Genomic DNA, 135,279 nt, shown 5'->3' with positions numbered 1-135,279 from the left:
GCAAAAAGTCATCTAAGCCCTGCTGACCACCAGACACTTTCTGAGGTAGAAATCAATTTTTTTTAAAGTAGAGAAAGAGCACTCTAAGCCCCTCATCTCCAGGCTCTCCCTGTTTTAGCCCATTCTGTACACTGCTGCTATCTGCTCAACTTCCATCATGGAGCCTACAGCCCCACATTGCCCAGTGAATAAAATTCAGACTCCATGAATGACATGCCAGCTGAAAGCTTTCACCATCTGGTCCTAATCTGCCTTTCCAAACTTGGCTTTTATTCTATTAAACTGAAAGCCTTTTAATGACAGCAACCTCATCTTTCTCATTTCTATATTTTCATTGCTTAGTATGGTGTTTGATACATAGATGGGTCAATAAACATTTATGAATTGAACCAAATCTCCTTCCTGCTCATCATAGACTGATCTGGCATCAGATGAACCTGCATCATGTGTTTCCATCTCTGTGCCCTGGCTCATGCTCTTCCTTCACCTGTCAAGCTTCCTCCAAACCAAGCTTAAATATCACTTCCTCTGTAAAGTCCTGATTCCCTTAATTAGAAGTCACTTCTCTTATTTCTGAACTTCCAGCATACACTGGGGGCCGCTATTATATTTTCCCTTGTGTTGCAATTATTTGTGTATGCCCCACTTCTCCTGATCTCTACAGAGCCAGCTGACTGATGGCAAGGACAAGGTTATGATCATGCCTGGAGTTCCCTAGGTACTAGCTGCACAATATGCCCCATATAGCAGATTTGAGACAAATATGTTTCATGTTGAATATTATGCTATGCAATGCTTTCAATATAATTAAAAATAACTATATTGGGGTGCACAGTTGGTAAAGGATTCAACTCTTGGTTTCAACTCGGGTCACAATCTTGAGTTGTGAGATCAAACTCTGAGTCAGGCTCTGTGCTCAGCATGGAGTCTGCTTGAGATTCTCTCTTTGCCCTTCCTGCTTCTCTCTAAAATAAAAATACATCTGTAAAAAATATATATAACTATACTAACTTGGAAAATATCCAAGACAAATATATATATCCTTATGTTAAAAAAAAGCAAGAATAATAGATGTGAAATGAGTACATTTATATTTTAACCTCTTCCCAAATATGTGGAGGTATTCATAATTAGGAAAGAAACTAACAGAAGGAGGCACACCAAATAGCCAAGAGTCGTTACTTTGGGAATGGGACTGAGAAAAGTAGAGGGGAACAGGTTCCACATGTTGCTCTGCATATTTATGTATTTTTGGATATTTTGCAATGAAAATTACTTTGGTTACAAAAATAAATTTTAAAATGAAATATTAAATGAATGAATACAACATATAACATACAAGGGAATGTGTGGGAGGTGTTGGATGACTTGTGCTAATGAAATGAAAGGAGCCAGCCAGGGAGAAAAAAACAAAAACAAAAACAAAAAACAAGAGTCCTTGTGATTAGAGAGGTCATCGGCAGCCTTGTAGATCTTAAAGTGGTATTTTTAAAAAATGGAGAAAGAGGATAAAGGCAGCAGGCTGGATATTTGGGAAAAATGAGTGGACTGGTTTGGCTAAAATAATGGATTCAGGCAGAGGAGTAGAGAGAGGTAGTTAGAGAGGGAAGCAAAAGCTGGTTGTGGAGAGCTTGAATGTCAAACGAAGGGGGGGAACCCACTGAGGGTATCTGAGCAAAGCAATGACAGTGTACACTGCGCTGATGCGTGGGCTGATCGGAACAGTGGCATGAAGGTGGAAGGCTACTGCCCAGTCCAGGTCTGAAGCTTTGTCGGGGATCAGAATGGGAAAGGGGAGTGGGGGTGGAGTTTGGCGGGGGAGAATAGTGGGAATGGGGCAAAACTAAGACAACACTATCACCCACAGAGGGCAGCACAAGCCCACCTGGACCCAGAAAGGAACAGGAAGGAAGGAGCTTTCTCCTTGGATCAAAGTTAGGAACCTGAAGGACAGAGAAAGGTGAGATGGTTCTGGGAAAGGTAGGGAAGCGGGCACAATCCTGACTGGAGTCACAATTTTGAAATCAGAGGGCCGGGCAACCCCGGTGGCTCAGTGGTTTAGCGCCACCTTCAGTCCAGGGTGTGATCCTGGAGATTTGGGATGGAGTCCCACGTCGGGCTCCCTGCATGGAGCCTGCTTCTCTCTCTGCCTGTGTCTCTGCCTCTCTCTGTGTCTCTAATGAATAAATAAATAAAATCTTAAAAAAAAAAGAAAGAAATCAGAGGGCCACTCCTGGAAAGGCCTCCACCTTCACAGGTGTCTCTGTCAGCAAGTAGAAGAAACTACCATGGCCCCCTGGACTCATGGGGTACCCACAGGATCCGGTTTGGTTAAGGACAATGATGTTTATTCATTTATCAAGGCTCAGTGCCTATTATGTGCCAGACAGTAAGCAGGGCACTGCTTTTTAAATATTTTTAATATGTTTATTTTTAACAGACTGTTAATAAACAAAAAGCCTCTGAGTCAGCATATATAAATCTGGATTCAAAATCTAATGCCATATTTTCAAGGGCATGTATATCTAGGATGACAAAATGTTTTCTTTTTAGGTGTGGTTATACACTCATCGAAAACCAAAGCAGTGCTCCCCTCCCCCACTTCCTTCAAGGCTGTTCTAGCTGGGGAGGTATCATCCCATCAATAGAAGATCTGGCATAGGCAAAAACTGATCTCTTACCTACTACCTAAAGAGCACCTCTCGGGCAGCCCTGGTGGCGCAGAGGTTTAGCGCCGCCTTCAGCCCAGGGCATGATCCTGGAGACCCTGGATTGGGTCCCACATCAGGCTCTCTGCGTGGTGCCTGCTTCTCCCTCTGCCTGTGTCTCTGCCTCTCTTTCTCTCTCTCTGTGTCTCTATGAATAAATAAATAAATAACCTTAAAAAAAATAAAGAGCACCTCTCTTTCCTATATTCAGAACTCAGAAAGAAGCTAACATCTAAGTCCCTGTGGCTCAGCACCCTAAGGTAACCCCTCTAACCCTTATAAGGCCTTGTATTCAATTCTCTCCTAGGACAACGAGTGATGAAGGGGTGGAAGTTGGGGGGTGGGGACAGTGGACAAGTTCATTCTCAAACCTTCTGCCTGGCCCAGAGTGACTGACTGGACCTCCTCAGAGACAGCTTTCAACGTGTCTGGTTAGGAGGAAGGGTGATAGGAGGAAGGGTGCATGGGTAACACCGGTCAGCTCTAGGTCTAGATAGCCAGAATTCTGGCTGGAATGTTATCCTCTATTCCACCAGATTTGTTCCTAACCTAGAGCCCAGATACCCCCTTCTGCAGCTCATGGCCAAAGTGACACACACAAGCAGACACTCACCTTCAAGCCATGATGGTGAACGGTCCTGACCCAAGTTCCTCACTTCCAGACCTTCAGCCACTGCATTGCTCCCTTTTCCAAAGTTTGGATTTCCTCAGAGTTAACCTCCTCTTCCCTTTGCTCAGGAACTTGGGGGTCATTCTTACCTAATCCCAGCAACCACGGCCAGGAAACCCAATTAGATTGAAAAATCTGTAGAGGAAGGAAGGCCTCTGGATCCTATCACTCCCCAGTGTGCCAGCAAAATACTCTATCCCTCCAGTTACCAGGTTGGAAAGTAGAGGGCTGGACTTTGGCCCTCCTCTCTCCATGCCCTTCAGAACTGGAAAAGCAGCGTTCTTAGTAGTATGCCTGCCTGCCCAAAGACACCATTCTGTGCACCAAGCAGCAGCAAAGGGGTATCTCCTACACAGTTACACAATTCAGCAGCAAAGGGGTATCCCTTACACAACTCTCACTACCCCATGTGCTGCACTATGGGTATCCCAAAGGATATCAGAGCATCCCAGACAAGGATTTCCAAGTTTCTCCAACAGGACAGTGGTTTGACTTCCTTCTTAGCACACGTCTGGAAACATAAAAGGTACCAAGTAGATACCTGTCAATGTTCTGCTCTGACCAATCTAGGCACTTGGACTGGAAGTGGTACAGTGACTCCTCAGAGCCTTCAGACCTTGTATCTCTAGTCTGGAAACTCCTACATACCACACTCATTTTCCCCATCACTGTCCCTAAACTCTGGAATGAAGGGAGCAGGTCTGTCCTCCATCCTACCCAGATCAATCCAAGGCCTTCCAATGGCCTTTCCAGGCTCCTGTCAGAAACTCCCTTGCCCAAATTATTCTGAAGTAGATCCTGGGCCCAAGTGTTCTGCCAAACTATGACTGAAGAGCTATTTACATTATAGACAGATTAGGCTGCTATTTGTTCTAAGAGCTGGATGCCGAACATTTATCTACCAGGTTAAGTCCCCCGTCCCACCAAAAGCAGCTGGAAAGTTTAAGCAACTGCCACAAGAGGGCTCCCCCCACCTCTTTCCTGGCATATTAAATGGAGTACTGAGGGACCAGAGGGACTTTGATCCCTCTTCAGGGATCAAAGGACACCCACTGGCCTGCATCCAGCTAAAGTCCTCTCCATTATCATTATCTTATGAGCGCTATAGTTCTAGAAGGATTATGCTTATAAATGTACAAACAGAACACTTGGGAAAGGTGCTCTTATCAGTAACGTTGGTCACCAAGCAGGACTTTTGAGGAGCATGGAGGTAACTGAATACAAATGACTTACTTCACACTGGTACTTGGGGCTTTCAAACTTCTTGTATGCCTAAATCCTGCCCCTTTCCCACATCAGGATAGGAAGGTCTCTGTCCCCAAAGCTTAAGAAAGTGCTAAGAGTGGGGAAGGTCTGCGTAGCTCACCCAGACCTCCTCCACCAAAGAAAGGGGGAGCACCATCTCTTTCTTTGCCTGGAGCCAGACAGTAGTAGCAAGAGAGGAAAAGAGTAGTGGCAGGGGAGGGCTGGGGCAGGGCAGAGGCTTGTCCTTTCCCTCAAAACATTGTGGAATCTCTCCGGATGAGGCCTGGCTTCCTGACAACAGGGAACCATATGCCTGAAGCAGAGGTGATATAGGGCTACAGCTGTAAGGAGGATCAAGTTCACTATACTATACAGACCTTTATCTTCTGTGTTTACTCACTGCCAAGGTCCAGAACTAGACGAGACTCCAATCTACAGATGAAGCACCTGACTGCACAGGCTGGGGAGATCTGAGGATGGAGGGAGTATGGGTCACTCCACATTCAGGGCCCTCTAGTCACTAAAGTCTCTAATGCCTACCAACAGGTGATACATAAGGCTAAGTGGAGGATGAAATCCTTTACAACTAAAAGCAAAGCCACGAAGCCCTTATACTCTGGTGCCCAATTCACTTAGGCTCCCCTCCAGAGTATGATGGAAAGTAGTAAGCAGTGTAGAGGTAATCCTAAGTTTCTCCGTAGCCTCCCTCTCCCTCTGTCAAGTGTACCCTTCACCCCTCTGCTGAGAGAAGGAGCAGTCTAGAGAGAGGGACCAGAGACAGAAGTACCCTCACCATTAAAATACTGTCCCATGGCTGCTGCACATCAAAGATGAAGGTCTGCTCCAAAGCTGCATAAAACAAGTTTAATTTCCAACCAGGGTCACAGTCATCGCGTATCCCACATTTTGAGCAAGGAGAGAGAAGGTGAGTTATTAAACATGTACAGTCTACATTCCAGAGGAGAACAAAAAGAAGAGAAAAACCAGTTCAGAACTGCAGTTACCACTGTAACACCACAAAACAAACTCTGGAGGGGAGAGGGGCAGAGGGGAATCTCTAGAGGGGGAAGAAAAGGGCTGTAACAAAGGAAAGCGTAAAATTAAATCTACCAGAGGAGAGTGTGGGAGGGAGCAGGCAACAATGGAATGAGAAACCCAATCCAAAAAGAGCTTTCAGGTGAATGGGAATGTAGAAAGGACCACCCCTGCCAAGGGCCTAGCAGTCAGGGATACTACCAACATCACTTACTGCCCCCTGCTGGATGGATCCTTGAGCAGCACCAAGGCAACCTCCAAGGCTGCTTCCTAACACCGCAGGCCCCCTGGTCTCTGGAGCCCCCCAAAACAAGGTAGGGGTGGGCCTAAAATAAGAAACCTAATTGGGATTGCCATCTGACTAGGGAGGGTCAGACTGGGAGGCAGGAGAAAAGGCAAAATCCTCAGCTACTGCAAAGACCGAGTGTGGGGAATCCCTAAGTAAGAAGGAAACAAGAAAAGGGGAGACAGGCAACAGCAGTGAATGAGCTGAGAAGGCAAAGGAGAGGGTTCAGGAAAGGGAGGCAACAGGAGCAGAAGCAAAAAAATGAGGAAACAGGCAGAGGCAAACGAAAGTGGTGGAGGGAAGCAAATGTGGGGTCAGGGGAGTAAATACATGTTAAAATGAAACAGAAGCTCCAGCACACCTCTCCCCTCACCCCTGCCACACACACACACACACACACACACACACACACACACACACACACAGGCCTAGAGGTCAGGAGACCTGCACACTCCCACTGCATCTTGTGTAAATAGTACATCACTAAGGAACTGGCACTGAGGGAGACACCCCTGGAACCTCTCTTTCACAGTTCAACCTGGGGTAGGGTGGGGGTACTGATCTGCTTGTTGTAGACAAGAGTGGCAGGAAGCCTGGCCCCATGGGGTGGGGCTTGGGACAGTCCTTCTGGGAAGGGGTCCCTCAGCCATGCTGTGGGGAGCCTGGGCCCTGATCTTAGCAGAAAGGTTATGGGCGGCCGTTTTGGAGCTCAGGGCGCAGCCAGCACACACAGGAGCCCACCGAAAAGCCACGGCTTCACAGAAACCGCAAAGTCAGGACCCGGGCCAGGACCTCAGGGACAAGTGCTCCCTGTAAACAGGGAGACGCAGTAGCAGCAGCTTCTGAACAACTACATAATAATGGTGGGAGGACCCTGAAGACCACCACATCCCACCAGCACCAACAACTACTTCAGAGTTCAATTTCCTCCACTCCAACCCTCAAATTGATTTATGGGAAGTGGGTGAGACGGGCAGGGGAAAACTGTTGGGACGGAGTGGGGAGGGACAGCAGGATAGTCTGAGGGTCTAGAAACAGAATAGAAAATTTTCAGCCTTCAGCACATCCTGGACTAGAAAAAGAGAAGTGGAGAATAAGGGAATTGAAACTGAGGTCTGCTATGTCACCCCCACTCCCCTTGCTCCCCATGAAACCACCCAGCCAGCCCTGGTCAGGCCAGCAGGACTACGGAAACTTCTGACAAAGAACAGATGAACCACCCAGTCCTCGAGATCAGAAGACGAGGGGGAGTATGGGAAAGCGGGGATAGACTGACCCGTGCCTCACTTTCTCCTAACAACACAAGAGGATGAGGATGGAAGTCCTGAGGCCCACCCCCCAGTGCTCTGGATCCCAAACATACCCCCATGGTCTCGCTCTCCCCACCTTCGTCACAAGCTCCTGAGGAACAGATCTAAGGAGGAGGATCAGCTGAACACTGGGCCGGTAAGAGTGAGTGGGCTCTTCTCTCCCTCCCACTAACGAGGCAGGGCAAAATGGCATCTCCTCGGGAACAGTCATCTAGAGATAAACACCACCCCCTGCCCTGAATGGGGTGGAGAGAGGGGCACAAGGAAGATGGTGGTGGAAAATCCGTCATCCTTCCTATCATCCAGAAAAACCTACCTGCAGCGCGGAGAGGAACCAGTGCAAGACTGGGGCAGCCTTCCCTCTATCTTCTTCCCTTTATCTCACCAACGCGGGAGGGGCAGATGGGAGGCTGGAGTGGGCAGTGACCTGGCCCCAGCCCCAGCTGCACTCCACCCCCACACTTCTCCCTGGCCCCCGCATATATATCTCTCTATACATGTATATACACGCGCACACATGCACGCACACACAGAGAGGCCCGTGCAATTTCCATGTAGAACAGGGAGAGAGTGGCAAAGGAAAGGAAGACGGGGAGTGGGAGAGGGACCTGTGGGGAAAGGGAAGGGACTGAGATGCCAAGAGCACAGCAACCAGAGCCAAACGAAGCGAACGGAGAGAATACCCCACCCCACCTCCCAAACCCCAAAGGGTGAGGGGGGGGGTCACCCATGAAACCATAACAACCTTGTTTTTTGTTTTAAATCTGATAAATTGGAATGATTCATCATCAGAACAGCAACTGGGGACTGGTCATGGACAGGGGAGCAGAGGGGAAGCAGGAGAGGCAAGGCTCTTGTTGGGCATGCGGACATGATACCCAGGGCCCTGGCCACACTGGCAACGGGAAGGAAGGGGCAGGGTTGGGGCAGGGCTGGGGCAGGGAGACAGTAGGTATGTCAGGGGTGGGTGGGGTGGTCGGAAAGGGCTGCCTGGCTCTCACTTCTTGTTTTTGAGCTGATTGGCCAGCCAGTCCAGGCCTTCGTACAGCCCGTCCCCGCTGGTGGCACAGGTGGCCTGAATGTACCAGTTGCGGTGACGCAGGGAATGCAGGCCCAACTTGTCTGTGATCTCAGCAGCGTTCATAGCATTAGGCAAATCCTGGAGCACGAAGGAGACACACAAAAAGGAGGCTCAGGATCTTTCAAAAGCTTCTACAGCACCCATCTACCAAAGAGATGTGTCCCAGCACCCTCTCCTCTTCCTTCACTGTAGGAACCCAAACAAGGTTCTAAAGAGTTGCTTTGGATTTTTTATCCTAGAGCTAGAGACCCAAGTTGCTAAGGGTCATTCCACTGGAGAATCGCAAACCAAATATAGGGTTGGTAGGGAAGTGAAGAGGTGATTCTGACTGGGGACAGAATCAGGTCTGACTGTAGGAGTGAGGGCAGTTCCACTAGAGCAGACAACAGGGGAGAACGAAGGAATGAGTTTGGGGTATTTACCACACCAATCCCGGAGGACAGAAATGTCGCTAATTAAAGTGGGGCAGGGGGACAGGAGGAGGAGCATAAAGGAGCCAGCTAATCATACTTCCCATCGTTCCAAAATTGAGAACACAGGGACGCCCAGGTGGCTCAGGGGTTTAGCGCCTGCCTTCGGCCCAGGGCATGATCCTGGGGTCCTGGGATCGAGTCCCACATCGGGCTCCCTGCGTGGAGCCTGCTTTTCCTTCTCCTTCTGCCTGTGTCTCTGCCTCTCTCTGTGTGTCTCTCATGAATAAATAAAATCTTTAAAAAAAAAATTGAGAATACAGTCACAGGGCTTCCCCCCTACAATGAGCCCCAACACCTATGATTTCCACGGCCAGGCTGACCTCTCTCAAATCCATGGGTGAGAAGTCTCACCTGTTTGTTTGCAAAGACAAGGAGCACTGCATCCCGGAGCTCATCCTCTGCCAGCATCCTCATCAGCTCCTCCCGGGCCTCATTTACTCGCTCCCGATCATTGCTGTCGACCACAAATATCAACCCTAGGGAGGCAGAGCATGGGGTGCATAAGACAGCAGCTGAACTCCCCCCCCCATAGCCCCCACTGAAAGACAACACCTGCCATATACTCCCCAGATATTTGCTCCCTTTCCTCCTTTTCTCCCACCTCTAGGAGCTGCAGGGCAAAGACTGCCCACAACTGAAGATGACAGCCACACCACCTGCTCACACCCAACCAACCCATGTCAAGCTGGGCGATTCATATGCCATACCTTGGGTGTTCTGGAAGTAGTGTCTCCAGAGAGGTCGAATCTTGTCCTGGCCACCCACATCCCAAACTGTGAAGCTGATATTCTTGTATTCCACTGTCTCCACGTTGAACCCTTTGGAAAAAACAGACAATGGCCACTTGGCCTCAAACACTAGGCCTGCAAACAATACCCCACTGGTTTGCTTCTGTCTCCCCCAGCCTGGCTCTGAGTCTAGCATAGGAAAGAAAGCTAAGGCTTTCTCAGGCCTGGTATTCCCTGGTCTAACAGTCTAAAGGCCAAAAAGAAAACCTTAGAGAAAGAGTGGAAGCGAATGAGGAGGGCCAGTCAGAAGGTTCTCAACCCCCTTGGTAGCATGAGCTAACCTTCTCCGCTCATTCTCTGCCTCTCCCTCCTGCAAAGAAATGACTCAGCCCCATTCCTGTACCTCAGCAGCAGTCTGCTGCCGCTAAGAAGTAGGGCCTAGGAAACACAGTGGAGAAAAAGCGAGCTGTAGTCCTGGAGCCCCAAATGCAGAACCAGTGGACAATGATGATCTGGAGCCCCAAATGTTCTCCCTCCCACAGGCAGGTCTTAACCAGGATCAGGGCCACTGAGGATCTAAACTGAAACAACTCCTGGCCTCTGGCAGGAACATCAAAGCCTTTCACCCGCTTTCCAAACAACACAGAGAACAAACCAGCTCAGTGCCTGAGGCAACTGTTCAGTGCCAGGCTGCGGAAGTTCCCGCATCAGAGAAGGCCCAAGTAGGTGGGCAAACGGCAGCCCCAGCACCTGCTAGTAAGCTAAATAACCATCCTTCCCTGAATCCCCTCAAGTTGCATGGACTTGCCTGGTGGCCAGGTGGGGGATCTAGGAATAGGCCCTTTGCCTGGCCCAGCAGTCGGCGTGAAAGCGGACATCTAAGCTGTGCCCTTACCAATGGTAGGGATGGTGGTAACGATCTCCCCCAGTTTCAGCTTATACAGGATGGTGGTCTTTCCTGCAGCATCCAGGCCCACCATCAGGATGCGCATCTCCTTCTTCCCAATCAGGCTTTTCAGAAGGTTTCCAAAGATATTACCCATGATCACCAGCAACCACTTTCTGAGGATAGGAGGGCTCAAGTGGGGGCAGTGGGAGTCTGGTTTTGGCTTGGTCCCGGGTGTGGAGAACTTGATCCTAGGCAAAGAAACATAAACTCATTACCACCATCTGCTCGTCAGGATTTCATGTAAATGGGATTTGCCAAAGTCATAGCTGGAGTTCATTACATGCTGAGAGCCTGAGGGCACTATAAAGATCATGTCCCACTCAGACACATCCTGAGTCTTTGGGAGCAGAAACAGAGCAGTGAACATTCAAGACACCTGCTCTGCCATAATGTACCTGTGTGACTTTGGACGAGTTATTCCACTGTCCCTATCTGCCCCTATAAATAGAGGGAATTGAATTAGATGGCTTCGGCAGTCCCCTCATACTGCACAAGGCCTTGTAAAACCATGAGTACCCCTCCCTCTCCCAACCTTACCCTGAGACTCCTGGAAAGGCTGGGAAAGGAGGGAGTGGAATGAGGAGTGGCTCTTCGTGACTCCTAACAAGATTCAGGCTTGCCAGGTTCCCAAGGTCCATGTTCAAATCAAGAGACTCCCCTACTTCTTCTATATTTCTCCAATTCCACCTCCCTTCTGCACTCCAAAATCCATCAGGAAGAAATAAGCTGGAGGTGTGCGCTATTCATACAACGGGGCACCTAGGTTATCCCTCATTCCTAGGCTCGCAGTGGCCCATCTAAGGACAGCTTCTCCACATTCTCTACCTGCAATGAGGCAGTCACCTCATTCTCTGCCTCCTCCCTAACCCCCTTCGGTTTATCCTCCACATAGCAGCCAGACTGCTTTTAAAACCAAAATCAGAAAAAAATAAAAAAAATAAAAAATAAAAATAAAACCAAAATCAGGTCATGCTGCCTCTCAGTTCAAAACCCTCTCTTGGCTTCCTATCTCCCTTTCAGTAAAACTCATGCCATACCGTGGCTTACAAGGTTCTGCATGATTCGCATTCCTGTTTCTCTACTATTCTCCCCTTACCTTATCCTACACTTCAATTCCCCAACACTTTCCTGCCTCAAAGCTTTTGTACTTGCTATTGGCTCTGCCCTGAATGCCCCTCTCTCAGATAACCTTCATGGAGTAGTCCCTCACTTCCTTCAGGTATCACGTGAATGTCACCTTATCAAAGAGGCCTTCCACAACCACATCTAATACACGCATGTTGCTCTTTACCCCATTTACCCCACTTCATTTTTCTTCATAGCATTTCTCACCATCGGACACCCTGCACATTTGTTTCTCACTGTACTGGTTTCCTCCTACTACAATGTCAGCTCCTTATCTATTTTGTTCACTGCCATGTTTCTGGTACCTTGCGTAGCGCCTGGTATGTAGCAGCTGAATAACTAAAACTCCCAGGGTCTGATACTGACCTTACTAAGCAGCTCACTTAGACTTATGCCTGGCGCCTACTAGGATCTTAACTATCTGCTAAGAAAACGAAGACAGCAGTAAGAAGCATTAGAAAAGTATAAAATCCCTAACTTCTTACCACCCACTGCCTCCAAAAGACGGAATCCTAGAGTCACTCATTCCCTCTCTTCTTCCCTCCCTTTTTGATGGCATAGGACAGCCACAGAAATGCATCTCTGAGACAATGAAATAGGGGTTCAGAATCGCCCATGCCAGCCAGCTCTCTGTGCCTGCAGGAGACATGTGTCAGCGGGCAGCTTATTCAGCAATCACCATATGCCAGCTGCTGGCATCCTCTATATAGTCTGGGAACCAGAACACCCCCCCCCCAAAAAAAAAAAAAAAACAGCAGGCGAAGGAAGGAACAGGTCAAGACAGAGTGCATCCAAACCCAAGAATGTGAAAGGTGGATGGGGAGGAATCAGATGTACAAGCTAAAGCATGGAGGTTTAGTGGGAGTTTAGCTGTTTTCTCAAAAAATATTTCAGTTTTGTTTATTTCCTACTCTCCTCAGTTTGCAGCAAATTCCAGACTAGTACAAAAGAGCTAGATCGACAGCCCCTGGAGACCAAAGTACTAGTTTGTCCAAAAAACAGAAACAATGAGTGCTTATGGAGTGTTTCATCTTCAAAGGCCTTCCCAGACATCCACTAATGAGCCAGGCGTGGTGCTCCTGGTAGGCTCCTCAGATGAGCCCTGCCCCTGACCCAGAGGGCTCACACCCCAGGGAGAGGACCTGGCTCAACCTTAGGGCTCAAATTGAGCCAAGTCGCCCACTAGCCATCCTCCCTGCCCATCCTGCCTCAACCCACCCAAGCAGACAGGTCCCGGAGGATCCCTAGGCAGGAAGGGACATCTGCCCAGCTACTAAGATCAAATTCCATCAATCCTGACAATCCGTAGTAATCAGACTTCTAGTTCTGCTACCTTCTCCTCCAGAAATATAAACCTTTCCCAAGTCTTCCTAGTCTTTATCTTGTTTCCTAGTCAGGTCTCCTCTTCTCCAGCTCCAAATGATACTTTGCTTTAAGGCTTTGGCCCAGGTTCTGAAATGAATTTATACCACACGTTTACCTGGTTGTCCTTCATGAATGAAGTGATTGCTGATTAAAGGATCACCAACCGTGAGTACAGCAGCGGCTGAAAAATACCCCTCACCCCAAAACACGCATACACTGTCCTTTAGTTTGCTTCTTTGCCAACCTAGCATGCTAACGTCTTGGTTCAAAAGCTGATCCCCCCCCCCCCCCGCAAAAAAAAGCTGATCCCAGTGTTACACTTATTTTACTGGCATGCCCCTGAATTATCTGAACTACTCATGTGGCACTTACTACCTTGTGGAGCTTTTTGCCTGTTTTAGATGTCTATACATTTACCGTCTCTCCAGTTTAACTATATTTTCCATGGGCAAGAACTATGCCTTTTATTTATTTTGGATCTGTCCCCACTCCCAGTGACAAGCCCACTATAGGAGTTCAACCAAGCACACGGGCTGATTTAAGTCTCTGAGGATATCCTTTTATCATTTCTTCTACTCTAGCACTACTTGGTAGCTCTGTGTAATGCACAGATGGTTTCTTAGATATCCTGTCAATTCTTGGCCATTTCCCACACCATATCTGGCCCCAAGACTGGTTTGGAAACACCGTCAAATGACTAGAAGACTAAAATCGGTGGAATTTTCTCTTGCTGTTTAATATACAATGGGGCTGATAGATAAATGATGAAATGTCCATGTAGTCACTGCATGTCCTCTTGGGGCAGCACAGCACCTTGAAATTAGTGCACACTGTGACTCCTCTAATATAATCAGGAGCTGGACTCAGATGAGCATTCCAAAGTGGGTGTTGGTTTTCTTGTCCTGGCTTTCTCTGCCCCTATTACTAGAGAACATGCTGCCTCTACCTGGAGGATGGTAGCAACTTTCAGCTTTGTGCCATGAACACAAACCTTGGGCTATATAGCTGATTTTCACTTTCACCCATAATGTATTCCTAGAAAAAGCTCTGGGAAGCAGAATGGCAAAAAATACATAAACCCTGGATTGTTTCCCTATGAACCGTACAGCCTATAGTTACTCTCTTTTACCACAGATGGCACTCCTGTGTCAACAGGGCAAAATGCCAGGGTTCCATGGGCTGTTAAAAACCAGGAATCAGCAGTTAAAACTGAAGGTGAGTGGCTTAGGATGAAAAATGGACAGCAACAATATCCCTATTATTAAACAAGTATATCTCAATATCCTATTTTACAGTCATAAACTTTGTTATCAGTGGTACAAATAACAAGAAAAGCTCTTTAAGTGTGTTCCAGTACAATCTGTGTGGAACCCTGCAGGAGCACACTGCCCGATTTAAGCATCATCTGAGGATATCCTTGCTGAGGACTACTTACTACCCCCCATCCTCCCACCCCCCCAGGAGAGGCAGGCTGTTGCTATAACTGACTGCTCAGCCATCCTGACTTGTGTGTATTGTAGGAAAATGCCTGCCTCACTCCAAGTGATTCTGAGAGTCACAGCTCAGTCTGCCACACACAACTCCCTGCACCTGACTCTGGTGGCTGACTCAGGCTTGCATTCTAGGACACCTACCTCTGAGGAGACACTTCTGATCGGACCACCTCCTCCTCTTCAGGCTGCATGGGTCTAGGGAAAGGAAGACCAAGGTCTCCCAAACCCTCTGCTGCTAGGCAGGGTGCACTAAAAGCAGCTTTGTTCCCAGATAATTTTCACATTGAGTTATCACTAATAGAGATGCTATTTTTAGCACAGCCAATGGAGCAGACCAATAAAATCTAAGGAAACAAAAGCAGGGTCTGCCTGTATTTAGTTTCCTTAGCACAGCTGGCTTGTGACCTCTCTAAACTTTCCAAGTTTTTGTCTCAAGAGCACTGTAATCACAAGCACACAAACTCCTAGATAAGTATCTCAATGACTTCTGCTGGACTCAGAGATTTCCCATAGCCAAGAAATAGCTTCTGATGTCAGCTTCCATCCATTCACTAAGCACTTATTGGGTATACAGAACTAGGGATACAGAGAGGAAGACAACTTCTGTCTTCACGACACTCAGACAATGGGAGGCAAAGAGACTAGCAAGGAGAGAATTACAAAACAGTGCAAGGGTAAGGGTGGGATAAGCACCTAGTATTACAGGGACAGAAAGCTGGTGTAGTTAATCAAGACTTAAGGGCAAGGGACACCTGGGTGGCTCAGGGGTTGAGCATCTGCCTTCGGCTCAGGGCAGGCTCAGGGCATGATCCCGCGTCCAGGGATCGAGTCCCCCATTGGGCTCCCTGCAAGGAGCCTGCTTCTGCCTCTGTGTGTCTCTCATGAATAAATGAATAAAATCTTAAAAAAACAAAAAACAGAACAAAACTGAGGTCTAAAGGGCAATTCCCACACAGGATTCTCAGATCACCCCTGAGCGACTTGCAAAGGAAGAGGAGGAAGTAATCAAACAATAAAGAAGAGGGAGTCGGGGAGAGGGAACAGAGTGTCAAAAGCATAAAGACCTGAGTCAGAGACAGCACTTTTCACTAGCCAAAGCCCAGTGCATCTGGGAGTCAGCGTATTTGAATGCCACACAGTGAGTAAAAGGAAATGACAACACATGAGGGATAAGCAGGGACTAGATCATGAAGGGCCTTAAAGGCCATACTGAGTATCATGATCAAGTATGTGCTTTAGAAGGACCTTCTTTACCTGGGTGGCTCAGTGGTTGAGCATCTGCCTTCAGCTCAGGGCACGATCCCAGGGTCCTGGGATGGAGTCCCACATGGGGCTCCCCACAGGAAACTTGCTTCTCCCTCTGCCTATCTCTCTCTCTCTCTCTCTCTCTCTCTCTCGAATAAATAAATAAACAAATAAATAAATAAATCATTCTGGCAGTCATGTAGGGTAAATTAAAAGGTGGAAAAGACTTGAGGTAGAGAGATCATATGGGAGGTACAGTAATACAGCTAAGAAATCTAAAGTTCTTAACTAGAGGTGGCAATAAAAGGGAAAAATCAGGTTTGAAACATCAAAATAGTAAAATACACACGATTTGACAACTGATTAAATATAGGAAGGAAGAGTCCAAGAGTCAAACATGATTCCCAGGTTTCTGGCCTGTGTGATCTAGTGGCATTTCTTCAGCCAAGAAATACAAGAGGAACAGAACTGAGATTGAAGATATTTTTTTAGATTTAACTTTGATTTTGAGATGCTAGGGTATGAAGCTCAGAATAAAGTCTGGGCTAGATATGTGGAAATCATCTGCAGAGACAGTAACTGAAGCCATAAGAGAAACCAAGATCTAGGATGACAGCAGTTACTGGCTATCTACCCAAAGAGCCATTCTTCCCCCTCTTTCTTCTAACAGAACCCTTAATCTGTCCAGATGCTGGGGTCGGGGGTATAAAGATACCCTTTCCCAGTCCTACGGTACGAAAACTGCAGCCTAAGGGATGTAGGCATGCCATTTCCCTTGCCAGTGACCGAGTCACGAGTGGTCATGTACTAATTCTAGTCAATAAGATATGGAGAACGTCTGCTGGGAGTATCTGGGAAAGTTTTCCTCAATCTTAAAAAAAAAAAAAAAAAAAGAAGAAGAAGACATATAGTAACATTCTCTTATCCAGCCTTTCCATGTTAATGTCAAAGAATGAGCTGCTGGAGTAATTCTGAGAACATGAAGAGACAAACCTAAGAGCTCTAGGAGGTCAGAGCAGAAAAATGAAGAAAGTTTGGGTCCTTAATAATGTAGAGATGGTGGATTAAAAAAACAAGTGTTCTAGCTCTACATTTCTGTGTGTGTGTGTGTGTGTGTGTGTGTGTGTGTGTGTGTGTGTACAGGGGAATATACATAACACAATTCACCGTTTTGACCATTTTTAAGTGCACAGTTCAGTGGCATTAAGTACATTCACACTGGGCAGCCCTGGTGGCGCAGCGATTTAGCGCCGCCCGCAGCCTGGGGTGTGATCCTGGAGACCCAGGATCGAGTCCCGCGTTGGGCTTCCTGCATGGAGCCTGCTTCTCCCTCTGCTGTGTCTCTGCCTCTCTTTCGCTCTCTCGGAATAAATAAATATTAAAAGAGAAAAGAAAAGAAAAGAAAAGAAAAGAAAAGAAAAGAAAAGAAAAGAGAAGAGAAGAGAAGAGAAGAGAAGAGAAGAGAAGAGAAGAGAAGAGAAAAGAAAAGAAAAGAAAAGAAAAGAAAAGAAAAGAACATTCACACTGTTGTGCAACCATCACCACCATCCATCTCCAGAACTTTTTAATCTTCCCAAACTGAAATTTTGTAACTGTTAACCTATAACTGCATTTCCCCTACCTCCAGCACCCGGAAACCATCATTCTACGTATGTCTCTATGAATCTGACTATTCTAGGTGCTTCATATACGTGGAATCATAGTTTTTGTCCTTTGGTGTCAGACTTATTTTACCTAGACTTCAAGCTATATGCTTTATTTTTTTTAATGTTTATTTATTTATGATAGTCACAGAGAGAGAAAGAGAGAGAGGCAGAGACACAGGCAGAGGGAGAAGCAGGCTCCATGCACCAGAAGCCCGATGTGGGATTCGATCCCGGGTCTCCAGGATCGCGCCCTGGGCCAAAGGCAGGCGCCAAACCGCTGCGCCACCCAGGGATCCCAAGCTATATGCTTTAATAAATCTATTTGTCTGGGACACCTGGCTGGCTCAGCAGTTGAGCACCTGCGTTCAGCTCAGGGTGTGATCCGGGAGTTCTGGGATCGAGTCCCGTTTCAGGCTCCCTGCATGGAGCCTGCTTCTCCCTCTGCCTGGGTCTCTGCCTCACTCTCTCTCTCTCTCTCTCTCTCTCTGTGTGTCTCTCATGAATAAATAAATAAAATCTTTTTAAAAAAAGATAAAATAAATCTATTTGTCATTTAAGCCACAGATGTGTTTTCTATCTTTTGCAACTGATGGTACACTCTAACTGATATATCTAGGGAGAGTGCATACAGTGGGATAAGAGAAAGGCCAAAGGCAGAAACTTGGGGCACGTGGACATTTAAAGCAGTGGGCAAAAACAGAGGCCAGGAAAGAGAGTAAGAAGCAACCAGAGGAAAAAAATTAAAAAAAAAAAAAAAAAAAAAAAGAAGAAGCAACCAGAGGGGCTGAAAGGACATCAAGACAGTAAGACATCACAGACACCAATGAGGAAAAAACATTTTTAAAAAAGTCAGGAGGGGACACCTGGGTGGCTCAGTGGTTGAGTGTCTGCATTTGGCTCAGGGCGTGATCCCAGAGTCCCCAGATCGAGTCCCACATCGGGCTCCCTGCATGGAGCCTGCTTCTCCCTCTGCCTGGGTCTCTGCCTCTCTGTGTCTCTCTCATGAAACATAAATAAAATCTTAAAAAAAAAAAAAAAAAAAAGGCAGGCGGGTCAAAGGCTGTAGAAAGGGCAAATTAGGGGATCCCTGGGTGGCTCAGCGGTTTAGCGCCTGCCTTTGGCCCAGGGGTGAGATCCTGGAGTCCTGGGATCGAGTCCCACGTCAGGCTCCCGGCATGGAGCCTACTTCTCCCTCTGCCTGTGTCTCTGCCTCTCTCTCTCTCTCTAGTCTATCATGAATAAATATAAGCTGGAAGGAAGGAAGGAAGGAAGGAAGGAAGGAAGGAAGGAAGGAAGGAAGGAAGGAAGGGAGGAAGGAAGGAAGGAAGGGCAAATTAAAATAAGGCCTGAGGCTACGTCAGTTAAGCAGCTGCCTTTCAGCTCAGGTCCCACCAGCTCAGTGGGGAGTCTACTTCTCCCTCTCCTTCTGCCCCTCTCCTCTGCTCATGCTCTCTCTCTCAAATAAATAAAATCTTTTAAAAATAAATATAAAATTAAAAAGGCCTAAAAGGACGCCTGGGTGGCTCAGTCGGTTAAGTCCGACTCTCATTTCCAGCTCAGGTCATGATCTCTGGGTCATGATCTCAAGGTTGTGAGACTGAGCTCTGCTGTGGTTCTGCGCTCAGTGTGGAGTCTGAGATTCTTTTCCCTTTCCTCTCCCTCTGCTCCCATCGCCTCCTTATGCCCCTCCTGTACTCTCTCTTAAATAAAATCTTAAAAAAAAAAAAAAGGTCTGAAAGATACCTACTAGGCAATCAATGATGATATTCTTACAAATTAAAACATATATAAGATTAGGTTCCACTTAACTCAATTATAACAGTGTTTAGGCTCAGACCAGAATCATTAAGCCAGTTTCCTTTCCAGTCTGACAAGAGGACTCCAGTACAGAAGAACCTGAAAGAAGGCCACATTATTAAGCAAAGAAAGATCCTAACTTGCCCTGTCTGATTAGAGACCTAAACACACCTGGGAAGAGCCTGGCTTTTCCATGACCAACCAACAAGTGAGTCAGAACAGAGAATCAGGTCTGTTTCAGAATACATGGCCAGATAAAAAAGTGACAAGATAAAAACTAGACTCATTTGTTTCTTTGGAACATTCCACAGCACTGTCCTCTAACCAAAGCTTTCAGCTTGCCCTATCATAGAATCTGACCAGCTTACAACTATTCCATCTCCTAATGTCCCATGGTTGCTCCAATGCCTACATCTACAGGCTTGGATATTCAGAACACTATGCTGTTTTGTTTTTTTTTTTTAAGATTTTATTTACTTATTTGACAGAGAACAGACAGAGCAAGAGAAAGAGCAAGCGGGGGGCAGAGGGAGAGGGAGAGGCAGGCTCCTCGCTGAGCATGGAGCCCAACACAGGGCTCAATCTCAGGACCCCAGGATCATGACCTAAGCCAAAGGCAGACACTTAACTGACTTGAGCCACACATGTACCCCAACACTACACTTTCTTAATTACAAAATCACTAAAATTCCACAAGGAGCCTAAAGCCCTAATAAACCTTTGCCCCAATTTGGTCCCACTTCACAGGTCAAAATGGAGCTGCTGGGACACCTGGGTGGCACAGCAGTTGAGCGTCTGTCTTCAGCTCAGGGTGTGATCCCGGCATCAGGCTCCTTGCAGGGAGCCTGCTTCTCCCTCTGCTTGTGTCTCTGCCTTTCTCTATGTCTCTCATGAATAAATAAATAAAATCTTAAAAAAAAAAAATGGAGCTGCTGGCGAACAGATGACACAGGAAGCTACTGTGTAGACAAGGCCCACCATTACAGAGCAGTCTAAGGGTACAGAAAACAGGGAACTACCTAGCCTGTGGAATAAGAGTTATCTGTCATCCCTTAGTACCTCAAATGCTCTCCTACTCTAGGACTTACCATGGAATGTTTTATTCACATTTGTCTGTTTTGCTTTCCAGAACTGTGACTTTAACACATTATAAGTCTGACATACTGGATGGCTAGGCAGGGCTTAAGGCAGCTGGAGCCCAAGGGCCAGTCATCCTCAGGTTGTAAGTACTATGTCTGTCCATTACTATTTCCTGTGTCTGCCATGATGACAAAAAGTTGGAGGAGTACTTCACTAAACTCTAAGACCCTTGTCAGGAGGGACCATACCTTATTCATGTTTCACATCCCCAGCACCATGGCTACTCTATAATTAGTGACAAACATGCTTATTTTTGAGGAGTATGGTTCTACTGATGGTGGCAAAACATTTCAGGGGTTGAGGAAGACAGTATTCTATAGGTGATCCCTGATCCTTTTCCTATGCCTGACAAACTCGAGAAATGGTTGCTGTTTTCAGAACCCTACGGTTCAGTTCCTTGGATCAGATTCAAAGGCTTGGGTGAGGGTGGAAGGGGGGACCATGTGAAAGGCACTCATTATGCTCCTCCCCTATACACCACCACCAGAACAGCTCCATTTTTATCCATTTAATGTATTATTAGACTTCAAATAAGATTTTATATAAGTAACATTTAATTGCTTTTAACAGAAGACAAGCAGGGATGACTGGGTGGCTCAGTGGTTGATGTCTGCCTTCAGCTCAGGGCATGATCCCCGAGTCCTGGGATCAAGTCCCATGTCAGGCTCCCTGCGAGGAGCCTGCTTCTCCCTCTGCCCATGTCTCTGCCTCTCTGTGTGTCTCTCATGAATAAATAAATAAAATCTTAAAAAAAAAAAAAAAAAGAGGAGGAGGAGGAGGAAGAGGAGGAGGGGGTCAAAAATCACTGCAACAGAGAGCAAACGTTCTCCTACATCCTAAATCATGCTGAAGTCTAAACATCCATGTCTGATGCTCTAATGCAAAAGTTCATAAAGGAAGGGTTATACTAGGCTCTCAACAGTAATGGAAGAGCTAAAAGGTACAATGAGATCTGCTATACCCAATCATCTCACCTTTCTTCAGGAATATGGTGATAATGATGGATCCATGAAATCCCGAGCCATGTCCCTTCTGGTCCATATGGCACAGCAGGTCCTTTGTAGAAGTCCAATGCAAAGCTCTAAAATGTTCATAGAATCCCTACCTCAGCTCTTTCCTTCCTAGTCTATAACATGAGGCTTCAAACATCTGTGTGGAACTTCCAAATGCTCCCCATGTTTTTTTATTATTAAAAAGCTTTACTAGCACTCTACTTATTTCAACAGATGTTGAAAAGGTCTAGCAGAGAGAATTACACAGATATCACAACTCCGGACCTTAATACAGTACGTTCTGAAGCATACTCAGAGGCAGACATTTAAAGGAGCTATGACTAAATGAGAAGAGTGGCCTAGGAAATGGAGGATGCTGAAATACTGATTGAGACCTAAAATAAAGGGACCCAGGAATCTAAATCCCTGACCCGGGTCAATGAGAGTGCTCTTGTATAATAGAGTCAACTGTTACCTCAATAATGCTGATTTTTTCTAACATGAACACTCTTCTTGAGCCCCCACATCCTCACCCTGCATCCAAGTTGATGGTTCAGGGCCCCTGCCTCGCTCCCGCTTCACCTCCCACTCAGGCAGCAGGAGCTGCCTCTGTGAAGCTGTGCTGAAAAAAGATTTCATTGCTCATAAGCCTACGACCAGCAAAGAAAGTCATGGGAACAATTGTCCCTCTACACAGGCGGCAAGTTATTCTTTTGTCAACCTCCTCTCTTTGAAGGCAGCCCTGAGCGTTCATGTTATTATTACTATTATGATGATGATTATTAATAGCAACTAACATTTACTTGGGGCTTACTATGTGCTTTGTACTGTAGTAAGTACTTTACATATCATCTCATTTAATTCTCATGCCTGTACTATGAAGTAGGCATTATCATGCTCTTTACTGATGAGGAAAATGAAGCTAAGGAAGGACAAGTAATTTCACCAAAATTATACAACTAGTATACAATTAGTACAACTAGTAGAGGAAGGATTTGAACCCAATTTTGTCTGATTCCAAGGTCCACACCATACCATACTGCCTCTAAATTGACCTGCAACAGAAATGGTGAGGAGAGCTAAACACGGTGATATGCTTTGAGTCTCGGGCTGTTTGGCATCCATTTCTAAAGGTTTATGGGGAAGCAAATTTCCACAATTTCCCTGTTATTTACTCAGCTTTAACAAACCTGGTTTTAAAGAAGTTCCTCCTTCTAAGCAACAGATCCCACCCACTATCCTCTGAGTCCATTTCCTCTTATCATGACTCCGGTGGAAAAGAGAGCAGCAGAGATGAGCACACACAATATGATCCTCTGTGCACTTGAGACTTCATTTCCACTCTTTCCAGCCTGCCGTCACCCCTCCTTTTATACTTGCATTCAGTTTAATAATAGCAGCTACCATACCCTGGCACCATTTCTGTGCCAGGCACCACATACATACATTGGCGCTCTCCTCTATAATCTCCAGAATTCCAATTTTGACAATACTGTGAAGGACTTAACGTCTAATGGAGACCCCTTTGCCCACAATGGGGAAGCAGGAGATCTGGGATTTCAGATAAATAATGACTTTGTGTTCTAGTAATACCTCTCTTTTTGGGTCTTAGTTTCCATTATCCGGGCCTGTTTTGTACTTCTCAGGAAGGTGGAGAGACCAAGACTTCTTAATTACAATGCCCAAGGGGCTCTGTACCCTCACTCAGCTATCTCCAAGCACCCTCCCTGACAGCCAACCCATTTCTTTCCTTAAACTGTAGTCAGAAAACTTGTGGACTTCTATCCATTCACATCCTCTATTCATCCTGAGTGCCTACTGTTTGCAGAGACACTGTGGGAGACAGATCATGAAATCCAATCCCTGCAATCAAAATGTTTCATCTCTTTGGAAAGACAAGATCTACACGTAAAAATTTTGACGATGCAAGGTAGTAATTCTATGCCGGGAGGCAGGAGGCATGTAAATACGTGATACACTGGGGCCCTGCCCAGCTAAACCCAAGGTCAGTGATTCATTCTGGGAAAAGGTGACCTCCTTGGATCAGCTTCTTTCTTAAAATGAGCTTTCAGAGACACGTTATTCAAACTCAGGCCTAATGTGCAACAACCAATTCAATGCTCCACTCCAGTCACATTTAGTGGAGACACTTACCCCAAGAAGCTCAAGACAAAATGGCAGCAAAGATGGTCACCACCTGATTCAGGACAGGAGAGAAAAGTATGCAGAGACTAGATTCTGTCCTGTTGCACTGACCCAAGCAATCAGACTCCTGCAGCAGATCTCCTACTCATAAAACTTTCATGCCACAGACCAGGGGTGACCCAATCCAACAGCATCAGAGGCAGGTTTTGAGTTACGCTTCTCCCTCCACTGGATGACCTCACTATTTCTTCTCACTCCTGACCACATACCACACTCCTCCTGGCCTGGCCAGAGGGAGACAGGCAGTAATGCAACCCAGAAAGAAGGGAACTCCCCCAAAAAACAGGAGCTACCACTTTGCTATTCAAGCGGCCGGGTTTAATAAGGGAACTCCACCTCCCCCTCCTTCCCTCAAACACTGGTGTAAAGCAATGGCTCCATTTTCTGTTCCGGGAATCCTGGTACTTCCTAAAGAAAGAGAGCGGATTGGAAGACACAAACTCAAAGCCAAGCGACAAGCTGCACCCTCCTCCTGGGAGACCGCCCCCGCTTTGCCTGGGGGAGGAAGGCACCACCGCTTCTCTCCCGGCGAGATCTGATCCCCCCCCCACCCCCTTCTGCTGCTGCTGCTCCTCCAGCTCCCCACCTGCTGCCCTCTTCTCAGCGTGCGGTTCCCAAGACCCAAAGCGCAACCTCTACGGGAACAGCGCCCCTGGGGGTGGGGGTGGGGGTGGAGGGTGGAGGGTGGGGGGTGGCCCACTAGCTTCCCCCGGCCAACTGATCCCTAAACCCCTTACGCACTTCTGCCCCACGAAGGGAGTACAGGGTGTCACCGCAGCAAGGCTCTGGTCTTCTAGTACTAAGGTGGAGCAGGAGGGAGGGGACGAAAAAGCGGCGTTCTCTAGCCCTTTAACAGGAAAAGGATACAGAACAGTCATCACCGCCCCCGCACCACCTCTCCGGACTGTTTTCCTCCACCGCGACCCCGACCCCGACCCCTCTCGGGAGCCCACCTCCTACAGGCGAGGGGGACCTAACTGCAGCCCGGGTCGCCCCCGGCCTGCCAGGCGGAGCACCCATTCGCGTGCGCCCCCCACCCCCACCCCCGCCCCAGCTCCGCGTCCTTCAAATGTGGGGGCAGGCGAGAGACCGGCCCGGCGCCCCCTCCCCGAGCTCCCGGGTGGGAAGCACCACGGCGCCTCAGGCCCGGCAGGCCGGGGGGCGGGGGTCTGCCTCCCCGGCCCCCACCCCGAGCCTCTCCTCCGCGGGGACCCGCCTTCCTCTCCCCAGCCCCTCACCTGTTCCTGCTCCCAGCTCCGCCGCCGCAGCCGCCGCCTCCGCCCCCGCAGGTTCCGCTCGGCGCTGGTTCCGTTCCCTCCGACTCCCCCCAGCCGATTCCGGCACGGCTGCTCCCCTGGCCGCGCTCCCCGGCTCCCTCCTTCCTTCCCTCCACCTAGCACCGGAAGCCGCGACGGCGACAGGAGCTGTGCGGCGCACCCCCACCCCCAGACCGGGATACTTCCCACCTCCCCGATCGCGCGAGAGCTGCGTGGTGGCGAGCGGCAGCTCTCGCGAGAGGGCCGTCACCATGGCAGCGGCTGCAGCAGAGGCAGCCGGGTGTCGGAGCCCGAGCGGGGCGGGGGCCGGCGTGGGGGCTGCAGGCGGCGGGAAGTGGGGATGCGGCCGTGGGGACTGAGGTGGGAATCCCGAGCCCCGGGGCCATGCCTGGAATTTAAGGACTGGAGCTGCGTGCTGGCCGCCCTGCAAGGGGGCTGGGCGGAGAGGCAAAGCCAGAAGCTGGTCCGAGTGAACAGCCCTTGTGGTGGCCCACCCTCTTCTCCCGGACCGCATCTTTTATTTCTTGACCATGGCCAGCTGCATCCCCCTGAGAGCCCTCGCTGCATCACTGCTGCTACTCAGCACTCCCGACCTAAGGCTAGGTTACTCAAGGGTCTGAATCAGGAGCTCCTTTTCCGTGGAGAAGGGGAGAGAGAGTAATGCCTTTAAGAGACTGCAGGAAACAGCTGGACTCTGGTCCAGTTAGGAAGTTGGAAAGTGAAAGACAAACGGTGGGAGCCTACTATTCAAGAGGTGTGGTTTGAGGAAGTGTACCTAGCTGACTATGAATTTATTATCCCAAGGAAAGTGAGAGACTTCACACCCATGTTTCTCCCCTCCTGCCCACCCCCACTTCCCTTGCACCCATTTCGACACCTGATCCGGACCTGCAAAGCTGCCTTGGAACAGTCTGCTGTGATAGAAGAGGAGCACTAGTAATACTGCGAACAGAAGAAGATTCTTTTAAGTGGCCTCTGTCCTCAGTGTAAGAGAACACATAGCTCTTCCCTAAGACCTGAGCCAAAATTATTGCTTTTCTGGATTTCTTGGCCTTACTTCTTGGGTCTTTCAGAAAGAACTAGGCTAGTGGATAGCCACGCCGTGTCTCTGTCCCTTGTCCCCATCAATCCCTGGTGTATATATATTCACCACTCTCTTCCTCTTATCCCAGTCTATTTTCTCTCTTATTTTAGTGTGGAGAATAAACATGACCATATAATGTGAAGCCAAGAGGACCCTATTTAAAGATGGTGAGGAATGAGCTGAATAACAAGGAGCATATTTATAGCAAAGAGAGTCGTATATGTCCTGGGCTGTTGCTATTAAGGGTCTTTGCTCTGTTAAGCTGTGTTGGAAATGGCAGGAGACTCCTTCAGTTCTATTGAAGATTCTTAGATCAGGCCCTGTGATACTTCCACATGACTATTTCCCTTTCTTTTCCTAAAATTTTCACTTCACCAAGTCATGGCCCCACTTGACCCCACTTTGACCACTAAAATTATGCTTTGCACTCCTACCTTCACTAGCACCCCCAACCATACCAGCATGCCTTGTAAGATTCTACAGGAGGTCGAAATTCAGTATTCCTGAATTTCAGATCCTCTCGAGGTTGGGTCCTAGGTGTTACCAAGGATGGAAATGGTGACAGCCTAATAGGGTTAGCAGCAAGTACCATGGCATTTGAGTCAGAATGGATGAACGGGGGATGCCTGGATGGCTCAGTCTGTTAAGCATCTGCCTTCAGCTCTGGTCGTGATATCTAGGGGTCTGGAATTGAGCCCTGCATCAGGCTCCCTGCTCAGCAGGGAGTTGTGCGCGCTCTCTCTCTCTCTCTCTCAAATAAATAAAATAAAATAACTGGATGAATGGGACTGGAGAATCTCCCAGGCTTTCTATCCTTCACCTGTGTGGGGTCTGGAGTCTGCTACAGCACACTGAGTGCTTCCCACAGAGCAAACAGGAGCAGAGATAGGAGGGGTGCTGCGTAGCCAATTATTCAGTCACTGCCACTCCCCAACTTCCCAACCACTTGAAAGGCTAAAGGAAAAGAGCTCATCCAGAGCTGATGGAGGCCAAGAGGCCTCATCAGTCTTTCTCCCTCCCTCTGCCTGCCAGTGGAGCTAAGTAAAAGCTGAAATTGTAGCCACCCGCTCTGTGGGTTGCACACTCCCACTCTCGTCACTGACCCCAGGCCTGGGTCTGAGCCCAGCGCGTGTGCCGGGAGCAGGGGTGGGGAGGTGGGGGGGGGGTGTTGGCCTTGCTGACAAAATCCATTTGGAATTTCTCAAGGTTGTGGTTTGGGGCTTAAGTTTGCCACAGAGTGTGTCTGACGAAAGAGAAAGCTAGAGAGAGCCAAAGGGAATACAGAGGAAGGAAACAGGAAAAAGCTGAAATATTCTTGCTATTATACCATTGGAGATTCTCCCCCCTCTTTCTGAGTGTGAGAAATTCTTATTCTGGATGTTCCTTATCGTTATTCTTTCTCATATTCTATGTCCGTTCTAGCTGCATCCCTTCTCTGCCCTCCCACCCCCATACACCTCAGGCTCAGTCAGTGACTTAAGTAAAGATGATATTTCTTCCTGCTTCCATCAAATTTCCAAGCCCAGAATTCTCAAGTGGAAATTCAGGACATAAAATTTTCCCATATAGTACTGCCCTAACCCAACATTCCTCAAAATGTCCTTGCTACCTGAGTAGCAAAATCACCGATTTTGAGGGTACTTTGGGTAGCAGATATATCTATTACCTAGAAAAATAGAAACAACCATTTCTACATTCCCTGGCCAAGGAGATGACCTGTTAGAGGCAGCATCTTGCAACCCCACAAACAATCACTTGTATAGTTCTGAGTGTATCATGTCTATCCCTTTTCTGAATTGAATGATAATGGTTTGTTTTCAAAGACACTGAGCTATTAATAGATTGTAATTTTTAAAAATCTGTTTTCTGTAGTTTTGGTTATCTCCTAAAAGATGAAGGAATTATTTTACTAAGATTAAATGCAAAAGAGTTCTGAATAAGAAAGGACAAAATACACATGCAAATAATTCAATAGGAAAACATGCTGGTTTTGCTGGTTTCAAGAGCAAAACTTTTCCTTTTTGAGCATTAGCATCTATGCTCTCTTCACTTTTTTTTTAAGATTTTGTTTATTATGAATAATAATAGAGACACAGAGAGACACAGAGAGAGGCAGAGACATAGGCAGAAGGAGACATAGGAATAGGCTCCCTTGCAGGGAGCCTGATGTGGAACTCGATCCCAGGACTCTGGGATCATGACCTGAGCCAAAGGTAAATGCTCAACCACTGAGCCACCCAAGTGCCCCTGGCATCTCTTCTATATATTTCCCATTAGTCTTATATCTACTTCCTGAGTTCTCTGACTTGGAGTCATAAAGAAAAAAACACCTGCTCTTTTAGGTCCAGGCTTAATGTTGAGATACCTTCAGGATTTGAAATCTCCAGAACAGAGGTGGCCACGTGGTATAGTTCAGGGGTCAACAGAGTATAGCCAGAGAACCTAATCTCACCTGCAGTCCATTTTTGTGAATTGAGCCTTCTTGGACATAGTCACACCCATTCGTCTATGTGTGGTCTATGACTATTTTTGATTTATAACAACAGAGTTGAGGGACGCCTGGGTGGCTCAGTGATTGGGCGCCTGCCTTCAGCTGGGGTCGTGATCCCAGAATCCGGGATGGAGTCCCACATCGGGCTCCCTGCGAGGACCCTGTTTCTCCTTCTGCCTGTGTCTCTGATTCTCTCTCTTAGTCTGTGTGTGTCTCTCATGAATAAATAAATAAATTATTTAAAAAAATAACAGAGTTGAGTAATCATGGCCGAGTTGAGTAGTTGCAACAAAACCCACAAGCCTACTACGGTTGACCCATGAACAACCCAGGTTTGAACTGTGCAGGTCCACTTAATATGCACATTTTTAAAGGAACACTACCGTAAATGTATTTTACCTTATGATTTTCATAATAACATTTTCTTTTCCCTGGCTTATTTTATTGTAAGAATACAGTACATAAAACACATAGCATACAAATTATGTGTTAATCGACTGTTCATATTATCAGTAAGGCTTCTAGGCAACAGTAGGCTAGAAGTAGTTAAGTTCCAGAGAAGTTGAAAGTTATACACAGATTTTTGACTATATGGGGAGGGAAGCGCCCCAACCCCCTGATGTTGTTCAAGGGTCAGATATATACTATCAATCCCTTTGCAGGAAAAAAAAATGCCAACCCTTGTTCTAGGATAAGGACCAAGGTAAATTTTGGAGTTGAGGCACATAAAAAGTAAATTGGGCCTATGTTTGGATATCTAGCCCCTCACACCTAGAAGTATCTTCTGGTTTTTCACATTGAAAGTTGCCAACAAAATCACTGAGGACCACTTCAGATCCTTTGTGGAAACAGGCAGGATAGACATAAATAAAGTCATTGGGTGTATGAGAGTAGAATTCACCTGTAAAAGAAGTGATGGTCTAAGATTCCAACTGTGGGCAGAAATATAACCACCTGCATCCACTGGTCCAGTAGTTTAATTTATTTTAGTTACAAACAGAAACCAAGAGCAAGTCTCAGTACAATAAATTATCCATTCCCATCCCTCCTGCTAACAAACCAATAAGAGGCTCAGAGAGTCTTAGGTAAAACTCTTCCTCTGGAGGGTTCCATCTGAATGAGGGCCTGGGACAGTTTCCCTAAAGGCCTAGACAAACAACTCTTGAGGACTCAGGGGAGAGCTCCCCCTACCCCCAGTACTCTGTCCCTTCCCAAAGAAAAACCTCTCTATCACTGTCTCCTATTACCCCACAAGACGGGGCCCAGGCTTCTGTAGAGGCGTCTGGGAACAGCAGGTAGGAATGAGTGGTCTCCCTGGATACAGGCCTTATGGCTCCCCCACAACGCCTGGGGCTGTGCCTCCAAGGAGAAGAGTGGTCAAACTATGGGGACGCCCCACCCAGAAGGAGCATGAACCAGAGCTAAGGGGACCTCAGGGTTGGAGAGAGGGGGGCAATACAGTGCATTTCATCTTAGTTCATTTCTGGTGCTTAAGGAGCAGAACACGAGTGACAGTTTTCCCTCCAAGGCCCTCCTACTGCGGGGAGGGGAGAAGGCTGCACACCACAGACTCTGCCTGCCTGACCCCCACCACCCCCAAAGCTGCTTCCAGGTAGATACTTTGAGCTTCTAGGAGCCAAGATTGACCCTGGACAGAAATCGGAGCAAAGAGCTGAAAGGCGCTCCTCCCCTCGGCCAGCCCTGTGGTGAAGCGGGCCTCACTTACACACGTTGACCCACTCCGTGACCTTGCACTCCTCGCACAGCACATAGCAGCACCAGTGGAAGCGGCAGTGACAGCGCTCAACTCGTGTCTGCCGGAGCATGTTGTGCCCACGGCCGCAGCACAGGCTGCCACAGCCATCGAGCAGCCGGCTGGTCTTGTTGCAGGCCCGGCCCCGAGTGCCGGGGGAGCCCACGGTAGGGTCTCGCTCGCAGAAGTCCGGAGACTTCTCGAAGTAAACCAGCTCTCCTGAGAGGCGGCGGGGACGCAGGCGGGGCTGGAAGGCTCCGGAGTTGCGGTTGTGGGTATCGATGAAGATGGCCCGACCCAGCCGCTCCCTCAGGGCTGCCCCCACTGCCCGGAACTCTGGGGCCGCCCTCCAGCACGTCTTGAACTGGCAGCTGCCCGACGTGCCGTGGCACTTGCATTTCCGCTTCAGGTTTTCAGTTACCACCTAGAGCATCAGAGGGGGGAGAGGTGAAGGAGGTGGCAGCAAAGGGGCAGAGCACAGAGGCACAGGAGAGAGCACAGGGAGCGACAAACATAGGCAAGAATGACCACGGAGTATCAGGAAAGAAAGGGCACCGCGGGGCTGCCTAATAGCTCAACTGTCTCATCTTCTGGTTGGAGAACTGAAGCCAGAACAGAGTGATTCGCCCATCTTTAAGCACTAGCTGGTAACAGAGACTCAGCTCAGGCAACTAGCTGGTAGCAGAAGTCAACTCCAGCTGTCCTGACTCCCAGTCCAGTGCTCTTTCCAGAGTGAGCACTGAGATGAGCACTCCTTCTGGGGGAAGGCAGCTGTGATAATAGCTACCACGCAATGAGCACCTGCCAAGGACTAGGCACTCTGCCGAGCGCCCTATTTACTAGCTCACTCTTAATGACACTGTAAGCTAGATACCATTAGACTCTTTTTACAGATGCAAAACTGAGGTTAAGTGACTTGCTTGAGGTCATCCAGACGGTGAGCGGCAATCCCCCACCACATCTCATCCTCTTTACTCTGCTGTGCCTCTTCAACTCTAACCAGGCCTCAAAAGCTAAGGAGACCCAGGACAAGTTGCACACACATACCTGTCGCCCCACCCTGTTGTTGTGGATTCGCATTCTTGCCTGGATGTCCCGGGGAGCTTCCCTGGAATCCAAGAAATCCCGAGAGAACTTCTCTCCAAAGTCCATGTCATGGTTACAGCCACCCCATTCCCATGTGTCCTGGGGGCCAGGGCTGGGACCTGAGCCGGGGCCAGGGCTGGGCAGGGAGTGGGGGAAACTCTTGCCCCGGGACAGAGCCTGCAGCTGCAGCAGCTTGGCCCTCAGCCGGTCCTGCTCACCACTGCCCTTCCAGCCGCAGCCGCAGCTCACTAGCCTGCCCAGGCTGCAGGCCGTGGCGACCGCGTGCATGACCCCTGCCGCCAGCATGGAGAAGGAAAAAGCACTCTCACGGAAACCTGGGAATAAAAAGGGTGTGACGGGGGATAAGGTTGACAGGCAGCTGAGAGGAGGGAGGTGGAAGGAAATAAGAAGCCACCCTCCAATTCCAGGAATTCCTAACTGAATCCTGACCCTGCCATTTACCAGCTGCGTAATTTGGGAGAAAGTCACAGAGATGGAAGGGAATGGAAGCACTGGAGCCTCAGTTTCCTCATTTATTAAGGGAGGGGCTGGACTAAGATGATCTCTGAGGCCCATCCTCCATTCCATAAGTCTGGGATTTTCGGGTGCAGATGAAAGAGTTAGCTGGAGGGCAAGACCCCTGGGGTTGGCAGGTGCCTGAGAGGGAGTCCCCGAGGTCTTTGAAGAAGTGTTCAGAGTTCTACATCTGAAAGCCTTAGAAATTCCCCAGCCCAGCAGGGAGCTTGGGTGGTGGGGTGGAAGCAGAGACGTGGGTGGGGGGGGGCGGGTTCTTTTCGGTACTTTTAACCAACCTTCCTCTACCACCAACACCCCCAGAGCACTAGAGCCATGGAGCTGTCCTCCTCCTTTCCAGCTTCTAGTTTTATATTTGCCCTTTAAGACTGCCCTTTATGGTTATCCTAACCTGCTATTACTCTCTAAAATGCTGGGAGGGGGAGAGGAGTGGGGGTGATTTTTCCCTAAGCCCCTTCTAAAATGTTGGCTTCTTTGTTACATTTTGGGGGTCACAGAGCCTCAAGATGAGAAGCCTTTCCCATGCTTCTTGTGTAGGTATCAAAGCCTTTCCCTGCACCAGGCCCTATAGAGAAGGAGGGGGTCCCTCACTTCCTTTTGGGTAGGGGTTCTCCTGGAGCCCTGAGAGGATGAGAGACACACCTCTTTAGGGGCCAGGCCTCTCCCACCCCAGGATGCAGGGCTTCTGGCCCAGCCTCCCAATCCCCCCCAACCTCAACCCTCCAGGGGTGAAGCTGTTTGCACAAGTCTTGGGAATTCCCCCGCAGATGGCAGCTGCCTATTAACCCCGTAGTCCCTGAAGTACTGCCCCCACCCTTGAGCTGAGCCCAGAATGGATCTTTACTCCTCCAGGGAGGAAACTTGGGCATGGCCTGGCAAGAGGCAAGGATGCCTTCCAGACCATACCTCCCAGACCAGACCAGCAGTGACCTGTTCTTCGCCCCTCCAGCCGTTCCTCACCTGCTCAGGTGAGAGCCACCTGGGGCCCCCACAGCACAGAGGAGGGGGCTGCTCCCCGGCTTCAAAGCCATCAGGGTCTTTGTTCCCAGCCTCTGCTCCTGGGAACCCCAGCAATTAGGGGAGTAGGTTTAACCCTTAAACGGTTGGGGGCGTCACCCCACCCCCGCGGAGGCTCTGGGGACACCAGCCTGGGCTTGTCCAGAAGAGGGAGGGGGGAGGAAATTGGGGGAGGGAATGGGGGGTGCTTTTGAAGCTTCCAGGGCTGGGGGCATCTCTTACTCGCAGGTGCAACCCAGATCGAGCCTGGTGGAGGCAGGAAAGGGGGGCCTAGGGTAGGAGAGCAGCGACCCAGCTGCCTTGCCGGCAGCACGCAGGTGGAAGTGAGGCGCGGGGGCCCAGACGGGTGGCCGAGCCCAGCTCGGCGGCTCCCGGGGGGGAATTCCCGGGGAGGCCCCGCCCGGAGTCGTGAACCGGCCCCTTCCCGCCTCCGCTCGCCTCGGCCTGCCCCGCACCCCGGCCCGGCGGCGCTCACCGCGCTTGAGGATGGCGCTGTGGTGCGGCAGGCGGCCGCCGCCCTCGAGCGCCGAGCAGTTCCAGCGCTGGTCGCGCAGCTGGTGCTGACACTCGTGGACCGCGATGTGCAGGCCCTGAAGCGCGGATGCCGTCACGTCGGGGCTGCGCAGGCAGAGGCCCAGCTGCCGCTTGCTCAGGCCCGACAGCGTCAGGCACACGGTGTTGGCGGTCAGCGGCGGCTCCCCGGGCAGCTTCAGGCCCAGGATCTCATTGCTGAGGGCCCTGGGAACGCAGAGGGCGGTTGGGGGGTGTGGTCCCGGCCTCGCGCCCCCTCCGCGCCTCCCGTCCTGGGTCTGTGCTTTCAGCCTAGGGCTCCCTCGCAGGCTGGGTGACGGGGGAGCTGCTCACCGACTGCACAGCGCCAGGAGCAGGAGACCCGCGAAGCCCGAGGGCGGAGGCCGCGGCCGGGGCTCCTCCGGCATGTCGAAGCCCAGGCCCGGAGGCCCCGGTGGGCGGATGGATCAGGGCCTGCGGGACAGGGAGACTTGGGGGCTTCGGCATGGGCGGGGGACTGGCCCGGGGCAACCAAGGATCCTATCTCACCAGTGCCACCCCAGGGACCCTTCTCATCGCTCCCTCCCTGAGCGAAACAGTAGGAATCATCCTTGTGCCTGGACCCTGGAGGAAGAGACTCGGTGTGTAGCTGCGGCTTATGCAAGAGCCCCTGGGGCTGGACCCCGCCAGACACAATGCCGGGCACACAGACACACTCACGTGCAAACTCAGACAGACTGACTCACAAACGCCACTCCACCATCTTGCCCCTGCTCCCCCTTGGAGGGCCCCACGACTGGCTTCCCTCGCCCAGCAGAGCCTCCTCTGGGGGCCGGGGGGCGGGACTGGGGGCCGGGTGGGAAGGGGGTTCTGCACCACCTACAGCTGGAGCGATGGGGGGGGGGGTCACCTCCAGGTGCCGTCGAGGGCAGGAGCCTCCGCCAGAGGGGTGGGGGAATGGGCTCCCGACCCTGCTCTACCCACTTTTTCCGCAGTCGGGAGAGAGGGGAGGCTCCAGGTGCGCCAGACAGGGAGGGGACCTGCTTCCCGCCTGAAAGGGACGCGGCGCAGGCTGAGTCCTCTTCCTCCTCGGCCACCTTTCCTAACCAGCGCTGCCCGTCTGGTCCCCTCAAGGTGCCAGCCTCGGTCCCCACCCCTTTGCTCTCAGGTCCACTGCCCCTCGGATGTGGGGTACTCCTTTATGTGCTGTCCCTCTCTCTGGCAGCAGCCCCGCGTCTCCGAGCCCCGGTGGGCGGGTGCGTGTCTGTCCGTCCGCCTACCCGTGTGCCTCTCGCGGCCCCGCGTGCGCGTCCCTGCCCTCCCCGCTTTCCCGGCTCCGATTACCTCCAGCTGCTCTGGCGCGAGGTCGCCACCGGAGGGATGGGTCGCCGGGGCTCGGGCGTCTCAAACGGTGGGGAGACGGCGCTGGGTCCTGCCCCCTCGGCAGAGCCGCATTCTTCCAGGGCAGGGCCACTCCTCTCCGCCGCTTTCCCCAGCGCCGCCGCAGCCTCCGGGAGGAAGGGAGGGAGCGAGGGAGGGAGGGAGCGATCGAGAAAGCCAGCGAGCGGTCTCGCAAGGACCTGGGGGCTCCGGCTCCGCTCGCCTCGCGCCGAGCTCCCCCTTGGCTCTGCGGCGGCTGACAGAGCTGCGGCCCCTCCCCGAGCCCCGGGCATCCCCACCCCGCTCCGCGCACCCCCCGCCTTGACCCGGGGAGCGCAGGCGCTCCCCCTCCTCCCAGCCTACACACACACCCTCTCCCCCGACGCCTGGGTTCGCGCTCGGCCCCACTGAAGGGGGTGGTGACCAGAGCGCCTCTCACCTGCTCCGGGTAGCCAAGTCCGCAAGGCGGGTGCGGTGACCCCGACCAGGGAAACGGGACCCTGGTCCCACGTGGTCATTTCTCTTTGCCTCAGTTTCCCCGCCGAGAGCTGAATGGCAGGAGAATGCCTTTGACAAGATGAAGACGGAGCTGCGGGGCAACTTTCCTCCTTGGACAGTGTTGTGCAGAGCCCTCTGCGAGAGCGCGCCGCAGGGCACGCAGAGCCAGCAGGCAAAGCTCCCTTCTGGGTGGCTTGGCTTCCACCCACCTCTAAGCTCTGCGCCTGCCCCTTGGGAGGGGTCAGACTTGGCCTCAGAGCTTGGTCCTAGCAGAGGCTCCGGTAGCCCCAAAGATCTCCAGCCTTCTATGCTTCCCTTGGCTGATAGGGCATACTTGCCCGCAGAGTTCTCCTGCCCTTCCTGGGAACCCCAGGTCTGCACTTGGAGTGGCCCATATTCCTGCTCCAGGCTTTCAGACTTGCTTTACATGGAATAAGGAGGGCCTTGGGATCCCCAACCAAGCTCAGCCTAGGGATAGCCAAGGAAAGAGCCTGATCTTGGGGTGCACACACCAGGGCAAGCCACCTTAGGGAGCTCCAGTGGCACTGAAGGGGTTAGGCGCCACTGCGCTCCTGCCTGACTCACCCACCCAGCTCTAACCACTGCGGGCTATTTTTGCCAGAGAGGGGCCCCAGGCTTCCCAGCCGCCCCCCGCCCCTGCCAGACCGCAGCCCAAGGCACGACTGGCCCCGCGCGCCCGAGGCTGGCACGTTGACTCAGAGACAGGCCCCCTGGGGAAGCAGAGCCATGGGGCGAAACCCACAGCCACAGTCATCTCTTCCTTGGTGGTGGCTATGCAGCTCTTCTGGGCAGTCAGCCTCCAGCCTGTGCTGCTGCAGGGGCTGCCCTGTGCTGCAGGGGGCACTGCTGTCTAGGGGGCAGAGCAGGCTGAGAGATATCAGTGACTTTCTTCCGCCAGCATGTTATTTATTGACCACCCTTGTGTACCAGGTCTTTAGCAGGCCGGAGAGGTAAAAGTGCCATGGTTCCCGACACTGGACAGCTCTGACCAGAGAGGGTTGCTTTCCCTTGCTTTCTCACCTCTGGGGGCAGAGGAGGAAGAGAAATAGCCCTCAGACTCCTGTCTCTCCTTCCTGTTTAGACGCCAAGATCCAAACCATGTGTGGCTTTTGAGGCCACCGGGATCTGTAAGCTGTATCTCAGGAGTTTTCATCCTTACACCTGGATTCAGTGATCGTTGCCAGCGTCCTTGCCCTTCTTCCTGCATGTCAGCCTGGGACTCCACTCAGGTCCTGGAGGAAGGGGATGAGGTTTCCTATGCCCCTCTTCTCCCACAGGCATTTGTATCTCTCCCTATGTCTCTGGGTCTCCCTCGGGGTTCCGATTGTTACTTCCGATTCTACCCTTGTCAAGCTATAGAACAGTCAGGTGCCAAGGAGGACCAGGGTCAGAACTACTACCATAGACTCCAACTTCTCAGTGAATCCAGGGCTCCCCAAGCTGGTCTGTCCCAAATCCAAGGACCCACAGTCCTGTTCCCTCTCCATGCAGAAGCCCGGCTCTGGGAAGGGAGGCCACAGGCAGGCAGACTGGGTGGCCTGAACTGGCCCCCAGTGCCCTTGGCCCGACCGGCTGGCCTGAGCACTGACCCGCAGGCGGCTGGAGGGTGGTGGAGCAGGCGGGGTCTGGAGAGGGCTGTGGGTACACACCCATTGCCTAATACCCCAAGCACGCGGCCAGCTCCAGGAAAGAGGAGGGGCGGGAACCAGAGAGACCTTGACAGGGGTTGGGGCCATGACTGGAGGGGGAAAGTGAGGGGCTGTCATTACTTTGGGGAGGGAGTGGGAGCAAGCTGGTCCCCCTGCCCCTCGATGAGAAGACTGGAGGGCTGCCTTCCCACCATGGGGACAGAGGGTGTAGCATGAACAATCTGGGAAGAGCACTGGGGCCCTGGAGGGCGGGGGTCAAAGAAAAGAGTGGGGGCCCCGGGAGATTGGGGGATCGAGCAACTGAGGCGGTGGCTAAAGCAGAGCAAAGCCTCGGGAACCACCTCCTCCTCCTCCCCTCATGTTTGCCTTGGCCCGGGGTCCCGGGTGACTCATCTATTGCTGAGCCGCTGATAGGGGCGGCCAAGCTCGGGGAACCCAAATTATAGGCCCAAGAGGGATGGATGCGCCCTCAGCGGTGAGCTCAGCTGTGCTGCCCACCCTCCGCCTCTCACGCCTACTGCTGCAGCACCGTAGGCCACCACCCGGAGGCACCAAAGGGTCCACCGCCCCAGTGCACTGGACTCTCAGGGGAAACCCCCAACGGTTGAGCTGTTAGCACCAACAAATTTGTGGAATTATCATAGACAGAACTTTGCCCCCCTCTCTACCAGAGGCTGATGCCTTCCCAGCACAAGGAGGCAGTGCCGCCTGCTGGTGCTTCAAAGGATGGTAGGTTCCTCTGCCTACAAACTCTCAGCCCTGGTCCCCTGCCTTCTCCCCACACCCCAATGACAAGGTAAAGCCCCTTTCCCCTCCGACGTCTCTCTCCTGTCCCTATTTCAGAGAGGTGATTTGCTACTGATTTTCTACTCCAAGCCTTTAAAGTTATCCGTGGTCAAAAATGATAGAAAAATAGAAAAAGAAAGGGGGACCTGGATGGTTTAGTGGTCGAGTGTCTGCCTTTGGCTCGGATCGTGATCCTCGGGTCCTGGGATTGAGTCCTGCATGGGGCTCCTCCAGGGAGCCTTCTTCTCCCTCTGTCTATATCCCTGCCTCTCTCTGTGTGTGTCTCTCATGAATAAATAACATTTTTTGAAAAAGAAAAATAGAGCAAGGTAAAGGACATAGGTAGCAGGGTTCTATTTTATATAAGGAGATGAAAAAAGAAGGTGAGAGAGCAAACCCATGGAGATATCTAAGGAAGGGCATTCCAGAACACAGAAAAGCAGGTGCAAGGATATTGAGACAGGAACTTGCTTGGTTCAGAAAATTAGCAAACAGGCCAGTGTAGTCAAAGGGAGGAACTCACAGGGGAATGAGTGGTAGACAATGAAGTTAGGGGATGAAGAAGGAGCAGGGTCTGATCATACAGGGCCATGTAGGCCACTGTAAAGATGTTGCCTTTTTCTTGAAGTGAGATAGGCAATCACTGGAAAACTTGGAGTAGAGGAATAAAATGATCTGACTTCTGTTCTAGAAAGCATGGTTCTGGGGACACCTGGGTGGCTCAGTGGTTGAGCATCTGCTTTCAGTACAAGGCGTGATCCTGGGTCCGGGATCAAATCCCACATGGGGCTCCCTGCAAGGAGCCTGCTTCTCCCTCTGCCTGTGTCTATGCCTCTATCTGTGTCTCTCATGAATAAATAAATAAAATCTTAAAAAAAAAATAGAAAGCATGGCTCTGGCTGCCATGTGGAGAAGAGATTGTTGGGGGCAAAGGTAGGAGTAGGGAGAGCTGGCAGTATTGAGAGAGAGAGAGAGTAAGAGAGAGAGGATGGTGGCTATGACCAACACTGTAGCAGCAGTAGGGTAAGAATGGGTCTGGGTCTGCATATATTTTAAAGACAGAAGGACAGGATTTGTTGATGGACTTGTCACAGAGTACAAGAGGACAGATGGATCAAGGGTGACTCTAAAATTCTTGTCCTTAGAAACTGAAAGGATGGAGGTGCCCTTTACTGAGATGGGATGACCAAAGAAAGAGCAGGTTAAAATGGGGAAGAATGCGGCATTGTTTTGAACATGTACATTTGGAGATGCTTGTTCTAGTGTCAGAGTTCAGGGCCAGAGGTATGAATTCAGGAATGTGAGACTACATAGTTTACCAAGAGACTGAATGTAGACTGAGAAGAAACTCTAGATTGAATTGGGGTCCACTCTGAAGCTTAGAAGTTGGGTACACAGCGTGGAGCCAGATAAGGAGAATGAGAAGGAGAGCAGCTAGGGAGGTAGGAATGGGGTTCTATAAACCAAATGAGAAAGTATTTCAAGAAGGAGAAAGTGTTCAATTCTGTCTGCTGTTCCTTGATGGTGGATTAAGATGAGAACCAAGAATTGACTACAGAACACCACAGAGGTCATGGATGATCTTGATGAGGATGTGTAGCAGATTCAAAGATGTGATATGAGTGGAAAGAGAGAATAAAGAAAAGATATTGGTGCTAGTGATTAAAGCAACCTTTTTGAGCTTTGCCATCAAAGAGAGTACAGAAATGGGGCAATCTTGGGAGGTAATGTGGGGTCAAATGAAGCTTTGGCGATTTTAGATGGGAAATATTACAGCATTTTGCATGCCAATGGCTATGATCCAGTACTGAAGATGCAGGAAAGAAACAGGACAACAGACAGACTGATGATCTGATCTAAGTAGAAATTTGGACCAGTCACGCGCAGTGTGACCCAGACTTAGAGACCTCCCCTCCCACTCTTCCCCACTACTCCTGGTGGGTGGAATGGTGAAACAAAAGATACCGGCTCCTTCTTTTCTTTCTTTCCACCTCTGCTTGTCACCAATGGCCACAGACAGGGCTTCCTGTCTTCCAGTGCATCTCCAACCTCCATGGGGTTTTATCAGCCCACAGGCCAAAAGACATGACCCAGGCCCCAGGGGGGAATAAACCCCGAAGGGAAGAAGGACAAGCTGCCCATCATTGTCTATTTACTTGAGCCATGTGTACTGGGTGCCCTCTGGAGAGATTGCTGGCTTCTGGAGCTGGGGAGGATGCTGGGCCAGTATAACCTTGTCCCTCAGGGTCGAAGCCCTGGAGGGGCCAGGTACAGTGGATGGGGTAATAGGCCTGGGAAGGATGCTGCCCTCAAAAATAACCTCCATCTGGCTTCATTTGGGTTAATCAGCATCTCATTTAAAATGGAAGTGCCCCAGGAAGACTAAGCTTACCAGACAGGTATTCCTTTTTTTTTTTTTTTTTTTTCAGACAGGTATTCCTTAGAGTGATTTTCCCATCTTGAAGAGGATACTTGGTCATTTCTGAGACTTGGAATTCTTTAGAATCAGACCTGTGTACATACTCAGAAGGTACCCTGAAGGCAGAGGAGATGAAAAAGAGAGGGAGACAGAAAGATCTAAAGATCATTTTTATTTATCTGTCAGTTTGACAAGGGCCTATAGCCTGCTACTGCCGCATACTCAGAAAGAGCTCATAAGGTAGAAAGAGCATGGGCTTTGAGTCACAAGGATCTGAGTTTTAATCTGGATCTACCACTTATTCAGTTTTGTTTTGTTTTTAAGATTCATTGGGGGCACCTGGGTGGCTCAGTCAGTTGAGTGTCTGCCTTTAGCCCAGGTCATGATCTCAGGGTCTCGGGGTCCCAGGATAGAGCCCTGGATCTCCCTATTCAGTGAGGAGTCTGCTTCACCCTCTCCCTCTGCCTCTCCCCTCCCCTCCCCTCCCTGCTTCTGCTCTCTCTTGTGCTCTTTCTCTATCTTAAAAAAATTATTATTTATTTGACAAAGAGAGAGAGCGCACTCAGGGAGAGAGACCAGAAGGGGAGGGAGAAAGAGAGGGAGAGAAACAGACATTCCACTGCACAGTTTAGCCTGATGGAGGGCTCTATCTCACAATCTCACTGAGATCATGACCTGAGCTGAGATCAAGAGTTGGATGCTTAACTAACTGAGCCACCCAGGTGCCCCTCCCCATTTATTCGTTTTCTAAAGATTTTATTTTTAAGTTATCTCTACCCTAATGTGGGGTTCCAACTTACAACCCCAAGATCAAGAGTCAGCATGCTCCACTGATTGAGCCAGCTAGATGCCCCCATTTATTCATGTATTAGCCGTGTGGACCTCTGACAGCTTCCTAATCTACTTTTTCCTCTGTAAAATGAGAGAGAGAGAGAGACAGAGACAGAGAGAGACAGAGAGGGAGCGCAGAGATGTTAAAGAGGAGATCTCTCCTTCCAGGGGCCATCTGTGTGTGGTGGTGGGGCACTATGACCAGGCTGGCAGGGCTCCCTATGCCCCATATGGGGAACAGCAGCCACATCTTCAATGGGAGGTCAGGGTAGCCTTGAGGCTGAGCTGGAGTCCCTGGGAGAAAAGAGAAAACCGTACAATGGAGGCGATGCTTGCAAGCATTTTGGGTGTCTCAATGCGGTAAGAGTGGAAAGAGCCAGAATTTTGGAGAAAGAAAGAAACTCGACAGAAAAGTCCAAAAAGGAGCAGACATGTGGAGGGACAAGCTCTCTGTTCCGGGTTCAGGTCAGCCAGGAGCTCTTCTCTTCCCAGCCCTCCTGCACCCAAACACACACCTGTCATCTACTCCACTGCCCTTCCTGAGCCTAATCCTCAGAGATTCACCCACTCCAGGCCTTGTCCATCTTGATGCTGCCTTGGTTGCAGACTCAGGCCCTTCCCCTAGGGACAGGCACAGGTTGACACATCCCACGGGTGATGCACCATAGGATGACACAAGGTATACACGGGGAGAGTGACACATATATGCATATTTAATCTCCCCACGCACACATACTCATCCACCCATCCACCCGCCTCCACACACAGTTCCAGACACTCTATCCCTCAATCTTCTGGGTCTTTCCTGACGGTAGCTGCCACCCCCTTCCCCACACATAGATGATGCACTGTCCTGGGTGGTGGCTGCGACAGGATGACTGGATGGATCCCTTCTGACCTGAGCGCATTCCAAGATTCTTTGGAAAGGTTCCTAGCATTCCTCCTCAAAACACGGAGCTCCCCTACCTGAGGACACACCTGAATGTGCACCCTCACAACACACTCCCACTTCTCATATGCATTCACATTTGCATTGTCCCACTTGTACACACACATGCACACACACACACACACACACAGTCACTCGTGCGCTCCTTCCAGCCCACAAACACAGCCTTCCGCTGCTCCCGGTTTCTCCCCAGGGCAGACCCCGGGGTGGGGGGGTGTTCATGACCCCACTCGCACCCTTGGGCCGTCCAGCCGTCGGGGGTGGGGGGGTTCCTGGGCAGGAGGCGTCTCCCCGGAGTCGCTGCCCAGAACAGGCGGCTTCCCTCCCCCACTCAGGAGTAGGGGGAGAGGGGACGCCGGCGGGGCCCCGGGTGACGTCGAGGGGCAGCCCCACAGCGGCTGGTGGCCAGGCGAGGCGGCTGGGCTCGCGGCGACTCTCCCCGTGGCACACGGTCGCCGCGCCCCCTGGCGGACGACGCTGGTCCCCGACGGGCTCGGGACGCGAGGAGGAGTGAGGCGGGCGCGCGTGGGAGGGCGTCCCAAGGGGAGGGGTCGGCGGCCAGTGCAGGCCCGGAGGCGGGAGCCACCGGGCAGGGGGCGGGGGTGAGCCCCGACGGCCAGCCCGTCAGCTCGCGCCTCAGACGGGCGGGAGCCACGGCCCCGCTCGCTGCCCATTGTCTGCGCCCCCGACCGGTGCGCCCTGGTGCCACAGTGCGGCCCGGCGGGGCGGCCTCCCCGCGTCACTTCAGCCAGCGCCGCAACTATAAGAGGCGGTGCCGCCCGCCGTGGCTGCCTCAGCCCACCAGCTGGGACCGCGAGCCATGCTGCCCGCCGCCCGCCCCCGGGGCTGGTAGAGCCAGACTGCGGACTCTCGCCACCGCCGCCACCGCCGCGTCCCGTCCCACGTCGCGGGCAGCCGCCAAGGCCGCCCCACTCCAGCGCAGAGCGGGCGAGGCCGGGCAGGCCATGGGGCACTGGGCGCTGCTGCCCGGCGGGGTTTCTGCTGCGCTCTTGCTGGCGCTGGCCGCTCTGCCCGCAGCCCTGGCCGCCAACAGCAGCGGCCGATGGTGGTAAGTGAGCTGGTGCGGGGTCGCCGCCGGTGCCGGGGCCGGTGCCGGGGCCGGGGCCGGGGCGCAGAGCCAGCGGCCAGCCCCAGCCAGCTCCCACGCTCCGGGATCCGTCCGCAGACAGGCTCCCTCCACCGCACGGACTTCCCTCCGAGACACCGAGGGGCGCTCTGGAGCGGAGCCGCTCCCGGGAAATCTAGTTCCGACGAGGTGGGGTGAATGGTCCGCCCGCCGCGCGGCCCACGATTCTGCAGGCGGGGAGCCCACTCCCGTCTAGCACCGCCCTTCCTCGCTGAGCCCCAAACCCAGCCTCACGCTGGTAGCCACACCACAGGTTTCCCTGCCTCGGGAAGCCAAGGGCCAGGCCAGCGCCCAGAAAGGAGGCAAGAAGAGGGTGGGACTCCTGAGCATTTCACGCCTTGGGTGGGCATGCACTCCAGGCCGGGATTTCCTCGCCCAAGCTGCCCGGAAGCAGTCTCCCAGGGCCAAGGTGGACATCTCGCCTGCAGGTTTCCCATGCCTCCCCTGTCCCTGTCCGGTCCCCACAAAACTCTGCACGCCCATCCCTTCCAGACCACTGAGCCAGGGAGCGCAGAGTCTTTGCCTCATAACTGATCTCCTTTAGCTTTCTCGGGCAAATAACGCCAAGAAGAGGACAGGGTAGACACGACCTTTCTGCTTTAGAGTGCAGGTCCCCTTCCAGAGCCTGAGCCCCTGTCATGCATCTCACCAGGGGCATCGTGAACGTCGCCTCCTCCACGAACCTGCTGACCGACTCCAAGAGTCTGCAACTGGTGCTCGAGCCCAGTCTTCAGCTGCTGAGCCGCAAACAGCGGCGGCTGATCCGTCAGAACCCGGGGATCCTGCACAGCGTGAGCGGGGGGCTGCAGAGCGCGGTGCGAGAGTGCAAGTGGCAGTTCCGCAACCGCCGCTGGAACTGCCCCACGGCTTCGGGGCCCCACCTCTTCGGCAAGATCGTCAACCGAGGTGGGTACCCAGGAAGGCGACGCTTCCGGGACCAGGGCAACGCAGGGTCACCCGCAGGGCAGGGGCGGGCGAGTGCAGGGAAGAGGTCCCGGGCGCCCGCAGGGTCACACGGTCGAGCCGCCCAGAGTCTCATGCCCAGCGCCGGCTCCGGGCCGGACTCGTCCTACCGGGCGTTTTGCAGCCGCGCACCTCGGGCGCGAAGCTGAACTTTCCTGCGCCACTGCCCGAGCACAGGCGAGTTCCTGCTCGGGGCCGCTGGCCGCCACCGCTTCCCCGGCCTCTCCCGAAGGCGCCTGGGAAGCCGGTCTCTGCGACAGCGTCTTGCCTCCGGCCCGGCAAGGCTCGCATCGCAGGCACCGGCCGAAAGTTGGGGCTACGGAGAGGTCCTGGCAGCGCGAGTTCTCTGCTCCCCTCTTTTCGGTCTTTCTCTCTGGGGCCGCCCCGCTCCCACCGAGGAGCCAAGTGCGCCCCGATTGCCAGCGCGGACCGGGTTGCATGCCCACGCACGTGCTTTCTCCAGGAGACCCGCTTCCCGACGCGACCCTCCGCGGGCTCTCGGGTCGCTAAGGGCGGAGTCGGGGCGCCGGACGCCAGGGTCCCGAGCCCTCCGTTGAGGTTGCTGGCCGCACCCCGCGACACCTCCTCGCTCACCCCCGCTCCCTTCCCCCACAGGCTGTCGGGAAACCGCCTTTATCTTCGCCATCACCTCCGCCGGGGTTACCCATTCAGTGGCACGCTCCTGCTCAGAGGGCTCCATCGAGTCCTGCACGTGCGACTACCGGCGGCGCGGCCCCGGGGGCCCCGACTGGCACTGGGGGGGCTGCAGCGACAACATCGACTTCGGCCGCCTCTTCGGCAGGGAGTTTGTGGACTCCGGGGAGAAGGGGCGGGACCTGCGCTTCCTCATGAACCTTCACAACAACGAGGCGGGCCGCACGGTGAGCGGGCGTCGGGGGTTCCTCCTGGAAGCGGAGTGGCAGGGGCCTCCGGGGAGAAGCGGCCGGTGATGAGGCCAGGCGTCAGGGTCGGGAAGTAGGAGAGGACGTCCGGAGGGTGCAGGAGATTTGGAAGGGAAGGCCGAGAATGAAGAGAGCGGCCGCGGGCAGGTGAACGGAAGAGGCTAAAGTCCTGCACCCCCGGAATGTATGGCCTGCAGCCCCTCCAGGCTGGCAGGCCCGGGACCACCGTCGGGCGTGGAGCACAGTTGGGCCTGGTGGTGTCCGAATCCCGGCGCGACATCTCGCGCCTCCCGTCCCCTTCCTCCCTTCCGCCTTGGCTGAGGTCCTGGCAGGGTCCGGGAGGGGGCGGGATCGGGGTGGTGGCTCCGGCTCCGACGGTGCCCCGGACACCCCTTCTTCCCCCTTCCTCCCAGACGGTGTTCTCCGAGATGCGCCAGGAGTGCAAGTGCCACGGGATGTCGGGCTCGTGCACGGTGCGCACGTGCTGGATGCGGCTGCCCACGCTGCGCGCGGTGGGCGACGTGCTGCGCGACCGCTTCGATGGCGCCTCGCGCGTCCTCTATGGCAACCGCGGCAGCAACCGCGCCTCCCGGGCGGAGCTGCTGCGCCTGGAGCCCGAAGACCCCGCGCACAAGCCGCCCTCCCCCCACGACCTCGTCTACTTTGAGAAATCGCCCAATTTCTGCACCTACAGCGGACGCCTGGGGACGGCGGGCACGGCGGGGCGCGCCTGCAACAGCTCGTCGCCCGCGCTGGACGGCTGCGAGCTGCTCTGCTGCGGCCGGGGCCACCGCACGCGCACACAGCGCGTCACCGAGCGCTGCAACTGCACCTTCCACTGGTGCTGCCACGTCAGCTGCCGCAACTGCACGCACACGCGCGTACTGCACGAGTGTCTGTGACACGCTGCGCGGACTCGCCCCCGGGAGCGTTCTCCTCTCGCGCACCTCCCAACAGACCCCTCTGCGCCCCCAGCCAGTCCCTGCGGCCACACTCCCCGGGATTCCTGCCTCCGCGATCGTTTCTCCCACCTCCTCCTACCTGGGGACTCCTGAAACCACTCGCCTGGGCCGGCATGAACCCTCTTGCCATCCTGACGGACCTGCCCCGGACCTACCTCCCTCCCTCTCCCGGGAGACCCCTTGTTGCACTGCCCCCTGCTTGGCCAGGAGGTGAGAGAAGGATTCGCCGCCCCCCCCCACCCCCAACCTCGTGGGGTCAGCTTCTGACAGCGTGGCTCTACCCGCCAGTGACCTCCTCGCCCCTCTCCCTCCCCTTTATGGTCAGCTCTCCTCCCGCTCTTCCCATTCTCCTGCCAGGGCACAGACCCTGAACACACACCTGGGCACCAGGGCCTTTTTCTCCCCCTCTCCCACCCTCCAGCTGAACCGGGAGGTTCCAGGGTGAAAGGGCAGCTGTGGTGATGTGGAAGAGGAGGTTGGGGGACCCAGCAGAAGTACCCCCATTCTCCCAGCCTCTGTCATGGAACCATTGAACAGCTGTGAGCCATGCCTCCCTCGGCCACCTCCTACCCCTTCCTGTCCTGCCTCCTCATCAGTGTGTAAATAATTTGCACTGAATCGTGGATACAAAGCCACGAGTCTGGTTGTTGTAAATAAAACTATTTATTGTGCTGGGTTCCAGCCTGGCTTGCAGAGACGACTTCCACCCCAACCCAATCCCTCTCCCTTCTTTTCTCCTTTTGCTCTCCAGCGTTTTTTGATCTCTCTTCTCCTCTCCCCAATTTCTCAAAGATGCTGTTGCCTACCGGAATCAGTATTTCCTTCCAGTGTAGCTATTAGTGGCTCCTCGCCCCCACCAATGTAGTATCTTCCTCTGCAGAATAAAATCTCTATTTTTATCAATGACTTGGTGGCTTTTCCTTGAATCCAGAACGCACCATTGCTTACCTCTCTTAAACAAATAGGATGCGTTGTTGGGGGACTGGTTTCCTGGCCCTGCAAGAGGACCCTGAGATTCTGACCCTTGAATGACCTTAATGAGGCCACTGGGGCTCCAGGGCTCCAGAAGAACCTGGTCAGGAGCCAAGAGACCCTGCAGGATTCTTCTTCCTGTTCTAACACCAACTGGCTATGTGATATTGGGCAAGTCCTTAACTGCCTCAGTTTCTTCCCTTGTTGAACAGGGATTAAACAAACAAACTCTGAGCCTACCTCTCCTATCTGGAGTTGTGAAAATAGCCATAGCTGAGTGATAGCCATGACTGTGTTCTGAAAAGAAACCAAAGAAGAAAGAGAAATCCAAGCAGAGAAGGTGCTGCTGTAGAGCTTTTGGTCCTGGAAGCCTATCGACCTCAGCTGTGGTCAAGGCACGGGGCAGTGGGAAAGGCACTTCCCTCCCCAGGAGAAGAAAACACCTCCTTAGGACCCCAGCTCCCAACCTTGGGCTCAGGAGGATCCACGCGACATGATGGGCTCTAGTCCTGGACCCAAAAGCTCAGAGATGGGGGGGGGGGGAAGGGAGCAGGAGGGCCAGAATCCAAATAGAGGCTACAGCTTAAACCGATGTAACCAAAAAGAAACCCAAGTTGGTCCATATCCAAACCATTAAGAGCCCGAAGGAGGACTGTTATGAACAACACAGATATCTCCACGTGCACATTCCTGGGAGTGGGCAGGACTACGAATCCTGCCCACACCCTAAACCTATCTCTAACCCTAATCCTCTCCCCGTCCCTAGGTCTAGATCTAACCTTAGCCTTAACCCTAACTTCAGACAAACTCTAACCCCTTCCTTAACTCTAATACCTATCCCTAATCCTAACACTTCCCCCCAGGGGGGACCTAAGGGCCAGGGGGAAGCTATGAAGCACCCCACCCCCCAAAGGCAACAACATCCCAGACGACTAGAGAATTTCCCACTCTCCCCAGGACTCTTTTGCTCTTGTTGCTGCCTCCCACCTCTCCCTGGATATGTGAACTCTGACCCCTGTTGGCCTTTGGGGTATGTGTGGGGGTAGGGGAGTGGAGCCACGGACTGCTCAACCCGGCAACAACATCCCTTTCCCTTCTTCTCCATCTGCCCAGCCAGCATCAGCTCAGCGCTGATGGGCGGTGGAGGGGGAGGAATAGAAAACATATTGATCCAGAGTGTAAGGCACCTCATAAGCCTTGGGTTTCCAGTAAAGAACCCCCTGCAGAGAATGTCCAGTCTATAATCCAATGAATTATTATATACCCCCAGCTCCCAAAGCAAGAAGTTAATGGGCTGCCAGAGGCAGGAGAGGGGGCTTGGGGCCCTGCTGGACAATGCCCAGAGTCGGGGAGAAGCAGCGGTTGGGGAGCTGAAGGGTTGGCAGCTGTCCCCAACCACTCTCACCTAACTCCTAACTCCAAGAGCTGGAATTGGTATCAACTTTCAGGCCCAGAAGCTGGGGCCTCTGAGCTGAGCTGACACATAGGAGCTGAGAGAGGGTAAAGGGAAGCAATGAATCCCATTCTGGCCGCTATTAGACTTTCAACAAACCTGTTGTTTTCTCAGCCCCAGTTACCCTATTAAACAGGGATGGTTGTCAGTACTTAGTCCTCTCCTTCTGGAAGGTGATGAGGTTCAGAGGAGATCGTGTACATGAAAACTCAGGTCATTTGAATACTTGCTGTCACCTCTTCTGTGCCAGGCCGATGCCAAATGCCGAGGATGCAGTGATGTACGAGCCCTAGCGCCTACTTGGAGGAATTCATGGTGTGGCCAGGACATCGAGCACGTCAACACGTATTGTCAGAATAATAGGGGAGTGCAGTGAAGGCTCCCTCTGCACCGAGGGAGAGTGTAAAGCCCTCTGCACACCCATGAGGTTTAAGGACAGACTCCCATACTCAAATCCTCTGCGTGGCGGCCCTTCATTTCCAGTGGCTGGGACTGCAAAGTGTGTAGGGAGGGCCCTCAAGGGACGAGGTGCTAACAAAAGGGGAGGGGCAGAAAAGGGATATAGGATCTGCAAAGCATTACATAGAAGCTAGTTCTTTTTCAAAAATTTTATTTATTTATTTATTTATTTATTTATTTATTTATTTATTTATTTAGAGTGCAGGAACATGAGCGGGGGGAGAAGCAAAAGGAGAGGGAGAAGCAAACTTCCTGCTGAGCAGAGAGCTTGACTCGGGGCTCCATGGGGCTCCATCCCAGGACATTGGGATCATGACCTGAGCCAAAGGCCGAGGCTTAACCGCCTGAGCCACCCTGGCGCCCCGAAACTAATTCTTGGATGTAACTGGATGTAACGTCCTGATGAAGGGCTGTGCCTAGAGGGGTCGCCACAGGACAGCGTTGTCGGGAATGGGCCTGATGCCCCAGCTTTGCCCCATCCTCCCAGGTTATCCTTCCGCCCACCTCTGATCTTTAGGTGCCAGGTGCCACACACCCAGGGGGATCTGAGGCTGCCAGGGACCCCGGACACAGGGTTGGCCTCAGCGAGTGAGGGAGGCACTGGTCCTGAAATATCCTGGGGGGGAGCGGAAAAGCTGAGAGGACCGAGATGGCAGGCCTGCATAGTCCCCAGGGGGTCAGCGAGCCAGCACCACACACACCCTGCCACACGCACCCTGGAAAAACCCCGTCAGTGGGACTGCAAATACCCCAGGGTCTAGCACCCCCCACCCCCCACCTCAGGCTGGCTCAGTCCTCCTCTCCAGGCCAGAGGGAGAAAAATAACAAAATGAGGAGAAAATAAGCTGTTTGGCTGTGGTGTGAGCAGGAATATCCATACAGAGCTGCCCACCACTCACCCTTACTCACTCTTTCCACACCCAGCCGGGGCGCCCAGCATGAGACAGACCACCCCCCTGCCCCCTCCCCCGTCTGGGCTAAAAGCAGACGCTGGTGAGCGAGCAGCAGGTTATAAATATGCCCGGGGAACTGCCGCCAACTCGCTCCCTTGTCATTCCCTGGGAGGGGATAGGGTGGGGTGGCTCCTAGGGAGGAGCCAGGGCTGCCCTGCTCCTGGGGCCCAGGAGGAAGTGGGGCTTCCAAGAGGCCACTGCACTTTTTTTGCCCTTTTCAAAGGGAAGGAACCACCACCACTTCATTTTCCCTGGACATTGGCTCCTCTGCTCAGAGATGGGGTTCCATCCTTCCCGGGCCACGGCAGGGGTCTCAGAAGGAAAGGGCCCAAGGCCCCCGGGTCATGGTGGGCTCAGCACCACTTCTCTCTCTCACGCTCCCATATCCTGAGCAAAGTCAAAGTTCATTCATTCATTCAACAGGTGTTTGCTGAGGGCCTGCTGAGCACCAGGCCCCGGGCAGAAGCACACCTGCCCTCACGAGTGTCTGCAGATGTACGCGTGTGCACACCCAGCAGCCCCTGATCCCCTGTGTTCCCATCAGCACCAGCCCCGCTACAGACCTCCTGGCTTTCACCTGGCAGCCTCATCAGGAAGGGTAGAGCTTCAGCCCCCTGGCTCTGCCTCCGAGTAGGTTGGCGGAGGTGGGGGACGTGGAGAACAGGGAGGGCCCTTGGACATTCCTGCTCCCGCTATGCCCCAGATAAATGAAGGGTCCTTTTCCTCCTCCCCGCCCAATCAGCTCCCCAAACAGGCACCGAGCCAGAAAGACCGAGCCACTCTGCGGGACGCTGGGGGGCACCTGCCCAGGCTGCCGGAGCCTCCTGCCTCCCAGCCACTTGCCAAGTAGGTGCCAAGCTGGGCCAAAGGGGGCAGTGCCACCCTGGGAAGCTTCCAGCTCTCCTCCCCCAGGGCTGAACCCCTCCCCTCTCCCTCCTCCCTATTAATCCTCGGAAGTGAAGGGGCCGTCCCTGGCGGCCCCTCGGCCCTATTGTGGCCCCTCGCCCTCCTCGGCTGGCGTCTAATTAACTCCTCCTGCCCCCGGTTTTGTGTGCCCCCCTTACCCCACCTTGTCGGCCCCGCCCCTCCGCTCGGCCTGCTCCCCCCCACGGACATTCCAGCCCGGCCGGGCTGCTGTGCCAGGGCAACCAGGGCCGGACCGAGGCCTAATCCTCCCGCCGCCTGGCCCGGCTGGGGGAGCCCCACTCACCTCCCCGCTCTCTGGGGGCTGCCCGGCTCTGCTGCGGCGGAGACACACAATCAGGACAAAGGCGCAGCCCCCAGGGGGCTAACTCAGCCTTCACGCCCAGGTTGTGCGGCATTTGGGGAGTTTAATGAATTGTCCATCACGCCTTTCAGGGCCCGCCCGTCAGCCTGGATTAATCTTCGGAGCCCTGGTGGGGTAGGAGACACTAAGCCTGTATTTATTACTCTCCCATTGTCACTAATTGAGGTAATTATCTGTGACTCTGGCCTGGCCAACAATGCGGCATTCACTCCCGGGACCTCGATGGGCCTGGCTCCCACTCTCAGCACCAACCCTCCCTCCTCTCTTCTCCCAAACCCGCCAAGGGCTAAGTTGGGCCCTGGAGCATGTTGGGAAAGTGGACAATGTCCCACGATGCTTCACCTCCCGACCAGTGGCTCCCACAGCCACCACTATGGAGTTGCAGCTAGGGAGAAGCCTGGTAGATGAGAAAAGGAAGGTAGCCTGTCTGGGGACAGGTTTGGCCGGCAGGGCCCCCAGGCCACAGAGGGCCATGTTTCTGAGATTTTGGTTTTCTGGACTCTCCAATTCCTCATCTCTGGGATGGTGACACCAGGGTCTCATAGGGCCCTTCTGTGGATCCACCTTCATGTTCCTGTAGTCTCCAGAGTTCTAGAGTATTGGGAAGCCCTCATCCATACCAGGTGTACTCTCAGGAGGTCCCTAGAGCCTCCAGAGCTGGTGGGTGGCTATGGATATGATGCGGAAGGTTGGGAGGGAGCTCAGAAAGGGCGAGGGTGTCCTCCCGGAAAGGAACATCCAGGGGTCACACTAATGTGGCCATGCCCCAGCCTCCAAGAAGAAACTTGGACTTGGAGGGATAAGCGGCATCAAAGAGTAGGTTTCATGTGGAGCTGGCTTCCCAGGTCAAGGGGATTGGCCTGGAGGACCTGTGTGTGTGTGTGTGTGTGTGTGTGTAAAAGAAAAAGAGAGAAAGATAACAAAAGAAGATTTGGTTTTTGATTAAGACTAGATGTTGAGCTCCTGGAGGACAGGGACCATATCTTGGTGACTGTTGTTTTTCCAAGAGACTAACACTGTACCTGACACACAGTAGGTACAACCGAGGGAGTGGATGCATAGGTGAGGCCAGTTCCCACACTGGAGCTGGGGGTCTGTCGGCTCTTCTTTTTCATAGCTGCCCTTAGCCTTTTTATTCTGTCTCAGCACTTGCTGGAAGGAACTGTCTAGACCATCCAGGGACAGTTCTTGAACGGGCACTCCTCCAACTGCAAACATTTTAAGGACCTTGGCAGAACGCAGCGCTGCAGTTGGAACAGCGCCACCTTGTGGTGCGTCTTGGAAGAGCTCCTGGAGAGGCTCCAGGGAAGAAAGCGGGGGTTATTCCCCATGTTGGGGGGGCGGGGAGAGCACGAGGCAGCACCCCCTCTCCTCCTATGTGTTTGGGGCTGAACTGCTGTGCCAGTGTTCCTGTTCCACGGCTTTACCACTTGCTCCTACCTTCTGCCAGCATTCCCTGGGAGCCTGCTCCAGGCCAAGCTCGTAGGGGATACGCAGCTAAACCCAAGGCGCTACCCTTGAAGAGCTCGTGGTCCAGCAAAGGATTCCACGACGGTGGCCTTGTTGTTCCTTCCAAGAAGGCCACCGAAGGTCACAGCCAAGCAGCAGAGAAAAAGATGATATAGGTGTTGAGGAGGCAAGTGGGACATTCACAGCTCAAAAACTCTGCTCCTCTCCTCCTCCTCAATTCCTTTCTTTAAAGCTCAGGCGTTTATCCTCACTTTCCAGAGCCACTTCATGATCTGGCTCACACACATCATTCCAGGATCCCTGCACCTCTGGTTCCCCGGGCCCTCTGTTCCCTGTGAAGGCTTTGTGCTTTCCCACCTCTCTAACTTTGCCCACGCCCTGGAACGCACCCTTTCCCCATCTCCCCCTCTTGACACCCATCTGGAATGTCCCTCCCTCCCTTAAGCTCTTCTAATTTCCCTTGGCAAAGGGGCCTTGCTTCCTGAAGCAGCTCCTTGGCAGGGCTTTCCTTAACAGCACAGGCGGGCTGTCCCGCGGAGGGTTATCTGCGAACATGACTTACCTTCCTACTAGGCTTCTACCTTCCTGAGGACACGGGCTCTGGGCTGTGTCCATCTCGGCATTCCTTGCAACACCGAGCTAGGCACATCCTGTGTCATTATTGAGAGAGGAAAGAGGTGGATGGATGAATAAATGGATGGACGAGGGCACCTCGGTGGCTCAGTGGTTGAGTGTCTGCCTTTGGCTCGGGTCGTGATCCGGGGTCCTGGGATGGAGTCCCACATCAGGCTCCCTGCAGAGAGTCTGCTTCTCCCTCTGCCTGTGTCTCTGCCTCTTGGTGTCTCTCACGAATAAATAAATAAAACCTTTTTTTAAATGGATGAACGAATGGACGGATAGATGGACGGATGCATGACAGAGGGATTGGTAGATGGATGGATAAATGGACAGGTGAGATGTATAGGTGGATGCAGGCATGCATGGATGAACAAAAGGATGGGTGCATGGATGGATAGATGGAACGCACCCTTTCCCCATCTCCCCCTCTTGACACCCATCTGGAATGGATGGATGAAGCAACTCTTCTTTAGAAGGATTCATCAAAAGCTATGTAGTGTCAGGGGCTTCAGGGGAGGAAGTCCACTCCATGCCAAGACATGCAGGTGAGGGGAGAGCATATCCAGACTGAGCCTTTCTTCACTGACCAGTGCACCCTCAGTGACTCATCTCCTGCTCCCCGGAAGTCACAGCCAGGGACTGCTCCTTCTTTCTTGCTTGCTTGGATCCTTAGGAATGCCTTCATTAACATATACTATGTTCTACAGCCTGCACTGAATGATTTTGTGGGTTTCCTTTCCTATACCCCTTGCCCTGTCTCACACACACCCTAGGTTGGAAGCTCCCTGAAAACAGGAACCCTGCCCAAGTCTCCTGAGTCTCCCTGTAGGGCCTGGCATACAAGTTTAATGAAGGAATGAACAAATGAATAACTGAGTAAATGCTCACCCTTCTCTGCAGACACACTTTGCACACTCCCTAGGTACTCATGCCCAGCCATCTCTTCTGGTCCTCTACCCCTCACATCCCATATATACACTCTTGACCCTGAATCCCCTAAAGTCCCAGAGTTATGGCCTGGTTCTTTGTTACCCATTTGTAGCAGATCTAGGGAAGTCCCAGGGAGGTCCTGAGAGTATGAAAGGAGAGGGGGCCCTTAGGTCTTCTAAGGCCATATTAACTGGGCCCCACTTGGGACAGAAAAGGGCCTCCCTGGGAAGAACCTGGCTGTTGGGAGGGTAATCGCCTGTGCTAACCTGAGGGCTGCTGCCCCAACCTGACCACGCCCTCATGCGTCTGCTGTCCCTACACCTGACCTGTGAGGCTGTCCCAGGGTTGGGGGTGGTTGTGGCCTCCGTCTTGAGGCTGGCCAGCTGGCAGACACAGCCAGATTTAGAAGTCATTTTCACAGCAGGGAGCTTCCAGCCTCCCACCCACAGTGCCATGCGGGGCCAGTCTGAGATATGGCTCCCCAAAGGGCTGGCCCCCAGACCTGCAGTCCCTCCTCCCTTCTCTCTGTCTTTCTCCCCAGATCTTTAACACCCAGTGCCGACTCCACCCTTAGGCAAAGATGAAGGAAGTCCTGGGGAAGCAGGGTGTGTTGTCTTGCGACCCTAATCACCCAAACGCTCCCTGTACATCTTTCACCCACTCAAGGGACTGTGTCTCCGCCCTAAGGCTCCCTTCTCCTCTTGACCTGGCCTGAGCTGCGTGTTCCTCCTCTTCCCCAACGCCTACTTCTCTCTTCCCCCCCTCCTGTTCTTATACCCCCAATACTAAGGAGATAGCTCTAGAGGGAAATAATAATCAGACTCTACTACTCATATATCACTTATTATGTACCAGGCATTGTTCTAAGTGCTTTTCATATTGAATCATTTAATCCTCCCAACAAGCCTCTAAAGAAAGCACTCTTGGGGTTACCCGGGTGGCTCAGTCGTTGAGTGTCTGTCTGCCTTTGGCTCAGGGTATGATCCCGGGGTCCTGGGATGAGGTCCCACATCAGGCTCCCCGCAGGGAGCCTGCTTCTCCTGCCTGTCTCTGCCTCTCTCTGTCTCTCATGAACAAATAAATAAAATCTTTAAAAAAGAAGAAGAAGAAAAGTATTATTAAAAACTCCAGGGATCCCTGGGTGGCGCAGCGGTTTGGCGCCTGCCTTTGGCCCAGGGCGCGATCCTGGAGACCCGGGATCGAATCCCATATCAGGCTCCCGGTGCATGGAGCCTGCTTCTCCCTCTGCCTGTGTCTTTGCCTCTCTCTCTCTGTGACTATCATAAGTAAATAAATAAAAAAATAAATAAATAAATAAATAAAATAAAAACTCCATCCCAGGGGATCCCTGGGTGGCTCAGCAGTTTAGTGCCTGCCTTCGGCCCAGGGCATGATCCTGGAGTCCTAGGATCGAGTCACGTCGGGCTCCTTGCATGGAGCCTGCTTCTCCCTCTGCCTGTGTCTCTGCCTCTCTCTCTCTCTCTCTTTCTCTCTCTGTGTGTCTCTCATGAATAAATAAATAAAATCTTAAAAAAACCAAACCCATCCTCTGAGGACACCAGGACACAGAGAGATTGAGTAACTTGCCGGAGGTCACACAGCTAGTGTGAGGCAGAGCGAGATCTCCACCCATGCTGCCAGGCCCCAGAGTCCATGCTGCAAACACAACGCGACCCTATTTCTCCGATAGTGGCAGGAGTGTGGGAGTGTGGGCGAGCTCTTAGAAACTGACCTCCTGTGTATTCAGCCTCAAAGAGGCTTTGGCAGTGGGGTGGAGTCTACCTTCAAGGGCCGGCCCCTCTGCTGTCCCACGGGCTCACCCCGTCTACCAGCCCCAAGCCTGGAGCCCCCGGGCAGGAGCGAAGTCCCTCCTGGCCTGAAGTCCATTCTCTTCCCAAGCCCAGAGGCCCGAGGCACACGGTCCTTTGGGGGCTGGGCTCACCCCAGCCTGCCCCCGGGTTTCACTCCTGCCTTTATCGTCCACAACTCCTCCCAATGTGCCCTCAACTCCTGTCTCACCAGACCGGTTGGCAATTTCCTACACATACCCTGTCTCCCCACATCCATACCTCTATTTTGGCTCGTCCCTCTACTTGGAACTCCTTTCCCCAAATTCTATCGCAGATGCCACCTTCTTCATGGTGCATTTCCTGATCTCGTAAAATCTATACAGTCTCCCTTGCTTGACTCCTTATAATACTGCTGGCTGCTCACTCTTGGCATTATGCGTGTTCTTTCTTTCTTCTTTCTTTCTTTCTTTCTTTCTTTCTTTCTTTCTTTCTTTCTTTCTTTCTTCTTCTTTCCTTTTAAAGATTTTATTTATTCATGAGAGACACATAGAGGCAGAGACATAGGCAGAGGGAGAAGCAGGCTCCCTGCGGGGAGCCCGATGTGGGGATCCCGCCCTGAGCCAAAGGCAGAGGCTCAACCATTGAGCCACCCGGGCATCCCTATGTGTGTGCTTTCGTTTTCACCCCACTGCAGGCAGGCCTCACTCATCTCTTTCCTGGAGCCCAGCCCGATGCCTGCTTCCTCTTCGGGGGGTCAATAAATGCTCAGTAGTTAGAACGGTCACAGTTAAGACTTGCAGGCGAAAGACAGACCTCAGGGAACTTTGGTCTCCGACCTCCTCCCTCCAGCAAGAGCTAACTTGAAACCATTGGGAGTCCCCGGCAGGTTCTGGGATGGACTCTCCAGGGTAATTCTGATCAGTGCTCTCCCCTCAGGTTCAGACGTCCAAAGAGACCCCCCCACACACACACACTGAACCGAGGTCACCCTGCCCCAGTGCAGGGGCCAGCCCAGCGACCTCCCAAACTGCCCTGCTCTCCTACCCGGTCCTGCCCCGCCTGGTCTCTCGGGGGCGGGGAGGGAGTGACACTGAGATACCTGAAGACCAAACTCCTAAGTGGCTTGAGATCGGGGCTGGACGCTGAGCCAGAGCTGGAGTGACTCCTAGGGATGGGGGCAGAGGCGGGGCCTGGCGACTGAGTCTGGGCGAAGCCCCCGCCGACTGGCGGCTAAATTTACCCAGGCTGACTCAGCCCTTGCCCGGAATGGGGGGTGGGGGGAGTGCGCCGGGGCAGTGGGAAGAGCCAGCGGGGGTGGGGTGGGGGGCAAAGAAGGAAGAGACCGACTGGGGGTGACAGAGTGAGCTGGGAGTTTCCATCAGAGAAGTGAGTCCCCCCCCCCAGCCCCAGCCCGGCCGGGTGGGGACAGCGGAGCCCTGGGGGGAGGGAGAGGGTCGGCGAGAGGAAAAAGATGCCAGGGTTGGACAAAGGGAAGCTTAGATTTATTGAGCGCCTACTGTGTGCCAGGCACTGTACAAGGCGCTTTACATACATTATCGCATAAAATCCTCACAACAACCCTGCGAGGTAGGTGTTTATAAACCCCCATTTGACAGATGAGGAAACTGAGGCTCAGGGAGGTGAAGTGATTTGGCCAAATTCACATGGCTAGTAAATAGAGACAGAACTGTCCAAGATCCGGAGAGAAAGAGAGACTCCAGCGTCCGGGTCCCAAGCCGGGTGGCGTGGGTGAGTACGAAGAGGGGCTCCGCGCGCTGCAGAGGTCCAGGAGGCCAGAGGCCTGCCCCCGACCTCGCACGGCAGTAGGTGGCAAGGCGGGGGACCCGCGCGCAGTAACTGGGTATCGGGTTAACTAGCGGTGCCCGGGTAGGGGGGGGACTCGGGAAGGAGCTACCGGGGAAATCCGCGACCTGCGCGCGCCCCGTAGTGGCTACAGCGAGTATCACATCCCACCCCTACAGGCTTTGGGGGCCCAATCTCCGCCTTCCTTCCCTGGCCAAGGTTTCTGGAAGAGGCAGAGATGCAAGAAATTCTCGGGGTTCTTTCAGATGAGTGATACCACCGGGGTGAGAAATCGTGGTACGATTCAGAGGATCACTAAGGAACACTGGGGAGGAGGGAAAGGAGGAAGGCCATGGAGGTCCCAAGCTGATTCACTGGCTGCCTTCCCTCCCCAGCTTGGACCACCACAGGCCAGGGACAGTGACAAGGCCACCATCCTTCTCTGCCTCGAGGAGCCCTCACCTAAACCTAAAGAGATTGGGATAGAAGCCCTTACCCACTTGCTCAGATCTTCTGCAAACCCTGGACAGTCTCTTGAATACTGAGAATGAGTGCAGGTGACAGTGAAGCCATCTGAGGGACCCTCAGAGTCTGTTCACTTATTCCTAATTTTCTTTCTTGGCCTGTGGAGGAGAGGGTGAGATGAGAGCCTCCGCCAAGGATCTAAAACATCAGGGATGAACTTAACCCTCCCTACATACTAGGAGGCCTGGAGGAGGGAAGTGACTTGCCTAAGGTCACCCAGCAAGTCAGGGTCAGCATTGGGATCGGAACCCAAGACTTGTAACACCAAAGTGAGCCCTCTTCCTGTTTTGCTGGTTGCCTCTGGATCCCTTCCTCTTCTGCCAAGAAGAGGCCTCTATGTCACCTGGTCACCTGAGTCAGAAGCCTGTCTCCCTCCAGCCCCAAGATCCTGCCCTAAAGTTGCCCTATGACTACACCATCACGGCCCTCCTGCCTCAACCCGGCGAGGCCACTCTGCTCCACTCCACGCCTAGTGCACCGGCCTCTGCTGAAGACCTTACCCCAGTGCCCTGAATGGACAGGCATTATTAAAGTCTACTGCTCATCCTCACCCTCCTGAAAAAGAAAGGAAGAAAGAAAAGAAGACACAAGAAAAGAGAAATAAATCATGGACTGGCATATGCTCCCTTTCCTTTCATTTGGGCGGCTTCTATTTCTAGAATGGGAATGACTATGGTGTAAGGATTACAAGGAAGTGAGGAAGAAAGAGGACCGGTGGCCCCAAGGATGGAAAGGTGGGGAACACAAATACAAGAAAGGGCCTGTCACTGCCGCTCCCTGTTTCCCTGTGGGACCCCCTTAGTGTCCCTCGTCCCGAAGAGGGCCTCCTCGGTTCGGCTGATGACATCTAGGATATCTCGGACACTGTCGCTCAGCTCAGCGGTCTTCCCGCCATCGCCGGGCCGGGGCGGCTCCTTTCGCCAGGAGGCGCCCGAGGCTTCTGTGTCGCTTCCATCGGAGGAGCCGCTCTGGACGCTGAGCTCCGCAGCTTCGTCCGAGTCCGAGTCCGGGGCGGTGTGGCGGCGGATGCGGGACACGGCTTCCCGCAGGGCCCCCGCGTACGGCCCCGGGGTCCGCGCCCAGCCCCGGCCCGCGCGCCGGGGGGCCGCCGCCACTCCCTCCGGGCCCTCGGCGGGGGCCGCGCCTCCCGAAGCCGCCGGGCCCAGGGCCGAGCGCTCCGGGCTACCGGGCTGCGCGGGGGCGTCCCGGAGGTTTACTTCGCCCACCGGGAGCCCCAAGATGCGGGAGGCGCGCTCCTCCAAGGAGGAGTCCGCCGGCTTCCCGCCCTCGGCTTCGAACCCGCGCCCCCCACCGAGCTGGTGTGACGGGCGACTGCTCGGGAGCAGTTTTCGGCAAGGCGAGGGCAGGGCCGCGGCTCCCTCGCCCTCCTCCTGGCTGGGCCCCGGAGGACTGGGGGCATCCCCCGCGGCGCGCGGCACCCCGGCGGGCAAGAGCTGTACGTGCTGGGTTCGAGGGGTCGGAACATACTGCGACCGGATCACCACGCACGTGGCGTCAATGACAAAGACGCCTTCTCCGCGCGCAGGGCCGCGGGCGCTGCGGGGCAGGGTGTGGGCGCGGCGGGTCCCCTTCCCACCCTCTGAGGGTCCTGCCCCCGCTCTGAGACCCGGGGATTCGCTCCAGCCCGTGCCTCCTGGAGCCCAGGGTCTGGGGAGGGTCTGGCTCTGTCGGGGCGGCTGCCTTTTACGGGAGGGAACCCAGCATTTGGGGAGCCAGCTCTGTTCCCTGTTTTCTTTCCCTTCCTCGGAGCCCTTGAGCCGGGGCCTGGCCCTGGGGGCGGGCCGCGGGGGGCTGCGCGCGGCGGGGGCCGACCCCGCGGGAGCCGTCTGGGCGCTCGGGCTCCCGGCAGCTCTGGCTTGGGGACGGCCGTCGCTCCCAGCACTCAGGCCAGCGGCCGCCGGCCCCAGGCTTCTCTCGGCGGCGCCCTTGCCGGCCTCCGGCCTCGGCGCGGCCGTTCCACAGCCCGGGGATCCCCCCAGGAGACCCCGCCCCTGCCGGAGCCCCCAAGCCCCGAGGACGTCCCGGTAGATCCGAGGGTCCAGCCTCTTCTTGGCGCACCCTCCCTCTGTCCTGGCCGGAGTCGGAGCAGAGGCGGCGGGGGCCGGCGCCTGGGGGGGCTCGGGGCCTCGCTTGGACCCCAAGGTCCTGTGGGGGCCTTCGTAAGAAGGTGGAGCCACGTAGGGTGGCGGGCGGTCCCAGCGTCGTCGCAGGGCTGTCCCGGCTGCGCCTCTCAGCAGCAGGTGAGCCTCGTAGCTGGGGGGCCCTGGCCGCCTACCTCCCCAGGGCCCCGCCCACGCCGCCCCTGGGTCGCTCTGCGGCTGCGCGGATGGACGGGGCGGTCGCCCCGCCGGCCCCAGGCGCTCGGGTCGAGAAGGAGCTGGGGGCCCTACTGGCTGGGCCACCCGAGGGCCGCTCCGAGGTTCCGGGCGGGGCCGACCGGGGGGGCTCCTTCGGGCCCCACCAGCCTTGCGCCTTTTTCGCTCGGTCTCCTTGGCCTCCCGCTCCTGCGACGCTGCTTTCCTTTTCTCTTGCTCCCGGGCTCGGGCCTCGGCCGGGGGCCCCGCCCGCCAGTTGGTCGCCTCCTGCAGCACCCTGGAGGCCCAGGGACGGCGGGGCGGCGGCTCAGGGGATCCCGGGCGCGGCCCACACCTGGGACAATGAGCAGGAACCCAGGTGAGCAGTTTGTGGGGGAAGGGAGCCGAGGTCCGGGGAGCTGGGAGCACTGGAGGCCATTTGGGGCAGCCATGTGGAGGGGTGTGTGTGAGTGTGTGCGTGTGTGCACGTGCGTATATGTTAGGGCTGAAGTCGAAGCCGGACTCCGCGCCATCTCTCCATGCACACTTTAACAGCGTCTGCCCCATCTCACCTCCTGCCCTTTCTCACACCCACTCCTGCCCCCCCAAACAATGCGGGGAAGAGTCAGGCCCCAGCCCTCGGGATGGGGTAGGGGGAGGCGTGGGAAAGAGAACGGGGTCCAGCAGCACTGGCTGGTGCCTGCGGGGAGGTCCGGACCCCACTCCCCGCCCCACCACTCTCTTCCCGTCACCCCTCCTTCACTCACGTGCGGCTCTGGGGCCCGCGGGCCCAGTGGCTGGCTTGGAAGTCCATGGGCTGTCGAGGAGGGGCGCGGCGACTATAATGACAGGAAATAGTCTTCACTTCGATCACCAGCAGCTTGGATTTCTGCACCCAGAGGCAGCTGCCAGACTCCTCATCCTGGGGCTCCCGGGGGCTGTCGGGCCCCTCGGAGAATAGCTGGCCATCCAGCATCCTGCCCCACCCCACCCCGGCCCCCCACCCTCCCACCCGCCCCGAGAGCCCCCTCCCAGCCCGAGGAGCCGGCGCCCACTGCAGAGCGACGGGCCCAGAGACTGGGGACTATATATACCCCGGCACACGTGTGTGCCTGTCTGTGTGTGTGTGCGCGCGCATGTGACACGGTGCGGCGCGGACGGCACCGCGCTGCTACCTCCCCCATGTGCACGGCCGCCCCCTGGGGCCCGGGATTGGGCGCCCCTTCCCACCGCTCATGGCCCCCAAGCCTGTTGGGACCTGCGCCAGTGGGCAGGGGACCTCTTATTCTTGCCAAGCTGACGGTGCCCTTCCCCCACCCCCGTTGCTCCAACCTTCCTGCCGTTTTAACCCTTAGCTCTTCTGCTGGTCGGGGTGCCCCACCACCAGGGTTCTGCCACCGACTTCCTGCCTCGGACTTCAGTTTCCCCGACAGGGAGGTGAGGGGAATGGAACTCAAGGTCTCTGCCTGCCACTCTCTGCTGGTTTCCATGGGGTTGGGGTGCAGGGGGTCTATTTTTAGCGGCAGTGGCTGTTCGGGTGCAGAGAGATGAGTAACCAGCTTCCATGCGGTGGAGGGAGGAGGCGGTGGCTTTCACACAGCTTTTATGTGGCTCTGGGGGAGAGCTGCCTCCCCCAAGCTCAGAAAGGGTGACCCCCACACCCTTAACTCCTTACCCTCTCAGTGTTGCAGCCCAGCGCTGCTGGTCGGACACAGGAGTCTGTCTTGGCCATCCAAACTGTCCCACGTTCCTATGCTAGCTGTTTGTCCTTGGGCACCCATGGAGCCCTCTCCTCGCAGCAGGCTCTCTCCCGCAATCCAAAAGCCAGGATTTGGGGGTCATACTGTTCTGTGCCCACACAGCTCTGCTCAGCCTTATGGAGGACAGACTAAGGTACTTATGCATTTGCACCCTTTCAGAAGGGATGGAGGAGGAATGGTGTGTTCCCTTGGCAAAACCAGTCCCCTAGCAACTGAAATGCTAAAAGTGGCCCCGATTTCCCAGTGTGGAGCTCCCCATCACCACCACTACAACAATGCCTAGCTCACTTAGCCCCCCCAACCTGAAGTGGTGCTCAAGATGCTCACCTTTTACGCTCATTCTGTCCCAGGGGCAGGGGGTGTTGCTTACATCCACGTGATCCCTCCCCCCCAAGCCTATACCAGGTGTCCCCTGATTCACCATGGTAATGTTAGTGGCAGCACAGCCCACGCCAACCCTTCCATGCAGAGACTTAGCAACCATGCCTGGCAACCATGGCAGCAGCTCCAGTGGAGGGGAGGGGTGCAGAGAGGTGGGAGAAGAGTGTGTATGGCAATGGTTCCTGAAGAAAAGGGATAATTTGCCTCTTCTGAGAGGAATAGGTAAGAATAGGCTATGAGGCTCCTTAATTTTGTTCCTTGTCTTTCCTTCTGCTCCATTCTCAGATTCTGAGACTGACTGATTAGGTTTTAGGGGAGAATGGGAGAGGCAAAAGATCATGCAGCCCTTTGGGTACAGGCCCTTCCTTTTAAGAAGGTGGGGCCAGAAGGGTTGTTGTTAGTAAGAGACTGACTTAATGAGAACCAGAGCAACCAAACCCAGGCCCCCTGCTCCCTAATATGGACCTTTAGAGATTTAGAGATAACCCAAACAGCCCCTACTCCATCCATTTGATAACCCCCCTCCCCCGCTTTACACACCTACCAGCTGCACTCTGGTGGCTCTTTGCTTGAAGGTGCTTCCTTCTACCCAGGTCCCACCAGAGTCCTAGGGCTTTTTAAAGCCCTTGCCTCCTCCCTAGACAAATTCTCCATGATGGAATGTGACATAAGGAGACATCTGTCCTTTCCACCATGCATTCACCCCCACACACATAAACATACCCTAATTCTATTAACTTGGAAGCCTCCCTCCCCCAAGTCTGAGAACGTGCTGTGAGCTGTGGAGAGGTGAATGCAGAAGCAAGGGCTTTCTCCAAAGCCAGGATGGCAGCCCTGACAGCTGCCTTGAAATGTTTCTCCATGCGCCATGAGGAAGCTTACTTTGGAGGAACCGGTATGGTAGGGCAGGGTTCACCAGAGTTCTTGGTATAGTGTGGGGAGGGGCAAGGAGGTACTCTGACATTGCTTCTGGTCTTGGACAGGAAATGATATTAAACCTGCAAGTCAGTGGTGAAATGGTACCCAAAATTTGGCTCAGGCCCGACAGTCTAGCGGTCCTTATGGTGTTTGGTGTTGACCTGTTTTGGCTTATTTGGTTTCAGCACAGGTAGAGTCTGTTTCCTCAGCCCCCAGCTCATTCTCACCTTGGAAGAATGGTGAGCCATTTTGTAGGTTCAAAGACAGTGCCGGCTCAGCAAAATTCAGAGTCAAACCTTCCCTGATGAAGAAAAGCTGATGGCCGTAGCATGTCTCTCTGCCTAAAGGAGACCCTCAGTCTCTCTATTCTCTGGAGACCTAATGCTGTTAGGAGATTCTCCTGGGGTCCCAGCTACGGTTCAGGCAGAGGGGAAAGTGAGTAATAAAGAGAACTGCAGGGAACAGGGTAGGAAACAGTCATGAATGGAGAAATGGAAAGGCAGTAAGTCTAGTGTTAGTGGTAAAGAGCAGGAGTCTGGGGCCAGACTCTGGGCACAAATCCTAGCTCTACATTTTACTAGCTGTGTGATGTTGGGCTGGTTACTTAGCCTCTCTGTCCCTTAGTTTTGTTTTGTTTTTTAATCTGTAAAACTGGAATCATATCTACTATGGTTCTGAGAACTAATTAATATGCATAAAGCACCGGGAATGGTGCCTGACACAGTTTTACATATATGTGTGGGTAAATGTATGTGCCACTATTCCTGTTGTTGTTAGTAGTGAGTTGAAGAAGCCATAGGAAGTAGGACGGTTGGAGCAATAGTGTCTGTCAACTACAAGAATCAAACACTGCAATACCATGAAGAGGTTCCTGTCATTTTAATTAGGTTTGCCATGAAAAGCAATAACCTCAGCTAATCACTCTGCCCTCCTCCTCCACCTAACCCCCATCTGCCTTCATATGCACACAGCACAAGAATCCAAAGGCCCTCCTCCCCACAATCCTCCCCACTCCCATTATGGGAAGAAATGTCACTAAATGGACTCAGCCTCCTCCGTACAGCATGAAACAGGATGAATAAAAATATCTTTAGGAAGAGTTTTGTTGTGCTGTTATCTTAGGGTGGAGTCAGGGGCAGAGATAGAGGCAAAGGCTGGGTGAGGTCTGGGGATCTCTTAGAGATCAGAATTTGCCTGAGGGGCACACGGCCCATCATTCACCCAGAAAGGGGGCTACGTCTAAGACGGCAGAGGCTAGGCTGGGCTAGGCTGTATGTGTGAGGATAAGGACTGCTAAAAATCCATTCTCCTTCCTCCCCCCACACCCTCCCCAGCTCCCAAGCGGGGAACAGAGTCACAATTTTCTCAAGGGTTCATCTGTGATTCCTAGAACTTTGGTCAGGCAATGAGTGGGGGCATATCCCCTTGTGCTGCCTGACCCCTTCCCCAGCTCAGAGCTTCTCTCCTCCTGTGAGCACCAGGGCCTGCAGGATGTCAGACAGTGATACAATCCCCTTGACCACATCATTCTCATCTACCACTACAAGTCGGTGAACCTGTGTGGAGCAACAAGGGAGAAAAGGGATGTTTAGTGACGCCCTCAGTTAGGAGGAGTCCTTCAACCCCCACCCTCCGTGCCAAATCCCACACTCAAAGCTGCTCTCCCTAGCTCCTTCTGGGTCACTGGCCTCCCTACCTCTGCTTCCACCAGCCTGTTGATGATGGTCTCCAGAGTCTCATGCAGGTAGCACTTAAGGACACCCTCAAAGTAATGTGATCTATGTTGCAGGGCTTTGGTCACAGACACATCTAGGTTGTTGTAGGTCTTTTCTGCTGCCAGATTCTGGGGAGAGAGAGGAAGGTGCTTGCAGGGAAGCAAAGGAGCCAGCCCCCAAACCCTGAGCCCACCCAGTTGCACCAGAGGGATTTAGGGCAGTTGTTAGCCATGCCCACAAGCCACACCCAACTCGTTCAATTCCTTTTCCAATTAGAAGAGACTCTCTTCTCCCTCTCCACATTCAACAGCCCGCCCCTTTCCCTCCCTCCCAGGCCCTCCGCAATCACTCACGATAACATCAAACTTGGAGTAGATGTCCACCACGCGCCCTAGGGGGGCAGAGGCAGCTCAGCAAGGAGGGTCTGGCATCAGAGGCTCCCCTTGCCTGTAGCATCGCCCTCCAGGCTGAGCTGAGGGACAGCAGATTTTCCCAGAACCACCCTGGCTTCCCTGGAGCCCTCCCTCTCTTTCTGTGCAATCTCTCACCTTTCTCGTCTACTACTGGTAGTGCTGAGACTCGGTGTTGTACAAAGATGCCCAGAGCCACGTAGACAGGAGTGGTGGTACGGACCATAGCAATGTTGGCATAGGTGCCAATCTGTAATTCTTCCAGAGACTTAGACATGAACTCTGGCTTGGGGAACTCAGTGATCTGAGGAGAGAACCATCAGCTTGATCTTCAATACCCCCTGCATCATCCTTGGACACCCCTCCAACCCAGTATATAAGAAGTAAAAACTGCGGCGCCTGGGTGGCTCAGCCAGTTGCATCCAACTCTTGATTTCAGCCCAGGTCATGAGATTGAGCCCTGCATCAGGCTCTGCGCTGGGTGTGGAGCATGCTTAAGATTTTCTCTCTCCCTTTCATCTGCCCCTCATACCCCTGCTCTCTGTTTCTCTTTAAAAAAAAAAAAAAAAAGAGAAGTAGTAGTAAAAACCAGGCTGAGGACACTTACAAACAATTTGAGGAACTTGAGGATGCGCTTGTGGGTGAGGATGTACAAGGTGTTGCCCGATTCTGGGTCAATAACTGGCAGCCTGTGGATCTTGTTTCGAATTAATGAAGAGACAGCATCAAACAAGCTGTGGGAAGGTGGGGATAATGATAAGTCCCACAGTGCTGAGCCTGAGCTGGCTAAAGAGCTTCTTGGAATGTATCTATAAGTAGGGAAAACTGGTGGTTGGGAGAAGGGAGCAGTGTTCAAACCACACCTACAGAGTGTGTCAGAGTGCGCGTGTGTGTGTTTGGAAGGAGAGCCTTGTCTCTCTTCTGCCCCTGGATCTCTGGGTATTTGGACTTTAGCTGTGCTGGTGCCAAGGCTCTCCCCCTTCTAGATGAACGGGCAGCTGGAACTCACCTGGCATTAGGAGAAATGCAGACAAGTGGTTTGAAGGAGTCTTGTAGGTACACCTCTGAAGGGAAAAGGGAGGTTCACAAAATACCGCTATGGAAAACCATTTCCTAGGAAACTCTCCGTTTCTTTTTCCTTTTATGACCCGCTCCCCATTGTCTACATACCTCTCCAAGTTTCTATTTTGTGTTCTTCCAGCTCATAGATCTGTACCTGGAAGCAGAAGCACAGAACTTGAGCCTTCATCTCTCTGCTTCATTAACCCCTCACAGTCTGCTTAGAAGAAAGGAACTAAGAATGAGGGACTTTGGATGGGCAAAGTAGTTTTGGTCGTTGGGCTACGGTGTCTTACCAAGGCTGATTTATAATAACGATGCAGGATATTGATGAAATCGGTGATGGTCAGCATGCCTAGAAGCCAAGACAAGATCCCTCAGCACTGCTCAAAGCTTCTCTCCCTGCCCACACGTGATGCCAGTAATACTGTGTTCCAGAAACTTTTGCCTACCCACAAAACTTTGCTTCTTACTATCCCACAAAGGGGCAGCTCGTACACCATTAGTCACCAAAGCAAAGAACGCTTTCTTCACCTGTAGCCAAAAGAGTAATCATCACAAAGGAAAATTCACAGGGTGCAAGACTTTAAAAGAAGAGGGGCTGGGTATGTTGGGGAAAACATGAGACTATACCCATATGAGGACAATGATATTACCCTTGGGATGAGATAGGATGAGAGTTTTTGAACCAGAGGCTCCTAGGAAGGGGGGATGGGAGAAGAGGATTTCACCCACCTGCAGGGAAGTATCAAATACAACCAATTTGGAGCTTGTGGGAATCAGGTCATAGCAGCGATGAGACTTCATGAAGGAAGTATACACACTATTGTTGGATTCTGGGGTCTCTGCACAGGGTGGGATAGTTAGAAGCTTCCTTCCATGCAACGACTCACAATCAAAAGAGGCAGAAAATAAAAGTGTAGTTGTTCAAATATTTAGAACCTGATTTTTTGTAAGGCCCCTTTTCTGATTTGTTCCTATTATTCCCAGAAAATCCAGATAAGCCCCTCAGAAACTATTTCATCCAACCTCCATATCCAGATAGGACTCTATCTACTGGCTCCTTTAGGCAAAAGATAGCTACTAAAAGAGAAAAACCTATTAATATCTTTCATTATCCTGTTCTAATCTAAAAGTTTTTTTTCTCATCTTTAACTCAAATTTCCTTTTCATAGATTTAAGCACATTTTCACTTGTTCTCTTTTCTCAATTAAGATAATTAAGCTTCTTAAAATTCAAGTAAGCTTCTTAAAGCTCTTCTAAGATCTGCAGATGAAAAAGTCATGGTCCAAAATGGGCCATTTCAGATCACCACTCAGTTGGAGCCCAGTGCTCAATTAACCTGGCCCTAACACCCTGAGAATCCATCTTGGGATGACCCTCTGAATCAGAAATCATCCCACCTACTCTAGACAAATGGAAGAACCTGGCTGTGTTTACCTTTCTATCCTCTGATTTTAATTGCTTGCTCTAATTTGGAGAAGCAACCAACCCAGAAAATAATAACCTGAATGTGCTATATACTATGCTATGTGGACTTTAAAAATATCACATCATTTAATTTAATCCTTACAACAAATCTTTAAAGCAAATATTGTCCTCATTTTTCAGATGAGAAAACAGGAAGTAGATAAATAAACTGCTCAAGGTCACACCATTAGTAAGTGACAAGAAAGACTTAAACACAGACCTGCTTCCAAAGTTCATGATCTTAAATTCTATGCCAGTTGTTTTTAATTTTTAATTTTTTGCCAGTTATACAGGTATATAATTTAAAAAGTCAAGCAGAAAAAAATTTTTTTTAATTAAAAAATAAAAGTCAACCAGTTCTACAAATTTTGATAAGAAAAACTGCAGTCCCTGGTACCTATTGTACTAACCCTCCCCTGAGATGGGACCTCTGATTATTATTCCCTGGAGTTAATAACTGTCTTTTTTGTTTTTATAACTAATTCAATCCCAAACTCTTCACCAGTTATTTAAATCTCCTTTCAAGAAATTCAGAAGCACTTAGATAGTCTATCAATTTAAACCATCCAAAGAAGTCTTTTGGGAGTCTTCTGACCTGCTCAAATGTAGGCTGGTTTGCTGGTGTGCACAGCTGTCCTCCTGAGATCTTCCTTCTTCACCCTCCGGAGGTCCCTTTGATGTCTCTCTTGTATTGTCACTCCTACTCCTGTTTCCTGTACTCTTTTCTTTTCTTTTTTCTTTTCTTCTTTTCTCTTCTCTTCTCTTTCCCTCCCTTCCTTTCCCTTCCCTCCCTCCCTCCCTTCCTTCCTTCCTTCCTTCCTTCCTTCCTTCCTTCCTTCCTTCCTTCCTTCCTTCCTTCCTTCTCCTTCTTCTTCTGTGATTACTTCCTTGTTTTGATTGTATAGATCTTCCTGTAGCTTCTTGAGAAACGGTGGATGGGAGGTAAATTTTTTGAGACTTGCAGCTGGCAGATATCTTTATTTTACCCTCATCTTTGATGTAGAATTTGGCTGGATATAGAATTCTAGGTTTGAATTTATTTTCCTGCAGAATGTTGAGGGCACTGCCCCATCACCTCTTAGTTTCTGGTGTGTTGAGAGTCCAAGGTAATTCTGATTCTTTTTTTATTTTTTAAGATTTTATTTATTTGAGAGAGGTGGGGAGGAGAAAGAAAGAAGGCAACCACAGAGGGGGAGTAAGAGGGACAGGCAGACTCCTCCACTGAGTAGGACTCTGAGATCATGACCTGCATGGAAGGCACACGCTTATTAACCAACTGAGCCAGCCAGATGCCCCATAATTCTGATTCTTTTTATGCAACTTTTTTTTTTTCTCTTTGGAAACTTAGGATCTTCTCTTCATTTCCAGTGCTTTGAAATTTATGATGATTGTGCTTTGGGTTCTGCTTTCATCCACTGTGCTAAATACTCAGTAAGTCTTTTCTTCTTTCTTCTCTTTTCTTTTTTCTTTTCCTTCCTTCCTTCCTTCCTTCCTTCCTTCCTTCCTTCCTTCCTTCCTTCCTTCTTTCTTCTTTCTTTCTTTCTTTCTTTCTTTCTTTCTTTCTTTCTTTCTTTCTTTTTTCTTTTCTTTTCTTTTCTTTTCCTTTTCTTTTCTTTCTTCTTTCTTTTTTTAAGATTTTATTCATTTATTCATGAGAGACACAGAGAGAAAGGCAGGAACATAGGCAGAGGGAGTTGCAGACTTCCCTCCGGGAAGCCTGATGTGGGACTCAATCCCAGAACCTGAGGATCATGACCTGAGCCAAAGGCAGAGGTTCAACCACTAAGCCACCCAGGTGCCCCTCAATAAGTCTTTTCAATATGAAAACTAATGTCCTTTAGTTCCAGGAAATGTTTTTGAATTATTTCCTTGATCATTTCCTTCCCTCTGGTTTGTTCTTTTTCTCTTTCTGTAATTCCTATTATTTAGGTACCAGACTTCCTAGACTGACCCTTTAAGGTTGTTTTTGTTTTGTTTGGTGAGTTGTATTTGTTGTTATTATTGTTAAAATATCATATCTCTCCTAGTTATGCTTCTTTTTCTTTCTTCACTTCTTTGATTTTGTGGGTTTCTAAGAAGATTTTATTTTTTTAACAATCTCTACACTCAACATGGGGCTTAAGTCCATAACCCCTAAGATCAAGAATCACACAGTCCACCAACTGAGCCAGTCAGGCACCACCACCCCCCTTTTCTTTTTGAAGGGGCAGCAGGGCCAGAGGGAGAGGAAGAGAGAATCTTAAGTAGGCTTCATACCTAATGCAGAGCCCGGTGTGGGGCTCCATCTCATGACCTGAGATCCTGACCTGAGCTGAAATCAAGAGTTGAATGCTTAACCGACTAGGCACCCAGGCACCCTACTTCTTTGATTTTTAATTCTACTTTTTCAGAGTCTTCCTCAACTTAATTTTCCAAACTTTCTACTTAGTTTAAAATTTTTGCTATGCTTTTTTAATGTCCCAGAGTTCCTCTTTGTTTTCTGAAAATTCCTTTAAAAAAACATGACATCCTGTGGGCAGCCCAGGTGGCACAGTGGTTTAGCGCCGCCTTCAGCCCAGGGCGTGATCTTGGAGACCCGGGATCGAGTCCCATGTTGGGCTCCTTGCATGGAGCCTGCTTCTCCCTCTGCCTGTCTCTCTCTCTCTCTCTACTCTCTGTGTCTCTCATGAATAAATAAATAAAATCTTTAAAAAAAAAAAACATGACATCCTGTATTTGTTGCACAGTGGAAATAGGTTCTTTATCTGAGTATATATTAATGTTAATTCTTTAAAGATTTTTAAATTTTTTAAAACAGATTTTTAAAACAATATATTCATCTGAGAGACACAGAGAGAGAGAGGGCAACCACAGAGGGAGAGTAAGAGGGAGAGGCAGATTCCCCTGGAGAGCAAGGAGCCCAATGTGGGGCTCGATCCAGGGACCCAGAAATCCTGACTGGAGCCAAAGGCAGATGCTTAACTGACTGAGCCACCCAGGCACCCCTTAATGTTAATTTCTAAAGTTTTCTTCTTTATGCTTTGATTTTTCCCTTCTGTTGCTTTTTTCCCCCTCTTTGTTTCTTTTGAGAGGGAGCAATTTGGATCACTTTTTAAAATTTTATTTATTTATTTATTTTTTAAAAGATTTTATTTATTTATTCCTGAGAGAAGAGAGAGAGAGAGAGAGAGGCAGAGACACAGGCAGAGCGAGAAGCAGGCCCCATGCAGGGAGCCCAACGTGGGACTCGATCCGGGATCTCCAGGACCAGGCCCTGGGCGGAAGGCGGTGCTAAACCACTGAGCCACCCAGGCTGCCCTTTTTCTTTTAGAGGTTCTCTTTAGATGTCTGGTAATCCTTGGCTTAAAGGAATATTCAAACCATATTCTAAGAGTGCAGTCTTTAAAGCTGATTGGCAGCCCAGGTTTATATGTGAGTCATGGTTACTGTGAGATGTTCAGATGGGGAACATTCAATACTTATATTTTTAGGGCTTTCCCTTCAAGGGGATTCTGGAGAGGATTATTATTTTTTTTTTTTAATTTTTATTTATTTATGATAGTCACACAGAGAGAGAGAGAGAGAGAGGCAGAGACACAGGCAGAGGGAGAAGCAGGCTCCATGCAGGGAGCCCGACGTGGGATTCGATCCCGGGTCTCCAGGATCACACCCTGGGCCAAAGGCAGGCGCCAAACCGCTGCGCCACCCAGGGATCCCTGGAGAGGATTATTTATTCAATTTTGCGGTTGGAGGGTGAAGTCTTTCTGTCAGCATTCTGGAAATTAGACTGGGGGAAAGGACTGGGATCTCGGCATCCAGTGTAGTTCACTTCATGCTCCCATGTTTAGTATAGTACTTCAGCCCTCAACTGAGCCTGAGCCCCTCTCCAGACCTCCAGTCTGCCAAAGTTGGGAGGGGGAGTTTCCTAGCTGCACTCAGTGGAGTAGGAGTCTCTGAATCCAACTGCTTCTTAGATCTTCAGTGCTTCTTTTGGCTTTCCTCACTGCTAGCTTGTAATTCAGTTTTCTCGGATCTACTAAGTGATTTACCACTCTTGGGTCCATTTTCCAGCTTCTAATTGCTATTGTCTGCTCTCTTATTCTCTCTATTCTGCTGGGTTTGTACCTTTTAAAAAAATTCTTTTGGTGTGTTTAGTGGTTTTTTTTTTTTTTTTTTTTTTGTGAAGAAACAAAAGTAGATGCATATATTCAATCCATCATCTTTAACTAAAGCCCACTATTGTTTTTCAAGGGAAAGCTCTTGTGGCCTGGTGCTGCTGGCCTCTGTGGGATTCCAGTGTTCCAAGTGTCCCTGATCTGGGAACTCCCCTGCCTTGCCCAAGGTGGCTAGGCTAAGGAGTTCCCAAGAGAACATGCTGTTGGATGCCAATTTAAGACATGCAACGCTGATAGTTAAATACTATCATTTTAGGCCACAGAATTATAAACATCTTTGATTTGGCTTTCTCAGTATTTTAAAAATAATTTAAACCAGTTCCCCAGTTGTAAAAATCTGGAAATTTACGCAAAAATCCAAATTCTCAATTTCTTTCAAAATCAGATCTGACCAAACTAGGCTGGAATTTCTGAAGAGAGACAATTAACAAGACTTGGATAGTGGCTATCTCCTTTTAGATGTGATGAAATCTATAGTACTATGCAGCTTACAGCACTGCTTGGTTCATAATTAGAGTTTCTGACCCTTGCCTTGGAGCTACTACAAATGTACTCAGAAACATAAAATAGGCACTGATATCATGTGGCAGTACTCAATTATGAATATCACCCAGATAATTCAAATATGACTATATTAACTTTTTAGGATACCAACAAAGTGAAAACAGAACATTTAAAAATTGTTTTGGAGAACTCAGAGACCCTTGATAATATGTCCTAAGATCTCAGCCCATATTTCAATTCTCTAAGAAAGTGTGTACTCCTAATGCCATAAATATGTCCTGAGAAGACGCAGGAGTTTTCCTGGTAAAATCCTTTAAAGGTGGTGTCTGTAAGTTCTGCTTCTTTCTAGATAGTCTAGGGTTGGACCATTCCTTTCTAACCAGTTATTTGGGCAGGTGCTACAATTGCCTTCTTCTGTGCCCTGGATTTTAGGGTTTAGTACCTCTATTTCTAGATTACTTTTAAGGGCTTTCAAGGCCTTTCTATCATTTCTTGTGTATACTCAGTGGCTTTAGTGAGCTCACTGGATGATAAAATCCTAGTGGCACTGTTTCTGGGATAATCAGAAAATACCAGGCACCTTAATACATGGTTAGCCAGCCCAGAGTTGCCTATGGAAGTTTTTCCTCAAAAATTTCCCTTAAATGGTTTGGTAACTGAATGTATTAATCACTCCCACCCTGCCCAAGACTTATTCCTGGATGATCCTGCCAAATTATTATTCCTGTTTATGGTTTGACACATTATCTGGCCCAGTTTTGAATTTTCCCAGGGGCATCCTGAGAAAAATCTGAGAGAGATTCAAAAGCATTGCTGAGGACAAGTTAGGATTGGACTATTGCTTTTAGAGCAGGTTTCCTTTCTTCAGTAAACTTACCTTGAGGATGCTCATTTTCCAGAGCTGAGGAGCTATCTGAAGAAGTGACCTGGAGAGACAAGAGGAACAAAGATTCAGCCTATCCTATGCTCCATCCATTTTAGCCTAGCATGAACAGAAGGGCTGGTGGACTAATGACTTCATTTAAAGCACCATAAGGCCCTCTTAAAATAGTATCTCATTTAATCATAAGAACCCTGAGGTAAACACTATTATTAGCCTTATTTTCACAGATTAGGAAACCGAAGTTCAAGAAATATTAAACAGCCTGCCCAAGGTCACATGGCGGGTAAGGGGTAGAACAGGAGTTTGAACACATATCTGTGTGGTTCCAAAGCCTATGTCCTTATATATTACACTGCCTAATAAAACATTAGATCTTAAAAGCTGAGACTAGAAAACCTGAGAACCCACAAGGTTCTCACAGATCTACTTTATAAAAACATGGAAGCCAGAGAGGCAATACTGTTTTCCCCCAAATACTAAACCTACTTGTCGACACTAGAATCAAAGACATACCCCTTTAAGAGAGGACCATATTAGGGGTGCCTGGGTAGCTCAGTGGGTTAACCATCCGACTCCTGATTTCAGCTCAGGTCATGATCTCAGAGTCATGAGACTGAGCCCTACATCAGGCTCTGTGTTGGGCATAGAACCTGCTTAAGATTCCCTCCCTCACCACCCCACCTTCATGCACGCACACACACTTTCTCTCTCTAAAAAAAGAGAGAAAGACAGAGACAGGACGATATCTGGGGAGGATCCCAGCAGCTGACTGTCACAGAGTTAAAGCTTGAATGACTGAGGGGTGGGTGAGGACAGTAAGTGTTTTGAAACTGGGAACCTGACTCCTCTTAGCATCCTTATAAGTCAAAGGCTCCTAGTTTTCCAAGTTTCTTTGATCATAACAGTCTGACATTTGAGTGCTCTGAATACAGAGACACTTTCAGAACTATCACTGGGCTCCCTCAAGTGGGAACACTTGGAAATTTCATTGTTATCTAGGAATCCAGGAGGGGCAATAATTTTAATCCACTGGAATCAACAGTTTTGGCCTCCTTTGTTCTGGGTAACATACCAAAACTAAGTTAAAGTCATACATCACCTACATAGCTACTATGGTGTAACATGAAGTTAAAGGCCTTGGCTTGAACCTGGTAGGATGGTGGTAAACAGGGTCAAGTTGGCAGGACAGCTCTAAATTTCCCTCCCCTAATGGGCCAGGGCGGTGGTAGGAGAGAAGGGGAATAATCTCCCTCTCTTCTCTCTGGGCTACATAAGACTATCAGCTTGGCCTGGCATTTTGGCAGAGCTATCGGAACAACAGCCTCATCACTTATAAGTGGGATAGAGAGGGCTATTCAGTGGTAAAGATACACACATGGGGATAACACAGTCTCACAAAGATCTATACAAAGACATGGAAACAGCTACTTGTGTAGCTGTTTATTTGTACCTGACATGTAATACTTACATAGAGCACTGTGCTACAGTTTTTTTTGTTCATTATATATCCAAACAGGTTTTAAATTCCTGAAAGACTAGAACTATTTTATATTTCTTTCTATCACCCATACCTTCTAGCATAGGGTTCTGCACATAAATCTCAATTTTTTGTTTTTATTTTTTTAAAGATTTTCTTTACTTATTCATGAGAGACAGAGAGACAGAGAGAGAGAGGGAGAGAGGGAGAGAGGCAGAGACACAGGCAGAGGGAGAACCAGGCTCCATGCAGGGAGCCCGATGTGGAACTCAATCCCAGGTCTCCAGGATCACACCCCGGGCTGAAGGCGGCACTAAACCGCTGGGCCACGGGGGCTGCCCTGTTTTGTTTTTTAACTCTCAAAATGATAATGACAACAATGAACACTCCTGTGAACAGAGAGACCTAGGTTTAAGTTACAGAGAGAAAAGTGATGTACAGCTAAAGATACAGAAACCTACACAAGAGTCAGGCACAACTGAATATGACTTTACCTTTCTGCCTATTTTTCCACACAGGAGGATAATTATGTTCACTTCTCCCTGCTTTTAATAACATAGGAAACCTGAGAAAGTACCACTGTAATGCATGAGTACAAAATATTATTATAGAGACACAGACTAGACCTGAAACATGGATTCACAGTTTCTTCTGAACTCGTGATCCATATTTTTTTAAAGATTTATTTATTTATTTGAGAGAGAGCACAAGCACACTTGGGGGAGAGGGAGAGAAAAACTCAAGCAGACTTGGCACCGAGCACAGAGTGGACGTAGGGCTCGATCTCACAACCCTGAGTTTATGACCTGAACTGTAATCGAGTCAAGCTGGATGCTTAACTGACTGTGCCATCCAGGCGCCCACTGGTCCACATTTCTAATTGTTTGCTGGACAACCACAGATGTCACGAAGACTCTTCAGATGCTTCAATACAAAACAGCATCTGTCCTTTCATCCTATTAGTCTTACTCGGGTTCCCATCTGTTTTTTGCATTGTTCTCCTTAGAGGTGCCTCCAAGAATGAGCTATGCCAATATGTCTGCTTGGAATCGCAGGGCAGGGCATAACCTAAATTTGTCTTTAACATCTGTTAACTAAGCTGATATGTTAGAAATGTCTCAAATCCATGTCTCTCCTTTCCACTTTCATAGTTTTTTTTTTTTTAAGATTTATTTATTTATTTATGAGAGAGAGAGAGAGAGAGAGAGAGGCGCAGAGACACAGGCAAAGGGAGAAGCAGGCTCCGTGCCGGGAGCCTGACGCCAGACTCCATCCCGGGAGTCCAGGATCGCGCTCTGGGCCAAAGGCAGGCGCTAAACCGCTGAGCCACCCAGGGATCCTCCACTTTCATAGTTTTAATTTAGGCTTTGACCTGTCACTTCTACAACATTCTCTAAATTGGGTCTTCCTGCCCTAAATCTATCTCCTTTTTCATCTTTCATGTTGTCTCCAAGTTTTTAAGCATCTCAGGTTTGTAAAAGTTATCTCCAACAACTAGGAGCCCACTACTTTCTGAAGTAGTTCCACCCATTTGCAGGAACTGTTAAGAACATTCGTAAAGCACACTCGCTGCCTGGCATATGGAGCCTCTGTGGCTCCCTTTATTACAAAACAAAGCTCAAACTTAGTGTGGTATGCAATATCTTCAACCTGACCTCAGCCTACTTTTCCAGTCTTTTCTCTCACTGCAAACAAAATCCAAAGCTCCAGCGACATCACGCCACTGGCCCACCCCCAATTAGTCTCTACACACCCCAATTTCTATGCCTGTGCTTACACTGTTCTCTCAACCTGCAATGCCCTTTCCTGGGTTCATAACAATTTCTCCCTCCCCTATGCTTCCACAGTCCCGTGTCTGCATCTTGATGATAGCATTTATTACAGTCTACCTTCGGTAACAGCTGTCATTGCCATGCCCTCACCCCCACTCCAGACAGGCTGAGCATTTTCAAAGCAAGACTTTTCTTCTTTTTTTAAAGCAATTTCTAGGGACACGTGGGTGGCTCAGTGTTTGAGCGTCTGCCTTTGGCTCAGGGCGTGATCCCAGAGTCCTGGGGTCGAGTCCCACATCGGGCTTCCTGCATGGAGCCTGCTTCTCCCTCTGCCTGTGTCTCTGCCTCTTTCTCTCTCTGTCTCTCATGAATAAATAAAATCTTAAAAAAAAAATAAAACAATTTCTATCCCAAGAACCTAATACATAAAGCATGAGTGCTAAATGAGAGAAACCTATTTGAAAGTGTTTTGTAAACCTTACTCATACATTTTATGAGTAAGTAAAATATGAATTGATAATGTTATTTTGAATTTAACAGGATCAGACCTTTTATTTTTCACTTATCATCATTATGATTATTTTTAAGTAGGCTCTATGCCCAGTATGGGGTCAGAACTTGCGACCCTGAGATCAAGAGTCACAAGCTCTACTGACTGAGCCAGCCTGGTGCCCCAGACCTTTTATTCTTGTTCAAAATTCTCTTCGTCTGTGAGAGCTGACCCCCTTGCCTGGGTGACCAGCTGCAAGTCACTTTGCCACTTCCCTCTGTTTTCTCCTTTATAAGTTGAGGGACATGACTGCTCTGCAGGCAGAGAAAGGGTGTGGTAAAGGAATTGCTACGGGCATGAGACTGGCCCAGAGAAAGAGGAGCCTGCCAGTAACATGATTAAAAACCAAGACGCGGAGGAGTCACTCTGCCGGACAGAGGATATAGGGTTCCAGGGTGCTTGCAAAGGGCTCCTGAGAGTGAGGGGGGATCCAAACATTGTAGCAGGCTACCTGCAGCATCTCTGGGAGGCTGACCGGGACGTGCCGCAATCGGTCAAGGCCTGCTGGCCAAGGAGGACTCAAGATCGCAGGGCAGGGCATAACCTAAACTTGCCCAGGACTCCGCGGCCTCTAGCGCGGAAAGAGTCCTTCCTCCGGGGAAAGCCCACTTTGCGGTCTTATTAAGGCGGGGTGACTTGGCTCGACACCTTGAAGCAGTATCGAAGTCCTCCTCCTCTCCCGCCTGCCAGCCACGGCGCTGCGGGGCTCACAGGCCACCCGGGGCCAGTGGGGTCGTGTCCGCCGGAGCCCCTCGGAAGCCCCCCCGGGAAAGCCGGGTCACGACCCCGCTCTCTCTGCCAAACCTCTGAAGGCCTGCGGTGCTGAGGGGAAAGGAGGCCCGAGGCCGCCAGGCTGTGCTCGGGCTGCCATCGGAGAGGAAGGAGTCCCCGCCGGCTCGGGCCGGGGGGGCCGCGGACGCGAGGCAGGCACCGCGCGGCCCAGCCCTCGGAGATGCGCCCGGCGAAGGCGCGGAGGGGCAGCGTCACGGGATGGGACAGACGCCGGCTTCCCCTTCACTGGGCAGCAGCGCCGGCCCCCGCCCAGCCTCCAGGCCCCTAACGGGGGTCTCGGGCTCCACAGCGCCCCCCGCCGCCCTCCCGCGCTCCTCACCGTCTCCATTTCAAGAGGCGCTGACAGGGTTCGCTCGCTTTAGGAAGCTCTCTGGGAGCCGCGCGGGAGGGGCGGGGGGTGGGGGGAGCGCAGGCCCCGCCCCGCATCCGGTACCGCGACACCACTTCCGCCTACGTCACGCACACGCCGGCCAAGGGCGGAAGGCGGGGACTTCGCTCTTCCGGCCAGGCCTGGCGTGAGTAACCGCCCTCCCCGGGTCCCCTCAGACCTTACACATCCGCCGACGGCGAGGGTGACTGGACGGAGCCGCTTGTATTTAAAATGTTCTTTTTTTATTTGTCGTTTAAAAACAAACTTGGAAGAAGCAAAATCCAAAACTTGCCCTTTGCCTCTTGCAACATAAATTATGTACAGTTCAGAATGATCGCCGATACAAAACATGCCAAGGACAGGGCGCTGGGGGTGGAGGGAGAGAGGGCGCTTTAAAAAAGGGAATCATTTCATCCGTTGTTACGAAGGACCAACCTTGCTGTACAGGATACACACAACACAAAATAAAGTCTTCACGGGATTCACACTTGTCAGCGATTTATTTTTTAAAAAGGGGGGAGGGTCCTGGAGGTGAGGGGAGAAGACTGTAAAAGGGAAAAACTGAAAATTGAATATGTGCAAGTGTAAACCAACCCAAAATACAAACACGGGGGGAGGGGGGCGGGCGGGGAGGAGGAGGGAATTCAGATGCAATTATACAGGCGGGGTACTTTAAAAAAAAAAAAAAAAAAACCAACAACCAAAATTCCAACCTTGTAGCTTGGGTCTGAGTTAGTTTATATAAAAATTAAAAACTGTATAAGGTTTCTTCACTAAATTCTACAGGACTATCGGATACCTAGCATATGCTTACAAAGTCTGCCCCATCCCCTTTTCCCAATCCCAGGGCCCAAGCCCCAACCAGAGCCTGGCTCACAGGAGCCAATCTCCCCCTCCCTGTAGCCTAGACCTTTTGCTCTTGGAAAAGGAATATCCAATGGCTTTGGGGGCAGCAGCCCAGTCTCCCACTGTCTGATTTAATGACAGCGGTTTCTGTGGGGGTGGGGGGGTGTTATTCTCTTAAACATTTGCAGCTTGAAACAGTTGAGGAAGCAGCTTAAAAAAAAAAATCTCCCTACCCCCATCAATCCGCAACCCCCCAAATTCAAAAACAAAACAAAACAAAAAACCTAAAATCACAACAGCGACCTTGCTCCCCCTCCAGCAGGCCCGCCCATCCACCGCCACCAAGCCCACCCCTACACTCCAGACATTTGATTCTTGAAAATATTAATTACAAAATGCCCTTTGCCCACAGCCCCTAGGAGAGAACTGCATATAAGCTTCATCTTCATCCCCACACTCCCTACTAGAGAGGGGTCTGGGGCCTCACCCACCCCCGACCTACCCCTACCCCCCCAGGAAGAGGTTCAACTGCAGCACAAGCTTGGGCAGAAAGGGGAAGGAAAGGGAGGCAGGGAACCCATCACCCTCTGGCTCCCCCTGGGGCCAGCTCACTTTTGTGCGTTATAACATAGTCCAACTATACAACGGGGGTGAGAATTGCCCAGCCTCTATACCCCCACCTTACAGCAGTCATAGCCAGGGGGTGGGGAGGAGGGGGTGAGGAAAAGGGCGGTAGGTTGGGTAATGGAGGGGGCCCCCCCACAAGGGGAGCTCCATGTGTCCGCCCCACACCCCCCTACCATTTATAAACTGGTTTTGTAAAAAGAAAATAGATATATTTATATAGAATATATAAAGCACAAAAATTAGTAGTTTTACATTTGCTCTCCCCGGGGGTGGGGGGAGAGGGGAGGGTTCTCACCTCCAGCCGGCTCCCCCATTCCCCACAAGACTATGTACAATCCCATGTATAAATAGATAAATACCCCCCACCCTCCCCGCGCTGACACTAAGCTCCCCACCCCCACATCACCACCCCTTCCCACCAGACCAGCAGCAGTTTGGTGACTGAGGGAAAGTGGGAGCTCCGGGCCACACCCTGCCTCACTGGGTATGGGCATGCCACTCAGGGATAGCCCTCACCCTACCACCCACCCACCCCATCCAGGGGCTGGAGGGCAAATGGGCTCATGATGGGGTTGGGAAAACAGGAGGGAGATATCCTGGTCCTAGGTTTAGCACACCCCTCCTGCCCCCATGTCCAGATGGAGAAGGAAGTTCTAGAGCAACTAGGGGCCAGTTATCCCCAATCTTCATCATCATTAGCCTCAACCACCATCCCATGCCCATAATTAAAAACAAAGATGGATTTTTTGTTGTTGTTTTTCTTCCTCTTCCTACCCCCCTTCCACCCACTCAGAAGAGGGCAGTGAGGCGGAAGAGAGGGTCGGGGCAGTAGGGGGCTTGGAGAGGGTCTCACATTTCAAAACAGCAAAAAATCCAACACTTAAATGAGGTAGGTGTGGGTGCGGGGTCTCCTTGCCCGGCTTGCCTGGCTTGCCCTCCTGGGCAGCTGGGCGCCTCTTTCCCGTTCATGTTGCATTTGTCAGAGTGGAAACAAGGAAACACAACCCATAGAGAGACAGAAACACAGAGGAAAAGAGGGAGACAGAGACAGATTGAGAGGGAAGGGATGGGAGTGAGGGTGGGGGCAGGACCCGGCAGGCAGGGCCAGGTGTGGGACCCGGCCTTTGGGATTGTCAAGCTTAGTCAAGTCTCTTTGCAGCCTTGAGTTGGGCCGGAGAGGTCGGTGGGAGCAGCAGGGCTTGTGAGGCCCGGCCACACATCCTCCTCCCCCCTCCCTGCTGCCTCCCAGTTGCTTCTGGGTAGTTCCCGGCCCATATCCCCCTCAAACCTGAGATGCCCAATGGCTGCTTCTGTCTGGCCCCTCCTGGAGCTGGGGGCAGATATGCCAGCCTGGGGGCCGGTGGCGGGGAAGAGGGTTGTCCCTGGTGCCCAGGGTGGGCTTGGCCTAGGGCCCTCTGCCCCAGCCTCCTGCTCCAGGGGCTCCGGTCAGCCGGCAGCCCCAGCCCTGGGTCCTGGCTCTGGCTGCTACCTCTCTTCCCCCTCATCCCTTTCAGGGAAGAGGTTGGGGGTGGGGGGACTCCCCTGCCTGGTAGCCTCTAAGCTTCTTAGTTCATCCATTTCCGACAGTTCCAGGCTCCACAGTGGCAGGGAATCTTGTGCTGATCGTCCTCAAAGTCAAACTGATAGTCATAGGTCAGCTGGAAAGAGAAGAGGGTAGAATCGATGCCAGCCCCACAGAGGGAGTGGGGGGAGGCCAGAGATCTCCTCTGACGGCAGTGGCCTTGGAACTTGGCTCTGGGGAATAGCAAAGAGGGGGCTGCTTTGTCACCCACATAGGACACTTTCTCACCTCCTCTCCTTTGGGGATTCGCCGGCTGGAGATGATGATGATTTTATCCTCCTTGTCAAATGTCACAACTTCCGCCACACAGTTAGGGGCACAGGAATGGTTAATGTACCTAAGCAGCGGGCCAGAATTGAGGATGCCAGGCAACTGAGTCGGGATGGTTTTGGTTCCTTCTTGGCCCACCCCGAACGTCACCCCCAGCGACCCCTGAATTCCTCCTTTCTCATTCCTCTCTCACCTGGCAGGGCCTCCGGTCAACGTAGCATCAATTACATGTTCGTTGTTTATTCGGAACATGTAGATGCCGCGATTCTAGAAGGGAAGAAGTAGCAGAAGTGGGAAGGGTATCAGGGCATGGCAGCAGTGCTGGTGGGGGGGATCCCGTAGCGGACTCGGGCCATGGGCTTGTCTTCATTTCTTATTCTGCCTTTATCCCATCTCTCCCCTCCCCTCCCACAGCTTTCCACCTGCTCCCCTGATCCCATTCTGCCCCTTGGTCCTCGAAGGAGCACGGACCACGAGCCAAGACAGCCCCTCTGCCAGCCTTTACCTGCTCCTCATAGATTTTCTCCCGCCGGTTGGCCACCTCATTGCGAATGATGGTGCCAATATATTCGATGACCATTGTGTGCTTTTCTAGGTCCTTGGCGGCATAGAGCCCCAGGCCCTGGATACGGGAGCGAGCCAGGTACACGTTGTTCTTCCACTCAGTGCGCAGGCGCCGGTACTGTGATGACTTGGAGTGCACAAACTGCTTACTGTATGGGGTGTTGGTCTCGCCTGTGAAGGTGCTCTGATATGCCTTGGACATGCTGGTGCTGTTCAGGGTGTGAGGCCTGGGAGGTGACACAGGCCATGACAAGACAGCTCTCCCTCAGACCAGGCACACACCACCCGCCTCCTCCCTGGGATGTGCAACATGCCAGTTAGGGGCATGTGCTATCTTGGAAATGGGAGTGGAGGCATGTGGGTCTTGGCTTTGATGAGACAGCCACTGATTGTGGGGACCCTTCCAACACCCTGAGTGGCACAGAGAGCCAGGATGGGAGATGAGGGGGCACCAATTCCCGTACACTGAGCCCACTCTCCCATCTCCCTGCCTTATACCACCCTCCTACCGAGCATTACACAAGGCCACACTCTTCTGGGGGGTCTTCCCCAAGCAGCCCAGGCCTGGCATTTAAGCTCATGATTTGCTCAAACATCTGATTTCTACCTCCTGCACATACCAGAAGCCCTGAAATTGGGGGCCGTGTCTACCACACTGGGCTGGATTTGAATTAAAAGTGGCTCTGAATTCATAGCCGAAAGGTGGTATCCTTTCCTTTCTTCAGACTGTCCCCTTCTCTGACATATAACGTTGGGCTCAGTGCAGGGGAATGACTGCTGCCTGGCACGATGCCTTTTCACCACCCTAGGGCACCAGCCAAAATCCTGCCCGTCCCAGAGCAGTGGTTTTCAAACGTTTTTGATTCTTTTTTATTTAGTAGAGATCTTTTTTTTCTTTAATAAAATGTTACTGGCATTCCAATACATGAAGTAGATGTTAAGAGGATGCCTCCGGTTGAATCCAATTTGGGGAAGGGGGAGTTCTGCACGGGGAGGGCCAAGTTCTGCTTATTCAGTTTATGTGTTCCAGGACTTTCTGAAACACACACAGTTTGAAAACCACTGTTGTAGAGCATCAAGGACTAGGAATGACTGGGGTAGTAGAGCCTGACGCTCCACGACAGCCCAAGAGGCAACAAGAGGCCTTCGAGAAAACCCTGCTATAAGGATTGTGCCTCCCTCTACCCAGGGACCAAAGTCAGGCTACTGTGGCACACAGAAAGAGCAGTGCACCACGAGTTGAGAGGTAAAGTTCTGGTCCCAGCTGTGTGACCTTTGTCTAGTCACTTAACCTTTCTGGGTTGCAGTTTTCTCAGCTGTAAAATGGGGGTCATACCACCTGCCCTACCTACCTCATAAGGTTGTTGTGAGGATCAAATGAGATAATGGATGTGAAAACGCTTTGAAAAAAAAAGTATAAAGTGCTATACAAACGTAAGGTTTTATTATTTTTCTATTATATTTCTAATTATTTTTGACACCAACTCAGCCTGGGGAAGGGAAGGTGACCCTAGCCTTTATGGGGCGTCTCAGGTTTGGGAGAATCACAGGCCCCCTGGAAGCAAAATAAGAGAGGAAGGAGGTGACTGGCTCCCTTATCAACTTCATAAAATTTCACCACTGTCTACCCAGAACCTCCCCAGCAGCCATTCCCAGGGGGCCCAAGATGAGTCTGCCTCAGACCCAAGGTCAACCCAGGACACCTGAGCAGGGTGGAGGAAGAGGAAAGGGATAACCTAAGTGACACCTGCATCCCCTCTAATCAGGAGGCCTAGGGTGAACCCCTAGACCTTCATAATCGGCCGGAGGGCTCCTACCAACCCCCACTCCCGGATCCCACGGCCCCCATCCCACAAGCTCACCGTTTGTAGTGTGTGAGGATTTTAGGCTCTGATCGGGCACAACCAGTGGGATTGATCATGAGTGGCAGCTCCATCAGGGGGTGGCGTCCGTAGCGGAATAAATAGTTTTGACAGCTCTCCACTCCAGGCAGCTGTGGACACAGGTTGTGCTTGCCTTAGCCTGAGAGTTTCAGGGGCAGGAACCAGAGTTCCCGGTGCCCACGTGGCCCCCAGCACCCTCCTTACTGATTCAGCTATGCGCAGCACGGCGTGCACCGTCAGCCCGAAGAGCTCCTCGCCCTTCAGGTACTCGGGGAAGAGCCGCAGCATGTCGGCCTCTTTTCTCATGGCGGCCACAGGCTCGATGATGCGGTTCCACACAGCTAAGGAGCAAGGAAAGAGAGTAGCCCTCAGAGGCAACTTCTGTTGCCTGACCTCAGCCTGACCCTGAGCCAGAGCCATGGTTGTTTTCTGGAGCCTGCCTACCTCCCGCCACGAGGCTGTGTGGTTCTTCAAGGCCCCGAGCTGGCCTCCCAGTCCCCTTTTCCCTCAATATGCCAGAAGGCTTCGTACCCTGTAGGGGCAGCAGAGAGCCCTCTAACAAGGAGACGGGTGACCCCAGGGCCCAGGAGACCCATCACAGGCCTCAGTGCCTGACCAAGAGCCGCAACAGGCATGCTTTGGAGTTGGGAAGATGTGGGTTCAGGTTCTAGTATCAGCCATGGGCCTTTATGCCAATACTCCAATCTCTCGAAGGCTCTTTTTCTATACGTGTACACTGGGCAAAACAAGAGTACTTACCTCACAGGGCTGCCACGGACAAAACAACCTATGTCAATCACTTACTTTAGTTTGTGGCACACAGTCCTTGCTCACTTATTTCTATCCTTAACGCTAAAACTCAGGGCAAAAGAATTTTAATGGGGGAAAAGCAACCGTAAGGAACTCATGGTTAGGAATAGGGTGAGTGATCCAGCTGACGCGGTCTCAGAATCGTATTCTTTAGTTCCACTGAGGATAGGAAAAGGAGCTAAAATACGTGAAGTAGACAAGCAAAGTATCTTCAATCACAAGGGAATTTAGGGTGACTAACAGAAGCTGAAATGCTTTCTCTGGGGATCTTTAAAAGAACCCCCACCTGCCCGAAGCCAGGGGAAGAAGATCCCTCACAAGGACCCTGTGGATCCCTTCCACTAACACATTAGCATTTTGAGGGCCCAGTGCTCACCCTGGGGGGAGGCATCCGTGAAGACCAGGTCCTCCAGGCCCTGCTCCATGACTTTGATGACGAACTCTGGCCTTCCGTTGTTCTCGCCGATGGAGCAGCGGTAGCAGCAGCGGCGGTTGTTGGTGCGGAGGCTCCAATAGATGCGCGTGGCCTCATAGCCAACGGGATAGAGGGCAGTGGCACTGTGGAAGTCAGCCATCTGATGAGGGAGCAGCTGTCCGATGGCGTGGAACACAAGGCCCCCCACGCGGAACATGTGTAGCCGCTCTCCCCGCTGGATGATGCTGGCGATTTGCTTCACCTCATCCCGCTCAATGTAGACCCGCCGGAAGACAGCAAAAGAGCTCAGCTCCTGTTCACAGGGCCCCTTGATCTTATGCATTGGACACAGCATGGTCTTGTCCTTGAAGAACATGCACTTGGCGCGGATGGCGCAGGCAAAATGGTAGACGTTGGGGCAACGCATTCGATTGCAGCTGCTGGTGGCGCCGGTGCGCTGGCACAGGGAGCACTTGGTGAGCAGCCCTCGGTGCAGGGCGACCTCAACGTTCATCAGCGCCCCACCCTGGGTCTCGTACACCTCTGTGGACCACAGGGCACAGTTGAGGTGCACCCACAGGTCCAGGTCCAGGTTCAGCAGGCGCGCTGGCCCATCAGTGGCCCCGTCACCCTCCTCATGACAGAAGCAGCAGCGCCGCATATCACGAGGCACCTTGTCGGGTCGCAGGGCTGTGCCGAGCTGTTCCATAAACTCCGCCACTTCCCGCTCGTCCTCCTGCCGCCCACTGCCCTTCTGGATGGTCAGCAGCAGCCGCAGCCGCTTCCAGCGCACCCCTTTCCACTTCTTGAGGCGAGGGGGCCGGGAATCTTCACCTTCTTCAGGGGGCCGGGCTCGGGGCTTGGGTCGGGCTGACTCAGGGGACGAGGCCAGTGGCAGAGGCGATGGGACTGGTGGCTCAGCTGAGGGTTCAGCCGGGAGTTCAACCAGGGGCTCAGCAGGGGGGCTGGCAGGAGAGGGTGCCAAGGGGGACGGGGGCGGGGAGGGTTCCTCAGGAGGTGGGGCCGAGAGCTGTCGCACATCCAGATTGGAGACGTTGTAGGTGTAGCTGTGTTGGGTGGGGGGCTCTGGGGCAGGGCTCTCCTAAGGGAGGGCATGTGCCCGGTATCGTTAGTGCCAGCTCCTCGCTCCACTAGCCCGCCTCCCTCCTCTCATCCACATTCCACTCTCCCAGAAGCCCTCTGCCTTCTTGCCCTAGCGACACCCACCCTCTTTTCTCCCCCAGACCCACCTGTTTCAGGAGGCTCAGGATGTCTAGCTGGCTCTTGAGGGTATAGCCAGGCAACACTGCATCAAACTGTTTCAGCCAATCAGGGCCAGCTTCCGGGCTCTTGCCTCCCAGACCCTTTTCTTTCCCTCCTGCAGGAAGGAAGGGGTCAGAACCTCCCACCAGAATCACTCCCTGCAGGTCCCAAGGAGATTTCCTGCCAAACTCACCAGGGCCCTCAGCTTCCCCCTTCTTAGGCTCAATGCCTGCCCGGGCAGGGCTCTCTGGGAACAGCACCTCATAGGAGTTGGGGATCTTCATGCTTAGCAGCTCTGCCACTGCCACCATCACACCATTCAGGTTCTGCCAGGGCAGGGAAGGGGACGGGAGGACCATGTCGGCAGTGTGGAGCGGGCGCTGCCACCAGTGTGGTGGGGACAAGAACACCCAGAACCGCACTCCCCAAGCGGCCACTCAGTCCTGCCCTTTCACACATTTCTTTCACAGCACCTCTCCCGGACTGCTGTGGTCATTAGTGGGCGCTCCCCAAGAAGGGACCCATGCCCACCAAGTTTCAGACGGACACACATTATATTCACAACTCGGAGACTCATGATACACATTAGCAATTTACAGGATCTGAGGAGTCTTGTACTAAAGAAACTTGTTTTGTGGTTTCAACTGGGGTTTCCAATTTTCTGACCACAAAACCCTGTCAACATTAAAAAAATAACAGAGTTCCACCAAACGTGACTGGGGACACGCTGTCTTGCAGCATGTCCCATTATGTGCACTCTCCTTATTTGCGGACTTGGGTCTATCACTTGACTGTGAGCCCCTTGAGGGCGGCGACCCCTCCTGCCTTATCTACCCTAATCCTGCAGCCTCCAGCCCAGGCGTTCACGCACAGTAGGCCCTAGTACACAGTTCTGAGCGACTGAATTTATCCACACAAGCTCCAGGGACTGCCTTCTGACCAGGGTCCCTTTGGCCTCCAAGGTACCCCCAGGACACACCTTGGCCGCAGCAGCAGAGACCGTCAGCATGACCGACACCTCACTTCCTTTGCCCTTTTCCCAAGTTGTGGCAGGCAGCTTTCCAGAGGTCTCCAGGTCCAGGGCCCCATAAGGTTTGGTATCTGGGAAGACTGAACGAGAGAGGGACCTGTGTAGGCTCCAGCTGCCTCTCTCCCCTGGGCCCTGACAACCCAGCCACACCAGGCTCCTGCTCAGAGCAGCCTCTACCTGGGATACTGGCCCGAGGAATTATGGGGATAACAGGGGAGAGAGCCCGGTCTTCCTGCTCCCACCGGCCTGAGCCCAGCTGAGGGAAACGAGGTGCCTCCTCCCCTAGGATGCTTTCGGGGGACGAAGCTGGCACAATGCTATCAGGAGAATCGCTGTCCTCGTCACTTTCCATCCTAGGGGCCAAAAAGAGACATTTGTTGGTACAGCCCTTCGGACTCCCTCTCCCGAATCTAGAAATTAGTAGATGTCATAGCCTTATCTGAAATCTGCCATTGGCCAAAAGAAAAAGTGAGGCACCCTGCCCCCCATCCCATTCTTTATCCCCATTTGCAGCCACCCCCACCTGACATCCTCAGTCTGATTGTGAGGGGGTGTAGGCAAGGCGGCCAGCAGGTCTAGACTCTTCACCTCTGAAGCATCTGAAGGGTAGGAAGGGAGAAGAAAAGTCAGGCTGGTGGCCAGAGCTGATGGGGCCTTCTCCCCCATATTTCAGGCCTAACTAGTGTAAGATCTAACTTAGCTCTCATGACTGCTGCCTGCCCACCCACCTACATACCAGTCTCGGGCAGGTGAGCTGTATTTATCGAGCCTTTCCTATATGCCAGGCACTGGGCTTTGTTTATCAGCCTTTAACAACTCCAGCAGAGGAATATTATAAGACCTATTTACAGTAAGGAAATCGGGGCCCACACAAGTCGTTCATGTTACTTAGCCGTGCTAACAGCTAAATGAATATAGGAATTGGAGAATTCAAATCTAGATTTTAGTTCTATACCCACTAAAGCAAGGCTGCAACTCATAGACAAAGGCCTCATCAACACTCTTCCTGCCAACCGCCTCCTCGGTTGCGTGTGCTCTGGACTCCTTATTTCCAACAAATCAGCACTGAGAAGGCCCTTCCTTATTTCAGGTACATGGTCACGCGCACACACAGGACAACGTGCAATCATTCCTGTCTCAAACCCTACGAGAGGGCACACTGCCCCGGCCACCAAGTCCCACCGGAGAAGGAGAGGCCCACTCTGCTCCTGACTTACCCCTCAGCGTCCCTTCAGTATCCCGGGCAGAGGCAGCATCCTTGGGGTGCTCCCCCAGCTCTTCGGATGGAGTGACGCCATTCACCATCTTCTGCTGCACCGATGGGGGTGGGGTGGGGGGCAGCGACGAGGGTGGTGTCGGCGGGTTACTCAGGTTATTCTGGGGGTGGGGTGGGGTGTTGTGTGCAAGATGGCAGAGGGAGAATGACGTAATCTCCTGGCCCCGCACGACATCAGCGATTTCCTCTTTTCTCACTCCCACCTCCACCTCCCCAAGAACCTTGTCATCCCCCAAAGGTATTGCCGTTTTTCTGACCTTGGTAAGCAGCTGGGAATAGTAGTCAGGGCCAGTGGGCAGTGCCCCACTTCCAAAGGCCCCCCTCAGCTGGCACTGCCCGTTGACTGGGCAGCCACTGCCGAAGGGAGCAAAGAGGCTAAAATTGGCGGTGATGGTAGGCTCCGTTAGGGGCAGCAGGGACAGCTCCTAGGAGGGGCAAGACGACAAGGTTGGACACCTGCAGCGTGTACATCTCTGCCACTGCACAGCTGGGGGCCAGGGTGCCCCCTATCCTGGGATGGGACCAGGGGGCTGGCTCCTGGGGGTCACCTGTTTCAGCTGTTTCAGCAAGGCCTCGCTGGCCCTGACCCCGTCCTCCTTCCGCAGCTTCTTTCGGGAGCTCACCAACCTGTCGCTTGCCTTCTGTACCCGCTTGGGCTTCGGTGTCACAGGCTTCCTTGCTGCTGTATCCTAAGCCGGATAAACCCACAGTGAAGGCTACTGTCTTCCTCAGAGCCCTCACCTCTCCTGGGTGAACCAGACCTGCTCACGCTGCCCCGGGTTGCAGTACCCACTCTATCTGCTCAATCTATCTAGAGCACTCACCTCCTTGTTGCTGGGGGTACCCTGTAGTTTCTGCTCCAGCCCAGCCAGCTTGCTGTCAATGTGCCCGTTGATCTCAGCTCGCAGCCCCTCGGGCCCCCGCCCAGTGCTGAGTTGCACATTCTTTGCCCGTAGAAGCTTCTGCAAGAGCAGATGCCCAGCCTCTGAACGGGGGCCTGCCAGCAGGAGGTGGTTGCTGGTACCTGGTGCCCCTATTGGCTCCCCGTTGGCCTCCCTCTTCACCGCCTGGGCTCCCAGGGCACATGGCTCTTCCCGAGGCTCCTGCTTGATGCTGAGATGGGGTGGCTCGGGCACTGCCTGCCCATTCACCTGCTCCAGATGCCCAGGTACCAGACTGCTCTGCTCTGGCTTCTGGGCTTCTACTAGGCTGTCTGGAGGGTCCCAAGGTCCCAGCCCCTTGCCGAAGAACGTATCCGCAAGCTGGGCAGCAGCAGGTGAGACCCTCCCAGGAGGCAGCTCCAAGGATGGCCCCTGGGGTTTTGGGGTCCCTGGCTGGGTGGGAGGGAGCTGGGCCTCAGAAGGGAGCTGGGATGGGACCAGGGGGCTGGCTCCGGGGGGCTGTGAGGAAGGTCTCTTTGGCTCTTGGGGGCTGGATGGTGGAGGAGTGGGATGGACAGGGCCGAGGACCGGTCCTGTGGCTAAGGCTCCTTGTGGGGCGGGGAGCCGGGGTGGGCCCTGAGGTCGAAGCCCCACCCCTAGCTCCTGGAGGGGGCCTGTTTGGGATCCAGGGAAGCCCCCAAGTTGGGGCTGGCGGCCCAGGAGGCCCTGGAGGGGAGAGGGCTGGGCTCCGGGTTCCTGGTAGGGTGGGGCCTGGCGCACTGCCTGACTCTGCTGCAGTTGCCGCTGCATGAGGAGTGCCTGTAGCTGCTGCTGCTGCTGCGGGCTCAAGTGCCGCAACTGGGGGTTTTTGGCCAGGACTCCTTGGAGCTGCGCTCGAAGCTGACTCACTGTCGGCATGACTCCAGGCCCAGGCAGGCCCGGTCCAGACTGGGGGACAGATCCTGCTTTGGCAGGCTGCGGCCCGGCATTATTCTGCACCGGCCGCTCTAGTCCAAGGGGCTGTTGGGAGCCCAGAAGGTTCTGGGTCATGGTCCCAGGCTGCTCCCCTAAAGGAACAGAGGATTGGGCCAGCAGGTGGGGCATGGGTGAGGCCTCCGAGGATGAGCCGCTGCCTGCTTGCCCATGGCTTCCCACAGTGGCTGTGTGGAGCAAGTTAACTTGCTGCTGCTGTGGCCCCGGGAGCCTCAGAGGTGGCTGCAGCTGCGCAGAGCTGGGTTGTGGCTGGGTCTGCGGCTGGACAAGCAGGAGCTGTGAGTCCCCGGAGAGTGAGGGCTTCACCTCCCCAGGTTCAGTGGCTGCCGACTCAGGAACAGTCCCTAGGGCTAGCGGTGCCCCCTGATGTGTGGATGGCCCCTCCGTGGCCTCTGGAGGAAGAGCTGTCTCTACCATGCTCTGCTCCTTGCCTGTCAGCAGGACAGTGGTACCCAGGGCTCCAGGGCTAGAAAAGTGTTGTGAGGGCTTGGCGGGCATGCCGGGGCCAAGGGGCACCTGCTGCTGTGGCTGCTGCGGCTGCTGCTGCTGTGGAGACAGTAAAGTTCGACTCTGGTTCAAGAGGCCCATCTGCTGTTGCTGCTGTTGCTGCTGCTGCTGCTGCTGTTGCTGCTGCTGCTGAAATTGCTGCTGCTGCTGTTGCTGTAGTTGCTGCTGCTGCTGCTGAAACTGCTGCTGCTGCTGTAATTGCTGCTGTTGCAGTTGCTGCTGCTGTTGGAGTTGCTGCTGCTGCTGCTGTTGCTGTTGGAGTTGCTGCTGCTGCTGCTGTTGCTGTTGGAGCTGCTGCTGCTGCTGCTGCTGCTGCTGCTGGAGCTGCTGCTGCTGCAAGGCGGCCATGGGCTGAGTGCTGAGTTTGGGCTGCCCGCCGTGTGGCATCAGGCCCTGCTGCAGATGGGAAAGGCCTGCCATGGATCCCTGCTGTTGGTGCTGTTGGTGCTGTTGCTGCTGTTGCTGCTGCTGCTGCTGCTGGGCTGTGACCAGCCGGTGTCCCATGAGGCCCTGACCCTGCTGTGCCAGCTGGGGGGAACTCAGCACCCGGGACTGGGTCAGAAGCACCTGTCTGTGAGGACCCTGGGGGCCCAAGGCTCCAGGGTGTTGCTGCTGCTGCTGTTGCTGCAACACTGCTACCTGGGCAGGGCCCAGCATGCCCTGGGGCCCCTGGGGTGGTTGTGGGGACAGCTGTTGGACCAAGAGGCCCTGACGGCTGCTGGGAGGCAGAAGCCCCTGGGGTTTGGGACCCAGAGCCTGGTTTGCCTGTACACCCAGGCTCTGCTGCTGTTGCTGCTGGACTGCCACCTGTCCTAAGAGGTGCTGTTGCTGCTGCTGTTGCAGTTTCTGGGCTAGTTGCATGCGCTGCTGCTGGAGCTGCAGCTGCCTTTCCTGTAAAAGTCTTGAATCGGGTCCTAGGCCTCGAAGAGCCAGGTTGCCTGGGAAAAAGCCCCCTGAGGGGCCCCCCAAGGCCCCAGCTCCACCAGAGTGTTGCTGTTGCTGCTGTTGGGCCAGGGAGGTGTTGAGGAAAGGGCCACCAGGCTGTCCAGGGAGTGTCATGCCTCCTGGGGGCAGGCGAAGACCTGTAGCTTGCCCACCTGGAGGCCCCTGTGGTGGCTGCAGCCCATGGCCCGGGAGCAGCTGACCAGGGAGCTTGGTGAGTAGCCGGGGACTCTGGGAAGGGCTAAGGGCCAGCACAGCTGAGTGTTGCTGCTGCTGCTGTTGTTGCTGCTGCTGCTGCTGCTGCTGCTTATTCCGATACTCTGCCATGAGATTGGTGTGCTCCTTCTGCTGCTTCCGGACCTAGCACAGGAGAATTGGGAAGTCAGCCTGGAGCCAGCCCAACCGTGCCCTCCCTCTTGTTGGGCTCCTGGTTGCCAGGCTGAAGTCTGCTTTCCGTACCTGATCCAGCTGTTTCTGGATCTTGCTCTGCTGCTCCGTCACCAGCTTGAGCTTCTCGGCATCAGCCTCCGGGAACTCACGGCCAGCCTTTTTGGCAGTGCGCTGCTTGGCGCACAGAGCCTTCCGAGACTTGCGGTGCACACCAATCTGCTCCTCTAGCACCTTCAGCTGCATCTGTAGGAGCTGTTGGGTATGAAACAGCCATTCCTCATACTGCCGCTGGTCAGCCTCATCTGAGAAAAGAAACAGGGTGTCGGGACCTGCCAAAGGGAGCTCGGAATCCCTCTTCCTCAACCATCTGCCCCCAGCCACTCCCTTGCACACTCCTCCCCATCCCTATACTCACTGATCACTCCCTGGGCAAAGGTGGGCGGGTTGGGACGAGGCTGGGAGGGGTCACCAGCACTCCGCTCCTGTGGTGAGAGAAACTTGCTGAAGGGTCATTGTTCCATAGCAGGCCCTAAGCGTGGCCTGACTGGAGAGGACACACGTTCCTAATCCCACCTGATCACTTACCTGGCCACTTCCAGCTGCCACATGGTTCTGCAGATCACTGCCGGGACCCCCTGAGAGCCTCTGGGCTAGCAGGGACACTTGCTGCCTAGAGTCCGCCACAACAAAGGGGATGTGTAGGTCATGGAGAAAGTTGAAAGGCAGAGAGGTAGGACAAGTAGGGAGGGGGACAAGGAAGGAGAGGGGAAGGACTAGGAAAGGAAAAGAGCTGATCACCCCCCACCTCCCAAGTCTTACCTGTTCATACCAGGTGCCACTCCAATGCTGCCCTGAGCCATCACCTTCTTGATGCCTTTCAAAGCCACCATCTTGGCCTTTGCAATGGGATCAATGATATCTTCTGCCGCAAATTTGTCCAGATCTGGAGAGGGGAGAGCCGAGTAAGCTGGACATTGGAGTCAATAATCCCCTCTATGTCTGCTGTGCCTTCCAACACCCAACACCTTGGCCTCCGCTGAACCAAGTAGGACAACGGAATGGCAAAATAAGGGTAGAAAGACCACTGAACTAGAAGCCAGGCAGCCTGGGTGACTCAGCTTTATAATTCATAGGAACGTGGTCCTGTTTTCACTTGCACAGCGCTAAGAAGAGATATTAAGTAAGGATTCGTGGGGCCAATACATCACTGTCATTTGACTTCTCTGAGCCTCAGTTTCTTCCTCTATCTGACACAGCTCATGATTCCCTACTCTGCCTATCTCATGGAACTAATGAGAGGATCAAATGTGACACAGACTATGAGTACACTGTATGACCCAGAGAACATTCTTCAAAGAAAATATTCTTAGGGCAACTAGTACAGCCCAAGAACCCAAGATGTGGGCACTGTGCCAAAGTCTTAGATGCCAGAGCTGTTTTGGGCGCGACATGCATCACCTATAGCCCACTTTCTTGCCTGCTCAGGGTCCTGGGTAAAAAAGGAGAAATAAGCAACCAACCAAAACTTAAAATCTTCCTAAAATCTCGCACATTGTGTATTTCTCTACTGCTCACAAAAGTTAACTCTCAATTTTTTAAAGGACTAACCAAACTCCCTCTCCTCATACTCTGAAAGAATAGGTAAGAGGATCAGAAGGCCAGGATTCAAACTCTAGCTCTGTCAGTTGTATGAACTGGGCAAGATACTTAACCTCCAAGCCTGCTTCCCTTTCTATAATTGAAGATAACAGCAGTACCTATTTAATAAATTTGTGATTCAATCAGATGACGAACACAAAGTGCATGGCAGGCTGCTTAGCAAATTACAATTTAATAAATGCTACTATAATTGAAGATCTTTCTTAACCTGGCCCCACTTCTTCCATGTCCAAAATTAGGGTAGTACCCACTCACCTCCCTCCACACAGAGTCCACTCCTGCCTAACCACTTCACTGCTGTCTCCAAACGTACTCGCTGGCTTCCCACCAGCAGTCTCACTCAAGTCCTCGCCCCTACCCGGACTGCTTTGTCCTGCACCACTTCTCTCCCAACTCCCCATATGCTGGTCTCGCCTCGGCTCCAGAGCCTTTGCTAATCAGGCTTCATGCATTCATTCCATTCATTCCAACATCTGAATGCCTGCTATATGCCAGGCGCTATTCCTCCCTTCGCAAAAGCTCCAACACTTCTGCCTGCACTGCTAGCATGGCATTTAGCCCATGCTCTTTGAATCCCACTTCCCTTAGCTGGGGATGATTATAGGTCCCATAGCACTAGTGTCCACTTGGTGGTAGCAGTGATCACCCCTAAATAACTAAGCTAGTGCCCCTGGCTGAAGTTACCTGTATCCGGGAAGAAGCTGTTAGCCAGTTGCTGCTGCATGGCCAGCTGCTGAGGTTTCATACACATAGAAGGTGGCATGGTACCCATGGGCTTCTGTGCCAGCACTGGCTGGGAGCTCTGCTGGGGCACCAAGCCTGCCTGCCCTCCATGCTGCCCACTTAGCATATGCCCTTGATTGGATACCATGGCCATGGATGGGGCCAGACGTTGCTGCAGGGCATGTGCTGGTGGCTGGGTGGGCATCAGTGGTTGCGCCAAGCCTGGCTGTCGCGAACCTCCAAGTCCTAGGGCAAGCTGCTGTTGGGGTCCAGACAAACTGGGAGAAGAGCCCTCGTGTGGCAAAGACATGGCCTGGGCAGGGCCTGGTGCAGACAGCAAGGAATGTTGCTGTTGTTGCTGTTGCTGCTGCTGCTGCTGCTGAACAGGCTGCAGCTGTGCGGAAAGCTGCTGCTTCTTCTGGAGCTCCTTCTTCTCATGCTCCAACAGGTCCTCGATGAGTAAGGGCAACTCACTGGCTACCAGCGAGCTCTCCATCTTGTCCAGCTCATCCCCAGATGCAGTATGGCCACCGGGCAAGGTCAGGGCCTCACTCTCCAGCTCAAACTTTTCCAGCAGAGAGGACCCTCCTGGGCCACTCAGCGGGCTGGGGGTCAATAGGTGAGCTGGTGGTCCTCCCGTGGCCCCAAAGGGGCCCTTCTCAGTTGTGTGCCCACTGCTGGAAAAGGGTCCTGTGCCCATCCGGGTGTCCCGGCTGCCCATAACGCTCTGACCTGGCTTCAGCCCCAGGCTTAGGGAAGTGGTAGCAGGTGCCGGCTCTACCTTGGGGGTGGTAATGGCAAATTGGCAAGGGGAAGGGTGGCGCCCACCTTCCTCCACCTTGGGCTTCACCTCTGGAAGCACTGATGCCAGACGGGGCTCAGAGGCATCAGCAGCAGGTGGAGGGCGTTCCTCAGGGCCCAAGGATACTGGCTCCACCCCCCGCAGAAGGGCCTCCCGCTCTGCCTTTTCATTGGCCGATTCCACCAGCCTTAGGTGCTCATTGAAGATGTCCTTTTTGTCCCCAGTGTCCAGCTCAGGATCAGTGTAGGCCAGTAGATCAAACTCATCCCCGTTGAGCAGGTCATCCAGGTGGGGATCATTGGTCTCCAGGTTTTCCAAGGTGCCCAGCTCATCATCTCCCTTGGCCACATCCACACCCAGGCCTAGGTGAGCAAGCTCCTCATCATCCTCTAGGGCCTTGTGGGCATCAAACTCATCGTCCAGCTCAGGATCCTCGCAGGGTAACTTCCCAGCTTCCAGGGCCAGAGGAGGAGGACGGCCAAGCTCAGTGCTTGAGGGGGGCCGGCTAACCAGCTCCAAGCTGGTGGGCAGGGAGGGACCTTTGGTGTGGGGTATTGGATGGAGGCTGTTGTTCAATTCAGGGGCCGGGGGTGCTGAGGGTTTCTGTGGGGGAAGGCCTGATACCGCGAGGCCTCGAAGCCCTTCAGGAGCCATTCGGTGGGAGTCCTCACTTACTGGGTAAAAACGGGGTCTCTGAGGGGGGCCCTGACCAGGAAATGGAGCCCCCCCAGGTCCTAGTCCCTTCTGGACATTGTGCCGCAACTCAATGAACTGGGCAGGACCAGCTGGACCAGGCACTGGCTCTCCGGGGCCAGGCAGGCGAGTGGGAAGTCCCGCCAAGGGGGAACCCAGGGCTGGGCGGCCCAGTTCAGGCCCAGGAGTTGACGGAAAGCGAGTAGACATGGCAAGTCGCATGGAAGTGGCTGCCGTTGCCTGCTGCTGTTGCTGCTGCTGCTGCTGCCACAGTTGCTGCTGCTGCTGCTGCTGCTGTAAGGGCAGGGACCCAGGGTAGGGCGCTCGCTGATAGAAGGCTTGGGAGCCTCCCACCAGTTGCCTGGAAAAACATGCAATAGTCAGTACGACGAAATCAGGATGGAGAGCTAGAAAATAGGCTTAGGGCAGCAGGGAAGGATGGAGTTGCTGCAGTCAGAGGGAATGGGGAAGAGTTAAGTGACACGGGGACAAGGATCAGCCATGGGAAAACCAGGGGGAGCACACACAGGTGGGGAGGTCTGTTCCCTTGCTTTACTCCAAGGGAACCCCTTGGAGCCTCACCGGCTATTCACATCCAGAGAAGAAGGGGTGGCTGGTGGAGGTGGCCGGGAGAGTCGGTCATCACCAGGAAAAGCCCCTGGCCCCAGGATGGGGCCCCCCAACTTGCTTGGGGGCAGCCCCACAAGGCTACTCTTGTCCTAGGAGAGACAGAGATAGATGAGGGGGGCCATCTTCAGGACCCTGAGCCCCTCACCCCTTGCCACTCTACCTACCTGGGTCCCGGCGAAGGGGGTCTGGCCTCGACTCAGCTGCTCAAAGGCAGGGCTGCTGGGCTCAGCACCCCAGCTGCCCGGGGGCCCCACAGCTCCTGCAGCTGCTGCAGCTGTCTCCTTCTCCTGCCGCAGGGTGTTGCGCTGGATCTGCTGCCGAATCAGCAACTCCCGGAGTCGCTGGCGCTGTGCAGAGAACAGAAAAGTGGAGTAAGTCCATTCTACTCTAACCACGGGGCTGGAACAGAGACAGCAAAGGTATTGTGGGGGGTGGGGGAGGTTTGCTCCAGGATGTCTACCCACCTGGCGCTGCTTCTCCAGTTCTGTTTGGCTGAGACTGGACAGGCCTGGGTCCTGGGTACCTGGAAGTTCAGGTGCCACCAAAGAGCCGCCCATTCCAGCCCCTGGGTCTTCTCGCTTATCGACCGGAGAGGTGATGCCTGCCCGCTGTGAGGCTCCATGGGACAGGTAGGGGAGGGATCCATCGGGTGCAGGTGTGGGTAGGACTGACGGGGGGCGTAGCGGGGACAGCCCAAAGCCCTCTCCTGTGGACCCGCTGCTGGATCCCAGGGGGCTGCCCGATGGGTGGAAATTCCCTGTGGCTACTGCGTAGTTTGTGCTTTGAGGCTTGCCCAAGGTAGGGCCAGGCCCAAAATGGCTGTTGATCCCATGGGGTGGAGGGAGACCAGGCTGAGGGACAGGGGGCTTTAGGGAAGGCTCCCCTACCGCCTGAGGGAAAGTGAAACGCATGGGAGAGGGGGTGCCCACAAAAGCACCCGTCCCAGGGGACCGGGCGAAATTTGGGGGCTGTCCACTTGGGACCTTAGCATGGAGCTCACCTGTCGGCCCTGAGGGCAGGGCTGCTGGGAAGCCGCCAGCCCCCAATGGAGTGTGGGCTAGAGGCCCAGCCTTGAAGGCAACTTCAGGGGGCTGGGGTCGGGGTGGCTTATGCAAGGGGGCAAATGGGTCACGGGACTGAGGGCGTGAGGGAGGACGGGAATAGGGGTCAGGGGACTGGAAGCGAGGGGTAACAGGGGATGGGCAAAAAGCCTCGGCAGACAAAGGACGGGGTGTTAACGGAGACTGGGAGCTGGACTGGGACTGGGGACTCGCGGGCACTCGGGAGAAAGGGTCTGAGGGCAATGAGCGAGGGGGCAGGGCACAGCAGCTCTCAGGAGGTGGGGGTTGGGGCCGAGGGGTCAATGGCGGCTGGGCATAGGGATCAGGGTAAGGGCCAGGGCGAAAGATGTCCGAGTGGCTGGGGGAAGAAGGGGCCAAAGCCTGGGCAGGAGGTGGCTCCTGGGGCCTTAGGCCCAAGCCCGGGCTCTGGGGCTCTACCTGAGATGCCCGAGGGGTCAGGGGGGCTTTGAAGACATCGGGTGCCTTTAACTCCAGGCTGCCCAGGTGGGGGCCTGAGGAAGGTGAGTCAACAAAGCCTAGGTTTGGGGGCCCGTAGCTCGGAGAGGATGCCCCAAGCTCTTCCTTCTTCACCTCTAGGGCCTTCCGAGACTCGCCAAAAGGTGGGGGTGACAGCAGGGGTTCGGCAGCCTTGCCTCCCCCTATCCCTGGGCTCTCAGGCACAGCCAGGTTGTCCAGTGAGGGGCAGCGGGGTTTGAGAAAGGGGTCAGGTGTGGAGGGCTGGTGTCGGGGGGTGCCAGGTGGGGTAGTGTGGAATTCCCCTGGCTGGCCAGTCCCAGGACGAGATGAGGCGCCCAGCGTCAGAGGCGGCGCGGGGGCCCCAGTCGGACTAGGATAGGGAGGATAGGTAGGTGGTGCCGTGGGGAAGCGAGGCTCCAGAGCGTAGGCGGGGGCCAGTCCAAAGGGGTCCTGCGAAGGCACTTGGGCGGGCACCTGGGGTGGGAGCTTGAGGAAGAGCTCACCGGGCGAGTCGGGGCCGGGCACTGTGCCCACTGGCGGCTTCAGGAACCCGTCCGCAGAGGTAGACAAGCCGGCGGGGGTTGTGGGGCTGCCAATGAAAATGGTGGGGGCAGCAGCAGGGGGCGGACTGCCCAGTGCCCCTGGCTGGGGGGGAATGCGGAGATGTAGGGCTGGTCGGTCAGTCTTACGGGCCATGTCGCCCACCTTGGTCTGCTTGTTGATCTGGCTCTCAGCCTGCTATAGGGGGAGACCAGGCACAGAGCAGTCAGGCTGCTGTGGCAGGCCCTATGTCCCCCATACCCTCAGAGAGGCCCCCAGGCTACAGGATTTGGGTGGCATGGCCCGGCCTGGCCCCCACTCACCTTTTGCACCTTGTTGATGCGGTGAGCCGCCCGGTTATCTTTGGCCTTTTGCTGAGGAATACAGGACACAGCCTTAGGCCTACGACTCAGTTTCGTGCCCAGCCCCCATCCCTCATGTCACTCACTCCCTACCCAGGAGCAGATCCCTTCTGGCCCAGTCGCTTTAGGAGTGGGAAATGGAAAGAACTGAGGTGAATTTCCCAAAGACATCCTCAAGCCCCAGTTTCCACCCAGACACAGGCTCCCTGCCATCTCACCAGGTAGGGGGCTTTGTCAGCAGCTGGAACTTTTCTCCAGAGCTTCATGATTTGTTTGCAACGGCTAGACCAGTCTGGAGGGCAAAAGCATGTCATTAGAGGAGACCTGGCATGCAAACCCTGTGCCACCACATTACCAGGCTGTTGCCCTTGCCCCCGTCCTATGGGTACCTGGGTAATCCTGCTTGAGATTGGGAAAGTTAATGTTGGCATAGAGCACAGGCGAGATGGTGGAGAGCTGGCCCAACTCCTCATCCTTCTCCCAGCGCTGAAGGCTCCGCTGGTTATAGGAGAGCCCGTCGCCCTCACCCTCCGTGGTGGGGGTGGTGGGGGTGGAGGGCGTGGTGCCCCCCGAGCCTGTCCAGGGGCTGTCTGGCTCACCGGGTTCCGGGCTAAAGAAGCCCCCGCGCTCCCTGGGGCGCAGGGGCAGAGAGTCACAGAGGGCAGGGATGCCAAGCCCCACCCCAGACAGACTGCCTGGAGCCCCCAGGTCACTAACTAAGGAGCAGGGGGGAAGTGTTGCTACAGCAGCACCCAGGAGTCCAAGGTCCCCTCCTTTGGCACGGCCCCAGTGGGAGGGAAGGGACAATAGGGACTGCCCACAGAAGTTAGGCATAGATACCAACCTAGAATCCAGAAATGGGGACTGGCAGAGGCCTGGGTAGGAGTCCATTGGGCTGCTGGAGGGGAGATTGCCCAAAGGGAGTCCACCTACAAGAGGCGGAGGATCAGAGAAAGGGGGCAAGACACCCCTCCTGGGGGCAAGCCTGGACAAACCTGGCCACCCAGTCTTCACACCACTCCTAGCCACGTCACCTTGGAGAAAGGGCCTCTGCAGCGGTGTACGGCTGCCATCTGGGCCGGGGGTTCCGCAACCCAGGTGCTGCTCTCGTTCAGAACCCAGAACATCCTTGAAGAGCTGCTGCAGGTCCTTGGATTCCATCTTGGGCAGTTCTGTGGGGGGTTGATGAAGGATGCCGCTGAGGAAGACTGGGAATTTGAGGGGACACCCCAGGAAAGGTGCCCGGGACTCCCCATCAAAGCAGCTGTGCAGATGGTAGTCCCACAAGTAGGACCTTCTTCTCCCACAGAGGATGCTTATACCCGAAGGAGTGTGGGCCATAGCCTCACCTTCCGTGGGAATCCTATCTAAGTCAGAGCTAAGCATCCCTTCACCCGGAGTGCCTGGCTTCTCGGGGTCACTGGGCACTGGGGATGCCTTCACACCTCCATCCTCAGGTCCTGCAATTGCAAGGAGACACCTGTCAGCCACAGACAGCGTAGAGGCACCACACTGGCCACCCTGAACCACAGAGAGCATGAAACAGTTTTCAGCCCCCAACCCGGATTGTGCTCAGGGGCAAAACATGTTGACAGGCAAAACCAAGACAGGAGACGCGTTCTTCCCAGCAGCCCTCACCTGGTGTATCAGCCTTGCCCTCAGGGCCACGGGATTCTTCATCTGCAACATCCGGACCATCATCTCCTATGAGCAACAGTCCCCGCTCCAGTCAGAGATGCCCTACGCTTCATGCCCAGAATGGGTCCCCAGCTCCACAGGCCAGGGACTTGGCCCACCCTCAATTCCAGGAGACGAGCCTGTTCCCTACCAAATCCCCCCACCAGCTCCTAAGCACAGGGAGGTTGGATCCCTTCATATCACCTCACCCCGACATGACTGACCTTTCTGTGAGGTGGGGAGCTCCTTCCTATCTGAGCCTCCATCCCCTTTGGCTTTTGGGGTTCCTAGGCCAAAAGTTGGCCGGCCCATCCCAACTGCAAAAAGGGCCTTCCGGCTCAGGTCCAACAGCTCCTTCCCAAAGAAGGCTTCCTGAGGGAGGAGGAGGAGAACTGGGCTTCTTCATGCTCTGCAGGGCAGGCCTTCCCTCACCCCACAGAGCCTAAGACCCACCTGCAAATAAGCAGGAAACATGTCTTCCAGTTTGCTCTTCTTGCGCCCTCGCCTCTGCTGCTTCTTTTTCTCATCCCCATCAGCTAAGCTCTGGTCCACAGGGCCCTCAACAGGCAGGTCCACAGGCATCACTGGGGACAGAAGGGGAGATGTCAGCCCCTCTCAGGGAACACCAGGCATGCTGCTCCCAACGCACCTGAGGGAGGCTTTTGGGCTGCTTTCTCCCCAATGCCAGTTGGGTCCACCACCCTCTTGGCCGTACAAGTGAGCCCTCACCTCCCGGGCCTCCCTGGCAGTGCCCCACAGTTCCTGTGATCCCCACCTTCTCCCAGGCCCCACTGGAGCCCTCACCCGTCTCACCCTCGTCGGGCTGCCCATCCCCACTCAACACCTCCGCCTGTGCAGCAGGCCCCTTTTTCACACGTGTGTGGGATTTCCGCTGTCGCACCATGAAACCACCGATGCCTACGAGGAGGCAGAGCCGAGACTGAGAAGCCGCTGGGGGACCTGGTAAGCTATCCCTTGCCACACACCTCCCCATCCCAGGGCCTCACCAGGCCGATAGGGTTTGCGTTTGCGTTTCTTGCTTTCCTCAGTTTCCTCTCTGCCAGGCTCCACGTCAGGGCTGACGGGGCCCTCCAGTTTCATTTCACATTCCATGTGCTCCACGCTACCTGTGTACGGGCACAGAGAGAGAGGGAGAAAGATCAGAGACATGGGCCCTTTTAACCTTGTCATCCTGCCACCCAAGAACAGAGTGCCCAGTGCCTTGCTACAAAGCCATGTGGCAAGACCAACAGTGGCTCCAGGGGGACTGGGAGAGGCAATGCTGCCCCAACCAATGCCCTACTCTCACTGACACCCTCCCACTACATGGGCACTTCCTGAGATTCCCCCGCCTGACCTTCACCCTTGAGCAGCTCATCAGCGTCCAGGTCCCCATCCTTCTTGTCATCAGGACCAAGGGCATCTGAGGGCTCAGAACCCTCCAGCCCTGCCTCGCCTGGGAGGCCAAGCCGTCCTCGCCGCTGGCGCCGCTTGTGCAGGGGTGACATGGTAAGGTTACGCAGCACAGCCATGCCCGTTTCTGTCAGCCACACGCCCTCGAAGCGAAAGTATTGAGGCTCTGCACAAAGGGGAAGAGCATGTAACCCCTGGATGGAGGCCCCAGAGAAACCAGAACTCTAAGTTTCAGCCTAAGTCCCCAGCTGGGACAAAACCAGCAAAAGACAGATCAAAGTGAACACTGGCGCATGAGGGTTGGAAAGGACAGGCCACTGACAGGTGCTATCTGAGGCCTGAGTTCTCTTTCAGTGACCCGGAGGGGTTCATGGAGACGGCTACTACAGAAGCCTGACTTTGCTCATGACTAACACTAGCTCACCAAATATACTCTCTAGCTGCCTGGGCCTGCCGAATGCCACCAAACAGTGTCCCAGATGCCAGGAGCAGGGCCCACATGCTGCTGGAGGAGGCAATGGCCACAGCCTCCTTCACTGAGGAGAAAAAGTTCTATTCTGTGCTCTCTGAGGTGAGAATCTGGCAGTGCGAAGGTCATGCTTGCCTAGCAGAATGAACTCTGCCTGGGAAGATGGAGGCTTTTGTTCTCATCATAGGTTTACCACTAACCTACTGGCATGACCTTGAGCAGACCACTCAACCTCCAAGGATCTTAGTTTCCTCCTCTGAAAATGGGTAGAGGAAGTTGTGGGGGGGCAGGGGCTGGAGCTGGACTAGACGGTGTCTAGGTCTCCTCTGGCCTTGGCATTGGGGATTTCTGTGACTCACCTGGCTCTTTCACCTTCATAGGCACCAACTCTGGAGGTGCGACAGGTGCTATGGAAGAGACAGACAAACCAAGGCAGCTTGAGTCCCAAAGCAAGACCCCCCCTGCCCTGATCCCTCACCACTCTCCCCAGCACCTGGCACTCACCAGCAGGCTTTACTACATAGGGCTGGCAGGAGACACAGTCAAAGCCCTCATCGGCCGCCTGCTCCACGTCATCCTCCGTGAAGAGGCTCTCGCAGCCAGCATGCATCCACCTGGAAGAAGGGAGACCATAAGAAATAAACCCAGATAGTGCAAGGAGGAGAACAGGGTAAAGGCCTATATAGGGGAAAGGGCCATCCTCACCGTTCACAGTGGCGGCACTGGATTAGTAGGTCCTCTTCCACGTATGGGGTGTGACAGATAGGGCAGGTCACCAGGCTGGCGCAGGGGCCGCAGTGTGTGTAACTATTTTGCCATTCACAGTGGAAGCCAGGGGAGGCGGCCCCACACTGCATACAAGACACACACCTGGTAGGAGCAGAAAGACAGACCCTTGGTACCTAACCTTCCAGAGGCACCTGGAGGCACCTTCACACTGAGAAGCGAGCAACCAGTCCTGCCTCCTAAATCCAGCCTCTGCCATGTTAGCAACATCACATCTCTCCAACATTTCTGGCCCAGGCCCCCCAAGATCCCGGTCTCCTTACCACTTGCACTTCCAGCCCCCCTTGGGCACGGTGAGCAGTGGCGGGTCCAGGCAGTATGTGTGGTAGCTAATGTCACAGTCATCACAGAGCAGCAGGCGTGAGGGGTCCGAGGCTTGGCCACACACCTCACACACGATGCACTCCACGCAACGCCAGCCCTTTAGCAGCATCACCTTGGTGATCTGGTGTGGGAGATGCCAACTTCTCAGGGTGTGATGTACAGGAGAGTGAAGATCTCTTAGGGGAGGGTGGGCCTTACAATGGGCAGAGCTGGAGGACCTTGGTGCCCAGGCCAGACCTCCATCTGAGCACAGGAAGGCTATACAGAGCACCCTCACCCCCAAAAGCAGTGGTTCTAAAACTAAGGCTCTCAGGGATCTCCACTGGTCAGAGAACAGCCTCACCCAGCCATTGCCTCACTACAACCTTTCACTAGCCAAATCCCCAAAAAGACTATGGGAAGAATTAGGTTGCATTTTCCCCAACTTTTCTTGAATGTTTAGAAACCGCTACTGCTTAAAGTTCACGAATGTTAGCAGTGAACAAGTTCATGGGGATCCCTGGGTGGCTCAGCGGTTTAGTGCCTGTCTTTGGCCCAGGGCGCAATCTTGGAGTCCTGGGATCAAGTCCCACATCAGGCTCCCTGCATGGAGCCTGCTTCTCCTTTTGCCTGTGTCTCTGCCTCTCTCTCCCTCTATGTCTATCATGAATAAATAAATAAAATCTTAAAAAAAAAAAAAAGTTCAATTAACATTAATGAAAACCCCAAAACAAGTGATCACACGGGGATCAAAACCAGCGCCTTCTCTTTGTAGCCATGTGCTTGCAATTTTGATTTCATACTTTATCTCCAAGCCATATCATGTTTTCTATTAGTCAGGTTTTCCCAGCGTATACGATAAAGTTATACCAACAAATCACTGTCTACCACAAAGAAACTTAATAAAGACCACCATAATTTCCAGAGTACTTTGCTCCAAGATGAGTTTGATAACCACTAGTGACTAATAAATAACTTTCATGACCAACAGCCATTTTAACTAGTGTGACCAGGTGTCAACTATACTCGAATTTAAAAATTAAAAAAAAAAAAAAAAAAAAAAAAAGGTGACCAGAACAAGGGCCTAAGATAAGAAATAACTGACCCCATTCCATAGCCCAAGCCTCTTGGGCCTTGAACTCACCTTGCTGTTGACACAGTAAGGGTGATAGCACTGGGAACACTGGGAACAGGCAAGGAGGTGGCCCTCTGCCCCCCGGCCAAAGCTGCCACAAACCACGCACATGTCCTAGAGAAATACAGAAACCTAAATATCCAACCTGGTCTCTTCATCTCACTCAGTCCCAGCGACCAACTAACACTAATCTGAAAGGAGGGAGTCAGGGAACCAAAAACCACCCCCCATCATCAGGACACTTAGCCATCACAGGCCTGGTCCTTCCTAGCGTGCCTTGCTCATCTGACCAGGGATCTGAACTGGTACATCCCGACTGGGTAAAAGAAAGAGAAGTCAAAGGAAGGGAAGAAAGTTAAAGACTGGTCAGGATGAGAGAGGAATGTATCTGACAAAATTCTATCAGCTTTGAGATTATTCGGGTGAGAATGTACATTAATTTCCCTAGGCCATAAGCTCCAATGCGGCGGAGGGCATTTCTTGCCTTTTTCATTGCTATACCCCTTGCTCCTAGCTCAGTGCCAAGCTCAGACTCCTCTGAGTCTAAACAGAAATTTGACGGATGGACAAACGAACGAAACGTGATCCTGGTTCACTGTCTGTTTTCTCATTAGCCGAATATCCCCAGAAGTAGGTCCTTGGTTTTCCCCATTTACCGTCCCACCAAAATACGCACACCCAATGCTGGGTTTGGCAGGTCTCAGTGCTGAGGATGGGACTACACCAGTCAAGTACGGTACCTGCATTAGGACAAACTTGTCTGTGTTGGAGAAGAGAACCACAGTATTTTGCATGGTGTCGTCATCGTCGTCTTCTTCCTCTTTGCTGGGAGAGCTATCGATATCAGCAACCTTACAGGCAGAGAGTTGTGGCAAGTGAGGCAGCTAAATCTGCCCCCACTAAGCTGCTCTCCTCTTTGGTGTTGGGGGAAGGAGGAGTGAACCCCTGGCTAAGATGAAGGCCAGGAGCCAGGACTAAGAAGCAGAAGAACACCCCAGCTCCCAAACTGGGCCTCAGCCCGACAGCAGAGATTTCAGAGAAGCCTGGGGGCCAGGTGGACAGAAGGAGCACAGACATTGCTGGACAGGCCCTAGGCTAGCAGGCAGGTAGGTAGGTAGGTGAGCGTGCAGGGGACTGGCAGGATTTAAAGGGTGTTTAATCTTGAAGGGACCAGCTGAAGCATGTTTGGGAAATGGGAAGCCTCTCCTTACTACCAGAGTCTCAATGGAAGAAGTAGTTGATTTTAGCCGGGCCCGTCCTCTCCCACGTCCTCCATGGGCTCCTCCACGTGGCCGGCGTCTTCCTGGGAAACTACTGCTGCGACCCTGAGTGAGGGAAGAGGATGGTTACAGGAGCAAGTCGGGAGCTTGCGATCCTACAGCGTAGGGGGAGAGAAGAAACGAACGGACAGAACATGATAGGTGCTAAGGTCCAGGAGTCCCAGCCAGGACAGGGGAAAAGCCAAGCTCTCGGACAGCAACAGGCAGGTAGCTCCAGTTCAAACCATTCCCCTGTCCCAAGGAGAAAGAGTGACCAACATGGCACAATGAGAAAAACACTGGCCAGAAAGACTTGAATTTCCAGTCTGTACTCTTACTGAGTGACCACGAACCCGTGCAATTCACTTCCCCCTCTAATGTATCAGTATTCCCCTTAATGAAGTAAGAGGATGAACTGAAGAATCTCTGCGAGTCTAGGATTCAACAAAGCCAGGTAGACAGTGACACAGGTCAATATCCTCAAGGGTGGCATCATGACCACAACCAGTGGCTGGATAGTTTCTCACCTGTTTGATGCGGGAACGAGCCGGGGAGCTGCGCCGCCTCCCCTTGTCCCCCTCGGCTTTGCCTCCGCCAATTGCTGTCCCAGCATCACATAGTAGCGAGTCGTCAGTCTCTGGCAGCGAGTCAGTACAGAGCCGCAGGGAGCCCTCATCCCGGGCTGGACTAACGTCTGTAGATACCCCCAGCTCCATGGACAAGGAGCCGCCCCCCTCGGGGTCGGGAGAGCCTAGCAGGGGCTCTGAGCCAGGAAAACTGGCACTGGCATCACCCTGGCTCAGATTAGAGATCTCATTAACGATGTCGGATTTGATGAGAGTGGGTGGGGTAGGGGCCACCGGTACACGTGGCTCCTCTTGCTCTTCACAGGGTGAACCCTGCCCTGCCTGCTTGCCTTCTGGGCCATAGACCTCCATAGGGGTCACGGGGGCCAGCTCCTCGGGGTCCAGGAGCACAGGGGAACCCTTAAGTTCACTAGCCAAACTGCCAGGGGTCTGTCCAGCCTCTGGCTGTGAACCAGGAGTGTCAGTCCCATCCAGAGGGGCTGTGTCTTCCCCCAGACCAGAGAAGTCATCCAGAGCTGGGGCAGGGCTGGGTGCGGGGCAGGAAAGGTTCCCCATGGGCGAGGGGAGAGGACTAGTGGGGCTGGGTTCCAAGGCTGGACACTCAGGTTCTGGGACTTTCTCAGTCTCCATCTCATGCGGCTCAGCCTCATCTGAGACCTCCACTGCCTTCTCCATGGGACTCAGTGGGGAGGGAACGGACAATGGCAGAGCAGGAAGAGAACATTGGGAAGGAGGAGAGTTTTGGGGAGGAAGGGAAGGTTGCAGGAGTGGAGAACACCGAGAGGGAAGGGGCTCCATCAGGATGGGAGAGGCTGGTCCCATTGGGGAGCCTGGAGATGGGGGGAGGATCATAGGGGGCACAGGCTCAGGGTCAGTGCAGTTAGCTTCTGGTGGAGGGCTGATGGGCGTCTCAAGGATGGGGGCAGCCAACGGCGACTCAGGGTCACTGTCCCCTTTGGCACCAAAGGGGTACTCTAACTCCCCCAAAGGAGACAGAGCCGGCGGGGCCACAGTTGTGATAATGGGTGAGAGCGGAGGAGGAAGAGGATCTGGAGAGAAAGAGAAAAAGGGAGGCTCTTAGATTAGATGTGCCATAAAGAATTAAGACTGTCCCAGGTAAGAGGGTATTAATATCCCCTTACCTGGTGGCATCAGCTGAGGTGACAAGGATGGCTCCCCGGATGGGGACAACGGCAACTCCTCTGGTAGAGGGGACAGAGGTGGTTCCCCAGGCTCAGACAGGGCCGGCTCTCCAAGCAAGGGGGATAAAGATGGCTCCCCAGGTGGGAGGAACAAGGGCAATTCCTCAGGTGCAGGGCATAGGCCTGGCTCCTCAGGGGGCTCTTCAGGTCGAGGGGACAGGCGTGGTTCCTCAGGTCGAGGGGACAGGCACGGTTCCTCAGGTCGAGGGGACAGGCGCGGTTCCTCAGGTCCAAGGGACAGGCGCGGTTCCTCAGGTTGAGGGGACGGGCGTGGCTCCTCAGGCCGGGGGGACAGGCGCGGCTCCTCAGGCCCGGGGGACAGGGGCGGCTCCTCAGGCATGGGGGACAGGGGCGGCTCCTCAGGCCGGGGAGACAACTGCGGCTCCTCAGGCATGGGGGACAGGCGTGGCTCCTCAGGCCGTGGGGACAGGCACGGCTCCTCAGACCGGGGGGACAGGCGCGGCTCCTCAGGCCGGGGGGACAGGCGCGGTTCCTCAGGCCGGGGGGACAGACAGGGCTCCTCAGGCCGGGGGGACAGGTGCAGCTCCTCAGGGGCAGGGGACAGGCATGGCTTCTCAGGCCGGGGGGACAGACGTGGCTCCTCAAGCCAAAGGGGCAGGCGCAGCTCCTCAGGCGCGGGGGACAGGCATGGTTCCTCAAGTGCGGGGGACAGGCGCGGCTCCTCAGGCTGAGGGGACAGGCGCGGCTCCTCGGGCCGAGGGGACAGGCGTGGCTCCTCGGGCTGAGGGGACAGGTGCGGCTCCTCAGGCCGAGGGGACAGGCGCGGCTCCTCGGGCTGAGGGGGCAGGCGCGGCTCCTCGGGCAGGGGGCAGAGTCGTGGCTCCTCGGGCAGTGGCAACAGGGATGACTCCTCTAGCGGTAGGGTCACGAGTAAGTCCTCCGGTGGCGGAGAAGCAGGTGAGTCTTCAGGCGGCGGGGAAGTCGGGGAGTCCTCAGGTGGTGGGAACAGGCGGGAAGCCTCAGGTGGAGGGGATGTGGGGGACTCTTCGGGTGGTGGGGACAGGGGAGATTCCTCGGGTGGTGGGGACAGGCGTGACACCTCAGGCAGGGAGGACAGGCAGGATACCTCAGGTGGGGGGGACATAGGCGAGTCTTCAGGTGGTGGGGACATAGGCGAGTCCTCAGGAGGTGGGGACAGACGGGATGCCTCAGGTGGTGGGGAGAGGGGAGACTCCTCTGGTGGAGGGGACAGGGGCGATTCTTCAAATGGTGGGAACAGACGAGATGCTTCAGGTGGCGGAGACATGGGTGACTCTTCAGGTGGCGGGGACATGGGTGACTCCTCAGGTGGTGGAGACAGGCGAGATGCTTCAGGTGGCGGGGAAGTGGGCAACTCCTCAGGTGGGGGGGATAAGGGAGACTCTTCAAATGGTGGGGAGAGGGGTGATGCTTCAGGCGGTGGAGACAGGGGCGTCTCAAGTGGGGGAGATGGGGGTGACTCCTCTGGTGGAGAGAACGGCGACTCCTCCAGTGGAGAAAAAGGTGATGATTCAGGTGGAGGAGACAGAGGAGACTCCTCAGGCGGCGGAGAGAGGGGTGATTCCTCCGGTGGTGGGGACAGACGCGATGCCTCAGGTGGTGGGGATGTGGGCGATTCCTCAGGTGGTGGGGAGAGGGGCGACTCCTCAGGTGGGGGCAGCAGTGGCATCTCCTCGTTTAGGGGGACCTCCAACCGGGGCTCAAGTTGGGCCCCTGCTCTCCCTGCAGACATAACACACTAGGCTCCCACCTAGCCCAGCTCTACTCCATACAAAGTACAGGGCCTGGGGCAAAGCGGAAACTGTCTCTTGCCGCAAACCGGCAGGAATTACTTTCAGGGACCCTCAAACCCCACTCACCTAGTGGTTTGGCTTCACATTGCAGGGGCCCCGGTTCCTTGGGTTGCATGGAGGTCACGTGCCCACCCTTTGGCTGCCCTTGGCATGCAACGTACAGAGCTTCGGGCTCGTCAGTGGGGGTATCGCCAGGCTCTAGGGGTGAGAACCTGCAGAGGGTAGAGGGAAGCAGGCACCGTGGCTCTCGTCAACTATCAACCCCCCAGAGAGCACCCTGGGGCGAGGCATGAATACTATGGATCCTACTGCCCACCTTGGGGCTCTCCTCTCAAAGTCAACTTGCTTTAACACATCTCCTGCCAGTCTCAGTACTTCCAAACCCCCATCCCTCTCTCTCCCGGGCCATGCTACTTACCTGCTGCAGACAGGGGGATGCTGCTCAGCCACAGAACCAATAAGCTGTCCTCCCTGGGCCTTGTGACAGCGGTGACAGAGTGAGTAGTTTTCAAACCACTCAGAGTTGGGATTCAGCTCCGCTGAGCCTGCCCCACAGGCCCGGCATACCCGGCATGCCTAGGGGAAGTAAGTGGGCAAAAGAGGCACTGGTCAGAGAACAGACCAGAGGAGCGCAAAAGACTCCCCACAACTGAGAAGATGTTATAGGAGGCAGAATGAAGGAGAAGAAGGCAGACCCGGAGGACGTTCACCTTGCACTTCCAAGAGTGAGCTGGCAATTCCTCCATTGGTGGCTTGAGGCAGAAGGTATGGTATCCTTTGTCACACGTCTCACAGACCAACATCTTAGAGTCATTCCCAGGTTTCCTGCAGGGACACAGGGCACAGAACAGGGTCATTCCTCCCCTCATTTTCAACCCGAACCTGCACTTCACCTAAGGCTTCTCTCCTGCCCCTTATTCTTACCTGCAGGCTTGGCACACTTTGCATTCAGGGCACTGCCAGCCAGCACGCTTGCGGGCGGTAAGAGCAGTGTCCAGGCAGGCCCCGTGATAGTGATGCCCACAACTGGTACAGAAGAACAGGTCACACAACTCCCCTGGCCCCTCGCATACTGCACAACGAGCCTCCTCTATGGTGGGAAGAGACAGAGAACGCGGGTCAGCTACGGATTCCTCGCAGGACTCAGCACAGTGCTCTCTACATAACAGGCATTCCATAGACACAGAATGAACAAACAATAGTTACTGAGAATCTGCCTAATATATGCCAGGCACTGTTCTAGGCACTGCAGATACCATGGTAAACAACACAGGCAAAGTCCCTGTGCTCACAAAGTTCACGTCTATTTTAGTGGCGCATACACACACTGCTCTGCAGAGCACAAAACCCCCTGGGCACACTTGGCCAGAGGACTTCTTACCCAGATGTGCAGCCCCCTCACTGTGCTCCGGGCATAGCAGCTGCAGTGTTTTCATGGATAAGAAGGAACCGCTGGCAGTCGCACAAGGGAAGTGGTAAAGCCGTGGACATCCGGGTGAGCGGCAAGGGATGGAGGCACCGAGCCTGGTGCAGTGGGAGCAGCGCTGCCAGGGTAGAGACAAAGGGTCAGTACCAGCCACTCTCTCCAGAGCAATAGGTCAGGCACTAGCTCCGCCTCTGTCTACCCACTGCCCTTCCATTCTACCCCTCAGAAGCCCACCAGCTCTGCTCGCTCTGCCCTTTACCTATGCAATCCCTTGGCCCCAGCCCCACCTGTGAGATCCCTGAGAAGATGGCCTTGTCCACACCACATAGTTCTGGGCCCTCCTGCCCCCATACACCTGCCGACCACGCAGCACACCAATGGTGAGCCCAGCAGGACCCTTTAAAATGGAGAGGGGTAAACAGAATGCAGTTAGCAAAAAGGTAACTACTGGCTCAGGACCACGCAGCCCTTACCCCATTTCCTGCCCAAGTCAGCTACCCCACCTCCCCTCACTTACCTCCAGGTTCTCCTAGGTGGGCAGGTGTCAGGCCCTCAGGGAAACCAATCTGTGACAGGTCCTCACTGGGCAGCACTGCCTCGTTGGGCCCTGGGTTCCCCCCAGGGGACACCACTGGACACTGGGGCCAGTCAAATGGCAACTCAAAGCGCCGTAGTTCCCGCTGCCCATGTAGACTAGGCTCCCCGCAGTTACAGAGAGCACAACGCCGCACTGGACCCCCACTGTGGACATACAAGCATCAGCACCATGCCAGGCCCCTGCCCAAAGACAAGCCTAACATCCCCATAATATGCCTATGATTCCCAAACACTCATCTTCCTCCTCGAAAGCCCAGACTCTCAAATCAAATCTTTGTGTGCCTTTATATCCTCATTTCCCCCAAACTAGTTACCTGCAGTCCCGGGGAGGCTCCTGAAGCCTAGGACCTCCAGAACTGGGCACAGAGACCTCCCCCACATATGGGTTGGGAAGGTCTGGCTCAGTGGTGCCTGACTCCTCAGAGGCTGCAGGTCCATCAGCTGAATGAACAGACAGAGAAGCATGTATCAGCCATCATCCTCTATATAACACTAGTCCACTCATCAGACCCATGAGATTAACCAAAACCCTCACAGTGATGGCAATTTGACTTTTGTTCCAAAGAACAAAGTCCTTCAATTACCTGTCTATCAGACAGACTTAGCTCCAGTCCTTGTGCCAGTGCCAGAAATCTAAGGTTGCCTGGGAAGGGCAGAAGGCTGCCAGCAAACCCAGAATTTGCCCTACTCACCTGCCGGTTCTGAATCTTTATCCTCACCAGGCGGCTTCTGGCTGTCCATCCCTCTCTCCGACTGGGCAGGGCCCTCTCGGGGAGACCTGTCAGGGCCAAAAAGAAAGATCTATATGTCTAGTAAGTCTCCCCAACTAAACACTTTTCCCAGAATCCTAGGAGGTATAAAATAGCTATTGCTAACTAGACTTTACAGAAAGCCAAGCAAAGCCATACCTACAAACTCCTGTTCTAATGACATGGAAAGTCTTTCTCCTTAACCCTTATCCCACTGCCTACTCCCTCCCCAGATAAACACATACCCTATTGTCCCACTCTGGATTCCCAGGGGATCCACTCCTCTTTCCCCCTTCCTACCTCCTGCGTAAGAGTTCCCAAGGCAATAGCATCCAACTAGAAGCACATCCAATCTATATCTAGTACCACCCTTTGCCCCATGGCTGAGTTCTTGGTTCTTGGTGGGCCCTATTCCCTGGCCTTTTTCTTCAGATTTCAAGTCAGCTACCATCCTAGAGGTATGTCAGTGCCAACCCAAGGGTAGTTAAAACTCAAGAAGTCTGAGTACAGTCAAAATCCCTCTCCCAGAGTCAGAGTCTGAGGTCTTGCAGGATAGAGAATACATTACTGAAACTAAAGCCCAGTTATGGATGGATCTCGCTCCTACTTCCACTGGTTTCAGATCCCAATCATAACAGAAGAAACTCCCCAATTTCCCAATTTCCCCCCATTGCCCATCCAAATCCAGCTCAGGCCCCTGCTGAGACTGAGCTCAGGATCTCACCCAGCCTGAAGGCCTCAGGTCGTTGCCCTTAGCAACGCCAACTGCCCTTCCTCCTCAGATGTCCCTAGTAGTTAACAGAAGTGGGCCTTAAGAGTTACTGAGCATGTGTAGCCAGGCTTGAAGCTAGGCATGCTGGGAGTTGTAGTCTCAGGAAGCACACTGCCACTTGGAGGAGTTCTAAACCAGGGAGGACACAGCAGAGCAGAGTAGCTTCCTTCCTCTTCCGCCAAGCAGGGTTTCCACACACACTATGGGGGTGGGGGGCAGGGGGTAACGGTCCCCTCTTCTACAATCTGCCTGCCTATACCACAGCCAAAAGAAACACATTAAAGTTATACCTAAGAGGGTTTAGACACACTCTTTGGGCATATTTTCCTAAACCTTAGAGGGAACTAAGCACAGTACAAAAAAAGAGAGAAGTGAAGAGTTACAGAGGTGAGGAAGAAGAAAGACATCTTACAGGAGAAAGAGGTGCCAGCAGCTCTTAATAGGAAGGGTAAGGACTTAAGTAGAGAAAAGAAGTATAGTGTTGGTAAGGATGGGGGGAAGGTATACATGGGAAGGAGGGAATCCCTAAAACAGAACTCTAAATAAAAGTTTGAGATATTTATCTCTCCCACCTTTTCCACTCCTCTCATTTAACCACAGGGACCACATCAACCTTAGACAACTATCTCTTGCCAAACCGAATACCCCAGTGGTTGGCCACTGGGGTTCAGTGAATGGGGCAGATGAGATGGGGAACACTCAAAGGTCCAGGATTGGCGAATCAATTAGCTAAGAACCACAATTATCAGTCTTCTTTCCATGCATTCACACTCCCATCTCCAGAGACGGGCAACGCACTCTCTGTGACATATCACAGGAAAACAAAATTTGTTTTACTTTTTCTCCCCCCTCAAGTTATCAGAATCCACTAGACTGGGAAAGACACAATGTTACCTCCATTCCCAGGTCATCTCTTTCCCAAACCTGCCACACAATCACACCTGAAAGGAAAGCAGGGTGGTCATCTGGCCAGCCCATAGAAAAGTTGCTCTGGAACTTCAAGGGGCCCTTAGCAGCCACAGTTGGGAATTGGAGGGGTTAGAAGTCAGGGCACCAGGCAGGCCCCTCTTCCTAGTCAGTCATTCAAGGCCTGACCACACCCAGAGACTTCAAAGTTGCCTAAATGTGTACATCCTACTGTATCTTACCACTACATGCCCCCAAAGGTCCTCCACAGCTGTGCTCTCAGAGTTAAGGCCAAAAGAGTCACAAACAGTAAGAAATAAAAAGCAACAGTGATAATACAGTAGGTGGGAGGAGGACTGCCTCACACAAGGCCAGAGGGACAAATTCCTCTGCCCTCCCCCGAGCGCAGCCCTCTCAAGCTGGTAGGGCTGGCAGTGCTCAGGGAGGTACAGAAACCACCTTCGTCCAGCCTTGGAAGACAGAGTACCAACATCCTCCAAAGCCAGAGCCAATTCATGGGGCCATGGAAGACAGACCCAAGAAGCAAAGAGTAGCATCCTCCAAGCTGTACCAGAAAGAATCTAGGGGTACCTCCAAGAAGCCTGGGCTCTTCTCTACCCCTGCAGTCTAGCAACTGCACCCTAATGCTGAGTCCCAGTTCCCAGGTCCCTGAACAGATCTAAACAAATAAAGACCATAGGTTCCCCTGTCCCATCTTTCACAGCCAGAAACCACACACACACACACACACACACACACACACACACACACCAAGGGCTTTTTCCCTAGATCTAAACTGGGTTAATGCCTAGCCAGGCTTCCTCTGGGGAACTAGAGATCCCAGAGAAGTATAGATCTAGAGAGTAAAACTGCACTGGCTTCCCTCAGTCCTGGGCCTAACAGGCCCAAAACAGCAAGGAAGAAGACATGGATTCATCTCAACCCAATCTCCCTGCTGCCTCCATCCCAGACCAATAGTTTAACTCCATTTTCCCAGCCAAAGGGGAAATGGAGGCTTGGAGAGGTGAAAGGCTGAAACAGGCCCCTGAGTGAACAGCTCTTCTTCAGGACTCAGGACTTCCTGGTTCCCAGCCTGAGAATCAAACCACACCTCTCCCCACCCCCATTTTGGGCCGGCCCTCCAGGAAGAATCCAAATGGTAACACTGGCCTCCCGACCCTGCGGACTGTCTCTGGGTCATCCTGGGGTTAGCCACAGCTAACAAGGAGAGGTTTCTCCTAAGGAAGTTCTTTGGGGACACACAACAGGAGTCATCCTCCTGAAGAAGCAGGGGCAGAGAGTGGGGGGGGTGACAGCTAGCCTCACTCCACCACCCCTGTAGCACCTCTCACCTCAGGGTTACCACCCAGAAATCGTTCAAGAGCAAAATCCCGATTTTATCCTTTCCAAGACCAGGCTCGAAGAGATCTAGCCTATGTATGTTGGAGGGGGTGGAGTGAGGGAGCGAAACACACCAGCCAAATCCCTGCTGGGCAGCATGACAGCTGTTGAGAGGGGCTGTCCCAGCCCAAGGCCCAGAGGCATGAGGCTCATGCTGCACCCTTCATGCACTCATACACACACCCCTTCTCCCTAACACCTCCTGCCAGGGTTGGAAACACAGGCTTCAGGAGAAACAGCTCTGATCAGGTCATTTCTCCTCCAAAGAGGAACAGGCCACCCTATTCTGCAGGCTCGGGGCAGGATCAGAGGACCAGTTAACATTCCCTGATTGAAAAGGGTTGGAGAGGTCTGGGAGGAGCCTGTGGGATTGGCTGGGGACTTATGGGCAACCAGCTCTCCACACTAGGCCCAGAGAAAGCGGGAGACAAAAGCCATTTTTTGCAGCCCACATTCGCAGGGAGCAAATCTCAACGGCCTCCTCTATAATCCCCTAGAGATTATGTCCATCCCCAGAGGAGGGGAGGCAAAGCAGGCTAAGACAGCACTAGGCCTCGCTGGGGTCACTTTGCCAGGCAGGGGCAGTTTAAAGTTGAACAGCAAGGCCAGAGCTGCCCCCAGCCCCGCCTCCTTCTTGCCCCAGCCACCCAGTTCATCACACTAGGCAATTTCCACACACTCTCCCCCTTTGCACAGTGAAACAAGGCCTGGTGAAAGATCCAGGGTTCCTGGAGTCTCCCAGTGACTGCTCTGGGTGCCCGGATGGGCCAGAACAACCTTAAAGTCCAACCTGGCAGTAAGTCTGACCTGGCAGTGGCACTCTACCGTCCCTCCCAAAGTTGTTCTGTTCCCAAGGCCCACAAGGAACCCTGAGGGAGAAGCAGCCAACTGGGATTGGTGCTGGCATCGGGGCCTGGGTCCTAGTTTAGCAGAGCTTCCCCCCAACACAAAAATAAACAGGCAGAAAGGCGATCTGGCCAGGTTCCCAAACTCCCGTGGTTCCCTGAACCCCTAGTCTTTAAAGAGGCACACCCCAGACACCAGGCCTCAGTTCTGCCCCGGCGACTGGCTCAGGTTCCCTTGACAGACCCTGCCAAAGGAACCCTCCTCAGCTCTGGCACCCCTTTCTCCAACCTAAAGGCCAGCTCCGGCCAAGATAGTCCATCTGGCTATGCCCCCAGTCCAACCCTTTCTGGGCCCTGGCCGGGCAGACTTCACTCACCTCTTCACAGGGCGATCCAGAAATCCTCATCCGAGAACATGGCCAGAGCCCGGGCCGCTCCCCGACCTCCAACCGCCAGAGCGATCACAGCCGCCCCCCGCACGGGGGGGCTTAAGGGGGCCAAGAACGGTAAATCCAGGTCGGAGTGGCCACCCTCCTCCCCCCGCAAAAAAGCAAGAAGCCAAAGAAGGGTTCTCTGCCTCGGGTTCCAGCAGTTTAGGTTTCCATGGACAGCCCGAGGGCGGCGAATCCCGAGCGGACACAAAGAGAGCACCGGTGGCTTTGATCTTGGGCAAGCAGGCTCCGCATCCGCGTCGCCCGGCGGCCTCTCAGTCCTAGGGCCGGGCCAGCGCCCCGGCCGCCCGCGCTGGGCTCGGGCGGAACGTCGAGGCTCTCCAGATGGAACGTCGAGGCGCCTCCCCAGCAGCCCGGAAGGAATGCCGCGCCGCCCCGCGCCGGGCCCGGATGGAACGTGAGACCCTCGCTGGAGCGCCGAGCCCCTCTCCCCGCCCGGGCCGGCGCCCCGGGGCCGCGCGAGCTACGGCGACGCGGAGCCGGCGGGGCCGCGGGGCTGAACCTGACACACACCCAACGCCGGGCTCCTCGGCCCCGAGCGCTCGCCCTCTGAGGCTTCGAGCCCCCCACCTTCTGCTCCCCCCCGGGGAAGGGAGGAGGGTAGGTGGGCGAGGAAGAGGAAGGGGCGGGCGGTGCGAGCCCTCTGCCCGCTCCCCTCCGGCCGCTCCAGGCCCTGCGCTCGCCTCCCTTCCCCTCTGGCCTCGGGAGCTGCCCCGCCCCCGGCCTGGCCGGCTGTGATCGGCGGCACCCTCTCGACCCCCGGCTGGCTGTGATCGCGGGGGGCCTAGAGGTGCATGGCCCAACCCCGGCTCCCGGCACCGGGGGGTCAGGAAACTGAGCGGAAAGTGGGGAACGAGGCAGCCATTTGCAACCGGAGAGGAAAGTAGTGCAGCGCGGCGCCGCTCCGCCTCCCCCCCTCCGCCTCCTGTTCGGCCGGTAGGGTGGTTCCTGCGAAGGGGCTATTTCCTGGCCCAAGAGCTCGGCAGCGGTCGTGGAGATTCAGGAAGCCTCCGGCGCCAGATCCGGGGGGCCCTTTTGCCTGGGGAACCCCACTCGAGAAGCGGAGAAAGGAGAAGACGCGGCCCTATTTTGTGTTGGAGCGGAGCGGCGGAGGGATACGGCCCTCTCGGAGGAAAGGTTGTGACTCTGCAGTTCTACGCACACGCTGCGGGATCCCTCCGCCCCGGGTTAACCCCGACTGCGCCGGGCCGGCCGCGGGGCAGACACGTGGGAACGAAGCCCCCCTCCTCCGCGCCCCGGCCCTGGACCTGCCTCCCTCTCCGCGCGGCTGCGGGAACTAGGACTCCGGCCACTTTCTAGTGCCGTTCCCTCGCGGTTCTCGGCCCCTGGAACCACCTGCCCCCTTGCCTTGGCCAGGGGCAGCCTTTCGCGGGAGGGGGATGGAAGAAGAGCCAGGAGATTGGCCGCTGCTCTGCATCCTGGGAACTGGAGTCCGCAAATGGAGAAAGTGAGGCACGGCGCCTGGCGCTGCAATGGGTGGGTTCTTGCCACGTTCGGGGGCCCAGAGGAGAGCGGGACGAGTCCCCAGCCGTTCCTTCTGGCTCTGCAACCCCCTCGTGGGGAAAGAAGAGTCAGTGCCCCCACAGTCGCCACACGCACCTCCCCCATCAAAACAGAAATGTGGAGTTTCCTTCCTTTCCCGGGTGCTCCCGCTCCCCCCCCACCCCCACCCTCAGTCTTTCTCTCGGGACCTCCAGGGCCTGTGTCCCCTTTTTTAGTAAACAGAGAGGACGTACCTTGGAGCCCTCCTGCTACCTGGCCGGAGTGCTGTTACTCTAGCCAACATCCCAAAACACTACTTACAGGCGTTCCCCCATCGACCCCCATAAAGTCTGGGTGAGAAGGGACTGGAATGCCTTTTCTGCATCAGCTGTAACCGCGGACGAACAGGAGGAGACAAATTAACTATGTGCTAGATACTTTATACATTCTTAGTTATTCCTCACCCTCTTTATGAACTATGTGGAATTAAGTCTGTGATGGTGAGATCGAGGCAAAATGAAATAGGTAAAATTTCCCAGTGAACCACATCGAGTGACATCCATGATTCAAACCAATGGCCATGTTTTTCCTAAGATATATATATATATATATATATATATATAATAACGTTATTTTAAGGAGGATGTGGAGAAAGAGGCAAATCAGGGATGGGGGCTGGCTTTGTGGGAAAGGGTTTACAATGTTGTCCGATAGAATTTTCTGCAATAATGGAAATGCACTACAGCTACACTGTCTAATTTGGCTTAGCTGCATGTAGCTGTTGAACACTTTGAAATGTAGATGGTGCAACTGAGGAACTTTTTAACGTTAATACTAAAACTTAAGTAGCCATATGTGGCCTCCATATTGGACAGTGCAGAAAACCTAAATCCCTACCAGCCAGGTTCATAGGAGGGATCAGAAATAGGCAATAGCCCGTGCTAGCCCATGCTAGCATCACGTACCCTGCCTGCACTGACCATTCAGGTTTATTTCAACAAAAAGTCCAGCAGTGACCCCACACCTGTCTCAGCTATACTAAATAACCAAGACAAGGGACACCTGGGTGGCTCAGCGGTTGAGCATCTGCCTTCAGCTCAGGGCGTGATCCCAGGATCTGGGATCAAGTCCCGCATCAAGCTCCCTGTGAGGAGCCTGCTTCTCCCTCTGCCTGTGTCCCTGCCTCTGTGTGTGTCTCATGAATGAATAAATATTTTAATTAATTAACCAAGACAAGAGTTGGAAAATAGGGATACCTGGCTTGGCTCAGTCAGAGCATGTGATTGTTTATCTCAGGATTGTTAAGTTTGAGTCCCATGTTGGGTATAGGTATTACTTAAAATAAAATCTTTAAAAATAAACCTTTTTACAAAGTTGGAAAATGTTAGGTCTCTCCCTACCTTCTACATCCAGAAACGAGGAGGCTGACCTTCACCAAAAAGACCTCCAATAGCACTATAGCCACCATTTAAGAGTTTATTATGTTTGTTCTAAGCATTTCATATATCACCTCAATTTAATTCTCACCTCAACTCTGTGAAGGTTGAACTATACTTCATAAATAAGAAACTGAGGCTTAGAGAGGGTAAGGGACTATACAAGGTCACACAGCTAAGTGGAAAAGTATTCCAACCTAGCCATTAACTAATATTCATTCTTCTATCAGGCCTTTAAGATTGTTTGATACACTTTTAGAAAATTTCAAACAAGACTTGTCTTAGACCTCATGGAAATGGCAGCAGGGCAATAGATAGCCTATGATGAGTATTTCAGGTAAGATGTGGAAAAGGACCCGATTTTAATGTAAGAAAAAAGAGGGTGGTGACAACCCTAAAGAGAATCCCAAACTACTGAGATTGCTGTTTGGATAATGCCCCTTCCAACAGCTCTTATTTTTTAGATTCTAGTTAGATATGCAAAAGCAGCTGGCAGCACTTTTGAAGACCGGCAGGACAATCTCCCCAACTGTAAGCCCAACTAGCCTAGAGTCAGGCACTGGCAAGGTCACAGCTAGGACTTTGCCCATCCTCCCCATCCTCCCACCTCAGGCTCCCTCAGGTAGCAAGAGAAGTCTGTGTCTCCCTATGAAGGATACACTATTCCAGCAACCCTTCTAGGTCCTTAGAGGAGGTATTGGCCAGTTAGGCCCTAGGTCTGGTGGGGGTGGAGGGTGAGCAGGAAAAGCGGAGGCAGATAGGACCAACCCTACCTAGCTGAAATGTCTATCCTCCTACTGGGATGGCTGGTCAATAAGAAAGAATAGAAGTAGGGGTGCCTGGGTGGCTCAGTCAGTTGAGCAGCCGGCTCTTAATTTTGGCTTTAGCCATGACCTCAAGGTCATGAGATAGAGCTCCCAGAATCTGCTTGAGTTCTCTCTTTTTCTCTGCCCCTCCCTTCCCTGGGCTCAGGCATACTCTCATCCTCTCTAATATAAATCTTTAAAAAAAAAAGAGAAGCATTACCCTTTGACATCTAAAAAAGTGGCACAATTCCAAAGATGTAAAGGGTATGAAGAGGTCACCAATGGTAGGAAAAGACCAAATATCCATTTAATGAAAGGCTCTGAGGACATGGGGAGCAGGATTGATATACGCCAGGGGCATTATTTCTTATTTTACTCAACTCTCTTCGAAAGCCAAAATCCTCACCAACACTTTAGTCCCTGCCTCTACACTCCTTCTCAGTTATTACATCCCTATGATGAGGAGTTTCCTTCCTCCCCAAACCTTAGCCTCTCTGAGCGCCAGCCAGGGAATGCCAAAGCCCCAGGAGGGAAGCTAGGTCAGCATGTGGAAGCTGGCCACTAGAGGGTGGTGTTTCTGTAGTTAAGGGGATCTTGAGTCTACAATCTTGGATGGGAGTGGCAGCCAACTGGTACCAGCATAGGAGAGCCTAGCAAAAAGGTGGGAAAAAGTAAGTAGTAAGTCTTCAGATAATGGTCCTCCTGAATGAGTGAGGAGTAAGGAATAGGAATAAGGTAGAATGCAAGAGCCCTGATTCCCCACCAAAAGTCATAGTCACCACTCCTTGGAAAAATAGATACTGGCCCCAAGCATTCCCCACATACAGAAGTCAACCACAAAAAGATTTCTCAGTTTATTTGCATATATACATTGTCACACTAGGGAGCCAGCTCCACTTCAGGAGTCCCCAGCTCCCTTCACCCAGCCAACACCCAAAACCTGCACAGAAGACTGAGTCCTAAATAAACAATGCTTAGGACTCATATGCCAATCTTGCAAGTTATAACAATTCATTTAGCAAAAACAGAGGACTAGAGGCCAGTGCCCATGAGACATCCTTGCCCCATTGTAAACATTGACAACCAGGCCACTGGAGCCTGGAATAGTGTGCAAACATGAGGGTACCACACTGTGCGACCAGAGGACTGGGGACACAGCTGGCAACCATACCCGTGAAGTCCTAAGGGCCTACACCCGCTGGAGCCTGGCAAGTGCCAGGGGCAGAATCAAGGCAGCTACCCAATGCCTGAGGGCTCACATGAGCCGGCAGCGGCGCTCTTGCCCATAGGAATTCTCTACCCGAGCAATCTCCTGTATGACTTTGGTGAAGATGCCTCGGGTAAGCTGCAAGGACAAAGATTCGGGCAAAAAAGTCAGTTCATTGCCAATACGACCCAGCTCAGAGGTGTAAACCCCACTCCCCCACCATCCCCACCACCAAGCAGTGCCATAAGAAAAACACTACTACCCTGATCTTGCCCCTAATCTTCAGCCCAAGCACCTGATTCTCTCGAGCAGATGACTCCATAAACGTTGCACCCCAGGACTCTGCCAGCTTCTTCCCTTCAACTGCCTGCACCTCCCTAGAAGCAAATTGGGGATATGAAGATGGAGGATAGCAATGTCCCCATGTTCTCTACAAAATCGTTATATAGAATCTAGACTTCTTCTGACCCAACCCACTTCCAAGGTTTGGGAGGTGGGTTGGGGAAGGAGAAAATAAAAGAGAACCCAGAAGTCTCAGACTGAGGCTAAATATGAAAGTATAGCTTTTGCAATAGAAGGGTTATCTTGTCTTAACCTTCAAGTTAGAAGCGAAAGGAGGTGAGACAATTTGTTCAAGTCCGCGGCAGAGCCAGGACTAGAACCCGACTGGCTGCTAGTCCATCTCACTTCCCTTTGCCTTGAGCCATAGAGATCTCCTTACCTGTCTGGAGAGAGATCGGCCTTATTCCCCACTAGCACCACTGGCAGCCTGTGAAGAAATACGAGTTACTACAGGATACCCTCCGCTCCACATGGAACCCAACTCCCCTCGCATCAGGGCTGGACAATTCTCCCAGCAGGCCGGATAGGCTCTGAGCTGGCCTCCTCTGTAACTTGGACCCTCCCCTCTCTTCCGTCCCGTCATGTCCACACTGTGTGTCTGCTTCCCAGGGCCACTTACCGTGTTTTCCCATGGCCTTCGTGTAGCTTTTGGTACAGGCTCGCGATGACTTGGAAGCTTTAAACACAAGGAATAGAACCATAAATTTATTCTGGGACAGCCCTCAGATCCTCCCAAGTCCCCACCTCAATGTTGGTCACTTACCTGTGCAGAGAGGTAACAGAGTACACAAGCACATAACCGTGGACCCCAATGATGAAGGAATAGGGCAGGATGCTGTACTCGTCCTGACGAGAAACACAAACATCAACACTAACCACGCAGCGCTCAGATGCCAAAAGGCTGGTGGGCTGCGTCCTGGGGACCCTCTCTGGGGCACTTCCTCCTGCAGTCATTTCCGTTTGACAAGTACGTACAGAGTAGCTCCCATGTGCACGGCACGTTACCAGCTGCTAAGATGCTTTCCTTTTAATACTACTTTACAGATGAGCCACAGAGGCAACCAGACTTCCTCTCCCCCGACTGGACTGCCGCGTTTAGATACTCTACCCCAAGTTTAGATACCCTACCCCAAACTGGTACCTGCCCTGCTGTATCCACCAGGTGTAGGTGAAACTCATCTTTGCCAAGAGTCACTATCTTGCTGTAAGCTGAAAAGAAAAAGAAAACTTGACTATGAGTTGCCTTGTAGGGCTAGCAATGTGTGCCCCGATATGTTCTGAACCCTAGGGATAACTCTGATGGACCAGCTCTAGGCGGCTCTCCAGGCAGCTGGAGAGACAACCTTCAGGTTCTTTTTGTCTAGTCGACACCATCCTGGATGCAGTATCCTGCAAAACCCATACTCTAGCTCCTCTAACAGGATTGCTACAGAAGAGATTAGATCTAATGGCTAATTAAATCAGCCCCTTGGGACCAGAAAAATCCCAAATTATGGAATTGGGTGGGGCAACAAAGACCTCCCTGCCCCACCCCTAGGGGAGAAATCTACTCACTGTTCTCCACTGTAGGATCATAGCCTTCCAGGAACTCGCCCTCCACAAACTGATGTGCCAAAGATGTCTTCCCTGTGGGAAGCAGCGGTAGTTGTAGCCAAATCATCCAACCACATTCACATCCTCTGTCCTTTCGGGCTGTGGCCCAGGACTAAAGAGGACCACACGAGCAGCCCAGCCTGCGGGTGCCATGCAATGTTTTTCCTTAGCCCACCCTCACTCTCTCTTCGCCTTGGGTCTCTGCACCCTAGCCACCGGATGCATTCAGCAGCGCCGCAGGAAGCCTTTCCTGCCGCCTTTCCCCACCCCACCCCCGGGAAGATCCGGGATTCCCCTAGGATCAAGTCTGCCCCGCACCCGGACACCTGAGACGGGCCCCGCACAGACCGCGCCCCCCCCCCCCCCCGCTCGGCATCAAATCCTGACCCCATCCCCACCCCTCCCAGGGTAACGCTGGGGGTCACTCTGTGTTCCTGCAACCAAGCCCGCGTTAACCCTTGCACGCTCCTACTTCCTTCAGCCCTCCACACGCCGCCACCACCCCAGCCTTTCCTCCTCCATCCTTTCAGTCCTCGCCCTACAACCCCGTTCTAACGATGCCACCATTCCTCTCTGGGTCGCGTTCCCGCGACAGCGCGCCTCCTCTGGCCACAAAGCCGCGGTGCGTCCGCGCTCTCCCCGAGGCGGAGACTCACCTACAGAGCGGTACCCGAGGATGACCACCTTCCTGTAGCGAACTAGCGGCATGGCAGGAGCCGGCCCCGAGGGGCTTGCCGAGCTGCGGGCTGCAGGAGCCCCAGGAGGAGGAGATCAGGGGGTGAGGCAGGCGCAGCAACCGGCCCAGGAAAGTCGCTCACTCCGGAGCTGCCAGGGACCTGCTAGAGGGAAACCAAAACAAGCGCCGCGCCCGGAGCTGGCCACGTGATCACAACACAGCAAGACTAACGCGAGGGAGCCGGGCGCCGGGGGATCTACAGTGCCGCGCGCTCCGGGCTCCGCCCCCCAGGCCGCTCGCCATTGGCTCGTTAGAAAGGACGAGGGCGGGGCCGCCCGCGGGAGGGAAGGGTGGGCCTCACGTGGAGCCGGAGAACGCGGAGCTGCGCCTGCGCAGACTAGAGCCGGTTCATTCATAAAGAAACAGAAAGGAACTCGGGGTCCTAGAGGTGTTTGCGCATTTTCAACCTGGCAGAAGTGGCTGCGAAGAATCATGGATGGAAAAATACCCGTTGTGGCGGGGCGGGAATTTCTGGTCAGAAGATTCTAGGCTGCCCTTTTGCGAGGTCTCTGCAGTCCTTGGAGAGGGAAGAAAAGGCCCAAGTTCCGCTCTTTTACCTCTGCTTCCCCCAGATTTCGGCCCCAGATCTTTTTTATTGTCGATTTCCACAGTCTACCAGGATTTTCGGAAATGCGATTGTTATTCGTGAGGAAGTCGTCAGAATGTTTGGCCAGGTCGTCTGAAGTTTGGTTACCATCATCATAATCAATGCATTCATTTATTCAACAAATATTTATCATGCAGGTACTGTATGCTGCAGGCATTGTTCCAGCTTAGGGGATAGAGCAACGAACGCGACAGACAAGGTCTCTGTGCTCACAAAGCTTAAAACGTAGTTAGAAGAGACAAACATATAAACAAGGAAATATTAGATGGTATTGAGCGCTATAAAATGTGGTAAAATAAGAGATGACCGCATTAGATTGAGTAATACTTCCTCTCAAAGGAATCCCTATTTAAACTGAGGTCTGAAAGACAGAAAGGAGCTAGCTAGAACTAAATTCTGGCAGAAGAATCCATCAGGGCTGTGCGTGCTGCGATGAAAATAAATTCGTTAAATTCTAGGAGAAAGAGAGGGAGAGAAGAGTTTATGTCAGCCTAAAGCAGATCAAGTCTAAGATGATGGCAGAGGGCCAGGCCATGCAAAGTTTGGGTATCCAAAAAGCAGCGGATGATTTGAATATCTGAATTGTGTTTCTGAAAGGTTTCCCTGGTTTATGGGCTCCTGGGTGGTTTAGTGGTATCCCAGGTCTGGGGATCGAGTCCCACATCCAGCTTCTCATGGGGAGCCTGCTTCTCCATTGGCCTATGTCTCTGCCCTCTCTGTGTGTCTCTCATGAATAAATAAATAAAATCTTTTAAAAAATAAAGGATTTCCCTGGTTAAAAAAAAAAAAAGAAAAAACAACCTCTCTGTGAAGAATGAAGCTGACGGGAGCAAGAGGAAAAGCTGGGAGATCAGCTAGGAGCCTTACTTGTAGTCCAGGTGAGAGGGAAAGGGGGCTGGAGTAGGCTGGTAGAGATGAATGAAGTAGATAGAGAATTCCAGGTATGTTTTGAGGCTGAGGTCAAAATGACTTGCTAAAGGACTGAATATAGGAGGTGAGGGAGGGAAAAAGAAGAAAGAAAACAACAGCTAGATTTATGGTGTTCTACTTTGTGCCAGGTGCATTGCATTATTATGTTATTTAATATTCATAACAGCCCTAAAGTTGATAATTGGTATTATTTATCCATTCATCAACAAATATTTATCAAACAACAATCATGTCCATTCTAGATGCTGGAAATAGAGCAATAAACAACACAGACAAGGTCTTTGCTCATAAGGAGCAAATATTCTTTTGGGAGAAGACCAATAATCTACAAATAAACAATAAATAAGCTATAATAAAAAATAAAAGTAATCACTGCAAGGGGGGAATAACAAGGTATTAATGGGCTAGAGAGTGATGGGGTATGGTACTCCGTTTATATGATATCTTGAGGAGTGACATTTGTACCTGAGACTTGATGATGGGTAGCTATTACTACTCTAATTTTACAGATGTGAAAGCTGAGGCTTAGCCATATAGATAGCACACAGAAGTTATTTCTTCTGAAAGGGCCTGTTGAAGTCTCAGGTAAGTTAGATTGTACTAGAGGAGAAGTGCTTTTTTTTTAAGATTTATTTATTTATTCATAAGAGACACAGAGAGAGTGAGGCCGAGACATAGGCAGAAGGAGAAGCAGGCTCCATGCAGGGAGCCCAATGTGGGACTGGATCCTGGATCCTGGGATCAGGCCCTGAGCCACCCAGGCATCCCAAGAGAACAGGCTTTGTATAACTGTGGAACTATCTAATGCTTTACAAAGTCAAATCTACAAAAATTGTTTCAAAGAGCCACTTACTCTGGCCTCTGAAAGGGACCCAAATGCCTTTTCAACTGAGTAAAGGAAGTTCCTTGCAGATTAGCAATTTTATGTTGAATTATTTGGCTTGAGTGAGCTTGGTGGAGATTTCAGATTGAGTCTTAAGCACTACAGGGTAGAACAAAGAACTGGATTTAATAAATTCAACAAAAATTTGTTCATCTCCTACTTTGTACCAGATACTCTCACCACGTGTTAGCACAGTATGGGTATAAAGATAAATGAGATGCCTTTTATGCTGTTTGTCTTTCCAGATTAACTCTCTATTCTTTTCCACCCAGATTGGTTTCCAGGAGGCAGACCTTGCTGCCTGCATCCCAGCAGAATTCAGTCTAAGGGAAACCCTCACAGAAGCTCAGATGGAGTGGGGAGAGTATCTGTAACCCCCACTGAAGGTCCTAGCACCCTCACATCACCCCCCATACACACTCCCTCTTGTTCTGTTTTCTAGTTGCTCCCTCCCCTTCAGGCCTACATGGGTAACAGCTGCTCTGATACTCACCCTAGGGTATTACTTTACCCCTGTGGTTTTCCTACACCCTGTTCGCACCTTTGTAAATATTCTCTTTATTAAATCATCCTCAAATTCTCTTGCTTTCAATCAGGAAGAAAGGAATCGGACTAAGACAAAGGGCTTCCTCCTCTCGTGGCTTTTTCTTTTTATACAGGAGAGAAGATCTCACAGCAGATTTTCACCTACATTTCCTTAAACCGAACTATTATATGGCCATCTCAAGCTGCAAGAGAGCCTGGAAAAAAATTTTTTTTAAGATTTTATTTATTTATTCATGAGAAACATGGAGAGAGAGGCAGAGGGAGAAGCAGGCTCCATACAGGGAGCCCGACATGGGACTCGATCCTAGGTCCTAGGTCCCCAGGATCATGCCCCAGGCTGAAGGCAGGCACTTAACCGCTGAGCCACCCAGGGATCCCTGAGAGCCTGGAAATTTTAACGTTTTCTTTTCTACCCTCTATAATAAAGGAAGGTTAAGAGAAGGTGATTAGGAATAAATGTTCAGGGAGCCAATCTACAAGACCTGCACACCTCAGGACCAAGATATGTGTTTATTAAATATCAATCACCTTAAAGAGTAATGCATCATTGGTTACTTTGTAAAGATCACAGATATACACAGGTCATGAATATAGAATCAACTAAGGAAAGTAAACTATCCTAATGGCAGGTAAATGGGCTTGGAATAAAATTTCTAGGGATGGCATCATATATTTTGCTATGTCTCAAACAACTGAGACAAAATAAAGATTAAATACTCCCAGAAAACTGTTTTAAGTATCTCCTTGAGAAGTGAAAACATTTTTACTATGTTTGTATCAGAAGTATGGGTTCTGGGGCGCCTGCGTGGCTCAGTCAGTTAAGTGACCAACTCTTGTATACTGTGGAACTACCTAATACTTTAAAAAGTCCAGATCTACAAAAGTTGTTTCAAAGAGCCACTTACTCTGACCTCAGAAAGGGACCCACGATCACCTCAGGTCGTGATCTTAAGGTCCTGGGATCAAACCCCATGTCAGGCTCCACACTCAGTGGGGAGTCTGCTGGAGATTCTTTCTCTCTTTTTGTCTCCCTCTGCCCCTCCCTCTTATCATGCATGCTCTCTCTCTCTCTCTCTCTGTCTCTCTCTCACTCTCTCCCTCAAATTATGTATTTATTTATTTATATATTTTTTATATTTTTTATATATTTATTTATTTATTTTATATATTTTTTAAAGTATGGCTTCCAGGGACACTTGGCTGGCTCAATCTGTAGAGCATGCAACTTTGGACCTCAGGATCATGAGTTTAAGCCCCATGCCGGGCATAGAGAGTACTTGAAAACAACAACAACGATGACAAAACCTTGATGGTTTAAATATATATATTATTTCTCCTCACTCCGTGGGTTGAACTGGCAACTCTTCTGTTGTGTCTCCTGGACTCACTCATGTGGTTGCCAGAGGCCACAGACCCTGTTGGGTGGCCCTTTCCTTAAACGACAGCAACTTACAGATCTCTCTGGGTTCTTGTAACCCTTCCTTCCCTGGCCCCTTCAGGCCTAGGGGTTACTACTTCTAGTGTTCCTCACTGAGGCCAGACTCAATGTTTCACCTCTCTTGCTGATATTCTTTAACCCTATCCACACTTTATGGAAGTATGAACAGCTCTTTCGTTACATTTCTTAACGTTATATTGCATTATATTTAAAGATGCAATCTGTTTTCCCCAAGGACTCTGAATGATATACCTCTGAATGCTATAGAGGGAAGATTATCAAGTAAAAAATTAGAGGCAAAATTATATTAAGTCTCACATCACAGTATGAATAGCTAGAAGCATAGAGGAAGAAACCATTCTAAAGAAAAAGAAAATAAGGAAGAGAAGAAGGAAGGAAGAAAAGGAAGTAGGGAAGGAAGAAATGAAGGAAGGAAGGAAGAGGGAAAGAAGGAAGGGAGAATGGAAGGGAGGGGGTTGATTCTGTCTGAAAGGATCAGAGATTTCACATGGTACTTGATAATTGAGCCTAGACTTAAATCTCAAAAAGGCCCTAGGGAAAAAGGCAAAAAGGCAAAAAGTTCAGGGAAGACGGTATTTCTGGAAATATAGAGTGGACCCTATATCTGCAGCATTCTATGCATGTGGGCTGTCGGGAAATCAAAGCTGGAAATTAGACTGCAATCAAATCAGGGAGGGTTTTGAATGCCAGTGTTAAGAATTTGATTTGGCGGGTACTTGGGTGGCTCAGTTGGTTAAGCATCTGACTCCTGATTTCTGCTCAGGTTGTGATCTCAGGGTTGTGAGATTGAGCCCCACATGGGGCTCTGTGCTGGGCATGGAGTCTGCTTAAAATGCTGTCTCTCGGGACGCTGGGTGGTTCAGTGGTTGGGCACCTGCCTTCGGCTCGTGTTGTGATCCCGAGATCCAGGATCGAGTCCTGCATTGGGCTCCCTGGGAGGAGCCTGCTTCTCCCTCTGTCTGTGTCTCTGCCTCTCTCTCTCAGTCTGTGTCTCTCATAAAGAAAGAAAGAAAGAAAGAAAGAAAGAAAGAAAGAAAGAAAGAAAGTGCTCCCTCTCCCTCTCCGTCTGCCCTTCCCCTCAAAAAAAAAAAAAAAAAGAATTTGATTTGGGTTGCTTGGCTGGCTCAGTTGGTAGAGTGTGCAACTCTTGATCTTGGAATCATGAGCTCAAGCCCCACGTTGGGGGTAGAGTTTACCAAAAAGAATTTGACCTTTATTCGGTATCCAAGGTTCTCAAAATATACCACTAGTGGTATGTTAGATGATTCAGATAGCACACACACTTTAAAATTTTGTTTTGTTATGTAATTTTTAATGTGTGCTGGGAAAAACAATAGCTATAACGCTAAAACTATGACTTCACAAATATTCTTTCACAGAAGCTAAAGTAGGTAGTAAGAAAAGCCAATAGAATTTGAGAAGAATGTTAAACATTTATATGGGTGGAAAGACACTATAGACATTGTCATGAAAACAGTACAAGGCTTAGGTAGCGCTGCAGTAAGCAATGGAGTCTTTGCCGTTAATTTGGTGGGGTGATGGGGAGAGGCAGTACCACAAGGAGAGCTCTGCTTTAGGAGGTCACACTGGCAGCCCCGTGGAGGACATAGTACCAAGAAAGGTTGGAGCTGGAGGTGGAAGTCATATTAGGAGGCCAATACCCAGAAGGGAGATGATGGCCAGGACCAGGTAACAAGGCAAAGGATAGCGAAACTCAGAGAGAGGGCACTCCAGGTAGAAGTTGTGAAGTTGATGGCCTTAATAAAGCAAAGGGAAGGAAGATGGCAATTCCATGAATAGGATTAGAAGACATGGGAGGGGAGCACCTGGGTGGCTCAGTGGTTGAGTGTTTGCCTTTGGCTCAGGTCATGATCCTGGGGTCCTGGGATTGAGTCCCATGTCAGGCTCCCCAGAGGGAGCCTGCTTCTCCCTCTGCCTGTGTCTCTGCCTCTCTCTGTGTCTCTCACGAATAAGTAAATAAAATCTTTAAAAAAAAAAAAAAGGGACAAGGGAGGAAGAACAGAAATTTTCTAGTGAGGGTAAGGGGAGAGTACTGAATTAATGCATTTTTAAAAAATGGTCTCTCAATCAAGAGACCATAACCAGCAATATGCAAAATAATTTAATTATAACCTATGAGAGCTAGAGGACCTTGGTGATCACCTGGTATCACAATGTCTCCAGACTATAGGCTGAGAAGCAGCAGCCTGGAGAAGTAAAATGAGTCACAGTGGCTAAACATAGTGGAAAGAACATAGACTTTGCAGTCAACCAGACCTGGTGTCAAATCCTAGTTTACTCCCTATGTGATCTAAGCAGTTTACTTCACTGCTCTGAGCCTCAGTTTCTCTTCTATAAAATGGTTGGAACAGCATGGTAGCAGATGTCTGACATTCTTTCTGGTTGCTGGCAGAAAGATCGAGTTCCAGGATGGCCCGTGGCAGTGGGGTCAGCAGTACCTTCCAGCATCCATGTCAGTGTCAGCATTGGTCTGCAAATTGCAGCGTCTAGTGTTTAGAGTGTTTACTGGCAGTTGCCACAGTGCCCCCACTGGCTTGGATCTGTGATTCTGAGGCATTGTTTCTGGCTGCATAGCCTCAGAACCCAAGTCTCCAGTGGTCCCTATGACCTGCTTAAATCCTTCTGGAATCAAATACTTTTTTTCCTTTTTTTTTTTTTTTAGAGAAGTGGGAATGGAGGGAGAACATCCTATTACAAAGCAGCTGTAGTAGGATTTCATTGTTACTGTTCTCTTTTTTTTATTTTTATTTATTTATGATAGTCACACAGAGAGAGAGAGAGAGAGAGGCAGAGACATAGGCAGAGGGAGAAGCAGGCTCCATGCACCGGGAGCCCGATGTGGGATTCGATCCCGGGTCTCCAGGATCGCGCCCTGGGCCAAAGGCAGGCCCTAAACCACTGCGCCACCCAGGGATCCCTCAAATACTTATTTTTGCAAACTGTTGTGAGAAGTAAATGCAATAATGAATGTGATATACATTTCTTAATAGAGTACTCTATTAGGAAAGAGCTGGTACTCACTGAATTAAAGCCATCGTAATCATTATCATCATTAGTTTGAGAGTGAATTCACAGTTTGCCTAGAGGTATGCCCAGAGGAAGGCAGATGGTCTGGCTTCTTCCCCGGACACCACTGAGAAAGATGATCCTGGGAAGAACACTCAGTCTAGCCAATTTGGGAACTGGACTTGCTTAGGACACCTCCAAATATTTAAATGCTAGGGAAGCCTTGCAGTAATTCCTCAGTGCCTGGTCTGGGTCCTACCATGCATGCTAATGTATCCAGCACACTCCCTTTCCACTGCCCAGGAAGCCTGTATCCTCTATCTAGGGAACTCCCCTTTCCAGGGAGGTACCCGATTGCTGCCTGATGAGCAGAACATTAGGACTCTCTCTATGGGGTATTTCAACCAGTCATCTGGAGGCCTAAAGAACCCTTCCTGCTCCACTAATAACACTGGGCACCTCTCTCACCAAGATCAATCTCGGCATAAGTAACAATTCTTATTGACCGAGTTGTCCCTTTTGCCACGTTCCATTTTGGATTAATAGATATTGGGGGAGCCTGGGTGGCTCAATCAGTTGAGAGTCTGCCTTTAGCTCAGGTCATGATCCCAGGGTCTTGGGATCAAGTTCTGCAACAGGGCTCTCTGCTCAGCAGGGAGTCTGCTCCTCCCTCTCCCTCTGCCCTTCCTCTCTGCTTGTGCTGTCTCTCAAATAAATAAGTAAAATCTTTTAAAGAATAGAATGATATTGGCTGATCAATTGTTCTTTCTCTTTCAGTTCATTTTATTTTTAAGATTTATTTATTTTGAGAGAGAATGAGAGAGAGAGAGAGAAGAGGAGGAGGGGCAGAGGAAGAGAATCTCAAGCAGGCTTCATGCTATGCGTAGAATCACAGACGGGGCTCACTCTCATGACTCTAAGATCATGACCTGAGCCAAAATCAAGAGTTAGACATTCAGCCAACTGAGCCACCCAGGCACCCCTTTCTCTTTCATTTTAGATACATTATATCCTGCAGCTGAAATTGAGAGAAATCTTTTTTTAAAAAAGAGATTTCATTTATTTATGAGAGACAAAGAGAGGAGCAGAGACACAGGCAGAGGGAGAAGCAGGCTCCCTGTGGGGAGCCTGTCATGGGACTTGATCCTGGGACTCCAGGATCATGCCCTGAGCCAAAGCCAGATGCTCAACCGCTGAGCCACCCAGGCGGCCCCAAAGAAGATCCTTTTCTCCTCCTACTTATTCTTCACTCCCTACTTCATCCTATCAACCACTAAGTCCTATCAATCCCACAAATATAAATACTGCCTGCAGCTGTCCTTTCTCTTCATCTCCATTGTCACCTCTTTATCTCAACAGCATCATCTCTCATCTGCACCAAGCACTACCCTATTTTTTCTTGTGCTCTTCTCCCTAGACTCACTAATTCCCTTCTAACCCATTCCCCACTCAGCAACTAGAATGATCTTTTTAAAATCCAAATTTGATCAGGCCACTCTCCCAAGCTAAAACCTAATTAAAATTAATCTAATCTATTCCAATGACTGCCTGTTTCTCTAGAAAAATATTAAAAATCCGTAGCAGAGCAAAATGCCTATTAGTACTTGCAGGGGCCTAGTAAACATTTGTTGAAGGAAGGGAGTCAAATCTCTGAGCCTGGGAGGAAGGGTCTTGTCCTTTTGTGTGTTAATTTGCCTTGTTCAAATCTCAGGGTACCTCCTTCTTTCCAGCTTCTTGGAAGCACCTCCTTATAGCCTCTGGCACCTCTTACAAGGTGATTTTCTCAAGGTCACACAGCTGGTGCCTAAGCACCAAATAGAATATACTGCCCTATTGTTCACAACCATAGAATCACAGTTAAGTGGGAAGCAATCATGGCTGAAAACTGACAAGCATCCATATGATGCTTGATCCTTCTGTAGCACTCCCACCAAGTTTCCAGGCCTTGGTATACAATTTTTCAAAGATAAAGGAAATTTACCTTCTCATCCCACCCAAGAAGCCCCTTCTTGAGACAACTCTAACGGTTATGGAAAGTCGGACATTTCAAAGAATAATCCATCCTAGCCAGTTTATCAAATGATAGAGACGATGAGAGAAAGGAGATTGTGTAGGAGAGAGACCCACACCCTCTTTCCTGTGATGGCCCTAAGGTGCTTTGGGTCAGCTGCCTCTAAGAGGAAGGTGGAGGACTTTGGCTCCAGCTTAGTTCAGGGCGAGACTTGTGACATTTAGTCTCAAAAATTCTAGGGGTACTATAGACTAGTCAGGGACTAGAACTGGGAAGGGACGTGCGTGGAGGAAATGGGATTAATCCCAGCTCAAATGTTGGGTGGAATCCCAGCTGCTGCAGCTGCTGAGGGCTTAGCCAGCTGTTCCCTGGGCAGCTGCAATGTTCAGTCCAGACCTAGCTCTCCGGGTGGCAGCTCTGTCTCAGTTTAGGGCCATCAGCAACTCACTAAGCCAAACTCTGCCTCTGCTGAAAGAATGGCTGGACAGCAAAAGAGAATAGAGAAAAAAAAAAAGGAGTTGCCAGTTCCAAGGACTCCTGTTTGAACATCATGTGGTTTGGAGTCAAATAGCTGTGTTCTTAGGTTCTGTGGTCCCAAGGAGAGAGGTTAAGAGACAGTTTGGACTTCGGTTTCAGAGAGAAGGAAAGCCAG

General features: G+C 52.6%; 7 protein-coding genes and 1 long non-coding RNA gene across 38 annotated transcripts in view; 2 read left to right on the top strand and 6 right to left on the bottom strand.

Moving 5' to 3' along the window:
• LOC144296893 (uncharacterized) overlaps positions 1–2,897 on the top strand; it is a 4,927-nt gene extending 2,030 nt beyond the window's left edge. The window contains exons 2-4 of the long non-coding RNA XR_013363818.1: positions 1–45; positions 1,868–1,960; positions 2,554–2,897. The exon at positions 1–45 is cut by the window's left edge and continues 117 nt beyond it. This is a non-coding gene — a long non-coding RNA (uncharacterized LOC144296893). The remainder of the gene's footprint in view (positions 46–1,867; positions 1,961–2,553) is intronic.
• Positions 2,898–5,468: 2,571 nt separating this feature from the next.
• ARF3 (ARF GTPase 3) lies at positions 5,469–25,038 on the bottom strand. Of its 8 annotated transcripts, none has more exons than XM_077870228.1 (6): positions 24,732–24,940; positions 24,235–24,340; positions 10,432–10,673; positions 9,516–9,626; positions 9,160–9,284; positions 5,469–8,413 (listed from the first exon to the last, which is right to left on the bottom strand). In XM_077870228.1, exons 3-6 carry the CDS (start codon positions 10,577–10,579, stop codon positions 8,252–8,254), a joined length of 546 nt encoding a protein of 181 aa, XP_077726354.1. In that variant the 5' UTR covers positions 10,580–10,673; positions 24,235–24,340; positions 24,732–24,940; the 3' UTR covers positions 5,469–8,251. The 8 variants fall into 8 exon arrangements, 7 of the variants coding, with proteins under 7 accessions (XP_077726354.1, XP_077726358.1, XP_077726359.1 ...); XR_013363816.1 differs by lacking the exons at positions 5,469–8,413; positions 9,160–9,284; positions 9,516–9,626 and adding exons at positions 21,271–21,377; positions 23,443–23,487; positions 23,846–23,901 and having other exon boundaries at positions 10,606–10,673; positions 24,732–25,038; XM_077870232.1 differs by lacking the exon at positions 24,235–24,340 and having other exon boundaries at positions 24,732–24,861.
• A 4,266-nt stretch (positions 25,039–29,304) lies between these two features.
• Positions 29,305–45,362, bottom strand: WNT10B (Wnt family member 10B). 2 transcript variants are annotated; one of them, XM_077870224.1, is made up of 7 exons: positions 43,575–45,358; positions 35,065–36,376; positions 34,590–34,753; positions 33,600–33,719; positions 33,211–33,473; positions 31,146–31,519; positions 29,305–30,522 (listed from the first exon to the last, which is right to left on the bottom strand). In XM_077870224.1, the coding sequence occupies exons 4-7, from the start codon at positions 33,671–33,673 to the stop codon at positions 30,064–30,066; spliced, it is 1,170 nt and encodes a 389-aa protein (XP_077726350.1). In that variant the 5' UTR covers positions 33,674–33,719; positions 34,590–34,753; positions 35,065–36,376; positions 43,575–45,358; the 3' UTR covers positions 29,305–30,063. The 2 variants fall into 2 exon arrangements, with proteins under 2 accessions (XP_077726350.1, XP_077726349.1); XM_077870223.1 differs by lacking the exon at positions 33,600–33,719 and having other exon boundaries at positions 34,590–36,376; positions 43,575–45,362.
• On the top strand, positions 42,402–46,658 carry WNT1 (Wnt family member 1). 2 transcript variants are annotated; one of them, XM_077870226.1, is made up of 4 exons: positions 42,402–42,847; positions 43,578–43,831; positions 44,504–44,769; positions 45,204–46,658. In XM_077870226.1, the coding sequence occupies exons 1-4, from the start codon at positions 42,744–42,746 to the stop codon at positions 45,690–45,692; spliced, it is 1,113 nt and encodes a 370-aa protein (XP_077726352.1). In that variant the 5' UTR covers positions 42,402–42,743; the 3' UTR covers positions 45,693–46,658. The 2 variants fall into 2 exon arrangements, with proteins under 2 accessions (XP_077726352.1, XP_077726351.1); XM_077870225.1 differs by lacking the exon at positions 42,402–42,847 and adding an exon at positions 43,030–43,353.
• Positions 46,659–57,165: 10,507 nt separating this feature from the next.
• On the bottom strand, positions 57,166–63,064 carry DDN (dendrin). Of its 5 annotated transcripts, none has more exons than XM_077870213.1 (3): positions 63,014–63,064; positions 61,096–61,167; positions 57,166–60,683 (listed from the first exon to the last, which is right to left on the bottom strand). In XM_077870213.1, exons 2-3 carry the CDS (start codon positions 61,140–61,142, stop codon positions 58,778–58,780), a joined length of 1,953 nt encoding a protein of 650 aa, XP_077726339.1. In that variant the 5' UTR covers positions 61,143–61,167; positions 63,014–63,064; the 3' UTR covers positions 57,166–58,777. The 5 variants fall into 5 exon arrangements, with proteins under 5 accessions (XP_077726339.1, XP_077726338.1, XP_077726335.1 ...); XM_077870212.1 differs by lacking the exon at positions 63,014–63,064 and adding an exon at positions 62,004–62,965; XM_077870209.1 differs by lacking the exon at positions 63,014–63,064 and adding an exon at positions 61,661–61,971.
• A 1,178-nt stretch (positions 63,065–64,242) lies between these two features.
• On the bottom strand, positions 64,243–78,637 carry PRKAG1 (protein kinase AMP-activated non-catalytic subunit gamma 1). Of its 9 annotated transcripts, none has more exons than XM_077870214.1 (12): positions 78,493–78,617; positions 73,577–73,625; positions 67,307–67,459; positions 67,024–67,105; positions 66,868–66,926; positions 66,683–66,728; positions 66,522–66,576; positions 66,120–66,321; positions 65,651–65,816; positions 65,456–65,493; positions 65,084–65,230; positions 64,243–64,943 (listed from the first exon to the last, which is right to left on the bottom strand). In XM_077870214.1, the coding sequence occupies exons 1-12, from the start codon at positions 78,597–78,599 to the stop codon at positions 64,839–64,841; spliced, it is 1,209 nt and encodes a 402-aa protein (XP_077726340.1). In that variant the 5' UTR covers positions 78,600–78,617; the 3' UTR covers positions 64,243–64,838. The 9 variants fall into 9 exon arrangements, with proteins under 9 accessions (XP_077726340.1, XP_077726344.1, XP_077726342.1 ...); XM_077870218.1 differs by having other exon boundaries at positions 67,307–67,416; positions 78,493–78,616; XM_077870216.1 differs by having other exon boundaries at positions 66,120–66,246; positions 78,493–78,611.
• Positions 78,638–78,763: 126 nt separating this feature from the next.
• KMT2D (lysine methyltransferase 2D) lies at positions 78,764–118,661 on the bottom strand. 9 transcript variants are annotated; one of them, XM_077870199.1, is made up of 56 exons: positions 117,467–118,660; positions 113,109–113,194; positions 112,731–112,857; positions 112,337–112,560; positions 112,107–112,216; positions 111,775–111,937; positions 111,318–111,483; positions 111,104–111,218; positions 110,812–110,969; positions 110,460–110,605; positions 108,541–110,322; positions 107,339–108,447; positions 106,764–106,877; positions 106,293–106,403; positions 105,562–105,666; positions 104,378–104,559; positions 104,034–104,198; positions 103,833–103,942; positions 103,688–103,735; positions 102,804–103,025; positions 102,454–102,573; positions 102,251–102,364; positions 101,900–102,030; positions 101,671–101,818; positions 101,408–101,473; positions 101,119–101,229; positions 100,804–100,941; positions 100,614–100,698; positions 100,159–100,400; positions 99,988–100,061; positions 99,731–99,781; positions 97,794–99,605; positions 97,494–97,676; positions 97,282–97,418; positions 95,166–97,060; positions 93,642–93,765; positions 93,408–93,492; positions 93,238–93,304; positions 92,892–93,124; positions 89,934–92,792; positions 89,658–89,798; positions 89,367–89,534; positions 89,051–89,210; positions 88,357–88,432; positions 88,011–88,186; positions 87,783–87,913; positions 86,997–87,129; positions 86,791–86,918; positions 85,502–86,642; positions 84,520–84,656; positions 84,295–84,425; positions 83,785–83,832; positions 82,374–82,659; positions 82,062–82,135; positions 81,827–81,935; positions 78,764–81,674 (listed from the first exon to the last, which is right to left on the bottom strand). In XM_077870199.1, exons 2-56 carry the CDS (start codon positions 113,155–113,157, stop codon positions 81,582–81,584), a joined length of 17,013 nt encoding a protein of 5,670 aa, XP_077726325.1. In that variant the 5' UTR covers positions 113,158–113,194; positions 117,467–118,660; the 3' UTR covers positions 78,764–81,581. The 9 variants fall into 9 exon arrangements, with proteins under 9 accessions (XP_077726325.1, XP_077726331.1, XP_077726332.1 ...); XM_077870205.1 differs by having other exon boundaries at positions 89,051–89,144; XM_077870206.1 differs by having other exon boundaries at positions 89,051–89,141.
• Positions 118,662–122,127: 3,466 nt separating this feature from the next.
• RHEBL1 (RHEB like 1) lies at positions 122,128–125,379 on the bottom strand. Of its 2 annotated transcripts, none has more exons than XM_077870196.1 (8): positions 125,085–125,379; positions 124,390–124,461; positions 123,977–124,044; positions 123,599–123,681; positions 123,455–123,511; positions 123,215–123,262; positions 122,756–122,870; positions 122,128–122,631 (listed from the first exon to the last, which is right to left on the bottom strand). In XM_077870196.1, exons 1-8 carry the CDS (start codon positions 125,134–125,136, stop codon positions 122,542–122,544), a joined length of 585 nt encoding a protein of 194 aa, XP_077726322.1. In that variant the 5' UTR covers positions 125,137–125,379; the 3' UTR covers positions 122,128–122,541. The 2 variants fall into 2 exon arrangements, with proteins under 2 accessions (XP_077726322.1, XP_077726323.1); XM_077870197.1 differs by having other exon boundaries at positions 122,789–122,870; positions 125,085–125,375.
• Positions 125,380–135,279: the final 9,900 nt, after the last annotated feature.

This window comes from Canis aureus, chromosome 25 (genome assembly GCF_053574225.1).
Source record: "Canis aureus isolate CA01 chromosome 25, VMU_Caureus_v.1.0, whole genome shotgun sequence".
Taxonomy (NCBI): domain Eukaryota; kingdom Metazoa; phylum Chordata; class Mammalia; order Carnivora; family Canidae; genus Canis; species Canis aureus.
The sequence above is the reverse complement of the archived record's forward strand: the minus strand, read 5'-3'. Positions and strand labels throughout refer to the sequence as shown.

Bases quoted from the DNA above. Each gene is read 5' to 3' on its own strand.
- WNT10B (XM_077870223.1), bottom strand. From the start codon at position 34,918: ATGCCCGGGGCTCGGGGAGGGGCCGCAGCTCTGTCAGCCGCCGCAGAG. The intron at 33,474-34,589 runs GTAATCGGAGCC...CTGCGTTCCCAG, and splicing joins TCGCGCCAGAGCAGCTGGAG to GGCCCTCAGCAATGAGATCC. The intron at 30,523-31,145 runs GTATGTGTGTGC...CTGATGCTCTAG, and splicing joins ACAACAGGGTGGGGCGACAG to GTGGTAACTGAAAACCTGAA.
- WNT1 (XM_077870225.1), top strand. From the start codon at position 43,064: ATGGTCCGCCCGCCGCGCGGCCCACGATTCTGCAGGCGGGGAGCCCAC. The intron at 43,354-43,577 runs GTTTCCCATGCC...GCATCTCACCAG, and splicing joins GGTGGACATCTCGCCTGCAG to GGGCATCGTGAACGTCGCCT. The intron at 43,832-44,503 runs GTGGGTACCCAG...CTTCCCCCACAG, and splicing joins CGGCAAGATCGTCAACCGAG to GCTGTCGGGAAACCGCCTTT.
- PRKAG1 (XM_077870214.1), bottom strand. From the start codon at position 78,599: ATGCGGGGCGGGGCCTGCGCTCCCCCCACCCCCCGCCCCTCCCGCGCG. The intron at 66,927-67,023 runs GTAGGCAAAAGT...CTTGGCTTCTAG, and splicing joins TAAGAAGCAAAGTTTTGTGG to GCATGCTGACCATCACCGAT. The intron at 66,729-66,867 runs GTAAGACACCGT...TTCTGCTTCCAG, and splicing joins GTTATTATAAATCAGCCTTG to GTACAGATCTATGAGCTGGA.
- ARF3 (XM_077870229.1), bottom strand. From the start codon at position 25,023: ATGGTGACGGCCCTCTCGCGAGAGCTGCCGCTCGCCACCACGCAGCTC. The intron at 24,341-24,731 runs GTGAGGGGCTGG...TTCCTGTTAAAG, and splicing joins GGAGCTGGGAGCAGGAACAG to GGCTAGAGAACGCCGCTTTT. The intron at 19,256-21,270 runs GTGAGATGATTG...GCCTTCTTTCAG, and splicing joins CACCATATTCCTGAAGAAAG to GTTCTTCTGTACTGGAGTCC.
- RHEBL1 (XM_077870196.1), bottom strand. From the start codon at position 125,136: ATGCCGCTAGTTCGCTACAGGAAGGTGGTCATCCTCGGGTACCGCTCT. The intron at 123,682-123,976 runs GTACCAGTTTGG...GTTTCTCGTCAG, and splicing joins TGGTGGATACAGCAGGGCAG to GACGAGTACAGCATCCTGCC. The intron at 123,263-123,454 runs GTAAGTGGCCCT...ATTTCTTCACAG, and splicing joins GAAGGCCATGGGAAAACACG to GCTGCCAGTGGTGCTAGTGG.
- DDN (XM_077870209.1), bottom strand. From the start codon at position 61,818: ATGGAAACCAGCAGAGAGTGGCAGGCAGAGACCTTGAGTTCCATTCCC. The intron at 61,168-61,660 runs GTTGGAGCAACG...CTGTCATTATAG, and splicing joins AGGGTTAAAACGGCAGGAAG to TCGCCGCGCCCCTCCTCGAC. The intron at 60,684-61,095 runs GTGAGTGAAGGA...TCATTGTCCCAG, and splicing joins CGCGGGCCCCAGAGCCGCAC to GTGTGGGCCGCGCCCGGGAT.
- KMT2D (XM_077870199.1), bottom strand. From the start codon at position 113,157: ATGGACAGCCAGAAGCCGCCTGGTGAGGATAAAGATTCAGAACCGGCA. The intron at 105,667-106,292 runs GTACCGTACTTG...GTATTTCTCTAG, and splicing joins ACAAGTTTGTCCTAATGCAG to GACATGTGCGTGGTTTGTGG. The intron at 86,919-86,996 runs GTGAGTTTGGCA...TCCTTCCTGCAG, and splicing joins GGGGGAAGCTGAGGGCCCTG to GAGGGAAAGAAAAGGGTCTG.